This window comes from Cynocephalus volans, chromosome 4 (assembly GCF_027409185.1).
Source record: "Cynocephalus volans isolate mCynVol1 chromosome 4, mCynVol1.pri, whole genome shotgun sequence".
Classification (NCBI taxonomy): domain Eukaryota; kingdom Metazoa; phylum Chordata; class Mammalia; order Dermoptera; family Cynocephalidae; genus Cynocephalus; species Cynocephalus volans.
The window spans coordinates 82,504,708-82,648,886 of NC_084463.1; positions in this window are offsets into that span (position 1 = coordinate 82,504,708).

Genomic DNA, 144,179 nt, shown 5'->3' on the forward strand with positions numbered 1-144,179 from the left:
CTATACCAATTTATACTCTCACCAGCATTGCAGGAGAGTTTCTTTTCCTCTGCATCTTCACCAGCATTTGCTATTTTTTTTTTTTTGTCTTATTGATAATAGCCTTTCTATCTGAAGTGAGATCTAAACTCATTGTGGTTTTAATTTGCATTTCTCTGATGATTTGTGATATTGAGCATTTTTTCATGTTCTTTTTGGCCATTTGTATGTCTTTTACTGAGAAATATCTGTTCAGTACCTTTGCCCATTTTTTAATTGGGTTATTTATTTTTTTCTATTCATTTTTTCTATTTCTGTGAAGAATGTCATTGGTATGTTGATAGAAATTGTGTCTAATGTGTAGATTGTTTCAGGTAAAATGGACATTTTGATGATGTTGATTCTTCCAACCAAGAACATTGTATATCTTTCCATTTGTTTCTATCCTCTTCAATTTTTTCTTTGCAATCATTTTATAATTTTCATTGTAAAGGCCTTTCACCTCTTTGGTTAAATTTACTCTTAGCTATTCCATTTTTTGGTAGCTATTGTGAATGGGATTACTTTCTTGACTTCTTCTTCACCTATTTTATTATTGTTGTACAGAAAGGCTATTGATTTGTGTTTGTTAATTTTTCCTGCTACTTTACTGAATTCATTTATTAGTTCTAGTAGTTTTTCGGTGGAGCCTTTATGGTTTTCTATGTATATTATCATGGAGGTTTGTTGTATATGGCCTTTACTATGTTCAGATACATACATTCCTTTTAAACCTAATTTGTTGAGTGTTTTTATCACAAAACAGTGTTGGATTTTATCAAATCTTTTTCTGCACCTATTGAAATGATCATTTTTTTTTCTTTCATTCATTCTGTTGATGTGACGTGTCACATTTATTGATTTGTGTATGTTGAACTATCCTTGCATCCCTTGAATGAATCCCACTTGATCCTGGTGAATGATCTTTTTAATGTGTTGTTGGATTCTGTTTGCTAGTATTTTGTTGAGGATCTTCACGTCGGTGTTCATTAGGAATATTGGTCTGTAGTTTTCCTTTTTGTTGTTGTTCTTTTTCTTTCTGGTTAAGGTATGAGGTTAATGTTGGCCTCATAGAATGAGTTTGGAAGTTTTCTCCCTATTCACTTTTTTTGAAGAGCTTGACAAAGATTGATAATAGTTCTTCCTTAAATGTTTGTTGGAATTTGAGAGTCAAGGCATCTGGTTCCTGGGATTTTCTTTGTTTGGAGACTTTTCATTGCTGCTTCAATCTTGTTATTTATTATCCATGTGTTTAGGTTTTCTAGTTCTTCATGGTTCAATCTTGGTATGTTGCATGTGTCCAGAAATTTATCCATATATTCTATATTTTCCAGTTTGTTCACGTAGAGTTGTTTGTATTAGTCTCTTTTGATAGTTTGCATTTCTGTAGTATCAGTGTAATGTCTCTTTTTTCATTTTATTTATGCGGGTTTTCACTCTTTTATTCTTCATTAATCTAGCTAAAGGTTTATTGATTTTCTTTATCTTTTTGAAAAACAAAATCTGTTTCATCTATCTTTTGTATTGTTTTATTTATCTCTAATTCATTTATTTCTGCTCTGATCTTTGTTATTTTTCTCCTCCCACTGATTTGGGGTTTGTTTCGTTCTTGTTTTTTCCAGCTCCTTGAGGTGTAGTGTTAGGTTATTTATTTGAAATCTTTCTTCTTTTTTGATATAGGCATTTATTGCTAAACTTCCTCTTAGAACTGATTTTGATGTATCCCATAGGTCCTGATGTGTTGTGTTTTCATTTTCATTTGTCTCCAGGATTTTTAAAATTTCCTTTTTGATTTCTTCTTTGACCCATTCATTGTTTAGGAGCATGTTGTTTAATTTCCATGTATTTGTATTATTCCTAGTGTCCTTTTTGTTGTTGACATCTAATTTTATTCCATTGTGGTTGGACAAGGTAGCTGATATGATTTCAATTTTTCTAAATTTGTTGAGACTTTTTTTGTGACATAACAGATGGTCTATTCTAAAGAATGTTCCATGTGGTGCTGAGAATATGTATTCAGCAGCTATTGGATGAAATGTTCTATATATGTTTGTTAGGTACAATCAGCCTACAGTAGAGATTAATTCTGATGTTTCCTGATTAATAATCTGTCTTTTGCTGAAAGTGGGGTATGAAGTCCCCAACTATTATTGAGTTGGAGTTTATTTCTCCCATTGGGTCTAACAATAGTTGCTTCATATAACTGGATGTTCTGGAGTTGGCTAAATATATATTTAGAATTGTTATATTCTCTTGTTGAATTGATCACTATATCATTATATTATGACTTTACTTATCCTTTTTTTCCTCTTTTTCTTTTTATTTTTACTTTCCTTGGCTTGAAGTCTATTTTATCTGATATAAGTGTAATTACTACTGTTCTTTTTTGGTCAATTTGCATGAAATAACTTTTTCTATCCCTTCACTTTCAGACAATGTATGTCTTTGTAAGTAAAGTGAGTTTCTTGTAGGCAGCATATTGTTAGTTCTTGTTTTATAATCCATTGAGCCACAAGGAGTCTTTTAAATGAGGAATTTAATCCATTTACATTCAGAGTTATTATTGATGTATAGGAACTTTTTACTGCCATTTTATTCCTTTTTTCTGGATGTTTTATTTATTTATTTGTTTGTTTGTTTGTTTGTTTGTTTGTTTATTTGCTTATTTCCTTTTTTCCAATTGTACTGTCTTCCTTTGCGATTGGTTGGGTTTTTCTAGCAGCAAATTTTGATTCCTCACCATTTATTTTTAGTATGTCTCATACATTTTTGTGTTATGGTTACCATGAGCCTTACAAAAAACATGTTATAGTTATTACAGGTTATTTTAGACTAGTAACAACTTAATTTTGACACCTAAAATAAGACAGAATAACAAAGCCAACTCTACCTTTTGGAATCATTGTCCCCCACTTTTTGATAATTTATTGTCTCAAGTTACATCTTTTAATACTGCCTATCGCTTATATGGTTGTTGTTTATATTAGTGTCCTGTTAGATTTGTCCTTTAGTCTTGAACTAAGGATGTAAGTTTCTTATTCACTACCCTTACAACATTGGAGTATTCTGATGTCGTATGTGAACTTACTTTAATAATGAGTTATGTAGCTTCAAATGTTTTTTTACTGCTCCTTAGTGCTGTCTTTTTTCAGATTGAAGAACTCTCTTTAGCATTTCTTGTATTGCAGATCTAGTGTTGATAAATTCCCTTAGCTTTTGTTTGTCTAGGAAAGGCTTTATTTATCCTTCATGTTTGAAAGTTAATTTTTCTGGATAGAGAATTCTTGGCTGACAGTCTTTTTTCTTCAGCACCCTGAATATATCATCCCATTCTCCTCTGGCCTGTATGGTTTCTACTGAGAAAGCTGCTTAGAGATGTATTCAGGCTTAGTTGAATGTTATTTCTTTTCTCTTGCTGCTTTCAGTATTCCTCTTTTTTTTTTTTTTTTTGTCTTTAGTTTTTGATAATTTGATTGTGTTGTGCTTTGAGGTGTCAACTTTCAGGAAAATATTTCCTCTTTCCTGTTTCCTATCTCACCTTGAAAACAATGACAGAGTACTGTTTTTTAATGATGTAAGCTACCAAGGAGATAAAGATAGTGCTATAGTTACTATAAATTTGGATATACTGAGATAAGAGATTCAAAGCATTTTTCTTGACAAATCTTATAATGCTTCCTTTACCCCATTTTGAATTATTTTATTCCATGTATTATGCTTTCAAAGGATCCTGAAACAACATACCCAGTCAACAATAGGATATTATTATTGAACTATGGAAGAATGAAGGCTGTCTTCTAAGAGGTATTTTCTTAGAGGGAAAATCGTACTAAAATAAAACAAAACTGTATGTACTCAATCAAAGCAATGTTAGTTAAGCTGGAGAAAGCAGTATCAACCATTCAGTCTTGGGAGTTACTTAATCACAAGGCAGAGTAACAAGCAATATAGACAGTGTGAGGTAAATTTTAGATAGGAAATCTTCCTGACCATCTAATTTCTCATTTTTTCAGTTTTCTTTTCCACAAATGACAGCATATTCACTACCATGGGCTAAGTTCATAAGAAAGCCATGCTAAAATACATTGTTGGCCAAAAAGTGAGTTTGTCTGTAGAGGAGTCAACGTGGGAGACAGAAAAAGGAAAGATAAGATTTTAAAGAAGAAAAATTGCTTCTCAGAGATATGCACTTAGTAGAGCATAAAATGAATTTGATCTGAGTTGGGAATTCAAAATATAGGAGCTTTATGGGATTTCTAAAATCCCAGTGCCTGCATTTAAGAAATCTATTTTCCACTTTGGAGACTTAGAAAATAAAAACTACATGTCAGCAGAGGAGTGGGGATACAGCTTTTGGCTTCTGGAAAGTTTTGAATAAATCACTTAGTGTCATATGAGAAATAGGTGTTATTCCTACAAAATCCATTATACTATAAAAGCAAAGCAGTGCAAAGCACCTTTAACAGTCAGCTTAAGCACCCCCTTGTCTGAGTAAGTGCAAATTTAAAAATTATTTCAGACTATTTTTTTAAGGCCTCATGAAATATTTCTTCATTACATTAGTAGTCTGATACAGTACTTAACCATCCAATTCTTTCACATATATTAATTAAATCCCTTCTTTTTTAGTTTTACTCCATATTTTTCTTTCTCTCCCCAACCTTGTTTTTTCCACAAATGCAATCGTCCATACAGATGAATAGCAGCTGGTAATCATAATTTGCATGTCTTCATCTTTTATATAATTGGTAAATGATAATTTCTGTCTAGTTCAATAATCTCAGTTGCTTTAACCTTTTTGCAAGTCCTAATTTTTTAAATTTAGATATTAGTTTCTACCATCTACTCCCTTTTTACATTATGTCAAAGTTTCTGCTTATTCCTTATGTTTTGAGTTAATGAGGTAAAACAAGATACAGTTTCATTCAGAGTTTGATCAGTGATTGAAATAATATAAGCATCTCAACCATCTCTCACTTTTATTATGCAAATAATATAATCAAGGTTGAAAAATTAGAAAATGCAGATAGCAAAAAGAAAAAAAATCACTCAAATTACCCTACTCAATGGTTATAATTGTGACTTTTTTGATAAATTTCTATGCTTTATATAATATAGCATGATTGTTTTCCCATATCAATTAAATTATCTTAGAAGTAGCTATTATGTATTGCAGAATCATTTCTCAAGTCAATCTGAGTAGAGTAGAAGAGTAGACATATAAACACATAAACAACTACAGTACAATGTATGAAGTTGGATAATAAAGATATTGTAAAATTCCAGAGTAACAAAGCAGGACTTTTTTTCTTAATAAAAGTCTGAGAGAAACAGGGAAGACTTCATAGAAGAAGTTGACATTTTAGTGACCACTGGAGGATGAATAGAGGCTCCTCTAACGGAAAATGTAGAAGAGTAAATACAGAAAAAAAATCACATAGGCACTAAAGTATAAAATACTTTTATGTTTGAATATATGCAGCTGTTATAACGAATGCAAATATTGTTTCAAAAAGAGAATTTATTTATCCTTCATCACCTATTCTCTTATACATGGGCCAAAAATACAGTCCACGTCTTCCATGGTCAAGCTAGGCTTAGCCCTCAGAGGGTGGCTATAGTTTCCTCCCTTGCTGTGGGAAGTATTACAGGAGTGTTTGTGAACATGAAGGAGATAATGCAACTACCATAGAGGACACTGAGTGATAAAGTTAAGGTAACTTTTGTTTTTATATTTAACCTTTTGTTATGAACTAGGTTCAAATAACAATAAATCAAAGAGATGCTATTTCAATTCCAGGCTTCTCTAATTATTAGCTTTGTGACTTGATAAAAATACTGAAATTCCCTGAACCTCAAAGGTCTTATCCATTAATTGGGGGTAATAATAAGACCTTCTTATATACTGGGTATGAAAATTAAGATACACATAGTGATACCATGAGGAGGAAGTCAAACTGGTTCTCTTTAATTCTACATTAGTTAAGGATCAAAACTGTCTTTTCTCTCCCATCCTCATACATTGGGTCCAGTTACTTTACCCTCTCATTGAAGAATTTACAAGTTTATGTGGTATTTAGCAAAGCATTGCAGAAAGGTATACCATAAAAAGTTTTAGCCAGTTTTTCCTTGGACCAAATGTTTGAATATCTTCACGTATTTTTTTTCATGAGGACTAATCCAACCGGACATTTTTAATAACTGTGAAATAAACGTCCAGCGTCTTTAAGCAGGACAGTTTGATTTTCTCCCATGGTTTTTCTACTTGTGTCTTCAGATGCTGTAGCTCACGTTTTCTCCTCAAATGCTCTTGCAGACTATCCTCCTCTTAAAGCTTCTGTCTGACTCCAGAGAGTACGTTTGTCACTTACCTCCTGAAACCCCATTGAAACCAAACTTCAGAACTGGAGACAAAGTGCTACTTATAAGTATTCCATATGTTTTCTTGAAGCGTGTTTTATTTTCACCTCCTTGCACATTGTTACATGGATCTAATGGAAAAGAATATGCCCATTTATAGTTCTAGATGGATAAAAGAAGGAAATATATGCTTCCCACAATGAAGACCACAGTAGAAAGATTGTGCTATCTTCTGCAAATGTCAAAACTAAAAGGTGCAAATGGATGACTAAGACCAACATCCAATGAATGTGTATTCTGTGACCACATTGGGCCAAGTGGTATATCTGCCTCCTACCATCTAATTCTCACAACCAAACACAAGGCAGACTTCTTACTATAAAAATTCAGAGATGTGGGACATATTGTGTTACAAAAGTTGAGAAACAGGCCTAAAGTTAAACTGCCAGATAAAGCAGGACTGATACAGCAAGATTCATCTTTATGTTCCTTTCTGTAAGAGGTCGACTTTTTAATAAAAGGAGAACTACATTACCATGTAAAAAGACACTGGAAGTTAAGGGGGAGAGACAGAACACTTCTCCAGATAACTCTCTGTGGCATTATAAAGTTCTTTACCAATCCCATTAAGTGAGGGCAAGCAGGATAGAAGCTTCTGTATACCTGACCTGATTCTTTGGAGCTTTAACCCTATTAGAAGACATGGTAATCATTTTAAGGACTGTTTCCCATGCACTCTTAGATATGTGATGTACCTGACTATTAGACTCAGACAGAGTCTGGTGGAAAGTGAACACCAGGATAAATACAAAATGTGTCTAAAGATAAACTACTGTTTGGGGTATAGGGCTCTCTGCTGTCTGGCTGACTGCTATATTTGAAAAGTCACTTTGCTAGTTTCTCATCTAAGCTGCTACTTGCTGATTTCAACTGAAAAAAATTGGCATTAACTCCTCATTTTCATGTTCAGAACAAATAAATGTGGACTTTTTATGACTGTGATGTCTGGTAAATATCCATCTCACTGGTAGTGCAGCAGAACAGGTTTACATCTCTCTGTGATTCAGATGCATTTGTTTTAGTAAGTGAATAAATTACTCTTTCAACACAAAACTGCCTAAGACCTGAACTCATGTTGTGTAAAAGTCCTTCATCATGTTTAAAGATGTCTAGTGGAATGTAATAAAACAGTGGGCTCTTTTTCTTTTTAACACATCTGAATTATATCTTAAAATGACAAGGTTATGCATGCTTTAGTTAATTTTCAGAAGAATCTACTTGCAAGTGAGAACTGTATCACAGTATCTATTTATGTTTTGAAATTTTATGATTTATGTCTTGCAGCTTGGTATTGAACTTAAAACAGTGCCTAACCTAGTCATGTAGAAAAGACAACTATGAACAGACTATTAAAAGTGAGGCTTTAGGGCACATGATCTCTTGAAAAACTAAAAGTACTCTACATTTTGAAAACTAATACAGCTGTATTCTAAACTTTCTGCTCATTCTTGAGTTCTTGAAAATACTAATGCTACTACTAATGTAACAAATACTACCAAGTTTATAATAGAATAAATTGGAATAGAAATAGAAACAAACATGTTAAAAAACAATTGAACCTTCGCCCAATTCATAAAACAATTTGGGTTATAAAATGAGTTCAAATTAAAAAATAACTTGAATTTTAAAGAGTCAAATCACAGAGGAAACCTTCTCAGACAGGAGACTACCAAACATTTTGTCCTTCATCTTCACATGACTCATCCCAAATCCACTAATTTAGAGGTCTTCATGTATGTATATATCCACATGCATATTCACATCTATATTCATATTCATATCCATCTTCCCTTCTAAACACTTTCTATTAGTTGAGTTTTCATGATTGCAAAATTCTAGAGGTAAGGATGTTTTTGTTTGCTTGTTTTGTTGGTATTTGTTTTTGGGGGTTCTCTGTAGCACCCACCCTAATAATTTTGAGTGATATCTGTTTCTTTTGGACTTCTTATTATGATGTGAAAGACATTTATCTCTCTTATCTATACACACAAAAAACTGTATGCAATTGCTTATGTACGGCTGTATATCATGCTAGCAGCATAATTGGAACTCAAAATATTCTTTGACCACCCTGCCCCCAGGTGCGAAGTTTCATTTTTTTCATTTTGTGAAGCGGTACTAACTGTGTGATGCTGGTGTAGTTGAGGTGATATCTGAAGTGATCCACACAAATCAACTTTTGCATAGTATTTAGATGAACGCTTCTGACACATACACACTTCCCACACAACTCACAATTAGCATGAAGCTCTCCCAGTTAGTCTGTGATCCCTTCTGTAACAATCTGATCCCCATAACGATCAGTGGGGTCTATCACCATAATAGTTAAGGAGAGCACATTTTTGTTTATTCTAAAGGCAGTATCCTGTGATTTTGTTTTTATCCAGTGGAGACTAAGTGTTCCTTTTCCATTTTATTTCCTCATATTCAACCTAACCCAGCCCTTTCTGAAAGTTTATTGTCTCCCTGTGACTGTCCAGTGTTCAATCCTCAAAGTGACAAGAAAGTTTTTGTCAAGTGTATGACTCTTATAGAGTTTATTTTTATTGTTTTTGTTACTCTTCCTTTCGTTTATAGTTGTTAACGCACTAATGAATAAAATGTAAAAACTAAAGGAGGCACCCCTCAAAAAGCTTGAGAATACCTGCAAATGCATTGGAAAGAGCCTAAAAGGGCTTGCTGTTTTAGTGAGAAATGATATACATATATTCACGGCTTAAAGAGGAAAACTGAATGTCTTCCATGACTCAGAGATGTTAGGAAGCTCTCCCATCTCTTTCCTTAGAGTGTTTTGCCTGTCTCTCACATTAGACATCCCACATCATAGCATCAGGAATAGAAACTGTGCTTTACAATCCCTTTATTCTGCTGCAAGTCCGCAGGATTACCATTAAGGCTTTGCTGGTTACCAGTTTTGTATCTCTTACTTCCATGCGGCTGTATTTTAGAGGGGGCAAGTTAGCTATTAGAATTTCAATGTGAACCAACAAAAAATGTTCTTCTTCATGTTACAGGGATGGATGGCTTGAACTGAAAAAAGTGTTAAACAGTGTGTCACATAAGAGACCTGTTTTAGTTAGCCTTCTGCCTCCTTACCAGTTTTTTTCTTTTATGCTATATTAATTTAGATCTCTTTATTTCCCTTTATCTTTTGTTTCTGACTATAATTTAAGTAATTAACTCATTTCTTAGTTTATTTCTTAGACTTGGTTTTCTTTTCTTGGAAAACTGTTTGACCCGATTAAATTATTACATCATTACTTGATAAACACTCAAGCCTAGAAACCTAGTTTTGTCATCACATTAGAACAAATCCCTCTGTCCCTGTAGCAGCTTCCCATTAACAGAGCACGGAGGATTGATATATAAAATTAGAATGCCAATTTGTTAACTTACAATTATAAACATAACCATAGGAAAACTCAGAATATTTGTCTAAATAAGATAAAAACATTGAAAAATGAAAAGTCTACAAAATTATTTGATGAACATGGAATAAAAACACAGAATTGCACGAAATTTAGGTGGCAATGGGCAAAATTTAAGGAGATTAGTATAGTATAGTACAAAGTTTCTCAAATTCAGCTGTCAGATCTCAGCTCGATCCCTTACAATGTGTGAAAACATAGACAAATTATCTAAGTTTTCTATCCCTCAGTTTGCTCAGTAATAAAATGGGGATGATGATAGTAACTTGCCTCATATTAAGCTATGTGTATGTAATTCTTAGGACATTCCTAGCCTGGACCATATGCAATTTCACAATAAGGATGGATGTGCTGGTGAGACCTTCATAAAGACTTCAGCCTAAGGAGGTTTCTTTCCCGGACACTGCTTGTATGGACCCTAGCAACATTTGCCACCATGGCTTTCCTTTTACTGTATTTCTAGAGCTGACAAATAATCTTTTTAAGTTTTACATTTTTTCTTTAGATCTGTGTTAGACAGGTTTTGATCAATCTTTGTACACCCATGAACTATCCTGTGTTCTTAAGGTTATCTTGCACATCTGCTGTGAGCTATCTAGCACTGGTTTTTACACTTTAACCCTGAATACACAAATGTATTCTCTCCTTTCTTCTCTTGAGAGGCTTTGTTATATCTCTATGTATAAAATCCAGTGTTTTCACGAGTAACGAAAACATTTGGATAAAGTCATATAGTGTCAGTGCAGGCTTCAGAAAAGATGAAGAGCTGCAGAAACAATTAGCACCACTGGCTAGAGGAAGCAGCCGTTCAGATCAGGGAACTGACCAGACTCAGATCCTCAGTGGCCTGCAGGGCTAAAATCCAGAAACATTAAGACAAACCAAAAACCAAGCATCCCAATGTTCTCAATTTCATTTTTTTATTCTAGCCAAATTATTGAGCATAGGAGTCTTTTTTATAAGGCCTGACTTTTCGTTTTTAAGTATTATATATTATTCTCCCTTACCATTTGGGTAAGTGTAGTAAATGTACTACTTGTCATAACCAATAAAGCACTATGTCATAGATCTTTTTTGAAACAGTTTTTAAAGGTTGGAAATATGGTTCATAGACTTCGTATTAGATTTAACTTACACAGGAGAAACTAGACATGTATGGCTTAAGGAAATTCTGTAAGTCATACCCCAGGAGCCCCTGGCCCAGGGTTTCAGGGTCAGAACTCTTATTTTGTGGCATAGTAGACTTCTAAGACATCCACTTGAGTGATTCTTTTGACTTCTTTGACATCTAGTTTTGACTAAACAGCCTTGAAATTGTGGAACGAAGGCCCTGGCAAATGTAGACACATTGATCAATTGGGCTCTCTGGGACAACAATAATTATTCTCTTTTTAAAAATGTGGATAGGTAGATAGATACCAATAGATAGATAGATGGACAGATAGGTAGAGTGTGTGTCTCTGCATGTATATATCTTTCCTACTCTGCTCCTCCACCTCCACTACCACCATCTCATACTTCTCACTTGATACTGATTGAATCCTTGCCAAACAGGTTGGACAGTTATTGTCATTCCCAGGCTTCAGATGGATAGACTAAAATTCAAATAGGTTAGGTAATTAAGCCTAAATCTTCAGTGAATGATAAAAGCAGACTTGAAGCTTAGTTTATCCAGCTTTGTGTTCACTGTTCTTTTGAGTCATCCATCTTTGGAATGAATATGCTCGCATAAAAACATGCCTTTTTATTTTAGACAACATTTATAAAGTAATTGTTGTTAAAAAAAAAGTATAGGAATATATTGTGATAGGGGAGGGATTAGTCAACAGAGATATTTAACAGTTCTGAAAGTTAGAGTTCAAGATGAATGACAAAATTAAGCTTTTCCAGATAAAGTGTTCATGGGTTTCTTGGGGGCGGGGAGCAAGTGCTGACAGAAAAAATTAGGGAATAGAATTAAAACAACTTTCACTAAAGTTACTGAGAAATTAGAGCTGTGGGTGTGATGCTTTAAGAAATATGAACCTAAACAAAGCAGGAACCACTGCTAAGTGACACAAACCAGGGCTGTGAGTGGTCGCAGTGAGAGATAACAAAATGCTTCCTGCATAGGCATTCTGTTATCTCTCACTGCAGGAAATTAAAATCAAGGTACAACTAGCATTTGCATGTTTTTATTGCTACTTTGGTTTCATATATCCTTTGTTGTACTTACTTTTGACTATTTATAATGAGGAATTCAAGTTGCCTTATGTGCCATTTTGGGGTGCAGAAATGAGTCTGAACTTGTTTTAGAAAGGGTTAAAACAGATTTAAAGTCACTTTATCTCTTTGCAACAGCATTTAAGTTTAAAAAAAATTGTTTAAATGCACTGCTTAGACGGAAAGAAATCATTAAGATCAGAGCAGAACTGAATGAAATTGAAAACCAAAAAACAATTCAAAAGATCAACGAATCAAAAAGTTGGTTTTTTGAAAAGATAAATAAAATTGACAAACCATTAGCATGGCTAACAAAAAAAAGAAGAGAGAAGACTCAAATAACAAAAATTAGAAATGAAAAAGGCAATATTACAACTGATTCATCTGAAATACAAGGAATCATTCGAGACTACTATAAACAACTATACGCCAACAAATTTGAAAATCTGGAGGAAATGGATAAATTTCTGGACACACACAAGCTCCCAAAACTGAACCGTGAAGACGTAGAAAATTTGAACAGACCAATAACAATAAAGGAGATTGAAGCTGTTTTCAGAAGGCTCCCAACAAAGAAAAGCCCAGGACCAGATGGATTCACAGCAGAATTTTACCAAACATTCAAAGAGGAATTGACACCGATTCTTTACAAACTATTCCAAAAGATTGAAACGGACGCAAATCTCCCAAACTCATTCTATGAAGCAAACATCATCCTGATACCAAAACCAGGTAAAGATATAACCAAAAAAGAAAACTACAGGCCGATATCCTTGATGAATATAGATGCAAAAATCCTCACTAAAATACTAGCAAACAGAATACAGCAACACATACGAAAAATTATTCATCACGATCAAGTGGGATTCATCCCAGGGATGCAAGGTTGGTTCAACATACGCAAATCAATAAATGTGATACACCATATTAATAAACTCAAACACAAGGACCATATGATCATCTCTATAGATGCTGAAAAAGCATTTGATAAAGTTCAGCACTCATTCATGACAAAGACCCTCTATAAGTTAGGTATAGAGGGAAAGTATCTCAACATAATTAAAGCCATATATGCCAAGCCCACTGCCAATATCATCCTGAATGGGGAAAAGCTGAAAGCTTTTCCTTTAAGAACAGGCACTAGACAAGGATGCCCACTCTCACCACTCCTATTCAACATAGTGTTGGAAGTACTAGCCAGAGCAATCAGAGAAGAGAAGGAAATAAAGGGCATCCAGATCGGAAAAGATGGAGTCAAACTGTCCCTGTTTGCAGATGACATGATCCTATATATCGAACAGCCTAAAACCTCTACAAAAAAACTGTTGGAATTGATAAATGATTTCAGCACAGTAGCAGGATACAAAATCAACACACAAAAATCAGTAGCATTTCTTTTCTCCAATAGTGAACATGCAGAAGGAGAAATCAAGAAAGCCTGCCCATTTACAATAGCCACCAAAAAAATAAAATACTTAGGAATTGAGTTAACCAAGGAGGTGAAAAATCTCTATAATGAGAACTACAAACCACTGCTGAGAGAAATTAGAGAGGATACAAGAAGATGGAAAGATATTCCATGCTCTTGGATTGGAAGAATCAACATAGTGAAAATGTCCATACTACCCAAAGTGATATACAAATTCAATGCAATCCCCATCAAAATTCCAAAAATATTTTTCTCAGAAATGGAAAAAACTATTCAGACATTTATATGGAACAATAAAAGACCATGAATTGCCAAAGCAATGCTGAGCAAAAAAAATAAAGCTGGAGGCATAACACTACCTGACTTTAAGCTATACTACAAAGCTATAATAACCAAAACAGTATGGTACTGGCATAAAAACAGACACACTGACCAATGGAATAGAATAGAGAATCCAGAAATCAACCCACACACTTACTGCCATCTGATCTTTGACAAAGGCACCAAGCCTATTCACTGGGGAAGGGACTGCCTCTTCAGCAAATGGTGCTGGGATAACTGGATATCGATATGCAGGAGAATGAAACTAGATCCATACCTCTCACCGTATACTAAAATCAACTCAAAATGGATTAAGGATTTAAATATACACCCTGAGACAATAAAACTTCTTAAAGAAAACATAGGAGAAACACTTCAGGAAATAGGACTGGGCACAGACTTCATGAATACGACCCCAAAAGCATGGGCAACCAAAGGAAAAATAAACAAATGGGATTATATCAAACTAAAAAGCTTCTGCACAGCAAAAGAAACAATTAACAGAGTTAAAAGACAACCAACAGAGTGGGAGAAAATATTTGCAAAATATACATCTGACAAAGGATTAATATCCAGAATATGTAAGGAACTCAAACAACTTTACAAGAAGAAAACAAGCAACCCAATTAAAAAATGGGCAAAAGAGCTAAGTAGGCATTTCTCTAAGGAAGATATCCAAATGGCCAACAGACATATGAAAAAATGCTCAACATCACTCAGCATCCGGGAAATGCAAACCAAAACCACATTGAGATACCATCTAACCCCAGTTAGGATGGCTAAAATCCAAAAGACTCTGAACGATAAATGCTGGCGAGGCTGCGGAGAAAAAGGAACTCTCATACATTGTTGGTGGGACTGCAAAATGGTGCAGCCTCTATGGAAAATGGTATGGAGGTTCCTTAAACAATTGCAAATAGATCTACCATACGACCCAGCCATCCCACTGCTGGGAATATACCCAGAGGAATGGAAATCATCAAGTCGAAGGTATACCTGTTCCCCAATGTTCATCACAGCACTCTTTACAATAGCCAAGAGTTGGAACCAGCCCAAATGCCCATCATCAGATGAGTGGATACGGAAAATGTGGTACATCTACACAATGGAATACTACTCAGCTATAAAATCGAATGAAATACTGCCATTTGCAACAACATGGATGGACCTGGAGAGAATTATATTAAGTGAAACAAGTCAGGCACAGAAAGAGAAATACCACATGTTCTCACTTATTGGTGGGAGCTAAAAATTAATATATAAATTCACACACACACATACACACACACACACACAAACCGGGGGGGGGGGAAGAAGATATAACAACCACAATTATTTGAAGTTGATACAACAAGCAAACAGAAAGGACATTGTTGGGGGGGAGGGGGGGAGGGAGAAGGGAGGGAGGTTTTGGTGATGGGGAGCAATAATCAGCTACAATGTATATCGACAAAATAAAATTTAAAAAATAAATAAATAAATAAATGCACTGCTTAAAGAAGATCAAATCATTTTGAATCGCGGAGACTAACAGGGGATAGAAATTATTGGGTATCTTCTGGTTATGTCAATTAGATCAAAAGTAGTGCTGTGACAGAAATTCCAAATAATTTCACATTGAAAGTTGGAGCTGGGGAAAAAAAAAAGCAATTACAAAAATGAGGGGTAAAAAAAAAGAGAAAATAAGGTGATGTTTCCATTTGCTACATGGTCCTGTTGAGTCCCTTAAGTGTTAGAAACCTGATTCCCAGTCTTCCCCCAATGGTTTTTAAATGAAGCCATTGAAAGCTGTGACAGCAAGCACCCCCTCGCTCACTCTCTCTGCTATTTTGTTTCCTTTTCCTCTTTGCAGACACACTCGGTTGTATCTTTCTAGTCATCCCCCTCCTCCATGTCTGGCCTTCCCCAAAGAATATATTTTATGATGCTGAAAATGAATATGCTTTCTTCAAAGGACATGGGGATAAATGAACATATTCAGGGAATATCCTAACAATTTTTTGTGATTGGAAAGAAACATTGGTAAATCTGTAGGTTTAGCTTCATCTGTGAGAATGTGAGAAAGGATGATCAGGGAAAGTGAAATAATAAATTTTCAAATAATGATCTCAAGTGTTTTATTGCAAATGTGCAAGTCGATGGAACTAAATGGTAGCATTTTGGAAAACAACCTTGGACTGACACTTCTAAGGAACTTAATTTGACCTAGGTATCATATGCAAAGATTCTTATGCTGAGCACCCATCTCTCTTGCTTATTTCATCTTATTGCTTATTAATTTAAATGGACTTGAAAATAAGGTGACATACAGGCCGGCCCGTGGCTCACTCGGTAGAGTGCGGTGCTGATAACACCAAGGCCACGGGTTCGGATCCTATATAGGGATGGCCGGTTAGCTCACTTGGGAGAGCGTGGTGCTGAAAATAAGGTGACAGAGGTAACAGTATAATAATTTTGCTCAATTTTTACTTCAAAACCAATTGCCACTACATTTTAACTCTGTGGCCTGTGTATATAATGAATATTTATGATATTTTCATTTGATTCCAATTTATAACAGAGGCAGTGTAGTAGGGTGAGGAGAGCATGGATTATCTCGGCCTCTTAACTTGATTTACGGAATCCAACAAATTGTTTAAGGTCTCTAGTTTTCAATTTCCTCATTAAGTTGTTTTTTAATATTGCACTTTAAGTTACATGAGATATATATGATCATTGTCAATGCATTTGAATCTGTATATCCCTCTTAGTTCACCTCATCTTCTTAGATCTGGAATCTCTTACAGAATACAAAAAGGTCTAAAATTAATTACAAAATCTTTGGCGATGATGAGGAGATGTTGGAACACATCTATTTATCTGTACGTGGATCCTCAAATTGAATACACTATTTTTCCCCCCTGAACAAGTAATACAGTACTGGACATCCAACAGACTAGTGGGAGAGAAGAAGAACAGGAAGGTAATGCAAGCGATAAGTCAGAAATGATGAAAAAAAAATCTAAATAAAATACAGAGGACTCAGTGGCTGAAGGGAGAGCAAAGCATCAGTCCTCAAGAAAATGAGTAAGTTCAGCATCTGGAAGATAGGTATTCATGTGTTCATTAATGTATTTAACAAATAATTTTTGAAAATCTACTGTGTGCCAGGTACATTTCTACGGCATACAAGAGAAAATAAACTGAGCAAAAATCCCTACCTTTGCAGGGCTTTCATTCTAGTTAGGGAGAGGTTGAAGAAATTACAAAGATTATAGTTATAGAGCTAAAAAAAAAAAAAAGGGCAGGGTGAGGGGAGCAGATGGAAAGTAGGAGAAGTGTAAGAAAGTGACATTGATCAAAGTAAATAGCATATCCAAAACCAAGAAAAGAGTGTAGATAGAAAATAAGTCAGGGAAGAGCGAGATGAGGAAAACATTAACATCAAAACACTGTTTGGAATGCAGGGGTCACCAGCTTTCCCACCAGCACCTCTATATTTTTGTTGTTTCCTTTTAATTTGATGAAAAACAGTTCTAAATGTGCATGGTCGGTGGTGAGTTCTGAAGGTGCAGAAGGGAGGAAAGCAGAATATTTCCAATGAATAAATAAATATTTCCCCTGGTTTTCAGTTGTCTTCAAATCTTTTAAAGACAACAGGTAATATTTTCAAATGTCATCTTTTCATCTATATTTCCTGCTGATGTGTGGAATAGTGAAAGCTGGGGGGGTGAGTTGGGGTGGTGGTGTGTGGAAAGCAGTTCTTTTCTCTGAGCACATTAGAGTTGGTCCATGCTGCATTGTTATTGAAGATGTAATTGACTTTGCCTCATTTTACAAAATATAATGCTATGAAGTGTTGGTTGTATTTTGCTTATTTTTAAGACAAAATGTAAATAAACCTAGTTTTGAAATTCCAGGCAATGATATCTAGCTACTAATGAGCTAAGTAAAGGCATTGTTTTAAATAATAAATATGTATTATTCTGTTCCATTATCATGACATATTGTGAGATATATGTTCTTTTCATATGTACCTATAAGGTAAATCTTTGTTATTTTGTGACTACAGTATATTTTAAACACCTTTCCTATATTTTGTTAATTTTCCCTGTAATGAGTCATAATTTCCCAAGGTAAAATTCAAACATTTGCTTTTTCAGCCTCCTTTATAATATATTACCAACTTTTCTCCAATTAGATTCATTGGCAAGAAAGGGCAATCTAAAGCAGGAATGTGTTGAATACACTTTGCTGGTAAAGAGGAATGGTTAGGGGGTCAATGTAGCTGCAACAGAGAACAACAGAGAGATCACAGATGAGTAGATGGGACGCCGATAGTAGTGCCCTGCGCTCAGTGTCTGAGATGCAAATTGTAGTTTTTTATGGGCAGTGGTAGTAGGACCTTGCTAATAAAAGTGTGGGTCAGTGGTGATTTCCATTAAAACTGGCTTCATAGCTCTGATCCTGCATCTACATCTCTGAAATCTTCAAGATTCTGTGTTGTGCGTAATATCTTTTAATACAGAGGATGGCAGTTCCTGTTTTTGTAAATAAAGTTTTATTGAAATACAGTCATACCCATTCATTTATGCATTGTCTACAATTGCTTTTGTTACAATGTCAGTGTTGAGTATTTGCATCACAGACCATTTTGCCCATATAGTCTAAAATACTAAGTCTCTGGCCCGAGGAGAAAAAGTTTCCTGACACCTGCTTTAATAAGTAAATACCTTTTAAGGCTGCATGAGGCCTCTTCAAAAAGTGTGTGAAAAAATGGTATTAAAAGGTAATAAAAATCTTCCCATGAAACTTTTGAAGACCCCTCGTACTACGCACAGCTAAGACCCTGATATCAACTTCTTTTAAAGGTAAGGAAATTAGGATACAAAGAGTTTAAATAATGTTCTCAAGTTCATATATAGCAAATAATAAAACTAGAATGTAAACCCAAGGATTCAACTCCAGACCTCAAATTTTTAACTACATGCTATATTTCTTCTGCTACATTTTGTGCTGGCTTTAGGGTTAATAATGTAAAGCTTTTGACTCTTGACTATTTCAGTTTTCATTCAAATGTATGCATTAGTAGAAATTTGACAAATTTAGTAACTGTATCAGTTTAACTTCATCTGTTTAGGGCCAGGTTCAGATAAAGGCTAATCTTAGGTTAGAACTTGATCTATATTTTGCTATTTTTGTAATCCTGAAAATTTACATAGGCTATTTTCTTTTTGGTTATTCTTAGTGAATTCTTAGTACTGTATTCCTTCAAAAGCATGTTTGCTGTTAAATCTTAATGGATTAGTTCACTGTCTGGTGGATCTAGGAGCTCCTGCTTTCAGAAGCAGATGATGACTGTAACTAAATTAATGTATTTAAGAAGTGCAACAGCCTCAAATTACCAGGTGATGATGATAATATCAAGTGTGATCATTCTGTGGATAATAAAAATGACTATTATGAAATTGTAAAATGCAACATGCATGAGATCTGGCTCATATGAGAAGACTTTGCCCTGCAAAGAATAAGAATTTGAGGAGAGGACTTTAAAAAGTAAAAAAACATAAATTGGCAGGAACTCGAAGTTCTGGACCAGATTCCTCCCCATCTGCGGCCAATCTGCATTGCCTGTAAATTCAGTCAGACATCTTGCCCATCTGTAGATTTCAGTCCCTTCATACTGATTTACCCCTAATTAATAGATATGTTATTTCATAACCTTCTTTGTTTATTTGTTAGATCTGGTTTTCAAAATTCCAATAGGGTAATTGGAGAAAGACAGGAATTCCTCATAGATAAAATATATGCCTTTAATATTATGACTCTTTGGTAAGTGGAAATATGGAATGAAAATTGTTGTCACTATGAAATGGCAAAAGTAATAAAATATTTAATTTCAGTTCACTCCATCATAATTTTCTTTACACAGGAAAAGTGAATGTTTTTCATTATAAAGTTTAGCAGACTGAGAAAAACAGCATACAATTGACACATTGTCTCTGAGGAATAAAGAAACAAAGGCGTTTTGGTTATTGATGCACATCTGCTCTGAAAAAAGAACAAAATTAAAGTAGTGTTTAGTAGTTGAATTTATTATTTAGCTATGTAAATTCTGAAAATGTCTTTTATGCCAAGTATGAACTGATGGGAGAAATAAAGAATGTAAGGGTGATTTGTAGATACCTTTAATTATTTCCAAGCAAAACTTGCAAACACTTTTTATAGATACATATCTACAAATGAGAAATTGTTCCACAATTTTTTTGACTCACACACCCTCAATAATAATAAATTTTTGTATGGAAAAGTCAAAAAATATACTTAGTTTGATTCAGGTTACTGAAATGTTCATGGGACAAAGGAGGTTTAGTCACTATTAGACAGGTTGTCTTTTTCTGTCAATGGGACTTAATGTGTCTAAGTTTAAAGGCATCACAGAGTGGGTGAAATGACTCTTTTATCTAAGCATAGCAAGGAGTTTGTACTTCAGCCACGTGGTATGCCTTCTTTTCAAGAAATTGATTTGTGGAAGAAAATTATTTTGTGTGTGTTTCTTGATGGTGCTGCAGGGCCATAATTCATCTTACTAAAATGTGCACATAATAAGGCGAATGTGATTGTCACCCATTTTGATCCCATTGATCACACAGTGTCTGTTGGTCCCAGCTTAATTTATCAAGTAAGGCACTCTGGTTTAAAGATGGAAGCACATGAGCTCAGTCATCTTATAATTCCCAGTAACAAAATCTCCTTTTTAATTTTCTACACATGTTTCTGCTCCTTATAATGATTTAACTGAGTCCTCAATTAGCAATCTGCTGGGCTGTTTATTATATCTGAAGGGCCCATGTGACACAGCCAGGGGTGGTGGTGGGGGGAATCCTAATTTATACCACCATATAACAAAAAAACTGTTAGCTAGCTTTATTTGTTTCAGTATACATTTTTACACATTTTGCTGAACATTTTCAAAATATATAAATTTATCCTCATTGCTGGTTACTGACACCACACAATATGTGAAGTTTTTTTTTGTTTTTTGGGTTTTTTTTAGAAAAGTTGTATTTATGAACAGGGGATTGGTCTGAGAGGAAATAAGAGACACAAAACATGATGACCAAGACCTTAGAGGGATAAAGGCTTGAATTACAATTACAGGGCATTCTATCCAGCACAAAAATGTTGGTTTTCTTTTTAAGGTTTCTGGTAATTCTGAGTATGAGGAGGATTTTTTTCCAATTTGCTGGCAGAGCCAGAAGGGAAAGGATTCTGCCAGAAAGAGTGGCTATTTTAGAACACTAAATCTGTAAGTCTTAGGAATCTCTTTAGAAGGATGCTTCAGGAACACAATGCAGAACTCTAGTGGGTTTGGAGTGAGAATCCTTTAATTGATAGTAAGGTCTTTAGGTGTTGAGCTTGAAAGCAGGACCAGTGACACTTTGATCTTAAAAAGGCTCAAAAGGGACAGTCATGATGCTTTCAAATATAGTGACTGATCCCAATTAAATCTTTAGGCTACAAAGAGAGCTTTACACCCAGCTCTGAATAAATACTGGTGTTTAAATGCATTAAACTATGAGGTACTGGAAGACTAGACTACTGATGTGGAGCTCTCACACATTTTGAAGAAGTGTAAGCTAAGATATACTTGGTGAAGATTTTGATGAGTATTTTTACAATTGTGAAAAGAAGCTTAGGTTAGGAGGAAGAGGTAAAAAAAAAATTAAAAACCCATATTTTTATGTATTTTATTTTGACATCAAATCTATTTTAATCTATACTATTAAAACAATCATTCATTTTATTTTGCAGATAGCATATGCATATTAAATAAAATTGTATATACATTGTTGTGCACTTGTCTCATTATTTTCTTAGGAAAAATCTCTAGAAGTAAAACTGCTTTCTGAACAGCATTCACTTTAAGGCTTTTGAAAGGGCTTAATTGACCTCCAGAAAAATTATACTACTCCCATCAGACTTACTTTTAAGTTTAAAACTGTTCTTACATTGTACCATATTCCAATTTTTTATTTCTCTTTCTCTAAGCCTCTTAAAATAATACTCATTCATATATCCACACATTCTTTCCCTTAATTACTATCTTACTCACTGATAGCTCCTAATGTTTGCCCCAAATTATTATAGCACGGGGCAGGGGGAGGCATGGAATAAAGAAAGAAGGTTATCTATGTCTATGAGAATGGGGTAGTCTGTAATGAACATGAGATGTAAACTCAGAAGACACTGATGTCAACACTAACTTCTGTATTTCATACTGTCTCACTTGACATTTTGGAGGCTCTACTTAATCATCAGAAAAACCGTAAAGACAGCAACTACCCAAGGAAGCATATATGCTGCTTACAAAAGCTGTTTACAAAGTGTGGTTGGAGTTTGCCTCGACAAAGGTAAGATACAATTCTTTAAAGCCTCCATCATTTACACCTACTTATTTTCCTCTGAATTGATAGTTCAAAGTCATATTAGAATAAGTTGAGTAAATCTTCAGCCTCTTTATCTAACATAGAAATGAAACTATGACTTTTTTCTTCCTTCCCTCCTCTCTTATTCCTTCCTTCCTTTTCTCCCTCTCTCTCCCTCCTTTCTTTTTCCTTCCTTCCTTTTTTATTCTTCTTTCATCTTTTAAATTTTATTTATGAATTGAATAGACAAAACATTTACTTCTCTAATAGATAAATCATACACTTGTTTTAAAAATTCAGAAAACATGAGACAATATATTGTGAAAATTCTCCTCCCCACTGTAGTGTCCAGCCACCAGATTATTCTTGTGAAGGCATCAATTTTTCTAGCTCTCATGTATTTTTGCAGAGATAATCTTTCACATATTCTCTCTCTCTCTCTCTCTCTCTCTCTCTCTCTCATATAAATACATATATATATGCCACTTTTTAAAAATGAGTGGGTGTTATAATCACCATGCTGCACTTTATTTACTTTAAATTCACTTAAAATATATTTTGAAGGTTGTCTCATACGGGCTTATAGACATGTTTTTACAGCTGTGCAATAGTCCATTGTGAATATACCATAAATTATTTAAGCAGCTAGCTATTGATGGACATTCCTGTTGTTTCCAATTTTTTTTTTTTTAATTTTAGAGCAATGTCCTGTGTCATTTCACACATGATTACCACTGTAGTACACATTTCTAAAACTTAAATTGGCGGTTGAAAGACTGGATGCATTTGTAATTTATAAATCCAGTCAAATTTCCCTTTATAGATGTCACATCATTTCATATTCCATGAGAAACAGAATAACCCTCAAAACATTTTACAGCTGTTTGATCATTGCCACAAAATAACCCTCAAAATGTTTTACCAACTGTGTTTGATCATTGCCAATCAGATAAGTAAAAAAAATAGTTATCTCAAATATCTCAAAATGTTTTAAACTTTAATTTATTCTACTATGAGAAAGGTTGATCTTCTTTCCAGATGTTGAAGTTCCCTTATATTTCCTTTTCTGTTAATCATCATCTTCATATATTTTGCCTGTTTTTGATTGAGGTATTTCATTTTTGTATGTATAGTATTATGGCTACTTCCTCATACGTGGACATACAAATATTCTTTCCTATGTAATGAATTCTAAATATTCCCCAATTTTGTTTGTGTTTTGATGTTATAAGTACCCTTTTATCATACATTTTTTTTCATTATCATGAACTATATAAATCTTTTAATGCATTGTTTCAAGGTTTTATGTAAGAGGAAATAGACTTTCTTCAACTTGAGAATTTTAAATTACTCCATATCATTATTTTCCTAGTACCATATGGGCTCCCTACCAAGTTTAAGTATATATTTCAAAATAAATTTCTTTTTATGCATTTTTTGATTTATTATTTTATTTTTCAATTTTTCTTTCAGACAGCTTCCTAGTTATACAAACATTCTGTTAAATAAAATGGGTTTTACCAAATTATCTGATATATTTTCTTTGTGATATGATAATTATGTGATGTGTTTTAGCCTGTCTCTGGACCTTCCATTCTGTTGCATTGATCTGTCTATCCAACATTATCATATTAACTACTTTAATTTTATAATATTTAAATATGTCTTATACATAGTGTTCCCTCATTACTGCTCTCTGTCAGAATTATTTTGGCTTTTATCACATATTAGTTCTGTGTATGACTATGGAAGTAGCCAATCTAATTCTCCCCAAAAATTTACATTGATATTTGTGTTAGATAAAGTAGATTCATAAATTATTTTTGGTTGGTTTAAAATACTTATAAAATTGTGTCTTCCTATACAAAGATATGGTGAAACTTTCACTCTGTACAATGGTCCTTTTGTGACCCTCATTAACATTACTTACTTATTTTCCATGGATATCTGGAACATATGGAACAAACATCAAAAAGTTTGTGAAAACACTGGAATTAAAAGATAAAAAAAAAAATGTAAACTTAATTTCTCAACATAATCTCCATTAAGTTAAGGACATTTTTTGTAAGCCATGATGCCAGTCATTTAGTACATCTCTAGGGAACTGAGAGTCCTGGAAATTTAACCATGTCAATGCAGTCTTTTTCATGTCATTAACTAAGAAAAATGGGTGCCCATTAAACATTTTTTTATTAGGAAACAAAAAGAGGTCAGAAGGAGACATATGAGAAGTGAAAGTTGGAGGCCTAATGATTTCCCACTGAAATTATCACAAAATGGCACTTGTGTGATGAGAGGAATGAAGTTGAGCATTGTCATGGGGGAGAATTCTCCGGTGGAGATTTTCTGGGCTTTTTTTCTGCTATAGCTTTGGTAAACTTTCTCAAAACACTCTCATAATAAGCAGATAGTATTGTTTTTTGGCCCTCAAGAGAGTCAACAAGCACACAATTCCCTGAACATCCCCCCAAACTGTTGCCATGACCTTCACTCTTGACCGGTCTGCTTGTACTCTAATTGGATCAGTTCCACCTCTTTGTAGCCACGGCTTTGATTGTGATTTTTCTTCATGATCATACTGGTAAAGCCATGTTTCAGTTCCTGTTACAATTCTTTGAAGAAATGCTTCAGGATCTTCATCCCACCTGTTGAAAAGTTCCACGTAAAGCTCTGCTTTTGTCTGAAGTTGATCTGGATGCAACAGTTTTGGCACCCATTGAGCTGAAAGTTTCCTCAACTGTAAATGTTCTGTCAGAAATGTGTAAGCTGATCCAGTTGAGATGTCTGTGATGTTGGCTATTGTTTCTGCTGTTAATTGTCAGTTCTCTTCAATTAGGGCACAGACAAGATTTCTTTTTTTCCTCACAAATTGATGTAAATGGTCTGCCCCTAAGGGCTTCATCTTAAACAGCATCATGTTCCTTCTTAAAATGAGTTATCCATTTGTATACCATTGATTTCTATGGGGCATTGTCCCATAAACTTTTTGTAAAACATCAGCAATTTAACCATTCTTCCATCCAAGCTTCCCAATCAATTTGCTCTTTGTTCTTGCTTTAATTTTAGCAGAATTTATATTGCTCTAATAGGGGCTCTTTTCAGACTGATGTCTTATCCTTCTTAGTGCCTCAAACTAGATCCTGTTCAGACATGTTATAACAAGGAAGAGTTTATTTTGGTGCAAAAAATGTTTGGAATTCATGTATAGTTTTTTTAATGCCCATTTTCCATAAAGTTTTGAAGACGCTTCATATTTTTTTATTCATAGATACTCATTCTATTCATGAGTATTATTTTATTTTATTTTATAAGCTATTACCTATTTTTTATTAGTTTATAAATTCTAATTGGTTGTTGTTTTGATCATGAAGTCTATTAATTTCTGTCTTACTGAGTTCTCTTATTGCTAATAGGTTTTTCAGAGGATTCTCTTAGTTTATATAAAGTATACAATCATATACTCATATGTACAATTATATGCTTTGCCAATTGGTGAGTAAATGGTACTTATTTTCTTCTTTTTTATTTACATTACTCCTTTTTTTCTTTTGTGCTTGGTGGGAAAATAGAATGGTTTGGTCAGGGCCCTCGCCTTGGGTCCAGTTGCATGTGGTTTAGCACATCCATTATAAGCAAATTGTGGGTGCAGGTGTGAAGTTAGTGCACATCTGCACCAGTGTATCTTTTTAGTTTTGTTGCTATTCTTGTGTTCTTAGAGAGAGAGAGAGAGAGTTTGGTGAAGCAGGTGGGCAGCTGTTGGCCTTGGGCGTCTGCCCAGCACAGCCATGCTTTCCAACCTATAGCTCCAAGGACCTTTTGGCTGGTTACCTAGCTTGTAGACCTGTGTGACGGGGTCTGGAGACCCAGCCTGGCATATGAAGCATTTGTGACCCAGTGTGTGAATGGGCTTGAGTGGTCTGGGAGCTCCAGACCCAGCTCTAGCTCTACAATCGGCCCAGTCGGTGCAGGATTACCATCAGGTAAAAGAGCCCGACAGCTAGTGTGGTTGCCTAGCTTTACAGTTGGTGTCAGGAACAGGATTAAGTGCTAGACAATTGGCAATGTCGACAGGATTCCAGACAGCAGCCACCGCAGTAGCCAGACAGTGCTATTGCACTCCAGTAATTTTATAGACTGTTTCTAATTTATTCTGTTAATGTATATTCTTTTCCTTTTTTCAACAATAATATAAACATTTCTTATAAGCTTCTTTAAGCATGTAGTTAACTTTGGAATATCAATATATGTTTTCACGGAGGGAAATATCCATCTATTTCTTGATCTTCCCCAAGAATGACTGATATTTTATCACAAGGCTTTTGAGAAAGTTATTTATGGAGCTGATGATCTTACTTCTCCTCCAATTTATTGACATTGAAAATAATGTCAATAGGTTTTCTAAGAAGAAATAATTTCACTGCTTCCTAATATAAACATCACTTAGTCATGATGTATTTTTATAATTTGCCCTTGATTGTTTGCTAATATTCCTAACTGAGATTTGTTTGGAGATTTTTTTCAACATTCTTTATTGTGTTTTAAATTTAACATAAGGTAGATTTAATAAAAATAATTGAGAGTGATTATTTTGTATTATTTGGAATATTTTTTAAAACTGTTAAGCATTAATAACTTTTGTCTTTCAAATGTTTAGTAAAATTCTTATGTGAACTCATCTGGGCTTAGTGTTTTTTTGGGGGAAGTTAGTATTTTTAATTACTCAGAACAATTTGTATACGTTTTTAGCTTTTCTGGAGGCATTTTTGGTAAATTGCCTTTTTCAAGTAAATTTTTTTAACCTAGATTTTCAAATTTATTTGCAAAGTTTAACAGTGAAGTCTATTTTTATATTATTATTAATATCAGAACCTATCATTTTCCCTAAAATTTTGAAATGGTATGTTTTATACATAAGAAACTATGTAAAATAATTTTAAATAATAAAATATATCTCATATATAACATATAACTTATTTTAAATATTAAAATAAAATAATATTAAACAAAATCTATGTTAACCCAGACTAAGATTGAAAACATTGGCATCATTTATATATTTCCTTTTGGACATATGCAAAGGTTTCTCTGGGGTATATTATTGGGAATCGAAATGCTGAGTCATAAAGTATGAATATCTTCAAATTTACCAGGTATTGTTAAAAAAAAACTACACATAAAAGTACATAATAATTCAATTTTCCAGCAGTAATGTATGATAGCTCTCATGACTTAAAATCCACACCAGTAATTGGAACTAACCTGATTTTTAATTTTTGCCAAAACATTAGTTGTAGAATGGTATTTTATTGTTGTTTCAATTAGTCTTGCCCTGGTAACTAAAAAAGTTGAGTTCTCATTTTTTTTTTTTTTTTTTTTTTGCTATTTGGATTTATCTTTTGGTGACATGTCTGATTTAAGGTTTTTCACATTTTTAAAAATGAGTTTGTGAGAGTTCTTCATTAATGCTAGAGACTAGTTGCTTGTCAATATGTATTCTATATCATACCACTTACTATATGACTTTTTTCACTCTCTTTACGGTGATTTTTGATGAACTGTTCTTAATTTGAGTGAAGGTGAATGTACTATTTAGAATATGGTTAGTACTTTCTGTATTTTGTTTAACAACATGTTCTCTATTTAGAATATAAAGATATTTTTACTAACTTATCCTTAAAAGCTTCACAAATTTGCCCTTGACATTTCAGACTTTAATCCTCAGGAACTGATTTTGTATATAATGTAAGGTAGAGTTGAAATTTCATCTTTATCCCAAATAGATACCTAATTTCTTAGCATCACCAATTAAATATCCTGTTTTTCTTTCCTATTGATCTAGAAAGTTGTATCATTTGTCAAACATTCATACATGTGTGGGTTAATTCCTTGGTTCTGTTTTCTGATATATTAGCTTTTTTGTCAATATATGGAAAATCATTTATTTATTTTAATCACTCCAGATTTGTAATAACTCTTGATATCAGGCTAAGTGGGCTTCCAACATGTTCTTTTTCAACAAGTCCTGACAAACTGCATTTTCCTATAAATTTAAAACTCAGCTTGCCAATTCACACACACACAAACATATGCAAACCCTGACAAGATTTTAATTAGAATTGCATTGAATGTATAGAAAATTTTGGTGAGAATTAAAATATTTCCAATATAGTCAGATAAGCTATAACACTACATATTTATTTCTAATATTCTCTTCTCTGTACAAAATCACTCAATAAAAACCAAAGGGATATGAGGAAAATGGATTTAGTGGAAAAACATTCCAAAACATCATTAGCAATACATAAAAATATAGAAACCTAATAAAAACACAATTTTATACATTAGTGCTTAAAAATGCATACATACTACAATACATATGGCACTTTACCTTGAAAAACACCTGAAGTTTACTTGTGGAAATGGGCACTAGAATGTTTTCAACCTGTGAATTCTTGTGAAGTGGTAGAAGCAGAGTTTTCTGAAATCAGATAGAAAGCTGTAACACCAGATGTAGATGGGTGTAGTTCATAACATATGTGGTAAATTGAGGTTGTCTGTAGACCTTTGAGATGTGTGTATGAGGTTTCTGTATTCTTATGTGGCTCAAATCAGCTGGGTGCAGTTTTTGCACTCACTTACTGATTTTAACTTTTGAAATTGCACAAAAGCAAACACAAAATTTGCTTGATTCTCAAATTGTTCTCTAATATATCAATTGCACTGGAAAAATAACATTTCAAAACAAGTGCTATAACAGAACTGCTTGCATTGTTTTCTAATCTGTAATTATAGTGCAACTGTCTAGAAATTCTTTACTGTCTCTCAGTAAAGCTTGATTCTTTATTTTAATTTTCTAAGAGATTTTGCATACTGATTGTTAGATTTATTCTTGTATATTTGATATTTTATGTTTTCTTAAATATATGTTATAGTTACATTTTGTTTAAAATTTTATTTATTTTCTATTGCTAGTCTATAGAGAGACAATTAGTTTATGAATGTTGTTTTTTAAAATCTGGCATTCTGCTAAACTCTCCTATTTACAACATTTTTTAAAAAAAAAACACTTTCTTAAAATTATTTTATTAATTCTATTAACAATTAATTCTAATAACTTATTAGTGATTCTTTTGTTTTATCCCTACAAAATTGTATAACTTGCAAATAATGACAGCACTCCATTTCAGATCTTTATACCCCTTTTAATTGCCTTGCTGTACAAACAGGAATTTTAGAGCAATATTTTCAAATATTGGCAGTGGAAATTCTTGTCATGTCCTTGATCATGAATTAAGAGCTTTTAATATTTGTTCAACAAATGTTTAGAGGAAATTTTTGGTAGATATCCTTAACTGGATTAAACATATTTCTTCACTTCATAGCTAAGAACTTTTGTAAAAGAGTTTTATAGTTTTTAGTCATCTATTTAAATAAGCAGATTTCCTGTCCTTAAGTTGTAAGCCCAAGCCAATCCTTTCAATATTTAAAGAGAAAAGGCTGAGAATTTTTAAGTGATGAAAGATGTAAATATTCAGATTCAAGAATCACAAGCATGTTAAATAAAAATAACAAACAAAAGAAATCCTAGCCCAAGAAGAAAGAAAGATTGAAATAAAGGATCCTGTCAACAATTGATGTCAAGGTAAATTATTTGATGTTTCTGTTTCACCTTTACCTGAGGGTGTTTAGTCTTCTGTGGCTCCAGTTTATGAGTAGAGAGTTTCTCATTAAACTTTTCGTTTTGATATTTTACTTATCCATATGTTCCAAGGCTGTTAAATATAAAGCTCAGGCTTACCACATTTGCAATTACTCTCAGACAAAAGTAGCTTCGGTGCTATGCTTTTCTCTATCAATTTTGTTTTTAATTTTAATTTGCCTGATGTCCTCCTACATCCTATAATAATTTTAAGAAAAGTTTTTAAAAAATATTTTAAGTAGAATGTTATTTAATGATGGGTGGGGATTTTTATACTTATACTCTTCTAGTTATTTTACTTTTTATTTTTATTATTTTAGGTATTTATGCTTTCACCTTTCCTTTTTTAATGGACTAGAGAGGCTAGTGGTTATATATTGTTTATTCTATTTTATTATTTTAATTGACAAATAAAATTGTACCTATTTATGATGTACAACATGATATTTTGCTACATGTATACACTGTGAAAAGATTAAATCAATCTAATTAACATATCCATCATTTCACATACTTATTGTTTTTGTGGTGAGAATATTTACAATCTGCTCTATTAGCAACTTTAAAGTACACAATGCATTTTTATTAACTACAGTCAGCAAACTGTACAGTAAATCCCCAGAACTTAGTCCCCCTGCCTAACTGAAACCTTGTACCCTTTGATCACCATCACCTCATTCCCTAGTCTCTTGCTTATCCCCCACCCAAGTCCTTGGTAATCAGCATTTTACCCTCTGTTTCTATGAGTTGACTTTTTAAAATTCTGCATATAGGTAACATCACAGTATTTATCTTTTGTGACTGGCTTATTTCACTTAATGTAATGACCTCCAGGTTCATCCATGTTATTGCCAATGTCAGGATTGCCTTCTTTTGTTAATACTGAACAGTATTTTATTGTGTATATTTTCTTTATCTATTAATCTGTTGATGCCCACTTAGGTTATTCCATAGCTTGGCTGTTGTGAATAATGCTGCAGTGAACCTGAGAGTGCACATTACTCTTTGACTATTGATCTCATTTTTGGGGGGTGTATATATATATACACACACCCAGAAGTGGAATTGCTGGATCATATGGTAGTTCCGTTTTTTTTGTTGTTGGTGGTGGTGGTTTTGGGGTTTTTTTTTTTTTTTTTTGAGAAACCTCCATAGTGTTTTCCATAATACATTTCCACAAACAGTGTACAAGGGTTTCCTTTTCTTCACATCCTCATCAATACTTATCTTTCATATTTTTGATAACAATCTAACAGATGTGAAATGACCACTCACTGTGATTTTAATTTGCATTTCTGTAATGCTTAGTGATGTTGACAAATTTTTCATATGACTGTTGACCATTTCTATATCTTCTTTTGAGAAATGTCTATTTAGGTCATTTGTCCATTTTATACTTAGGTTATTTGTTTTCTCGCTATTGAGTTGTTTGAGTTCCTTATATAGTTTGGATATTAACCTCTTACCTGATGTGTGCTATGCATATATTTTCTCTGGTTTCATAAGTTGTTTATTCACTCTGTTGATTGTTTCCTTTGCTGTGTAGAAACTTTTTAGTTTGATAAAATCTCACTTGTCTATTTTTGCTTCTGTTGATTGACTTTTGTGGTCATATACAAAAAATCTTTACCAAGACCAATGTCAAGAAGGTTTTTCCCTATGTTTTTTTCTTGTAGTTTTACAATTTCATGTTATATGTTTAAGTCTTCAATTTTGGTTTGATTTTGATTTGATTTTTGAATATGGTACAAGATAAGAGTTCAATTTTGTTATGCTGTATGTGGATATCCAGTTTTCTCAGCACCATATATTGAAGAAAATGTCTTTTACCTGTTATGAGTTCTTGGAATCTTTGTAAAAAATCAATTGATTGTAAATAAATAGACTTATTTTGGGACTGTCTATTCTGTTCTACTGATCTATGTGTCTATTTTTATGCTGGTACCATGCTGTTTTGATTACTATAGCTTTTTAACATATTTTGGAATCAGGTAGTGTGATGTCTCCAGCTTTGTTATTTTTGCTCAGGATTGCTTTAGCTATTTTTGTGTGTGTGTGGTTTCATGTGATTTGAGATTTTTTTCTATTTCTGTAATAAATGTCATTAGAATATTTATAGGGACTGAATTAAATGTGTAATTGTTTTTGCTGTTATGAACATTTTTACAATATTAATTCTTTCAACCCGTGAACATGAGACATCTTTCATTTATTTGTGTCTAATTTAATTTCTTTCATAGTTTTAGTGTAAATGTCTTTCATCACCTTGGTTAAATTTATTCCTAAGTATTTTTTTGTAATTATTGAAAATGGGGTTGTTTTCTTTGTTTCTTTTTTGGATAGTCTGTCTTTAGTGTGTACAAACATTGTTGACTTGTGCATGTTGAAAATTCTTTAATATTAATTAGGTCATTCTGCATCATCTCCACCAATATCATCATTTGGCTTGATTTTTAAAAAATCTTTGCTATATTCAAAATCTTGTTATAATAGTGTTTAAAAGTGGCCCATCTATATTTGAGGATAAAATATGCTTTTATTGAAAATTTGAATTCGATAAAATATAGAAAACAGTTCTCTTTAAATTGTTATTTTAAATGTGAAGTTTTTCTGCTTGTTGAAGACAGCTAGTGTCTATATTTGAGATTTTATTCTTTTAACATAAGGAACATGTAAGGTTTTTGTACCTTTAATAAAAGAATAACCTTAAATGGAAAAAAGTAAGAAAAACATTGAGTTACACCTGAGGCTCTGACTCTAGCACTTGGAGTTTAAATCAGAGAGGCAGCCTGAAATGAAAATCTCAAACTGTTCTGTGCCTTGTCTTGCAACATCAGCCTGACCTCAATGTAAATTGTCTTCCGACTGTGGGGACAAATGAGAAAACTTTTAGAGAACTTAAGAAAACACAACTTTTAACCTGGAGTGACTCTGGGGATTTGAATCTTTTGAAAGCCAAACCTGTCTAGTGTTTTTGAAACACGGAAGGAAATTTGATTCAGTCATTCTTGTCTCTGCGCACAATAGATATTACTCTGCCAAAGAAAGGAAATATTTGTGCCTGCTGACTTTAAGCAGGGCAAATTCAAGTTTTTTGTAATGTTACTATTGCATTCACTGTCTAGCAGAGAGAGGAAAATGTTTTTATGAGGGCAAAATCCTGGGGTGTTACTCACCTACTTGTTGCAGAACTCAGTCACTCACAGGATTGGAAAATATGTTCTGTCTTACTGACAAACAGAATATAGTACAGGATATCACTGGCTGTAGTGATATCCAAGATGATACTGATCACAATGGAATTAAAATAAATATATGGTTATGGACGGTGAAAAAAATACTTTGCAAATATTTTTAAGGACATATGCAAAACTCCAAGAAGGCCAACTAACATTACTACGCAATGAAAAAATTTAAGACACTTTACATGTATTAAATTTTACTTACTACTTCTGCAACACAGGCACATGATCTGACTTTACTAATATTGTCATTGAGAGTTGCAAAAGTTTTTCAACTTGCAAATAATAGTAATATACAAAGGAATGTTAAAATTCAAAGTACTGGCTCTTTCTGGAGTTCAAAAAAAAATCTAAAAATTTTAAAAAGAGCACGAGATCCTAAAAAGGAGCAGATGAGTATGAGATTAGGCTCCTATACCTGGCTTTGGCTCAAGAAATGATTTGGGGCCATTAACCTCACCTCAGAGAACCTCAGTTCACAAGTAAAATTAAGGAGAGTCCAGTTCATATACTGAGTACTGTTTTTATGATTAGATATGAGCCCAGTATTGCTTTTTTTCTTAGGAAAAAAGAAGTTGTAAAGAAATGGAAAATGCTTCATATGATGTTTTTGAATACTGGTCTCTTGAATAAATCAGAGGGTTTCTGTATTGGGAAATGAAAATAAAAATACTCCATTTTATCTTGTTGAGGTTTTGTCTTCATCGTATCATACCTGGGTTCCTCACTGATTTCCTGAACTCCATTTCTTCTAGTTCTTATCCTATGGCACAGCCTCCTTCCAGCTGTGTTTTTACACATTTGACTACGTAATTCACTTCCTCAACAAAGTTCCATGGCTGTCTATTGCCCATGGAATAAAATACTTAATAACAAGTCAACCTTTTCTTCTATCAGTTTATATGACCCTTTGTATCGTTTTTTGAAGTAAACTTTTCATTTTTGATCTTTTTTTCATTGTGCACTATATTGTTTTAAGCAGCAATTTTGCCTTTTGTTGAACCATTTTTCTCCTGTTAAAGTCAGACATAATTCTTGAAATTTCAGTAACTCTGAATGTTCTCTTTTTTAGGGTAATTCAACACTTATAGAAAAATAATTTACATAATACTTAAGACTCTAATGTATTCAGTAAAGATATTCCCTAGATGAAATCTCAGCTTTAAATGGTACTGCTGTATAAAAAACAAATGTGAATGCCAGGGTAAATCAGGATTTGGGAAGAGCTAAAATATAAGAAAATGGTAAAATGAAAGCATTTTGAAAAGGAGACTTCAAAGTTGGTTTTTCTTCACAAATCCTTAAAACACTTTAAGACATTAGGATTATGAAAATATAGATAATGACTTGAGAAATTATATTTTCATAATTATTTAATATAAATATTCCCCTGAAAAGTACATACACAATTTTAGCGCTTACTTCTTTTAAAACTCATTTTATCTCCTCTGTGGGTTTGTTAGACTTTTTAGTTATGTGTATAGGGACTTCAGTTTTACCAAGAGAAAATAGATTTATTTCTCTGTATTCAAGCAATGTAATTGCTGTTTGGCACAATACTGGCTATGGACAATTAGTAAACATAAAAGAGGTATTTTAAATAAGCTACATTTCCATTGCATGTATCTTAAAATTCCCCAGGAATGTAAATCTGGGTCATTTGAGAGTGCAGAGAACATGCTTGTTCTTTCTGTCAAAGATAAAAAAAAAAAAAATCACTGAAGGAAAAATACAAATGATAGAATGTTAGAAAAAAGACCAACTGGAGCCAAAATGGTTTGGGATCATCAGGTTTTGACTACAGGAGAGCACATGCCTGGCCCAGTAGTGTCATGAAAGTAATGGGAGTGTTAGCTCATTGCTGCACAAAAGCATAGGCTGTGAGATCTAAAGAAAGGCCTGAATATTTGAGATATGGAAATTGGGTGCTTCATTCCCTTTCATTTACATGTTCTTCCCTTTCCCCTTCCTTTTAATTATCTCAGATCAAGATACAGCAAAATGGTATAATGGATGAGCATGGGATTTTTAGTCAGTAAGTGCTTACGTGAACTCACCACATAGTAATTTCATGAATTTTGTCAAATTGTCTGACTTTTCTGAGTCCAAGTTTTCTGATTTGCCAAATGGGAAAACAGTCATTCCCTCCTGCTTGTGAGACTAAGTTTTAACACTGTATGTAAACTGTCTGTATGTGTATGTATCTACCTACCCATCTATCAAAAATTTAAACTGCACACCGCATCTTATTCCCCTCTCCGGATACCTACTGCTTATTAGGTTTTTGAGATGCTAAAGAGACACAGTATATCTCTCCTGTCTTGGGAAATAAACACCTAAAATCAGTAAACCACTGGTCAAAAATGCTAAAGAAAAGAATGAATTATATTTTAATACACTCCTATACAATTAAGAAATCTTTGTCATATGGAAAATTGATTCAGTAATAAGCAGAAAAACATAAGAAAAATGTTAAAGAGGTGTGACAGGAAGTTATTACTGAAAATATTGTGTTACCATTTTGTACCTTCTGATGCTTGTGGTATTTTTCAGCCTTTAAATTATTTAATTTATTTTTATTTTTTCCCTATTGATAAGTATTCATATATTTAATACCTAACATTGTATTTATAATGCGCATTTTTTTCTTATAGAGGGTTGTCTCCTACGCTTATTCTAAATTGACAGGTTTCAGGCTACACATACCTAGCATCGACCTCCTTATGGGAGCACAAAATTTTCATTAAAGGGTGATGGAACTCTTCTTTGGCCTAGAGAAAGTTCATTACCTTCTCTGATCTTTTGTATCCTCACTGGTGAAATTGCATGGTAGTTCCTTACCACTGTACAGATATAATGTCTGAACACTTGAAAAAGTAAATGGAAACTATAAATAATTGAGTACATGTTAATTATAATTTTTGATGAGCCATAGCTTCAAATCTCTGGTTAAATTACTTTAGGACATTGGCACAAAGGTACGGGGGTAAGGGAAATGCGCTATCTCTTGTTAAAATAGTTAAAAGTTCTTTTATTTTCAGATGCCTATAACGATTCACTTGTTTTGAGACAGGAGTCATGAGTTGCTTTTGTAGTACTGGATTTCTGCTAATTCTTCTATACTTTCTTGTACTAATTGACATGAACAAGAGAGATAGATACGACAGGAAATACATAGTCTAAGGTTATGGAACAGAGCAGAACATGAGGAAGGGTATGGATTCAGTGTGTCTTAACCGAGGTCATCAATCTTGATTATTGGGCAAAGAGATTTTGTATATTCAGATGAGACACGCTGTCAGAAAAACAGTTTACCAATGTACTTGCTATGCAGAATTTGTGGCAATAAACAACTCCTTAAGACTCAAGAGTGTAAATTTCACCAATACCAGATACATGGTAGACCTAAGAGAGGAAAATAAATGAGAAATATACCCCATTTTTAACACATTATTGACAAAGACTACTTCCATTCATTCACATAATGTCAGGTATGTGAGAAAATATTTAGACAACTGTTAAACAAATGTTCAAAATCTCTTACCTGCCTGCCTCTCAAACATGCAGTGTGACTGCCTTAAGTGATGGGAAACTATCCCACTATTTCTTCGCAGAATCTTAGATTTGGAAATAAAATTTAAACCATGTGTTTACTGTACCTTAGAATTACAGTCTTTTCTCTATAACCATGCTCCACTGCACACTACTATATAAGATGTTGATAGGTATTCCTACCTTATAAGGCAGGCCATTCTGATTGAATAATCAGAATTCAGTTATAGAGTTCTGTTTACTTATATTAACACAGAACTCCTCTACCTTGCAATTGGTGATCATTGTTTTTCCTTTTGTAGTAACTTAAACAGTTTTCCTTTATCTAAAAATACTTTTATGTATGCTCTCGCGGACATTATGGTTGTCCTCGCAATATCCATTCTGCTCCATCCAGTTATCTAGCAGCTATACTTATTGGATGATGTTGACCACAAAGGGCCCTGATAGTTTTAAGCTATCACTACTGCCTACCTCGAATGCCCCACCTTGGTCCTGATCACTGTCATCTCACTTACATTCACTTGTCACCTATCTGGGCTCCCTTTTCCCACTTTGGCCTTTGTAGAATACATTCTCCAACATCCCAGATGAAATATTAATTATGCTATATTATTTCTCTAATTTGTGCACAAAATTCTAGAATTGCCTTCCACAAAAATATTTGAATAAACTCTTTGAATACTATATACATATATTTTATATATATATGTATTTTTACATATTGTGGTTTACAAACTCTCATTGTGATCTAACTTCTATTTTTCCAGACTCATATCATGGCATTCCACACCTGAATCATTACTCTCTGGCCACATCAGCTTTCTTTCCCTTCCTTCGACAATAACTAAGCCTTTTTCTGTATCCAGTACTCTGCACTTGTCATTCTTTTACCTGGAAATCTCTTCCCACAGCAGTTCATAAGGCTAATACATTATCATTTTTCAAATATTAACAAAATGTAATTCCTTAGAAGGGTGCCATCACACACTAGTATCACGAAAGTTCTTCTTACAAGAACTCTTTCTTGTTAACCAGGTTTTTCCTTCACAGAACATTGCATAAGAAGTAATGATCTCATATGCATTTCTATACTTTTTTATTAAATATCTCACTCAGTGGAATGTGAGCTAGGAATACATGAGAGTAGGGAATACTTTTGTTCTCATCACTGCTTTGACATAAGCATTTGAACAATGGCTTTTATATTGTATCTGCTCACACATCAACACATAATAGTTATATGAGAAAAAAATGAATGGAACTAGTATACAGCATTTTATTATTAATATCAGTAATATTATTAATAACAACTATCAATTTGTATATGTTATAGAGGACAGTGATAATAAGAGACAATGCTTTTAATAATATGCCACAAAATATAAAAGAAGTATTTTCAGTATCATCATCAGAGTAGGGTTTAGCATGAAATGTTGAGTTAATCACCTGCTCCATTTAACTTCCCTGACTAATCTAGCTTATAATAGTCTCTCCCTGTGAGCGTTCCTAGCCTTTGCTGAATGCAGAGGTCATTTGCCATTGGCACAAATTGTCTTGTGAAATCAAGTATATTAACTTAAATTGCTCTCTCATTTATAATTTTTTCATGTTTAGGAGAAAATGTCATATGTGAATACCTTGGCCCTTATAAACTATTATAACCTCCCAGAGGGTTCTGAGAAATAAACAATGCTAATCACTAGTTAATAAACACCAATTGAATTGGTTAATATTTAAGTATTTCTTTGATAAATTATGTGTTTGCAATTTTCTTGAGGACTTGCCCTCACCAATTCTTGTTGTAAGACCTATTCAAGGAAAAAGGTGTTCATTGTTGAATGCATTTTTGTGTCCTCATTTCCTTCCTTCCAGGTGTAGAAACAGAAAAATGAGGAAGAAAGAATAACCTAGAGATTTTATTTGACTCAAAATAGGCATTGTTCTAGACTTGAAAATTCAGCAAAGAACAAAACAAATGAGTTTCCTATTGGGATATGCATCCTAGTCAAATGATAAGAAAATAAAAAAGTAAACACATAAGTGAGATAAACAGATGTTTTGTTTGCTTTGGAGGCAAACCTAAAATGGTCACTGTGGTTGAACTGATGGGGGAATCCATGCTTTAATCTAACAATCTCAGAAGGAAGCTAAATTGGTCCATGTAATACAGATTGACCCAAAAGGAAAAAAAAAAAAAAAAAAAAAAAAAAAAAAAGGAGCCTACGTGGACTGAGTGTTTCAGCAAGTCTAAGGGATCTGGAAGGAAGATTTGCACTTTGTTCCTATTCCTCATATTTTTATTTATTTATTTATTTATTTTCATCTAGGATTTCGGGTGAGAGTTTTGATTATCGGCCATGTTTGCAAGCTACAATAAGAATAAGAACTAAAGAGTATGGATTTCTGAGAAATTTTGCAGTGTGTCTAATTTTTTTCATTGTAACATTGCCAAAAAGATTCAAATACCTTTTCAAGTGTGTTTTAGTCCGTTTTGTGTTGCTAAAACAGAAATACCTGAGATTGGGTAATTTATAAAGAACAGAGGTTTATTTGGCTTACGATTCTGGGACAGCTGCATCTGGCATGGGCCTCAGGCTGCTCCTACTCATGTCGGAACAGCGGCAGGCAGCGGGTGGTTACAAGCAGATCACATGGCAAGAGAGGAAGCAAGAGAGAGAGAGAGGAGGTGCCAGGGTCTTTTATACAATCAGGTCTCGTGGGAACTAACAGAGCGAGAACTCACTCATTAATCCCCCCTTCCCCAGGGAGAGAATTAATCCATTCATACGGGATCTGCCCCCAGGACTCAATCAGTTTCCAACACTGCCACATTGGAGATCAAATTTCCACATGAGTTTTAAAGGGGACAGCACAACCAAACTCCATCATTCTGCCCCTGGCCCCCTAAAACTAATGTCACTCTCACATACAAAATGTAATCATTCTATCCCAATAGTCCCAAAAGTCTTAGCTTGCTCCAGAACCAACTTAAAAAATCAAAAGTCCAAAGTCTCATCTGAGACCAAGAGCAAAAGTTCTTCCAGCTGTGAACCTGAAGAAAAACAAAACAAATTTATCTACTGCCAAGATACAATGGTGGAACAGACATTGGGTATACATTCCCATTCCAAAAGGGAGAAATAGGCCCAAAGCAAGGAAAAACAGGTCCCAGACAAGTCCTAAACCCAGCAGGGCAGTCATTATATCTTAAAGCTCCAACATAATGTTCATAATGTTCCTTGACTCCAAGTCCTGCATTCTGGGCACAGTTGGGTATCTGGGCCCTCAAAGCATCAGGCAGCCTTGTTCTCACAGCTCTGCCAGGCACAGCCCAGTGGGCCATGCTGGTGCCTGTGGCTTTTCCAGGCCTGCATTGCATGTTACCAGTGGCCCCAAAGTTCTGGGGTCCTGGCGGCAGCCTTGCTGCATCAGCTCTCCTGGACATTTCCCTGGTGGGGGCTCTCAATGGGGGCTCTCTGTTGGGGCTCTGACCCCACTTTCCTGCTCAGCATTGCTCTAGTACATGTCCTCTGCAGCGGCTCTGCCCCTGTGACAGGTTTCTGCCTGGGCCTCCAGGCTTTTCCATACATCCTCTGGAATCTGGGTGGAGGCTGCTATGCCTCCACTGCTCTCATGGCCTGTCAGCCAAGAGACTTAACACAACGTAGATGCCACTGAGGCTTCAGGCCTCTACTCTCCAGGGCTGCTGCACAAACCACACTTGGGGCTGCTCCAGCTGGAGCAGCTGGGATGCAGGGAACAGGATCCCGAAGGCAGCTGCGCCCCAGGTCTGTCCTCCAGGATAACTCAGTCCTTCTGGGCCTCAGGGCCTGTGATGGGTGGGGCACCCTTCCAGACTTCTCAAATGCCTTTAGGGCAGTTTTAGCATCTGGCTGACTCACCGCCAAGATAATGTCTTTAGCAACCAGTTTATCTGCTTCACTTTTGCATTTTTCTCCTTCTCTCAGCTTCTTTACTGCATGGTCAGGCTGCAAATTTTCCAAAACTTTACACTCTGCTTCCCTTTTAAATTCTGGCTTTAGGTTATGCCTTTGCTGCCATAACTCAGAGTAGGCTGTTAGAAGTAGCCATGCAGCACCCTTAATGCTTTGCTGCTTAGAAATTTCTTTGGCCAAATGCTGTGGTTCACAACTCTTAAGTTCCAACTTCCACAAAGTCCAAGGGCATGGAAACAATGCAGCCAGGTTCCTTGCTATGGTGTAGCAAGGGTTATCTTTTGTTCAATTCCCAATAAGTTCCTCATTTCTGTCTGAGACCTCAACATCCACATGGCCTTTACTGTCCACATTTCTATCAGCATTCTGCTCGCCACCACATAAGTCTCTAAGACATTCCAAACTTTCCTTTGTCTTTTTCTCTTCTAAGTCCTCCAAACTCCTCCAACTTTTGCCCGTTACCCAGTTCCAAAGCTGCATGCACATTTTCAGGTATCTGTATAGCAACACCCCACTCCTTGGTACCAATTTTCTGGTTTAGTTCGTTTTGTGTTGCTATAACAGAAATACCTGAGACTGGGTAGTTTATAAAGATCAGAGGTTTATTTGGCTTATGATTCTGGGATAGCTGCATTTGGCACGGGCCTCAGGCTGCTTCTACTCATGGCAGAAAAGCGGCAGGCAGCGGGCGGGTACAAGCAGATCACATGGTGAGAGAGGAAGCAAGAGAGAGAGAGAGGAGGTGCCAGGGTCCTTTAAACAATCAGGTATTGTGGGAACTAATAGAGCGAGAACTCACTCATTAATCCCCCCTCCCCCAGGGAGAGCATTAATCCATTCATGAGGGATCTGCCCCCATGACTCAATCAGTTTCTGACACTGCCACATTGGGGATCAAATTTCCACATGAGTTTTGGAGGGGAAAACATATCCAAACTCCATCAACGTGCATTTGGTTGCAGCAGTGATGTTCAATTGAGTGTAGCACAAAGCCTCAATATGCTACATGGAGTTAGTTTATGCTTGACATAGTGGCTCATAGGAAAATATTTAATAAATACCCATTCTTCCCTTGTTGTAATCATTACACTTTATGGTTAAAAGCTTGCTAAGCCATGAAGCAGAAATTTCCTCTATTCTTCCCTTCTGCCTTCTGGTCTTCTCTCTCCCTTATTTTACATCTTTGCACCTCTCATCCTCCTTTCCTCCCTCATTTCTTTGAATATTTCTCAAGCTTTTACAGTGGATCGAGCAACATAAATTCCCAAGACCATCAAAATAACAACTGTAATTTCTTCATAGATCTTTCTTTTGAATATTCCCAGGTCTTCAGTGTTTCATTTAAACTGACAATGTCCTAGCATTTTCTCAGTCCTGTTACATTTTCTATAAATTGTAAAGCTTATGTTTGTTTCTTATAGCAAAGCTAAGTTCATAAGTCTTTGAATTTTAAGTTATCATTTTCTTCTTTTTTAAAGATAAATGTCATGTTAACCTTGTTTCCTTCCTGATTTGACATTTTATGAATGTGTCGATACATTCTGTCTAGAAGATTTCAGAAGCCCTTCCCCTCTTCACAACTGAATATTTAGGACTGAATATTAATATACTATGATTTCTACACAAATATTTTTACGTGGGTGAGGTAGACAACAGACACAATTTAATAAACTCTGAGAATATAGTAGGCAATAGGTTACTTTATCTACTTTATCTACTTATTTTTAGTTTTTAAAAATTTATCAGTAAAACAACACTATGGCGTAAGGTTCATTAGACCATGTCAAAGATGAGGAAATAAGCTCAAAGAGGCAAAATACCCTTTTTAAGCTTGCATAGTATGCCACTAATTAAGTAGGGGCTGGACTGCAGGTCTAACTCCAGAAACAATGCACTTTTCACTATAATGAAAGCAACCAAATACTAGAATACCTAGTACGTTGCATATATTAACAATTAAATTTAATCCTCAGAATACTTTTATTAGTTGGGCACAATTATTACTTCATTTTACAGTTGATGAAATAGAGGCATGGGAAGATTAGGCAATATTAAAAATTATCAGTTAAGACTCAAAATAGTTTTCAAAAGGAAAGCTAATTAATTATCCAGTCTCTGTTTTCGTTTTGTAGAGATAGATCTTGCACAGTTAATTTTATTTCAACAAATATAACTTAACTTAGTAATTTGCTATAGTCATTCCCTCAAAATGAGGTTTTGATATTTAGTTTGTACCTTACATTTTGCTCAATCCAAAGGAAAATTGAAAAGGGAATATGATACATATTTTGTCTTTTTGACGTGTTCTGTCACATTCTTCTGCCTTTAAGATGAATCGAGTTAAAAATATTTCAGTGTTTGTGTGTATATTTTTCATTGTGGTGACTTCAAGAAATGTGAACTCCATAAGCTTGTCTAGTGCTTCTTTAAATGTTTAACAATATGTCGATAAATGCATAGAACAGTGTCAGGAGCACTGGATAGGGAGTTGGTATAATGGGTTTAAGCAATAGATTTATCCTTATGAATGTGGTGCTGAATAAGCCATTTAAACTCTCCAAGCCTTGTTTACCTTATCTCTGAAATGAAAGCATTTTGACTGGAAGATACTGAAGGTTTCTCTAAGATTCTATTAAACTTTCTGCTATACTGAACTTCAATCCTATGTGTTTCAATTTAGGTCAAAGCTTCTTATTAGTTTCTCAGTGGAAAGATAGGACAGATTATTTTTCTTTTAAAATTATAGCCTAAGGGGGGAATAAGCACATGTAATTTTGAGGCTAGGATTCTGCATTTGTGGAAGAAATATGTTAGCAAACATAAACTTTAATCAGTTTGGCCAAAAAAACATTTCTCTTCTTCAATAAAAGACAGTTTTGTTAGTAAGCAGTAATTTAAAGTATTTATGAAGGCAAGGGTAATTGTTTCAACTGAATATCTATAAAACCTTCCTCCTAAAACTTGAAATTATAGCAAAAGCAATGTATTACTCTGCTTTTTCTATGTATAAAAATAGCTTTGCTATATTTCTAATGATTCTTAGAAATGCATAACTTAGAGAAAATATAAATTAACAGCTGAAATTCCTTGTACAAACATTTGTCCTTGAAATGAAGAAAATCTTAGTCATTGTAAATACATAAGACACATCTCAGTCCAAATTCAGCTTGCTGTTAAACTGTTTGCTGTAGGTATTGCCTATTTTTTTTTTCTCTACTTAAGAAAAAAAAAAAAAGACTTGACAACATCAGCTCACTATTCTCATCTTAATATGTACTTTAACATCTGTAACTCTATAGGATAGCCACATAAAAGCTAAATAAAAATAGCATTTGAAACCAAAATTGCTTGATAACTATAAGCATCATTTAAAAAGGGATCTGGACACAAAATGAACATTAAAATCAACAAGGATAAGAAAGAAAAACATGTAATGCAAACAGAAACAAATGAACCTAACTGTTTTTCTCATGAATAATGTAGCTATACACTGAGGGAAAAAAATATGTAGCATTTAAACACAATATTTTACCTATGAAACTTCCTGCTATATGCAAAATAACTGTAAATAAATGTTGAACTCTGGTTAGTAAATTTCTTTTCTTCAATGTTATGAGTTAGAATTCATGTAACATTGTCTGCATATTCCAGGACTAAGTAAAGAAGTAAATGTACTGTAGATAAAGAGTCGGGTTTCTATTCAAGAAGGGGGTGATATATACTAAGAGGAAAATTAGAATAAACCCTGTGATACGGAAATGAAATGGGAAGAATCAATGTGAATTAATGTTCTTCAATATAAATAGGTAGATTTTAAAAATGTAAATATAATGTGCATAGCCTACAGCATACATGTATCTATATCCATTGTATACAGTATATTTGTGTACATCATACATGTTTTGTCATTAAAATTCCGACCTTTAATTTTAACTTCCACTGATGTTCCTTACCTGAATCAGGTATCAATACGGTGTTTGAAAAATGGTAGTTTCCTAATCCCCTCATTCTTCCACATTTATTAGTTGACTAGTTGACATTTGATTATAAGAATAAAAAAAAAAGATTATCAGTCCATTGGGCTGCTATATAGCAAAATACCATAAACTGGATGGCTTATAAACAACAGAAACTTATTTCTCAAACTTCTGGAGGCTGGGAAGTCCAAAATCAATGCATCAGCCAACTGGATGTCTGATGAAGGTCAATTTCTTTGTTGGCTCCTTCTTTCTGTGTCCTCACATGGTTGAAAGCACAAGGCATCTCTCTGGAGTGTCTCTTATAAGGGCACTGATCTTTATAAAAGCCTTATGATCTTATGACCTCCCAAGGCCCCACTTCCTAATATCATCATCATATTGGTGATGAGATTTCAGAATATGAATTTGGGAAGGACACAAACATTCAGACCATAGAAGATTCTGTGTAGATAGATCTATAATCTACTTCTGTCTCCTGGAAAAGAGCCGAGAAGCAATGACAGCCTACTTTCAATGAGTACGCCTGGTGCCCAGATCTTATTTTATGTATACTATACAAGGAACCAGAGATCATGAAGGAATGAATTATTCCAGGAATGTGGTAGAGAAATACTAGATAAGCTTAAATATCTTGCTGTGCCATAAAGAAAAAAAAAAGTGCTCATAAAACATGGAAGGAATTTCAAAAGAACACAGCAGCCAAATTGAAAGGGATTTCATTAGTTAAATCATCTTTAACATACATGTAAACAGTGATATTGATGATTATAATCTATTGAACAGAACAAAATACCATGAGTCTATACTGACATATGTAAATAAACTGATTAATTAATAAATGTGGATAACTTTTTTAAAATAGTCAAATGTCAATTAGTCAACTTATATATGTAGAAAGAATGATAAAAATATAAAATCAAAATTTTTCAACTTACATAGTAATAACAGATTTGTGTTTAATTTCATGATGTTTAATTTCATCAAAACATACTGAAATTAGGGGGTAAAATTCAGGTGAGAAACAGATTTGCGTGATCTCAAAGTGTCTTCCACAGTAATGATTATTAGTGGAGATATTGACACAAACTAACTTAACCATGTGATCAATGTTAACATGATCAGTCATAGGACAAACCACATCACTGGTTTTCTGGTATGATGGACTGAGAAAAATATAACACTTCTGTGGTTGGTACTCCTGCCAAAAATGCACAATCTGAACATAATTATGAGAAAACACCACACAAATCCAAATTAAGGAACATTCTACAAAACAAGTGTACTGTACTCTTCAAAAATGTCATCTGCTATTCTCCAATAAAAAGAACCAGAGTTCCTTGGAGAAATGTCTGATTCTAAGGTCTGGAGCTTCTTTAGGTGTCTGAAATTAAAATGTGCTGAAAAACAAAAACAACACACACACAACACACACACACACACACACACACACGCAATACTAGAGATATATCAAAAGAACACAGGAGTCAACCAAAAGGCTGGCCAAAGTAGAAAAATATGAACAAAAGATAAATAATGTAGTATTGAGTAATAACCTACAGTAAAAATAAATAACCATGAGTCCACACTGATATAAGTAAATGATTAAATAAGTAAATTCAGGAAAATAGACAAGTCTCCCTTCAGGAGAACTCCAAATAATTTATGTAAATATTCTGCCCTAAAGGAGGTGGAATATAACTTTCCACTCAAGTGTGGGCTGTGCATAGCGACATCTTTACAAAGAATACCATGTGGAAAATGTGTGTGTGGGTTGTGTGTGGGGTGGGGGGTGGAAGTAACTTTGTAGTTTTATAATAGAGAGACCTGGCAAATACAAACTCAGCGCCCTCACCAAGGTTAATATCAACAGTGATAATTCATGTTGGTAATATGTACTCTTGGTATTACATGGTGATAATGCCACTTTACCTCTGTGTTCTTCCTGAAAACAAAACAAAACCCATAACCCCAGTAAAACCATAGAAAAACATCAGACAAACACAATTAAAGGACTTTACAAAATACCTGACTAGTATTCTTCAAACCTATCGAGGTCAGTAAAAACATGGAAAGTCTGAGCAGTTGTCATAGTTTAGAAAAGTCTAAGGAAACATGATGACTAAATGTAATGTGGTATCCTGGAAGGTATACTGGGATGGAAATAGGACATTAGGTAAAACTCAGGAAATCTGAGTAAAGTATAGAATTTTAAATAATAATAATTTTTTCACTGCCTGCGACAAATGTATCACACTAATGTAAAATATTCATTAGGAAAACTGGGTACAGAGTATATGAGAAATCTCTTTCCTATTTGCAACTTCTGCAAATCTAAAACTATACTAAAATAAAAAGTTATTTTACAAATACATGCCAAGTTTATGAAAGAGAAGAAAAGGCTGAAGAACATTCTAGATTGAGGGAGAGTAAAGAGCCAAGCAATGCCTGATTCTTGATTCAATTCTGAACCAGGTTTTTTTTTCCTTTTGCAATAAATGGTATTGTTAGGATAATTGAAAATATAAATTATTTACATGAAGTGATTGATTTCCCTGAGACTGCCTTAAGATTTGAAGCTTTAAATATAGGGCATATATCCAGGAGCAGTTTCCATGTGTCAATTCCTCACCTACACCATAATCAATGTAAAAATAAACACTTACTAGTATCCCTAATTTGCTTTGTAATTGTCAATTTCTAAATCAATCCTTAAACATCTTGCTTTCTAAACACTTGCCAGTTCATCTGTGTAGATCAGATTACAGAGAACAAAAGTCTTTCAACTTCATTGAATTGCTAGAGAACTTCACAAACTGAGAGCACATTTCACTTTATGAAGCTCTTTTGTGACCACAGGATCTTTGCTGAGAGGCTGTGGTGAAGTCAGAAGAGCGTGCTTCATAGTGCAGAACTCTCCCCACCTGATTTCAGCCTTGGAGCTGTGGAAATGGTTGAGAAAGAGAAATGGCATAGGTAGTTTGATTGAAAAAAAAGTTTTTTATTTTTTTTTCCCTGAAGCCTGTTTCCACAGACCATGATGAGCAGACATTAAAAAGCAATAACTTTGATGATTTACTGGCAGGAAAAAAGGTGAGAGAAAGAATGACATGCTTCATACCCCATACACTTGGGCTAGCTGAGAAATAAGCCCACTTTGAAAGTATACAGGAGAAAATTAGGCTACATTTATGTATGATCAGTTTAATGTCTGCTTCCGTATTGTTACTCATTGGTATAACTCTAAGACTAAATATGAAAGAGAAATCATCTTAGAGAAAACTAAATTGAAAAGAATAAATTTTCTAAGAGGAACTAGATCAGACATGTTAGTTGCCTGCATCATGGGTAGTCAGAAATATTTGCAATGTTGGGCAATATTACCCACTAAATATATTTCTCAAAATCTAAGAGTTGTTTCATTCCATTTTTAATCTTTACAATTGCTACTTGCAGGGTTGCCCTAAGCAGTACAGAAGTATCACTTTGATGGAATGAATGCACATAATTATTCCAAATACTAACTGAGAGAGAGGTATAATTATTTGCCTGATTAGAGTCCTTGAAATTATCAATCAAATGTCAACAAAAGGAAAGCATCCTCCTGATAAGCCCTAGTCTGGACTCACCTCTGAATCTAATGTTTTTCATGCTTACATTGAGAAATGTACTTCTCAGCAGGTTCTCTTAGAATTCCACCATTAAAGATATTTTTGTCCATTTATCTAGTAAATACCCTGTTTCATCAGAATACTCCTGTCTCAAAGGATTCAGAGATGAAATATGGCTTATGTTTTAACAGAAAAAAAGATTTAAAAACATACATTCTATGTTTGTACGCAATTCAAACTGCGTAGCAATTTTGTGGTGAGTTGTATCAAAATTAAATAACTCAATCGCTCATTTTAGTGATCGTGTGAAGTTTTCAGGGGCATCCCTTTCTAAGAGTCCTAGTCTTTGTTTCTCCCATCCCCAGTCAACAAAACCAGAACATTTAACATTATTGTAGCATGTAAAAGGAAGCACGAATGTTCAGGATCACAGTGCTGTCTCTATACATAAACAATAAACACAGGCAGTAGCACACAGAATAGAGCAAAGGTAAATAAAGCCTACTGAAGAAGTCTATTAATAAATTCCAAAGTAAAAGTTGAGCAAAAGTCTAAAAACAAATGAAGAATATAAAGTGACTAGTAATGACAGTCCTGAGCAAAAAGCAGTCAGCTGACTATAGCCTATATTCAAATTGTGGTTAATACAAAGAATATAAGGATATAGAAGTAGATCCAAACTAAGCCCAAACTATTCATTTAACACTGATATGACATACAATATATTAGAAATCCTTTTGTTGTCTTGTCTGTTTTGTATACTGCACCACAACTTACCTGATTCAAGATACTAGATATGGTAGACAGCTGTATATTGGCTTTGGCCACCCACGTTCTAATTCCTTTCTAATTGGAAGATCATCACTAGTCATCAGGGAAATGCAAATTAAAACTACATTGAGATACCACCTCACCCCAGTTAGACTGGCTATAATCAAAAAGTGAGTAACAAATGCTGGCGAGGGTGTGGAGAGAAGGGAACACTCCTACACTGTTGGTGGGACTGTAAATTAGTGCAACCCCTATGGAAAACAATATAGAGGTTTCTCAAACAACTACAGATAGATCTTGCATACGATCCAGCAATCTCACTTCTGTGTACATACCCAGAGGAATGGAAATCACCATATTGACGGGATACCTGCAATCCCATGTTCATCGCAGCTCTGTTCACAATAGCCAGGACATGGAACCAACATAAATGTCCATCTATGGATGATTGGATAAGGGAAGTGTGGTATATATACACCATGGAACACTACTCTGCCATAAAAAAGAATGAAATACTCCCATTTGCAACAACATGGATGAGCCTGGAGAAGCTTATATTGAGTGAAATAAGCAAAGCACAGAGGGATAAATACCACATGTACTCACTTATATGTGGGAGCTAAGAGAGAAAGAGGGAAAAAAAGAAAGACCACAGTAGTGCGTTGGTCTTGCAGAGGGAAAGAACATTCCTTGGGCTACAAAGTGGAGTGGGGGGGGAAGGGAGAGGAAGAGGGAGTTTGAGGATAATTAGGTGGGGGACATGGGGTACAAATACAATTTGTGGTAATGTGTATGCTGCCATATGAATCTGGCCCTCACATCGTGGGCACGAGGGGTGACAATAGGCTTTGTATCTCATGAATATTCATAATAAACAAACAAAAAACCATATACGCATAGGTAAAAACAAACAAAAAACACATTGTCTCCTAGACTGTTTTAGTGTTGTGATTCTGGATGTGAATTTGATTGACCAACTCGGTGCACTTACATGAAATTTGCATGGAGTTAGTGAGTCTAGGTGGAGGCCAGCTGCCAATTGGTGTCTCTGCTAGCAAGCAAGATTATAGATACAGCTGTGCAGAGACTATTGCGACATCTAGGTTCAGCTTTCCATGTTTTCACCCCTATTTTTATGGGAATAAAAAGCAGCTGTGGAGACACAGAAGCAGCAACTGCAGCCTCTCGATCTTTGAATGGCAGTTCTGGTTGAGCTGCCTTGCACATAATAGGGTAGACATGGGCCCCTGACTTCTGTCTCACGAGGTCTTCCGATGATTTTTTAGGCCCTTGATTCCCCATGTTAATTTCCTTCCGTTTTGCAATATCTTCATTTTTCCTTCTAGAATGAGATCATGTCCTGACTGATTACCAGATTGCAATATATTTTTTTATATAAAATTTTATGTAGCATTCTCTTTGCATAGCAAGGTTAAGTAATTCTTATAAAAGTCCGTCTATTACTTTCACAAAGACTTAAGTTTAAGAATGTCTTCCAATTATTGAAATTTGTAAATACCCTTTTTGGGGATTTTTAACTGATTATTGTTCCAGGATGTAAAGTGGGGGAATAAATAAATAAATACTTCTCTTGGACCAATCTGTGTAAATCATAATGTTATCTGGAGGAGCTCTCTATTACAAAAATCCTCTTGGAAGATCCACACACTGCTAAGTTTCCAGGCTTTGTAAGCAGAATCAAAAGAGAAAATCATCCACTGAGCATCAACACGATATTTACACTGGATTCAAACATTAATTGACCCATATTAATGAGGTCATTACTAGCACATCTGATGTCTTTGTATGAATGAAGAAAAGGAGACACTCTCAGGACAAAACCAAATTTGAAATAGATGTACTCAGGGTATAGTTATAATAAAAGATGCCTTTTCTTCCGAGTTGAGAAAAGTTATCCCAAAGATTTCAGCTGCAATTTACCACCTTGCTGGCTGGCCTTGTTCAGGGCATGGCATGCACTGCTGTTCGTGATGGCTCTGTTCAAATGCCTGGCACACTGCTCGGAATTTGGCAGATGCCTAAAATTATTATTAATTTAATTAAGTTTGCCTTCTAACAGTCCAGAAGATGAAGTATGGCAAAAAGAGGGATAGTGTTTCCATTTTTTTAATCTTCTGCACATAGCCCAAGGTTGGATGCATATTTGTGAAATCCTTGATATTTTCTCCCAAAACAGACATTGCTTTTAAAGTGTCTCTAGAAAAGCCAACGTACTTGAAGAAAAATTCCATGGGAAGAACATATAATGCTGTGTTTTTTTCCAGTTCTCATTTCTTTTGTATCTACTTAGTATGCAAAATTAAGTAATAACTGGAAAAAGAGTCATAGCATCCTTTCTTAAGAAAGTCATATACCTGGACACACCTTGGCTTTATGCGCTGATGTTGGGCTTAAGTGAGTGAAATTTTCTTTTATTTTTGAAATTTTTGTTTCCAAATATACACTCTCCTCTTATGTTTATAAGTATGCATGTTTGTGCATGTCCATCAGTGTATGTAGAGTGCAGTGACACCTCTTCTTCACCACCATATGTATAAGTCTTCTAGAATAAATTTATTCTCTTGCCTGATCCATTTATCGGAACAACCAATCTACTTGTTATTGTCACATGCCATCCCACTATCTTATGGCTTCCATAGTTTTTGTCAAGAAATGTGAGGTAATTCTAATCTTTGTACTCCAATATGTAAAGGTGTATTTGTTTCTCTGACTTCTTTAATGATTTGTACTAATTTTTAGATTTCAGCAATTTGATCATAATATGCTTACTTGATTTTCTTTCTGTTTACCCTAGCTAAAATTTGAGAAGCTTCCTGAATCTGAGTTCATAATTTTTAACAAATTTGAGAAAAATAGTGATTATTTATTCAAATATTTTTCAGCTTCCTTCCTTCTTTCCAGAAATCTAACTACACATGTGTTATACAACATGATATTGTACCATTTGTAAATGAGACTCTGCTCATTTGTTCATTCTCTTTTTATTACTCTCCCTCTTCCTCCTTCTTCTCTTTCTCCTCATTCTTCTTGTTCATTTTAGGGCTTGTTTGCTGTTTCTTTATATTTGTTTTGTTGTTTCTATATCTTCAAAGTCACTGGTATTCTCTTCTGCTATATCTACTCTTCCCTAAAGTTCTTTCAGTGATTTTATTTTGCTTTTGATATTTTCTTTTTTATCTCTTCAAGTTCCATTTATCTACATTTTTCTTCAATTTCTTCATTATGTTCATATTTTCCTTTAAATCCATTTATAATAGATTTCTTAAAGATCCTTTCTCTAATTCCAGTAGCACTAGTATTCCTGGATATCCTTCTTTTGATTTGAATCTTTCCCATTCACATTTCCCATTTTCTTTCATTTTTTTCTTTGTCTAGTAAATTTTTATTGAATGCTAGACATTGCTAAAGTTATATTTTTGAGAGTCTGATCTTTGTTGTCTTCATTTAAAGCATGTTGAAATTTGGCAAGTTTGTTACTTGTTGATCAGCTTTAGATGTTTTTGTGGTTTATTTTTTCATTTGTTATGGCAGTTCTACAAAGTTTCTATTTTAGTTCAAATTTAACTCTACTACTAAGGTTTTACCATTATGAGATGTCTCCTAGATTTTTTGAACGTGTAACCAGGTCTCTTTACTTTGATTAATCAGAACTTAGGTAATTCACAACCCTTTGTAAGCTCCTTGAATAGTTCAGCTACATCTCCCTAATACTTCTCTTCCCAGTACCTTGGTGTTTTATCCAACAAAGCATAATTTAGTGTTATCCCTAATACAGATTGCTCAAGCTTTTTCTCTGTATAGTCCCTCACTTTTAGTATCTGGCTGTCTAAATTCTAGCAATGTCAACTTCACTAAACTGAAGTTTATGTCTTACCAACTCAGCAATGTCACTGTATCCTTCTCGTGTTTCTCCTTTCTGTGCCAGTCAGGAAAAGTAAACCATAGCATAAAACCAGAGCATTTATAATGTCCATTTTATTTATTCTATTCTCTCAGGAATCACAGACCTGTTATGACTGTTGTTCCAGTGCCTGTAAACAATTTTTCCATACATTTAGCCCAATTTTCTATGTTTCTTTCTTTCTTTCTTTCTTTCTTTCTTTCTTTCTTTCTTTCTTTCTTTCTTTCTTTCTTTCTTTCTTTCTTTCTTTCTTTCTTTCTTTCTTTCTTTCTTTCTTTCTTTCTTTCTCTCTCTCTTTCTTTCTCTCTCTCTTTCTCTCTCTCTCTTTCTCTCTTTCTCTCTTTCTCTCTCTCTCTCTTTCTCTCTTTCTCTCTTTCTCTCTTTCTCTCTCTCTTTCTTTCTTTCTTTCTTTCTTCAGCGTGGCAAATAAATTACTGGTAATTTATATCCAATATCACTTCAAATTGACCAGCAGCTCATCTTTAATTTCCCATCCTTGGATAAAGCACTCTAACTATCCCCCCTCCCCGCATCCCTGTATGTTATACTGAATACAGTGTGGCCATATTTAAAAATTAGTTTTAAAAAGAAGCATGGCATTCCATGGGCATTTAGAATTTATTACAGATTGAGCAGCTGGTCTGACTTCCACGCTCCATTGTAAGCCATTTGTCCCTTCAGAAAAATGGGCAGATTAGTCTCCAGTGGTTTAGATTTCAAGTATAAATAATGATTAGATTGAAATGTTAACTATAGTTTCTTTCTGAAATGTTTAAAAGCAGCTGACTACAGACATACTCTGAATATCCCAGACTCTGAGTAGAAATACACTTAACTTTAATTTATAAATCTTAATAGTTTCAAGCCTTTACCACTCAATTAAAAAACTTTGTTCCTTGAAGCTTTACCTTCCCTCAAGTACTTCTGGGAATCTCCAGGGGGTATTTTATACAGGCCTTCAACTTGGCTTTGGGCCTTGCTGGACAAACTGAAAATCAGTTTCTACATGAGTAGAGATTTCTACTGATTTGCTTAGAATAATAAAGGTATACCTACTGTTTTATTCCCAGGAGGAGGTTGGGATTGATTAGTTAATAACTCACAGTTTCAGTGGCATGGGACACAAAAGAGTGAGAATTCTTTCTTCTTAGTTGAACTACATCACTTGTGCTCTAGCTGTAGTCAGCAATGCTGCCTTAGAACAATTCAAGGTATAACTTTGTTCCTGTTTGAACTCCACTTTGGCCTCTGCCACTTTGACAAAGATTTTCAGATGATCTGACGCTTGCTCAAGTGTACTTAGATTTTTCCATGTCCTTTGCTTTGGCCAATCATGATTTGTGACAGGAGTATTCCTTTGCCTCTCTGAGTTACACTTGGGTGGTAGGAGTCCCACAGCAGAATTATTTAGTCAGAACCTGATACAGAATTTAGTAAGGTGTCTCTTTCAATTCATATCATACTACCTTTTTTCTCCCCCATAGTAAATACAGGCAAAGTGGTAAATTTGGCTGGATTCTGCTGTCATTCACTCCGCTGTTTCCAAAATAAATATGTTCTAACCCTCAGGCTCTTTTTTTATGACTCTGAGCATTGTTACCTATCCCTACAATCTTAGTTTTATACGGACTCTGCCACCCAATCTGTAGTATATGTGTGAAACTTAAGTGTTGAAAGAGTTGAAACCCTCCTCCCTAACCAATCTCGGTGGATTTGTTAGCCTCCCACTTCCATAGCTGTTTTATCAGAATTTTTCTACCTCTACACCTAGGTTTTATCTGAGTTTTTTTTTTTTTTTTCCAGCCTAACAAGGTACTTTATTACATAAGGAGAATAGGAGCCAATTTCTAAATGTTGGAAAGTGTTTTCAAAGCTGTTTCACACAAACAACTTTTCTCTGGATATTATTGGGTTGTATCCTTCAATAGGAAAAAAATCCAAAAAACAAAATATGTAAATGTAGCCTTAATTTATTGTTTTGGGATTCTTTGAACACTGATGGAAATCAAGAGTGGTTTCAGAAGGCCATATTCTACTTTATATAAAATTATAGAAAAGCTCTTGGAATTTTGATTCATGCATTCATAACAATGGACACCAATGATTATACCTGGCTTTCTATCACTAATAATCAGGAACAGATTGTCCAAGATATGCAGCTGGTAGGCTGCTGGGCTGGATTCTGCCCAAAAATGACAGCTCTTTTAATCATGATCTCCAACTCAGTGGCCCCTTTCCCAAGCAATTACATCAGTACTCGTCAGTTCTTGGCAAATCTTAAATTTGCCTTTTATTGCAGGCATGATTTTGTTTTCGCTTGAGACTGATGGAAGTAGATTAACAGTTTGTATTTAAGATATGAAACTTTTTCATAACCCATTCATTATCTTGATGTACTTCCTTTCCAATTCTATTTTGAAACTTGACAAACAGAACGTTTTAAGCCCAGGTGAGAGTGACCACCTGTCAACATATACTGCAAAACAGTTAAATGAACTTATAAGAAAATATCAAATCTTAGATTGTGGGATTCTCTAAAAGTAATAACTGCTTATTTCCTCAGTAAAAGTAAGGATATGTTGTCTAATGTGAACTGTTTAAAAATTGATTTCACACTGCCAACAATTCTGCACTTAGCATGATTACATCAAATGTGAAATAGTCCAAGAGTTTTAAACTAAATTATGGCATAAAATTTAGAATTCTTCCTAATAGTTCTAATTTTTTTTTTTTAACGTGGAAAGTTCTGAAATCTTTTTCTATTGGGTGTTTCTGAAATCCATGTCAGTGTACGTGCAACAATGTAATGATTTGGACTTTCAAGAACATACACACATTATTTAACCATAAAACAAATTTGTGTAATAACAAATGTAGTGTTAGTCTAAATAATATCATAAACACATTTATCCAGAAAACATGCAAATGACTTTACGATGGCAAAAAAGACTATTGGATGTCCTATGTAGCATACCCTTCCAGGTTATCTCCATCTTTTATTATTATTGTGCTATATTACAAGACTATAAATTATAGAAAACTGATAATTCTTCAAATAATTTTTGTTCATGGAAATAAATACTGTGTCCCGTGGAATACTGTTGATTATTTCCCTGTGGTCATTTGCTAGTTTTGCATTTATTATCAGTGTTATTGATTGTGTAAATGTGTATCTACCCTTTGAATTCTACTTTGATGCCATTGTAACATTTTACTAATTTCCTCATTAATTAATAAAATTAAGTAAAACTTTTGACAGTTGTACATTCATATTTGTATGACAGTGGTGATTTCACTTTTAAAAATTATTCCTTAACAATTACCTTTTTAATTAAAATTTTTGTTTTACAAAACATTTACTAAAATGTTTATTTTACTAAATTTGTTTTTTTTTTATCAGTTTTCTGGTTGAATGATTTTGTAATTTTTATATTAATTTCTTTATTGTTTGTGTTGTATTTCCTTTATCTGGTTTTATGCCGTGTCATATTTTTCCTTATAATGCAAAATTGAAAGCTAGAACTGCCAGTAGGATATATTCTTGCTATTTTTAGTCAATTAATAAATAATACATGTGAATCAATCATACATATGATAGTACACTAGCTGGGGTTTATTACTTTACCTGTCTTCTATTTAAAAATGAAGTCAACAATTACATGAATACTCTTAGGACAGAAGGAGTTTACATAACCCAACCATATAAAAAGGTGGTCTTGGAATTCACTCAATTCTGTGCAGACTTGGATTTATAAACTACTATTTTAAAATAATTATTTATATTTACACATAGTTTAAATTGATATAAAAATATTTAACTGAGTATTGACTATGAATAAGAACCATGCTAAGTACTGAGGATACAAAACGAAAATTACGTTGCCTGCTCTCAAGAAAAATAAAATCTAGAACTGAAGTTGATTAAAAAAGATATTCTTCTTGGGTTTAGAATTGTATAAAATTTGAATAGCTGATCTAACGTTAAATGTTATCTAATAAACAGTTACTATTAAATAAACAAGTGTCACATCTCCTGCATAGAAGGGTATCCAGTCAATAGTACTTACTAGTGATTAATGATTCTAAATGTAGTCACATTTGCCATATATTTGGTAATAGACTTACTCTACGGTACCACAGCATGTTTGTTTAGTCCAATTCATGTAATAAAAATTTATTCAACACCTGCCATTTTCCATGCACTGTGCTAGAAAGTAAGTTTTAAAAGATTAATATGGCATAGATTCTCCCTTATCTGGGCAAATATAAGTGTTATTAAGGAAGAATAAAGAAGAAACATAAATAATTAAATATACAAAAATGGTATAGGAGTTATAACAGAATTTTGAAGAGCTGAGGTAGTGAGATAAGTGGTACTCAGTTTCCCTGGATTTGGGTTTTAGGACACACCTGTGGGTTTCACTCCCCAAGGTCTCAGTCCCTCTTCTAGGCCCTCCCCTAGAGGAAAGTTAGTGTTGCTATTTAGACCTATTCTCAGGACCAACATGGGGAAATTGGGACTTCAGTGGGTTGGCTTATGCAAATCCAGTAGCTGAGCATGCTCAGTAAAAGGAATTTAATACAGGTTTATATGACCCCAGTGACCGAGCATGCTCAGTGGAAGGGATTTTATACTTTGAATGATCTTCCACTAGGGGTGCTAAAGAGCACAGAATATTCTTCAATATATTTGTTACATGTGGTAGAATTTGACCAATGAACATGCCCTAAAAGGAGGCCACCTGAGCATGTGCAACACTATGTTATATAACAGGGAAACATCTCCTTAGTTGAATATTCACTCAATAGCATGAATATGTATTAGATAGTGAAATTATAAAAGTTGAATCCTGGCAGAAGGTGGGGCTGTTGCTCATTTTCTCACACTTCTCAGATGAGGTGTGTATATTTCTTTTGCATCAGACTTACTTTCAGCAAGTAGCTGCTCACTCTCTTGAGTCAGCCTGCACTCTGTACTGAACTTTATGTATGTATTTCTTACTTTCGTATTAAACTTGGTGTGGACCTTGCTCAGACTCTGAAGCTAGGTCACACTTTCTCTGTGAAATCTGTATCTCCTATTCATTACATTAAACCTGATATTGTGACGCTGCACTTGAATTCTTTACTGTGGCAGGGTCAAGGACTTGCTAAGAGGACAGAGTGGGTTGAGACTGGCTATTGGACCTCCCAGACCCTCTCCTCCAAAATCAGTAGCAAAGATAGAGCAGCTTAAACCTAGATGGTGTATAAAGGTACCACTCAGAAGGCAACTTTTGAACTACAGCTTAAGGAGGAGTCAGTTTTACTTGGTCTGAAAGAAGAGGTATGAGCATTCCAGAAGGAAGATTCAATGTGTGCTGTCTCACAGATGCATGAACAAGTAAGTAATGTCAAGGCATGCAGTGGAACATGGCAAAGGAGGTAGTGATGAGTCTGGGTTGTACAGAGATGGAAAGCAAAGGAAGAAGGTCTAAGAATATGGAACTCTCATACATTGTTGGTGGGACTGCAAAATGGTGCAGCCTCTATGGAAAATGGTATGGAGGTTCCTCAAGCAATTGCAGATAGATCTACCATACGACCCAGCTATCCCACTGTTGGGAATATACCCAGAGGAATGGAAATCATCAAGTCGAAGGTATACCTGTTCCCCAATGTTCATCGCAGCACTCTTTACAATAGCCAAGGGTTGGAACCAGCCCAAATGTCCATCATCAGATGAGTGGATACGGAAAATGTGGTACATCTACACAATGGAATACTACTCAGCTATAAAAACGAATGAAATACTGCCATTTGCAACAACATGGATGGACCTCAAGAGAATTATATTAAGTGAAACAAGTCAGGCACAGAAAGAGAAATACCACATGTTCTCACTTATTGGTGGGAGCTAAAAATTAATATATAAATTCACACACACACACAAAAAAAAAAACTGGGGGGGGGGAAGAAGATATAACAACCACAATTATTTGAAGTTGATACGACAAGCAAACAGAAAGGACATTGTTGGGGGGGAGGGGGGGAGGGAGGGAGGGAGAAGGGAGGGAGGTTTTGGTGATGGGGAGCAATAATCAGCCACAATTTATATCGACAAAATAAAATTAAAAAAATAATAATAATATGAAACATATCTGAGAAATTAAGTTGAGATCCACTTGTGAGGAATTTTCTATTCTGTTACAGTTTGCTATAGATCTTCTGTAGGGAATTATGTATGAAGTAACAGTTTAATCTGGGTTTTATAACATTAAATATAGAAGGATCTAATGGAAGGGGAGAGTAAAAGCAAGGAATTCAGTTAAGAACTCTGATGATTTTTAATGTGCATATTTATCATTTATTGATGTATCAAGTAATAATATGTTATTTTATAAGAGGACCTCCCAAGCACAATATTAAGATAGGTATATGAAATTAGAAACTTTTGATGTCCTGGTAACTGAGCCTTATATACTTAATTATGACCAGCTTCACTAGCAGATCCCTATAGATTTGTGTTTTATAGTCATTCTATCTTAAAGCCTGTTTAAGGGGGAAAAAAGAAAAATAATTTAGATCTAAGTGTGACTTCAAACAAATTATGTATCCCAAGGCGTTTTGCATGTGAAATCTAATCTATGAGCCTAGAGCTAATATTTCATTATGTGGTATCCAGGACATTTATAAATAGTTGTTCCTTGTCCTGTGGCATTTGCTATTGCATGACTGTTGTTCTACCATTGCATTGGGAAGTGTCTCTATCAGAAGGAATGTTGGGAGGTAAGGGTTGGGGAGATGTTGGTTGTAGGATACAAAATTTCAGTTAGACTGGAGGAATAAATTCAAGAGAGCTATTGTACAACACGATGACTACAGGTAACAACAACGCATTGTATCGTTGAAAATTGCTAGGAGAGTGAATTTTGTGTGTTTTCATCACAAAAAATAAGTATATGAGGCAGTACATACGTTAATTGACTTGATTTAGCCATTTCACAGTATACACATATTTCAAAACATGACGTGGTGCACAATAAAATATATAATTTGTATTTTCCAATAAATAAATACATTTTTTAAAATGATTTCTCATATTTCGCTAGTATGTTGGTAACTACCATGATGAAAATCTAAAATATCAACTTTGAAGTTCTTTCATTCTCATTCTTCTCTATTCTTTTATTGCAATTGTATTTATAGTGAATCTACAGTTGAATTTTCATGACAGTAGAAGAAAGGCTCTTCCAAAATCCTTGAACTCAAAAAGCTAGGTCTTACTTAACAGAGGCATATATGTTCTAATCTAAAAGTATCACAAATGTAGGCCTCGTGTTTTTGTTGTTTTTTCCTGTGAAAATTACTAGTGAAAAGTCATTATTTTAACCTTGGAAATTGTAGTTTCAATTCTTACTAAACTAGCCAAATTACAATTCTAACAAAAACAACAAAAAACAAGGTTGAGTTCAAAAAGATGATTGGTTATTTTCTCTTACCATTTTGACATTGCAGATTTTCTGAATTAAAAATTTTATACTAATACATATCTTTCTATAACCATGCTTTTTACAAGGAACTGGTGAAAAGCAGTGAAGCACTTAATTGCTGACAGGCTGAAGACCTGAAGTGTCCTTTGCTATCGGAGATGGAAGACCCTGTGAATATAACCAAGGGCTGTACTAAAAGTGAAAGAATGATGTAACTATCAGTCTCCTAGAGATAGGAATTAAGGTAAATTCCATCACATTTTGACCTTGTTATTTTTAACTTGATTTGTAGTTTTACAGAATTAGAAGCCCCATTTAGAAAGAGGTAGTTTTAAAAATGACAGATTTCAACTTAGCATCATCAGAATTATCTACTATACAACAAATGGCTTGGCTGGTATTTTATTTATTTATTTATTTATTTTTTGTCTTTTTGTGACCAGTAAGGGGATCGCAACCCTTGGCTTGGTGTTGCCCGCACCGTGCTCAGCCAGTGAGCGCACAGGCCATTCCTATATAGGATCCGAACCTGCGGTGGGAGCGCCGCTGCGCTCCCAAGCGCTGCACTCTCCTGAGTGCGGCACGGGGTGGGCCCATTGGCTGGTATTTAAAAAGAGATTAGATGGTTTGCTCTCTATGTCTCAGTACAGCCAATAATTACCATACTATAATATTCACTCTATATTTACCTTTTTAAAATATCTAATTAATTGAGTTATAATATACATACAATAAATTTCACTCCTTTCTGATGTAAAGTTCTAGATGCTTTAACAAACACAGTCACGTAAACACTACCAAAATCAAGAGAAAGAATAAATCTTTTACCACCAAAGTTTCCCTGATGTACCTTTGTGGTCATTCCTTCCTTTCCACCTGCAGACCCTGACAACCACCGATCTCTTCTTTTCCCTGTAGTTTTGCCTTTTCCAGAATAGCATATAAATGGAACAATTGAGCACTTAGACCTTAGAATATGTTTTTTTTTTCTTTTAGTATAACATCTTTGTCATTCATCCATTTTGCTATATTGCTGAGAATTCCATTGTGCAAATGCACCACATTCTATACATTGACATTTTGGTTGCTTTGAATTTTTAAAGATTATGAATAAAACTGCTATAAATATTTGTGAACAGGATTTTATGTGGACATGTTTTTGTTCAACTTGAATAAATATCTAGGAGTGATATTTCTGGATCACATGGTAACTTTAAAGGAAAAGAAGCTTTACCATTTTGCATTCTCACTAGCAGCTTATGAGAATTACAATTGTTCTACATCCTCATCAGCTCTTGATGTTGTCAGACATCATATATAAACTTTTGTGTACAGCTGTATTTTAATTTTCTTAATAGTTTCTTTGCACAAAGAGAAATTTAATGCTGAAGTCTAATATATATTTTTAATATTTTGTGCTTTTTGTGTTCATATTGACAAAATATTTGCCTAATAAAAGGGTATACTTTCTCCTATGTATCTTCTAGATGTTTATATTTATGTCTTTTTAACCATTTTGAGGTGTTTTGGTGGGGGTTTTTTTTGTATATGATACAAAATATGAGTTTTTTGGGGGGATGTTTTTGCATATGAATGCTCGATTTTTCCAGTATCACTTGCTGAAAAGTCTATCATTTTTTTCATTAATTACCTTGGCACTTTTGTTGAAAGTGATCGGACTGTATTTGTTTTAGTCTATTTCTGAACTCTCTAACTCTGCCCTATTTACCTATGGGTCCATTATTTCATCAGTGCCACAGTTTCTTGATTGTCAGAGCTTTATAGTGAATCTTGAAATCGAGTAATACGAATCTTCCAACTACGATCTTATTCAAAATTACTTTAACTATTTTTATTTCTTCACATTTTCACATAAATTTTAAAATTCGCTATTTGATTTCTACAAAAAAACTTGCTGAAATTTTTGTTGAGATTGTGCTGGATATGTTGATCTAATAATCTGAGTCTACATTTGTATAGCTCTTTTTATCTCTCATCAATGTGTTATACTTTGCATACAAACATGCACATATTTTTGAGGATGTGTATATAAGTATTTCATGGTTTTGATGCTATTTTATCCAGTAAGTCTCGTTGCTGCTGCTGTTGTTGTTATGGTTGATTGCTATCTGGTACAGAGATCAAACCCTGGACCTTGGTGTTATCAGCACCACCCTCTAACCAACTGAGCTAACTGGCCAGCCCTTTTGGTGCTATTTTAAATGGTACTTTAAAAATTATTTTCTATGTTTCATTGTCTGCATATAGAAATAGAAATCTTTCTGACTTTTTGTATATGATTTTGTATTCCGTAGAAATTAAAATTACTTTTCAGTTCTATTAACTTCATTTTTTGACAATTTTGGGGAAAAATTGATGCAGACAAGTCATATTATGTCTTCCTTTTTGAATTTATAGGACTTTAATTTATTGTCTTTTTACACTAGATAGGACATTTTGTATGATATTTAATAGTAGTTGTTAGAGTGAACATCCTTTCTTTGTTCCCAACCTTAGGTGAAAACAAGTAGCATTTAACCATTTACTATGGTGTTACCAATAGTTTTGTTTTGTTTTGTTTTTGTAGATGTACTTTACCAGAATTAGAAAGTCCCCTTCTATTTCTATTTTGCCATGAGTTTTTAGTATGAGTGTGTTGTGAGGCGCTCGCACAGAGGAATCCAGGACCAACGTTGGTTTTATAGCTCTTTTAATAGTTGATAGCTCTTTTTGGTGTTACAGCGCTTTATTGCTTGCAAGCAAGGAGAGCACTAGAAGTAAAGACTCCTAGATCAGTGTCTCCCAGAACAAGGGAAAAGACCCCCTTATATAGCCTAAATTCCCTCCCTTTTTCCTCCCAGGTTTCCATTCAGGTCCTCTTATGTAAATGAGGGATGCTGTCCTGCTAATTTGGATTGGCTAATTGTGGGACACAGTCCGTTGGTCACTTTAGGAGCCTAATTTGCCTTGGCCCCTGGAGGGTGTGAGACTGCTGTTATCTCATAGAGGGCAGGCCCAGGAAGCAAGCAGGGTAAAAGGCAGGGGCCAGAGTCTACAGTGAAGCACAGAGTTTCTAAAACAGTTTCTCAAGTGGAAAAGGGAAAGCTTAACAATTAGAAAAAGCTTAGGGTTCCCTGCAATAGAGTGTATGTTGAATTTTGTCAAATTCTTTCTCTGCATATATTGACATAATCATTCATTTTTATTATCTCTGTAGTCTGTTGATGTAGGGAATAACACTGACTGATTTTGAGAAGTTTAACCAGTCTTGCATTCCTTGGATAACTACCTCTCTCCCTCACTTTAATGTGTTATTAGATTGTATTTGAAAATATTTTATTGAGGATTTCGTGTCCATACTAATGAATGATTTTAGTCTGTATCTCATATCTTTAGTATCAGGATATGATAGCGTCATAAAATAAGTTGAAAAGTGCTCCTTTCTGTTTTATTTTCTGAAAAATGTTGCATATAGTTGATGTAATTATGTAACCAAGTGTTTGGTAGAATTTGGCAGACGAAACCCATTTGGGCTTCTTGTTTTTGTTAGATAGCTTTAACTAAGATGTTAATTAATTTAGTAGATGTACGACCAACTTGTAAATTTCATCATAAATGAGCTTCAGAATCCTGTGTCTTTTAAGAAATATGCCCATTTCATCTTTGTTGTTAAATTTATGAACATAAAGTTGTTCATATATTTCTGTATTATATTTTAATGTTTTAATGTCAGGAAAATTTTTAATTCCCTCTCATTCCTGGTAGCACTTATTTGCATCTATTTTCTCTCTCTCCCTTTCTCTTCAATGTTTAGTATGTCTGGACATCAATTTGTTGTTCTTTTAAAAAATCTTTATTTCCATCAATTTTCTTTATTGTGTTTCTGGCTTTAATTTTATTAATTTCTGCTCATATCTTTGCTATTTTTTTCTTCCTGCTTACTTTGTGTTTAATTTTGTCTTCTTTTCCTGGTTTCTAGGTTGAAATCTTAAGTGATTTATTTAAGAACTTTGGTCTTTTCTATCATAAGCATGTAAAATAGGTTTTACACTAAGCAATGCTTTAGTTGAATCTCAAAATTTTATATGTTGTGAATTCACTTACAGTTAATTCAAAATATTTTCTAATTTATATTTCTCTTTGTCCAGAGGTTATTTATAATGTGCTTATATTAAATTTCCAAAAATTTGAAAATTTTCTTGATATCTTCCTATTAACTTTTACTTACTTATATTGTGGTTATATACATTTTTTATGATTTTGATTCCATTTGATATTTTGAAGTTTGCATATAGCCCATGTTATGCTCTTTCTTGATGGGTTTTGCATATGCCCTTGAAAAGAATGTTTAATATGTTTTCTTGGCTTCTATAAATGTCTATTAGTTCAAGTTCTTTCATAGTGGTGTTCAGTTCTTCTATATACTTACTGATTGTGCATTTATTTGATAAATTACTAAGAAAAGAGGGTTGAAATACCCAACTATAATTGTGGATTTGTTTATTTCTTAATTTACATGTTTTTCTTTTATACATTTTTAAGCAGATGTTTTCTTAGTTTCACAGACATTATATTCCTTTTAGTCTTTGAAATGTTATACTGTAATTTAGTGCATTTAAAATATTTTGTATGGATATTTTATAAATTTTACATCAGATTAATTATAATTGCACTTTAAACTCATTGTACTTTTAATAATCATATCTATATATGTATGTGTAATGTATATTTATGTATGTAACTTAACATAGATATACCATACTGCCTAATGTATTTGGTTTTTAAATCTTTATGGTAAGTATTTAAGTAGCCAGGGATACAGAATTATTTCAAAATATTTTATTTCTGGCTTTTGAAAAATGAGATATTGTATATCAGGAATTTGAATAGCAAGAGATACCTGTATGTGATAAATAATGTTTGACAAATAAATAAACTAATAAATAAATATAAGAAATAGAACCCCAAGGTAACAGGTACTTTTAAACAAAGTTAAGTAAAAATTAATTTTAAAGACATATCACACCACACGCCAAATGATGTATAAATAAATTGTAGGAGCTCATAGCTGACAATCCCATCAACTGAGTGAGCCATGTTGCACCTCCTACTCCTTTGAGCCCTTAGATGATTACAGACGCAGCCACTCTCTAACCATAACCACTTGTGAATTCTCAAGGTAAAACCACAAGTGCAACTTCAACCTTGTTGTCCCAGATAAGCCACATTAACACACAAATAACTCTGAAAGGTAAAAAAAATATTATTTTCAACTTCTCAATATTGAGGTGTTTATTAGGCTGTGATAGATAACTAGAGTAGGCTGAGGAGGTCCAATTAGTTGAAATGATAAGATGTAAATATAAGATGACTTAGAGGTAAAAAAAAAAAAAAAAAAAAAAAAAAAGCCCAGAAGGCAGCGCCAACAGCTGCGTGGAAAAATTCCCAAGTCACAGAAATGGGCTACAAATGCCTGGCTGGACTTGAGAACTGCTTTTACCTCATGCCCTTTTCCTTTCTGAATGAGGGTATTTATTGAGGTTTTCCTATCCTTGTTTCACCACTGGGTGTTGAATGTATAAGGTGCAGGTAACTGGTCTCTGTAGTTCAAAGCACATCAGATTGAGAGGAACCATTCCCAAGGACTGCACAGAAGGGATTCAGCCAGACGTAGACATGATATAGATGACAAGATCCCGGACTTTGAGTCTGAGCTAGATGCTGTCATGAGATGAGACTTTGTGGGAGTCTGAGGAGGATATGAGTACATTTTGAATGTAAGAATAATGGAAATAAACTTCTGATCATGGAGTATGTTAAAGAAAATCAAAAATTCTTTGAGACTTCTGAAAGCTCTCCTTTTGAAACTGCACTGCCCTTAGTGACTGGCTTGACCAATAATATACGGTCAAAGTAAAATTTTAGAACTTTAGAAACTGGATTATAAGAAGCCTTGAAACTTCAGCCTGGGTCTCGGAGATTGTTAACTCTTGAAGCATTCACACTCCAAATGCAGCTGCCAAGCCACATGGAGAGGTCATATAAACATGCTCCAGCTGACTGCCTCAGTTAAGCATCAAGCCAACAGTCACTATGAAATGCCAACCATGTGAGTAAGCCAGTCTGCTTTTACAACCTAGTTGAGTCTTCAGATAACTGCTGTCCCAGTGAACATGTAACTGTAATCACATGGGGACCCTAAGTGAGAACTTCCCATCTGAGCCCGGTCAACCAAGAGAAGCAAGAAAGATAATAATAAATTAATGTTTTATGGTACTAAGTATTAGAGTTGCTTGTTAGACAAAAATTGATAAGCCAGGTAAGTACTTATATACCATTTTGAAATAATATTAGTTTTATCCTGTAATGTACAGTTTATTCTGCATTTTGCTATCTAAAGCCTATAATGTTCTTTTTAAATTTTCTTATTTTAAATATTATTTTATTTATTATAGCATATTTTATTTTCTAAGTGAACATTAGATTAATTTAATAATATTCCATTAAAAAATTATCGTGATGTTTTTATTGAACCTATAGAAAACATTGTTGGGATTATATTCTTTCACATTCTAGGTCTAGATGCTTGAAACTGCTAAGTGATAGGAAATGGATTCATTTAAGAATGAATATCTTTTGGAGCAGAAATTATTTTTTGTATGTGCCTGCCATATTTGTCAATTTTATGTGAACTTGTTATTTAATTCAAAGGCTTCTGGAATATTTAGGCCATTTAGTAGCATAAACACGAACATTAGCAACTGAAAAGTCTTTTGATTTTTCTTTCTTTTGTAGGTGTTTTAGTCTCATTCAAATTACATTAATTTCCAGGCATTCTGAATGTTCTTTACGGGCTGACTATTTTTGCATAATCTTAAATATTTAAATGACAAAGATAATGTTGGAAAAAATGATGCATTTTGCAACAAAACACTTCCTGTTTCTTAGAGGTCCTAAAAGCCAGCTCACTATTGCAAAAATTCTTTGTCTGCATTGACCTTGAATGCATTATTTAGTCTTTTCTCTAAATGTGATGTTTAAGAAAAAGAAATAACCATACCTCTCTATTCAACCCCCAAACAATTATCTGTAAAATGGTTACATTAATATGATCACTTATAAAAAATCATATACTAGATTCTTTGCTATAACAATAATCACTTTTAGTAAGATAAAAATCAATATTAGAAATCCTTGCTTATACCACATAACACCAGAACACCATATTATGGTATAGTTTTCATGAAAGACAAACGATCATGAAATATTCAGTATTTTTAACGTCAAATTGCAAAACGACCGATAAAAGAAAGTGAGGAAAAAAAGGAGTCTCTTTCCAGGATTATATCTGTCATTCACTTCTCAGCCTCCTTATCCTGGTTCTTCTGGTTAATTTGACCTACTTTCAGTTCTTAGAAGGCACCTTGCTGAGTCCTACGTCCATGCATTTTACCCACGAATATTCTTTATAAACTACCACCAGCCCTATCCTCACCTACTGAGCTCTTCCCCTGCTTACAAATTGTTGCCACCTTATGACACCTTTCCTGATGCTCTCTTTGCTCTAAGCAAAATCGGAAATGCCCCCGTATGTGTCTCACACATCCCATAAAAGATTCTATTGCCTACAACAAACTGTTCTGTGTGCCTTTATGAGTCTCTGCAGCGTAAGATTCTTAAAGATAGAAACTGTAACTTATTTGTCCTGTGTACACTAGACTGGCAAATAGATTATATACAGGAAGCCATATATTTATTCACTCAGTGAATGAGTGAGTGAGTGAATGAATGAATGAATGAATGAATGAATGAATGAATGAATGAATGAATATCTAAAACTATCTTTAACCCACCTTAAATCTAGATACCAGTTTGATATCTGGGTAAATTTCTTCTATAATTGAATACTAATATTCATTTAAGTGTTGTGACAGAAAATTTTTCATCTTTCGTTACGGATCCCACATAAGGTTACATTCCATTCTCATAGTCCTCCACTATTATGCCTAAAATCTATTTTCTCTTGGCCTCAAAATTACTTTGGGGTATGCGGTTTTTGCCTTAAATGAAATTATGTGTGTTTCCTCATTTTATACAAATGTATTTAAATCTTTTTTCTACCTTTTCTCAGTTTGCTATTTTATGCTTTTGAAAGAGAGATCCTCATTTCACTTATCATTTAATAACATAGACTTATATTTCCTTGTTTAGAATTAAATAAATACTTAGCTATTTTTGCCCTCCCTCTCAAACTTTCCCCTAATACATAATACTAAAATCAGGGATATGCATATTTATTTGCAAGCAACAAAATAAATCTTTATGCAAATGAGTGTGACTGATTTAATTATGTACGAGTAGAATTCAGGGTGTAAGAAGATTAAGGGGCTCCTTACATTGATCTCTTATCTTTATAATTAAAAAATATATAGTAGTTTGTATCCTTAAATTTTAGGTTATAGGAAAAGGCTGACCACAGAGGAACTTTATCCTTTATTTTTCCCTCTTCCTTTTTTATTTTATTTTATTTTTCTTCAGGATTTCTCCAACAAAACTAGTGAGACATACCTGGCCATTGACTACGGAATATTTTTGTATTCTTTGTCTGTGTGTGCGGTTTCAACCATTATTTTCGATTACCTGTTCTGGCATGACCACAATTTCCTGTAATATTTTTTTTTTCTCTCTCAGGGGAAATTAATGTATGTTCTTAGCATTTGTCCCTTATTTTCTTTGTGAAAACTGAGACAAGGAAGCAAGGAATTAATTTAATATTTTAGCAATATCTTTTTCATTGGTCGATAATTTATTCTTATAATTTTTACTCTGCAGGCTTCTTCAGGGTGACCTCTGTTCCTTTCTATGCCTGAAACACATTCTGTATAATATTTTGACCTACTGTGATATTTTTTATTCATTCTTCAATGTGGTTTTCCCTTTCATTCTCCTCTTACGACTGTGCCCTTTGTCTCTTTCCTGCAATTCTGCATCACCAATATTTTATATTTCATATCTAAGCTGCTCCTCATATACTTGATTAGCTCTTACAAATCATTTTTCATCCATATTGGATTTTTAAAAACTTTCTGTGATATTTACTTTGGGGTTGCACATAAACACAAGCCTTTGAGAGCACTGAACATTAATTTACTTTGGAACATGTTCTCTTTTTTCTTCTCTTTTTTATTTTATTCTACACACAAAAAGAAATAACTCACCATTTTTCATTGTAAATATGATACTGCAGGTTACCATTCCTTATTTTCTCATTTATTGATTCTTTTACTCCCTCTTTAGTCTCAGAGGTACCATAGCATTTATTTCTTGTTATTTTATATTTCGTGTGTAGGCATCTTAGAACATGACTCTTTCATGTGTGTTAATAAAAGTTAACACGGGAAATGTGTTCCTACTTGGACTTCTCCTTTAGCTATTTCTAGTCATGCATATTCATGTAATACAAAGAACTTGTCTGGATATGAATCATCTGTTCCCAATTTAGTTTCCTTGTTTTAGATACTTTATATTTTCTCGTCATCTTCAACATTCCTGAAATGAATTTCTTAGACATAGTTATTTCGTATCTCTTTATGAAATATGTCCTGTACTTTTTAAACTTTTAACCTGTGCTCTCTATTTTTTTCAATTAAACTTTTTACTTTGAGATAGTTGTAGCTTCACATGCAATTATAAGAAATTTACATGCAGTTGTAAGAAACAATAGAGAGAGAGCCCATGTCCCCTTTACCCAGTTTCACTCCAGTGGTGACATCCTGTGAAACTACAATACAATATCACAATTAGGATATTGACGCTGACAAAGTAAAGATACAGAACATTGTTATCACTACCAGGTTCCCTCATGTTGCCATTTTATAGCCACACACAATTGCCATTTCAAGAACTTTACATAAATGGAATTATATATATGTAATGTTTGTTTGTTTGTTTGTTTGTTTGTTTTCCAGATCCCAGTTATGAGTGAGGACATGCATTATTTCTCTTTCTGCACCTGGCTTATTTCACTTAACATAATTTTCTTTTAAGTTCACCCATGTTGCTGCAAATGGCAGAATTTCATTCCTTTTTATGGGAGAGTAGTATTGCATTGTGTATATATACCACATTTTCCTTCTCCACTCATATGTGGACGGACATTTAGGTTGGTTCACCTCTTAGCTTTTGTAAATAGAGCTGTGATAAACATTAGAGTGCTGGTATGCCTTTGACATGGTGCTGTTCATTCCTTTGGGTATACATCCAGCAGTGGTATTGATGGATCGTATGCCAGTTCTGCCTGTAGATGTTTGAGGAAATTTCATACTGTTTTCCATAATGTCTTCACTAATTTACAATTCCACCAATAGTGTAGCAGCGTCCCCCTTTCTACACATCCTTGCCAGCATTTGTTACTCTCTGCCTTTTTTGATACTGGATAGTCTAATTGTCATGAGATGATATCTCAGTGTGGCTTTGATTTGCATTTCCCTGATGCTTAGCAATGTTGAGCATTTTTTTCATGTGTCTGTTGGCCATTTGTATATCTTTCTTTGAAAAATGCCTATTCAGCTCCTTTGTCCATTTTTTATTGGGTTACTTGTTTTTCTACTGTTGTTTGAATTCCTCATATTTTCTGGATATTAATCCATCATTGGTACATAGTTTGTGAATATTTTCTCACATTCTGTAGGTTGTCTTTCACTCTGTTAACTGTTTATTTTGCTGTGTAGCTTTTTAGTTTAATATAATCCCATTTGTTTAGCTTTCCTTTGTTGCCTGTACTTTTGGAGTCTTGCTCATAAAGTCTTTGTCCAGTCCTACTTCCTGAAGTGTTTCTTCAATGTTTTCTTTTAGTAGTTTTATAGTTTCACCTTTATATATGACATTTATCCATTTTGAGTTGATTTTAGTATATGATGAGAGGTACAGGTCTAGTTTCTTTTTTCTACATACAGATGTCCATTTTTCCCAGCACCAGTTGTTGAAGAGACTGTCCTTTCTCCAATGTGTGCTCCTATTGCCCTTGTCAAATACCTTTTGGCTACAAATATGTGGGTTGATTTCTGGGTTCTCTATTCTGTTCCAATGATCCAAATGTCTGTTTTTATGCAAGTACCATGATGTTTTGTTTACTATAGCTTTGTAGTATAATTTGAAGTCCCAAAGTGTAATGCCTCTGAGTTTATTTATTTATTTTCTTGCTCAGGATTGCTTTAGCTATTTTGGGTCTTTTCATGTCCTATATGAATATTAGGATTTTTTTTTCTATTTCCATGAAGAATGTCATTGCTATTTTGATAGTGGTTGCATCTAATCATACCTTTAGTCAGTATGGAATTTTCACAATGTTAATTTTTCCAATCCATGAGAATGGAATGTATTTCCATCTTTTTGTGTTCTCTTTAATTTCTTTCAGCAATTGTTTGTAGTTCTCATTGTAGAAATCTTTCATCTCCTTGGTTAGGATGATTCCTAGGTATTTTGGTTTTGTGGTGATTATTGTAAATGGGCTTGTCTTATTGATTTCTTTTTCTGCTAGTTTGTTATTGTAGTATATAAAAAAAGCTATTGATTTCTGCATGGTGATTTTGTATCTTGCAAATTTAACACATTTGTTCAGCTCTAAGAGTTTTTTGGTATAGTCTTTAGGTTTTCCTATATACTGGATCATGTCATCTGCAAACAGTGACATTCTGACTTTGTCTTTTCCAATCTGGATGCCCTTTATTTCTTTCTCTTTCCTGATTACTCTGGCTACTACTTCTGATACCATGTTAAATCGGAGTGGTAAGTGTGGGCATCCCTGTCTTTTTCCTGTTTTAAGAGAAAAGATTTTAGCTTTTCCCCATTCAGGATAATATTGGCAGTGAGTTTGTCATATATGGCTCTATTAGTCCATTTCTGTTGCTTATAACAAAATATCTGAAATTAAATGATTTGTTAGGAAAGAAAATTTATTGCTTAAACTTTCAGAGGCTGGTAAGTCCAAAGTCCAAGGAACACATCAGGTGAGGATCTTGGTGGTATGACAGTGACCCAAGTTTCTCACATGGCAGAAAATGGTGGAGCAGAGAGAGAGATACATCATTTCACTGTTATCCTTTTAAAACCCTCGGAACCATGCCCCTGGTGAACATTATTAATCCATTCACTATGGCATGGTCCTATAGTCTAATCACCTCTTCAAGGCTCCACATTTCAGTTACCATAATAGAAATTCCCACCCTCAACAGTTACAGTGGGGATTAAGTTTTGGGGGGTTATTTAACCCAAGGTGTTCCACCCCTCACCCCTCAAAACTCATGTCCTTTTCATATATAAATACATTCATTTCATCCCCAAAGTCTTAACTTGTTTCAACTCAAAAGTCCAAAGTTCAAAGTCCCATCTCTGAAATCAAAACAAGTTATCTCCTTCCAAGATACAATGGTAGGACAAGCATAGCATATATATTCTTGTTTAAAAAGGGATAAATAAGCAAAAAGAATAGGGTAATAGGTCCTAAACAAGTCTGAAACCCAGCAGGGCAGACATTAAATCTTAAAGCTGTCAAATCTTGTACCTTGACTCCACGTCCAACATCCTCTGCATGCTGGTGAAGGGGTTGTGTCCCCGATGCCTTGGGCAGCTCTACTTCTATGGCTTACTTGGTCTCAGTCCACACTTCAGCCCCCCAAGGGTGGTATTGCATGCTGGTAGTTCCACAATTCTGGGTCTCCCTGGTGGTCCTGCTGTCACAGGTCCACTAGGTATGACACTTATGGAATTTCTCTTCTGCAACACTGACCCTGCATTTCCTCTGAGCATTGTCTCTATGCAGTGACTCTACCCCTGCAGCAGATCTCTTCCTGGGCCCCCAAGCTATTGCATGCATTCTCTGAAATCATGGTAGAGGATCCAAAGCCTTCACAGCTCCAGCATTCTGTAAGCCTGCAGACCTAACATCTCTTGGATGCTGTCAAGCTTCAGCTTGTATTTTACAAAGCTGGAGGTCCAACCACACTTGGGGCCAATTTATCCACAGCTGGAGCAGTTGGGGTGTTCATATGGGGACCAGCATCTCAAGGTGGCTCTGGGGATCAAGCCCATGGAGGGTGTCTCAGACACGTTCCACAAGACCGTTTTGTTTCCCTAGGCACTAAGCCTGTAATGGAAGACACAGCCTCCAAGATCTCTGAAATGCCTCCAAGGTCTTTTTTCTCTTCTTTTGATAATCCATTTCTTCTTATTTGCAAAAACCATGATGTAAAGTTAACAATATTTAATGCTGATATAAAGTCAGTAAGTCTCGTGGTACATGAGAAAGAATAAGAGGAAATAAACAAAGGTAATTGATTAATATGTGTACAGTAAATATACATAGAGACATATTCTTAACACAATAAGAAGGACAACTACAATCCTCATTTCTGTAACTGGTCATGTGGTCGAAGCTGGTATTTACAACTACCTTCTTCTACTACACATTCTGTGTTCCCTTTGCCTTCAGCAAGAACCTCAGGTTCTTTACCTGTCAGAGTGACTCAAACCTTCATCCCTGAAGAGTCTGGGCCATGCATAATTTTGCCTGGATTTGGTTATTGTAATTGTCCTTTAACTTTAATCACAGGACTGATAGTACTAAGAGATGCCCTAAGGGATCTCTCCTAGTGCAGATATAATCTTCCTTACCTCCATTGTGAGGTAGTAGTCCAACTTTCCTTTGGTAATATGGGTAAATCACCCTAGCCAACACCATAGCTCCTTTCTTAGCCTGTTGACTCAGAGGCATGATGAGCCCATAGTGGCCAAGTTGCAGCCTTAATTTCTAGTTCAATAGGACCAATTTTTTTCTCTTGAAGGAAGCATTCCTCACTCTTGAACCAAGACCTCTAGATCAGCAGAGCATAAAGTCATAGGGACAGGAAGCAAAAATTTTGCTAGTGGGTCACTAGGGGTAATGGTGTGTGGTGCCATTTCCATTTCCACCCCTTGATTCCTGGACCTGTGCATAAATCCTTTCTTCTGTACTAATCTCCTTAGCAAATGGTTTCTGGTTTGCACCATTGCATTTTTCTCCTCACAGCTCTCTGTTTCTCTACCACAAGGCCAGGATGCAAATTTTCTAAATCTTTATGATCTGCTTCCCTTTAAAATTCTGGCTTTTTATCATGCCTTTGCTGCCATAACTCAGTATAGGTTGTTACAAGTAGCCATGCAGCTTCCTGAACATTTTGCTGCTTAGAAAATTCTTCCACCAAATACCCTTCTCAACACCTAGTTCCAAAGCCACATCCACATTTTCAAGTATTTGTTATAAGCAACACTTCACTCCTGGTACCAAAATCTGTATTAGTCAGGGTTCTCCAGAGAGACAGAATCAATAGGATAGGATATAAACATATGAGAGGTAATTTATTAGGGGAATTATCTCATGCAATTGTGAAGAGAAGTCGCACAATAAGCCATCTGCAACTGGATGCTGGCAGCATGGCTCAGTCCAAGTCCAAATGCCTCAGAACCAGGAAAGCCCATGATGTCCTTGGTGTGAGTACTTAGAGCCAAAAGCTGAAGAATCTCAAGCTCTGACATCCATGAACAGGAGAGAAGAGTGTATAGCAACTCCAGAAAATAGAGCAATTTGCCTTTTCTCTACATTTTTTCTTCTCTCCAAGGCCCCCAGCAGTCTGGATGGTACCTAGCCACACTGAAGGTGTATGTTTCCCACCCAGTCCACTCAGACTGTCTTGCTAATCTCTTCTGGAAACACGCTCGTGGACACACCTAAAAAAATAGCTTTACCAGGTTTCTCAGTATTCCTTAATCTAATCATGTTGACATGTAGAATCAAACTTCACAATGGCTTTTATTATGCTGAGATACTTTCCTTCTAAACCTAATTTACTGAGAGTCTTTATCATGAAGTGATATTGAATTTTGTCCAATGCTTTTTCTGTGTCTGTTGAGAAAATCATATGGTTTTTGTCCTTAATTTTGTTGATGTGGCATATCACATTTATCTCCTTGCATATGTTGAACCCTCCTTGCATCCTTGGAGTGAATCCCACTTGATCATGGTGTATAATTTTTTTTGATGCATTTCAATATTCTGATTGCTAATATTCTTTTTGGATTTTTTCATTTATACTTGTCAGAGATATTGGAATGTAGTTTTCTTTTTGTTGTATCTTTTTCTGATTTGGGCATCACAGTGATGCTGGTTTCAAAGAATGAGTCTGGGAGAACGGCATCTGTTTCAATTTTTTGGAATAGTTCAAAGAGAATTGATACTAATTTATCTTTAAAGGTTTGGTAGAATTCAGTAGTAAAGTCATCTAGTCCTGGGCTTTTCTTTGTTGAGAGACTGCTGATTACTGCCTCAATCTCATTGCTTCTTATTGGTCTGTTCAGGTTTTCTATTTCTTCTTGGTTCAGTCTTGGCAGTTTGTATGTCTCCAAAAATTTGTCCATTTCTTCCAGGCTTTCAAATTTGTTTGCATATAGTTGTTTATAATTTATAGTTGTTGATGATTATAAACAACTTTATGCCAACAAGATTCTGTAATGATCCTTTATATTTCTTTATATTTCTGTGGTATTGGTTGTAATGTCTCCTTTTTCATTTCTGATTTTTGTTATTCAGATCTTCTCTCTCTCTCTCTCTGTCTTTTGATTTCCTGCTTAATTTCTTCTTGGACCCATAGGTCAGTCAGGAGCATGTTATTTAACTTCCATGTGTTTTTATAGTTTCCTGAGTATTGTTTGTTATTGATTTCTAGTTTCAATACTGAAAAGGTACTCGAAATGATTTCAATTTTTAAAAATTTGTTGGGATTTTACTTGTGACCTAACATATGGTCTATCCTGGAGAATGTTCCATGTGCTGATGAGAAGAATGTGTATTCTGCAGCTGTTGAATGAAATTTTCTGTAGATATCTGCCAGGTCCAGGTGGCATAAAGTTCAGCTTAAATCTTCTGTTTCTCTGTTGATTTGTTGATCTAGATGATCTGTCCGGTGCTGATAGAGGTGTGTTCAGGTCCACCATTGTTATTGTATTGGAGTCTATCTCTTTCTTTAGGTCTAATAGTGTTTGCTTTATATATTTGGTTGCTCCAGTGTTGGGTGCATAGGTATTTGTGATTGTTAAGACTTCTTGTTGGATAGATCCCTTATCATTATATAGTGGCTTTCTTTGTCTCTTTTTGGTTAAAAGTCTGTTTTATCTGATATAAGAATTGCTACTCCTATTCATTATTGGCTGTCATTTGCTTGGCATATCTATTTACATCCTTTGACTATTAGTATGTGTGTATCTTTACAGGTGAGGTGAGTCTCTTACAAAATATAGTTGGGTATAAATTTTTAATCCTGTCATTCAGTCTGTGTCTTTTGAGTGGGGAGTTAACCCATTTACATTTAGGGTTGTTGTGAAAGGTATTGTCTTACTCCTGACATTTTATCAATTTTCATTTGGATGTTTTGAAAATCTTCTGTTCCCTTCTTCCCCTATTGTTGTCTTTAATTTTTGTTTTTTGAGGTGGTAAGATTTAATTTCTTTCTCATTTTTGTTTGCATGTTTGTTCTATCAGTGGGTTTTGCTATTTCTTATATATTCATAGTAGTGATTATTATTTTGGGGATTCCAGATGCAGGACTCCCTTGAGGATTTTTTTTTTTTTTTTTAGTATATAATCACACTTTCTTCCGGTCTGTAGAGGTTCTGTTGAGAAGGTTGCTGTCAGTGTGGTAGAAGCTCCCTTACAGGTGATTTGACACTTCTGTATTGCTACTTTTAGCATCCTCTCTTTGTCTTTGAGCTTTGATAGTTTAATGATAATGTGTCTGGGAATGGATCTTTATGGATTGAATTTGTTTGGGGATCATTTGGGGATCTTTAATCCTCCTGGATCTGAAGGTTGATGTCTCTCCTTATACCTTGGATATTTTCAATTATTTCCTTGATTAGGTTTTCAATGCCTTTTCCTTTCTCCTCCACTTTTGGAACACCCATGATTTGAGTGTTTGTGCACTTAAGGTCATCAGCTAGCTCTCCTAGATTTTCTTCATTTTTAAATTTTTTTTCCCTTTTTTTCTTTGTTCTGCCTGTGTTATTTTGAAAAGACAATCTTAAAAATCAAAAATTCTTTCTTCTGCTTGCTCTAATCTGCAGCTTAAGTTATTGCTTGTGTTTTTATTTTTTATTTTTTATTTTTATTTTGCCAAATGAATCTTTCAGTTCAGTGATTTCTGCTACTTTCCTTCTCAAGGAATTAATCTCTTCATATCCTGGATGTTTTTGGATTTTTTTCCCTGTTTTATTATGTAGTCTTGCTGAGTCTTCTCAGAAATTATTAGGTTTCTTTGAGATTGTTGCTCAAAATTCCTTTTCAGTCATTTTAAGGATTTCCTGGTCTATAGAGTCTGGTATTTAAAAATTATGGTATTCTTTAGGTGTTGTCGTATTTTCTTGGATTTTCATATTTCTAGTATCTCTATGTTGATTTTTGGCCATCTGGTAAAGTGGTTGCTGCTTCTATTACTCTGGAGTGGGCTTCAAGGGAAGAATCTTTCTCTTCTTTTTCCAGTCTCTACTGGTGACTCTTCTTGTGTCAATGCAGTTGAGTGTGTGGTGGGCCACCTATATGGTGGATGTGGTTACTACTGTGGCAGCAAGCTGTTTTTGTGCGAGCCATAACTGTGACAGTGGCTGTGGCAGGGCACTCAAGCAGAAGTGGTGTTTTGGCATACTCCTGCCTGCTTCCAGTCGGTGGGGGCTGCCCATGACTCCTGCTTAGGAGACCCTGTGTGTACTCCTGCCTACTGCCAAGTGGCAAGGGCTTCCAATTTCTCCTACCTAAGACCCCATACTTGCTCCTGTCTACTGCCAGGTTGTGAGTGCTGTCCATAGCCCTTCTATATGTAACCTTTTTGGATTGGCTTTCTTTTTATTCAGCATAATTCTCTGGAGTTTTATGCAAGTTGTTATGGATCAGAATGGTTTGTTCCTTTTTGTTTTTATTACTAAGTAGCATTCCATGGTATAGATGTATGGTATGTGTGTAACCATTCACCTGTTATAGGATATCTAGTTTGCTTACAGTTTGGAGCCATCATGAATAAATCTGGTATAAATATTTATGTGCAGGTTTTTGTACAAACCTAACTTTTCATTTATCTGGGATAAATGTCAAGAACTCCAGTTACTAGGTCATTTGGTAGTTGCATAATTAGTTTTTAAAATAAATTGCCAAAATATTTTCTAAAGAGGCTGTACCATTTTTGATTCCCACTAACAATGTTATGAGTGATCCAGTTTATCTTTATCCTTCGCAACATGTGCTACTTACATGATATTTTAACTTAGTTATTCTGATATGTGTTGAAGCAATATCTCACTATAATTTTAATTTGCATTTCTCTAATGGATTATAATTTTAAGCATATTTTATGTGCCTGTTTGCCATCTGTATAGCTTCTTTGACTTATGTCTTTTCTTATTGAATTGTTTGTTTTTTCTGCTGCGTGAGAGTTCTCTATGTGTTTGAGATACCATTCAGTTATCAGTTATGTAGTTTGCAAATATTTTCTTCTAGTCCATAGCTTGTCTTTTCAACTTCTTAGAAGGATCTTTCATGGAACACAAGTTTTTAAATGCTCTTCTTTTCAGTCTTGGCTGGCCTTAGTGACTCACTTGACTAAAAAAATGTGGTGGAAATAAAAGTTGAGGACTTAACTAGCTAGATCATAAGAAGCTTTAAAACTTCAGGTTTCTCTTGGATGTGACAGTTGCTCAGATTTGCCTTAGTTTTGGTAGCCTTGACAGTTTTGAGGAATACTGATTATATACTTGGTAGAATGTCACTCAGTTGGGATTTATATGATGATTTTTATCATAATTACACTGTGGTGGTGGGATTTGAAAAGAAAAATCACTGAGGTGAATACTATTTTTTATTGTATTACATTAAGTATACATTGTTGGCTTATATTTGCTAATATTTTGTTAAGGATTTTTGATTCTATTTTCATACATTGTAATGGTCTATATGTTTCCTTTCTTGAAATATCCTTATCTGGTTTTGGCATTAGGGTAATACTAGCCTCACAGAATGAGACAGGAAGAGTTTTCCTGTCCTTAGATTTTCTGAAAGAGAATGAAGAGAATTGGTATCATGTCTTACTTAAATATTTGGTGGAATTCACCATTAGGAATATCTGGAGCGAGTATTTTCTTCTTTGAAATGTTATTAATTATTTAATATCTTTAATAAATTTAGGCCTATTCACAAGAACTGTTTTTCCTTTTGTGAATTTTGGTAGATGTTGTCCTTCTAGGAATTGGTCCATATCATTTAAGTTATCAGATTTGGGGACATAAAGTTGTTTGTAGTATTTTTTCCTAACTTTTATAATGTCCATTGTTTCAGTAGTAATTGGCTGTCAGGAGCTGAGCTGAGCCTAAAAGAGCTGAACCATCGGGAATCCAAGTAGCTAGTAAAGACAACAAGCCAAAATGAAAGTAAAAGTCCAGGCTTTAATCACTAATTACAACGATATAAGCAAGAGATTAAACCTGAGAAAGTGCTGACTCCTTCCCTCCCCCTTTCCTTTTCTTCCTTGAAATGCTGGTTGAAGAAAAGGTGGATCAGCACCGATGTGGTAATTGTCTGAATGCCAAGCAAGCTTCAGAAAAAAGACTCTTGCATTTCTATGGTCCAGTAGGACTGGGAGAGAGAGGCAGGAAAGGGCTATCAGTAGAAAAGTACTAAGTACTGAGTCAGAGTGGAGGATAGTGTCTTGTAGTCCCACCTCCCATGAGGTCATCTCAGCAGAGGCCTCAGATGACAACCCCCCAGCAAAGTGACCTATGAATTGAGGCAACTGAGCTAGGAAGTAGATATACATAAGGGCATAGCCCATCAAGGCAGCCTGAATCCTTGACTGCGGACCTCCTTCTGGCACTGCAATCCATTGATTGTACGTCAAGTCTGGTATGGGGAAGGCAGCTTCCCCCTACCACTGGAGGCCTACCAGGTAAAGCCTTTGTAGCTGCCTATGATTGGGCATGAAAGATCCCGCATAGGTTTTTTGCCAGAAACCAGACTTTCTTATGATTCCTTCTTTCATTTTTGATATCGGTAATTTGTGACATCTCCTTTCTCTTGATTAGCACGGCTAGAGTTTTATCAATTTATTAATATTTTCAAGGAACCAGCCTTTGGTGTCATTAATGTTGTCCATTGTTTTCCTGTTTTCAATTTCACTGACTTCTCTAATTATTATTATTTCTTTTCTTCTATTTACTTTGAATTTAATTTGCACTTCTTTTTCTTGTCTTCTAAGATGGAAGCTTGGTTTATTGATTTTAGATCTTTCCTCTTTTAGATCCTGGTTGGTATTCCTGAGCTTGTCCCACCTGTGGTTTAACGTCTGTCATTTATATTGGAAATGTCTTAGCCACTATAGCTTTAAATACTTTTTCTCCTTTTTTTTTTTCTTTTCCTTCCGGTATTTCAGTTATGCTTATGTTCTACCTTTTGAAGTTGTCCCATGGTTCTTTGACATTCTGTTATTTTTTTTTTCACTTTTTTTTTCTCTCCACATTTCAATTTGTAAATTTTCTATTGACCTATCTTTAAATTCACTGATTCTTTAGTTATGCCCAACTTAGTGATAAATTCGTCAATTGCTTCATTTTTGTTATAGTGTTTTGCTTTTTAGCATTTGCTTTCGATTCTTAAAATTTTAATCTCTCTTTATTCATTACCCATCTGTTCTTACTTGCATGTTGTTTAATTTCACCATTAGAGTCCTTAATATATTAATTGTAGATATTTTACTTGCCTTGTCTGATAATTCCAAAAAATCTATGTCCTATCTGATTCTTGTTCATATATGTACTTTTTCTCGTTAGCTTATTTTTTCTTGTTATTTAGTATGCCTTGTAAATTTGTGTTAAAAGTTGAACATGCTGTAATAGGTAAAAAGAATTGAGATAAAGGGTCTTTATTGTAAAGATTTATGTTAATTTGGTTGGGACTTTGGTTGTGTTTAATGTTTGCTATAACTAGTTTTCCCAAGGCCTAAAATTCCTCTAGTGTCCTTGTTTTATCTCTCTTTTTTTTTGTCTTTAGGCTTCTTTAAGTTCTCAAATACAGTCCATCTTTTAGCTCTTCCATATGTAATACATTGATAGACTGGAGCCCTGTTGGTGTGTAAGGTGTGGGAGAGGGGAAGCATTCCCATTATGAATAAATCCCAGTCTTTTTGTGGATTTGTATTCTCAAACTGTGACCTTCTCAAGTCTTATTTAGCTTCTCGACCATTTCACTTAGGGGCCACAGGAAAGATAGAAGAGAATCAAGTTGGAAAAAAAAATAGCATCTCATCCAGGCAGGGTAAGGTTCTAATAAAGTCTTACCATGAAGAGCAGGCTTTTGTTGTGAAGAACATTCTGGGCAAATTTCAAAATGTTTACTTGTTTCCTCCCCTTGCCAGAGCCAGGAAGAAATCTTTCTTGCAAAGACTGAGATCCTCAGGTGTTTCTCACTCTCAAGCTATTCTATATTAAGCCTCAATCAACTCATCAAAATTACCTTTTAAGTATTACTGACAGTTTATGGCTCTCACAGCTTCTCTAATTTCAGTTGTGACTCTATATTCACCTGTGTTTATAGAGTTTGGAGTGATGGTTTACCCTCTGACCTAAGTTATCTGATGGGACAAAGAAAATTTGTCAACTTTCAGTTTGCCCAACTTTTTCTTGTCATAAGAATGGGAATGACAGATTCTAAGATTTTTATAGGTTAGAGTTGGAAATGAAAATCCCTGTGCTTTTCATAAACAAACTTATAATATTACCTTTACCTGCATTCTTATATAGTCTGGGGAAGGTGAGGAAAGTGGGCACCTAACTTTCTTCAGAGTTACTGGTTTCTGGTGTTCTCATAGCAACTAGGAAGGACTTGAGCTTTATTTTCCTCAGTTTTCAATTTAATAATTTCTAAATAATAAGTTCATATAATGTTGAATATGCTTTTAAAAACAATTATTAACTAATGCCTCCCTCTCCTAAATCTTAACACTTCTCTGTTCATAGCGAGGATTACTATGTATACCTTTGTGTTTGCAGACATCATCAAGAAAATGGAGGAAGGAAAGGAAACCACAATTTATTGGAAACCTACCATAGGCTTTTTTTGTACTTACAGTTTAATTTACTTAATCCTCAAAACAGCCCTATTAGGTAGTCATTATTTCTATATTGCATATGACAGATTAAAGGTATATAATGAAAATCATTTCCCAAATTCATGTAGCAAAAATTTTTAGAGTAAATGCTTATACCCAGTTTATTTATCCCAAGTCTAGTAAGAATATAAAACAAATAAGATTACTTTTTGTTTACAATGATACCAAGCAATTGCTATACACCTGCTCATTAATATAAATCAGTCAGTGTGAGTAAATGTTTTTTCTGCCTTTCCTTCCTATTTTATACCCCATATCTTCTTTACCATATTATAGAATCTATAGATGTTACATTCTAATCACATCTTAAAATGCTTTCTGCCTCAGTGTTAATTTATTTTCTTCTTTGAAATGCATTAAGACCAAGTATAGGCACTCTTGTACTAAAACTATAAATTCAGCTTTCTAAGAGTTCAACAAGTCAACACCAAATATACATGTAAGTCTCCACAGGTAGATTGATCCACCAAAATACTGTTTTGCACTTCATGGAAACAGATGCATTTTGTACTTCATGGAAAATCATCTGTTTCTTCTTGTGTTAGCTGCTAATCTCATAGCCTAGCAACCCATAATCCTACCTTCTCTTAAATCCTATCTTGGAAAAGAAAATTTGCCAAAAACAAGAGGAAACTTAATACAGCTTAAGGTGAACCAGTAAGCTTTAATTATGTCTACACAAAATCAGCCCCAGCTGTAACATAGTTATAGTCAGAGCTTTAATTCAAAACACTTGTATGTTTTGTCATGACAAAACCTACATCTTCACAAAAGAGTTTGGATATTTTTTTCTCTTTAGATGGTGAATTTTCTTCAAATTCTTGAACAAAAATAAATAAATACAGTTGAGTAGTAATTAAACAGGGATTAATAAAACAGTTTCTATATAAACATCATGTCAGTAAAGTTTTTTTCAATTCAGTCATATTAACATGTTCTTTCTATAGATTTCACTTAGTAGGAAATGACCTTATCATCCCAGTGAGAAGTAAACTCCTCTTATCTCAAACAGAGAACTTAATTAGTAATCTTATCTTTAGGAGTATGAGTCCTTTATCTTCATTCTTTTCTAGTGTGTCTTGCAGACTCAAGGGTTCCTGAGTTGTTTGATTTACATGAATGGTCAGCAGTTCTCCATGATTTTCCTCACAGGGACTCCTGACTATCTGCATAGTCAGACAAGCTGAGGATTACACTCTAAAAATTTCACAACTTTTAGTAAGTTTTTGGAATAAAAATAGTGTTTGATTGCAACTGATCAAAGAAAAATTTTAGATAAATTATTAAAGCTGAATTAAGCAAGAATAAAATGATCATGAATCTGGCAGCCACTAGAATCAGAACAGATTCAGAGGGACTCTGCTAATGCCATGTGGCCAGTTAAGTTTTATAGATAGAAAAAGGAAAGTGATCTACAGAAAATGAAAGTGAGGTACAGAAACAGCTGGATTGGTTATTGCTTGGCATTTGCCTTATTTGAACACAGCTTGAACAGCTGGCTGCCTGTGAGTGGTTAAAGTATGGCTGCTGTGATTAGTTGAGATTTCGGCTATTGTTACAGAAGCACACTTAAAAGTTAGGTTTTCGGTTTAAGTATGAAGTTAGGTTGCCACTAATATGTAATAGCTCCAGTATGTGAGTATGAATGCTTTCTCGGGTCAAATTTTAGTTTGATTTGACACAACTATATTAATCTTGTATTTCTCCAAGTATCAAAACCAAAACAATTTAAAAAAAAAAAAAAAAAGGACCAAACTAAATTTGGCTTCTAAACGGATATCTCACTTTTTTTTCTACAAAATTTTTTTTCTAAGATGTTTTGCAGTAGCTCAGAGAGAAAAATAATGTCAGATAAAGATCTGTTTTCAATGCTTGAGACAGGTAGCAAAAGTCAGCTGATACAGTTAATATTTCTGTTTCTTTTTTGGTTATTTATTTGTAGGCTTTACTTACTAATTATTGGGAAATAGTAATGTGATTCTGCATATCTTTTTATCTTATTACTACTTTATCTTCCATGGACATATTTTTTAACTAATTATCAAAGTGTTTTTGGATATTTGTGAAGCGATTTGGTCAATATAAAGGGACCAAAAGTGTGAAGAATAATTTCAGCCCACTTTTTCTAGTATCTCAGTGTTTCAGTAACTTGTTTAATAGTAAAAAATGCTATTACTTAATAGGAAGAAGTTTTGTTGAGAGTGTTTAATAATACTACAGAAGTGGGATAGACTGTCTTTTCATTATCTAACATATGTCTGTACTTTAGAGATATCTATATAAATATCCATTAATGGTAAATATATATGGTATTAAGAGAATATAATTCTTAATGAAATTGATACTTGAGAGTAAATTTGACAATTAAAGTTATCCATACATGGTGAGTATAAAATAAATAAAACTTTAATTAATCCTAATGGAGCTTCTTGGCACAATGTTCTAGAGTGGTGGGGAGCATAGAAAATGTACACAGAAAATATTTTATTTCTTGAGGGACAATTATTCCTCTGGGACTTTGGTCAAAGCTATTATAGAATTATACGTTGTTTACTTAACATTTATAAATATGTACATTTGCTATATTGGTGCATGTGTATATATACACATATATATGCATGTGTGTGCAAGTGTGTGTGTGTGTGTGTGTGTGTGTATTTATATATATAATTAACTAGTTACCTAGGGTAAGGAATTAATTTTTAGATGACCAAATCACTAGAATGCAATGATGTAATAATCATGAGAATCATATTAAGATGTATAAAGCAATCATTATTCCATTTTATGTTCATTATTTTGAGAGGATATTTTATTTTATTCTTTAATTTGCATATTCTCAATGTACGTTATCTTACAGTTTAGTTAATATGCAATTTAAAAGAAAACACAAAGGGGAGAGACATTCAGTTGTGGAAACCAAACTAAAATCTCTTGGGCACATTATTATTCGTAGCTACTATTATTAAACATACACGGCACTTTATATGCATGTATTTATAAATGAGAAAATGGAGGTAAAAAGAACTAAGTGATAGAGGTTTATTTTGAAACAGGTCTGCATGCTGTCAAGATTGGCATCACCACCCACATCTTGCTGTGCCTTATAGGACACTTTTAGAACATTTAAACTGAAAATGATCGATCTTCAAGTAAATGGCTTTTTGAAATGGAAGAACAGAAAAGTTGGCCTTCCGGTTTTATAACTTGGTCCCACTACTTTGCATTAATGAGCACTTATGAGAAATATGTGAGCTTTTCCCTCTTATAATTTCAGAAAGTAAAAAAACTAAAAATATAAAAAATGGCTTTGAAGCTCTTTTTTTCCATGAAGAAAGATTATATCTAGTATTATTATAAACATTCATTAGAACGAACACCATAATTCCTGACTTTCTGATTTACAAATGTTGAAATAAGATATTTTAATGATAATACAGATTTTTCTATAGAAGTTTGTAGCCAAGTATCCACTTACATTTCTGAGGTCAAATCAAGGATGTGTTTTATTTTACTTTCAGCAGGAGGAAAATTTGGCTGTTGTTTTAAAATTGAGATAGTATTACCAAGCGCTAGATCACTATTTAATCATAGAATTATAATCATATCAAGCATCTAAAGGAACTTAGACTTGATGTTAATGTACACCCATCTCATCCTTGATATTTTCCTCTTCATCATTCTCTTCCTTGTCACCTCCTTCTTCTACTTTGTATCTCTCTGTTCTTCCTCACATTCCCCATAAATTGTTTCTTATTCTGAAAAATGGTGATAAACAATTCTTGCAACCATTATTTTAATGTGGCTTTATCACTGAGTACAGGGTATCCTTACCATGTGACTTAACTATAGACAGACAGCTGTTCTGAATTAGATAGAACATTACATTTTTCAGTTCACTTGAGTTGGGTCAAAGTTGTAAAAATCAAACACAGATGGTTCAAATCCTGGCTATCACAGCTCTTTAGCACTTTTTGCTTATACCACTCATTTGGAATAAAGCATATGCTACCTCATATTTTAAATAATTTTATAAGTCTTTTTCTCTGTATTTCATTATAAACTTCAGTGACAGCATAACTCAAAACTTCCCTGCAGACCTTGTGTTTAGCTCTGCACACAACATATGCTCCACTCATATTTGTTGATTCAACATGACTCAAATAAACCAACATGTATTGAGTGGCCTACTGTGTGTTACTCAAATAAAAAAAAAATAGGTGTTTTTACACCAGAAAATCATAGAAACGATGTTTAAACGGGTTGTAGAGGTATTGAAAGGAAAAAACTGTACTATAACTCTAATGCAAAGTTGTCTTGAAAAAGTATTTACTTTATCCAGATTGATTGAAAACATTAATAAAGCATTACTATTTGTAATTTTATCAGAGAGAAGACATTCCAGTTGGTGGACATTGAAGGTAGTACATAGTAGATAATAGATGTTGACTAGCAGGGATGTTTGTGAACAGGCATGCAAAACGAAAGGGCCATAAGATTCAAGGTTAGGGAGGACCTAAGCAAATTATCTGATTCAATTAGAACGCAACGAGTGTGAAGGTGAAGGGTGAAAAATTTGCCTAGAATTTTAATTGATATGTGATCAAGGACTATATAGTAGACAGTAAAATGGCCCCTGGAGATGTCCCCATCTTAATTTTTCAAAGTCTGTGAACATGGAAGAAGGGACTTTGCACATATGATTAAAAGTATGCAAGTTGTGATGGGGATATTAACTTCGATTATCTGAATGGATACAATCAATCACAAGAGTTCTTAATAGCAGAAAACTCTTTCTACCTGAAGGAGTTTTCTTTCTATTTGATGAGAGATGCAACTATGGAAGAAGGATCAGAGAGATGTGATGTTCCTGTCTTTGAAGATAAATGAGCCCAGGAATGCAGATACACTCTAGAAATCGGAAAGGGCAAACAGTTCTTCTTTAGAGCTTCCAGGAGGGAATACAGCCCTACCGACACTTTGAATACTTACTGACACAGCGCAGTAAGACCCATGTTGTACCTATGACCCACAAAAGTACATAATAAATTGATGGTGTGTTAAAGGAACTAACTTCATCGTAATTTATTACAGCAGCAATGGAAAACTAATAAGTCTTTAGTGGCATCATGTGTCACTTAAAAAATATTAATTCATCCAATTATAGAGAACTAATAAAGGTTATTGAAAAAGGTAGTGATTTTAATTACTTTTATACATATTAAGAAAATGAAATTGCTTTTGTTTTTCAAGATGAAATACAAAGAAAATTAGATGTAGAAAAATAAAATTTCCCAAAGAAATGGAAAGCAATTATTATATACATGAAATAGTCATGTTGCCTTAAATGGAAATTGAAAACTCCAGTATAACCTTTGTAAGACAATACATTTGGTATAATTTATAATTCATAAAATTAAATTTTTATATTAAGAAGGTAGGTATTTTTTCTTCTAATTTTAAAAATAATATTTCCAGACATTGCAGAATTAAAATAAATTTATAGAGAAAACTTACATAATTACAACACAGATTCTACTATTGATGTTATTGTACATGCTTTATCACAAATCTATGTATCCATCTATCCTCTATCCATCAATTTGTCTTTCTATTTAATACATTTCAAACAAAATTGCAGACATCAGAATTCATTTTAAATATTTTAATTTTCTTATCATTAGCTACAGTTCTATACTTGTTTAAATTTCTTCTTTTGATAAAAATTTATAAAAAATGAAATTCACCAATTGGACCGCATATTTGCTGACATTTTTCAAAGGGCTGTTACTGTGAAACTCAAACCTCTATCGAGATACAGAATGTTACAATCTTCTAAAAAGGTTTTTCACACATCATTTTGTGCGGGAATCAGTTTAAACCAGCTCATAAGAACTGATTATGTACATCTCTTCCCAATTCTGTGTTTGCTGGCATCAAGTTGGTAGCTTGAAATTGACCATGGTGGTGTTAACTGGTAATCACATCATGGAAACAGGGAAATACTTTATATCTGAATCCCCTTCCGATCCCCACTCTATCACTCTAAGATCTGAAGATGATCACTCTCCTGACTTTTTACCACCAAAAACGAACTTTGCCTAGGCTAGAATTTTATAAAAATGGAATCATAGAGTATAAATGCTTTGGATAAAGTACCTTAACTCAGATCAATAATTTTGATATTCATTCTTGTTGCAGTATGTATCAGTAGTTTGTTCCTTTTTATTGCTGAGTAGATCTCTAGTATATAAATACATTAGTTCATTAAGTCATTCTCCTATTGATGGACAATTGGGCTATTTCTTGTTTTTGGCTTTTATAAACAAAAGTTCTGTGAATATTCTTGTACAAATTTTTTGTAAACATATTTCTAATACCCTTGGGTAAATACCTAAAATTGCTTGGTCATTTTGTGGATGTGCATTTAATTTTATAAGAAAATGTCAGACCTTTGCCAAAGTGGCTGCACCATGTTACATTCTTCTTGACAATGCAGGTAATTACAGTTGCTTCACATTATCTCCAACATTTAATGCTGTCATTCTTTTAATTTTAGACATCTCAGTGGGTGTGTAGTAGTATCATTTTGTAGTGTTAAATTTGATTTTTCTGATGATTAATGATGTTAAATAGTTTTTCATTTTTTTACTGGCTATTTGTCTATCTTCTTTTATGAAGTTTCTGCTCAAATTATTTGTACTTTTTATTGGATTACTTGTCTTCATTATTATTGTTGAGTTGTTGGAGTTCTCTTTATGAGTTTAATAATAGTCCTTTGCTTGTCTTTTATTTTTTTTTATTGCCTTCTTGCATTGGCAAAAATCTCTAGTGCAATGTTGAATACAAGTGGTGAGAGTGACATCCTTGCCATGTTCTCAGTTTTAGGGGGAATAGTTACTATGTTAACATTAATTATGATGTTAGGCAGAGGTTTTACATAGATGCCATTTAACAGGTTGAGAAAATTCCTTTCTATTCCCAGTTTGCTGAGATGTCTAATCATAAATATGTTTTGAATTTTTTCAAAACTTCTTTTGCAAATATCAATGGAATCATTTTTTTCCCTTTTTATTGTAAATAGACAAATTATAGTTGTATTGCGAGGGTACTTCAAAAAGTTCATGAAAAAATTGGTATTATCTTTTAATTCCATTTTTCCACAGTCTTTCTGAAGTACCCTCATATTTATGGGGAAAAAAGTGATGTTATGATATGTGAATACAATGTGGAATAATTAAATCAAGCTACTTAACATATCAATCACCTCAAATACTTAAATTAGAAATTTACTCTCTTAGTGATTTTGAAATATATAATACGCTATTTTTAACTATATTCACCATGCTGTGCAATAGATCTAAAACAAGCAAACAAACCTATTTCCCTGTCTAACTGAACCGTTGTACCATATGACCATCATCTCTCCCTTCTCCCCACCTTAAACCTCTTATAACCACCATTGTATGCTCTGCTTCCATGAGTTTGATTGTTTTAGATTCCGCATGTAGTGAAAACATGCAGTACTTGTCTTTCTGTGTCTGGTTTATTTCACTTAGCAAAATGTTCTTCAATTCCATCCATGTTGTCACAAATAACAAAATTTCTTTTTTAATGCTGAATAGCATTACATTGTGTATACATATCACCTTTTCTTTATCCATTTGTCTGTTGTTGTACACATAGGTTGATTTAATAACTTGGCTGTTGTGAATAATGACCCAATAAACATAAGAGTGCAGACATTTCCTCAACATACTGATTTCAGATCCTTCCAGTAAATACCCAGGAGTGGGATTTCTGGATCATATGTTAATCTATTTTTAGTTTTCTGAGAAACCTCCATACAGTTTTCCATAATGGCTGTAACAATTTACATTCCTTGTACAAAACAATGTACAAGGTTTCCCTTTTCTCCATATCCTCACCAACACTTGTTATCTTTCATTTTTTTGGTGATAGCTATTCTGACAGGTGTGAGGTAGTATCTCACTGTTTTTTAGATTTGCATTTCCCTGATGATTTGTGATGTTGAGGATTTTTTCCATATATCTGTTGGCAATTTGTATACCTTCTTTTAAAGGAATGTTTATTCAGGTCCCTAGACTATGTTTAATTGGACTATTTCTTTGATTTTTATAGAGTTGTTTGAGTTTCTTAGATATTTTGAAATATTAACTTTTTATCAATGAATGGCTTGCAAATATTTTCTCTCAACTCGTAGGTTGTGTCTTCACTCTGTCATTTCCTTTATGTGCAGAAACTTTTTAATTTTGTCATAATCCCATTTGTCCATTTTGCTCTTATCGTCTGTGTTTTTGGGGTCAAATCTAAAAAAATCATTGCCCAGAGTAACATTGTGTATTATTTCCCCTGTGTTTTCTTCCAGAAGTTTTATGGTTACAGGTCTTATATTTAAGGCTTTAATTCATTTTGAGTTGATTTTTATATATGGTGTGAGATAAAGGTCCAATTTCATTCTTCTGCATAGGAATATCCAGTTTTCCCAACACCGTTTATTGAAGAGACTGTCTCTTCACCACTCCATATTCTTTATCCCGGTAATATGATGAATTGTACTGTTTGATTTTCTAAAAATGTTAAACCAACCTTACATTCCTGAAATTAACCCTCCTTGAACTTGATATATTATTCTTTTTATATATAGCTATATTATATTGCTAACATATATTACTATGTTTTGTCTACATATGGAATATTTTTATTTTTGTTTATGTTGGAATTATAAGTTGGGAAGGGTCCCTTTCATGTGTATTATCTGAAATGGTTTGAGTATGATTGGTGTTATTTATTACTTAAATGTTTGATGAAACCTACCAATGAATCTATCTCCTAGATAGTTTCTTTCTGGAAGGTTGTTTTTTATATGTAACAAATTCAATTTCATAAATAGACATAAAAGTATTAAGATTTTCTATTTCTTCTCTAGGTTAGTCAGTTGTATGTTTTTTAGTTATTTGTGCATCTTGTATTAATTTTCAAATTTGTTGGCATAAAATTATCCACAGTATTATTGTATTATTCTCTTAAAATTTGGTAGATCTGAGGTGCGAACTCTGCTTTACTCCTAACATTTCATAGTCTCCTTAGAGTTAGCAGTGCATTACTTCATCAACCATGCATTAACCTTGCAACCATAACCCCTCATGTATCACTCTCATTCTTTATGCTTGACTTCTATTATATCTTTACATTATAAAGAAGAAATATTTTTCTTATCCTTTTTGCTTTAAACAATACCTATATATTTTAAATAAATAAAGGAAAAAAGCTTACCCAAATATTTACCAGTTTTGATGCTCCTCATTTTCAGCGTGAAAAATTTCCTTCAGAATTTCCTATTCTACTGGATTACTGGAAATGAACTCTTTCAATTAGCTTTTATATAGAAATTAATCTATTCCACCTTTAGTCTCATTGGATATTTTTGCTTGGTACAAAATTTTGGTTTGAGAGTTTATCCCTTTCATCTCTTTAATGATGTTTTTCCAGTGTCTTCTAGACTTATACTTTCTGTTGAAGTCAGCATTCATTCAGAGATTTGTTCCCCTATATGAAATATGTTAGCCTTCTAGGGCCTCTTTCACGACTTTCTTTCCCTTTATTTTTGCTTTTCAGCAGCTTGATTATGATATGTCCAAGCAAGACCTTATTTGCATTTACCTGCTTGGGCAATTTTATTTTAGCTGAAGTTTTCTCGCACATGACTGATCAGCTAGAGACTCAGAGAAAGTTTATATAGAGAATTTCATGATACCCTTTTGTGTATTTCCTTTCTGGGATTCCCCTCTCTCTTTTCAACAGCATTAATTGCCCTGATCTTTTACCACTGAAGTTTCATCTTCCCAGAGTAGCATCTGTTTCAGGTTAACCTCAAACTAAAAGACATAGGAATTGAAATCTCACCCTCCCTTTTTTCTTTTTCTAAGTGTTAATTCCTGGATATATCTGTTTGCTCTTGTTCATACTTCTGAGCAATTAGGTCATTGTCTCCACACCCCCTCCCAGATGGAATGGCTGTTGTCCGGAAGAGTGATGGGTCTAGTAGGAGTCACTCAGCCGTACTGGAAGTAGGACTCCAATGTTAGGAATTTTTAATAAATAAGGCATCAAAATCTGTAACTGGTAGTGAATAAAATTCAAGCTAACTAAATTCATTTTATACTACTGCCATGCTCACTGATCTGGAAATACAATCAATTTCATACTCAATATAAAATAAATGATAATATGAAGAAACTAGTGATTTCCTCTGAGAGGTTTTACTTTTCATAAAGGCAGTTTGTAGGCCATCCTAGATAATATTACCATTTTATTTTTATGAAAAAAAAAAACCTACCACTCTTTTTCTTCTAAACTTCCCTGACACTTGCCACTTCTATTATTTTAGAAAGAATAAAAAGAATTTGACTATTGTAATATGATGATTACAGAGTTGCAAAACACCCTAGTCCAACTAAGTCAAATAAATTCAATGAACATTTTCTGACTGCCTTTACTAATATCAGCACACAAAAAGGTAAAGTTTTGATGGTCCTTTCCCTTGATATATTTACATTTAGAAGATAAAGGGTGACAGGAATATACAGAGATATTTTTAATTCAGAAATGAGTGGTTTGAGAAAGATAAATGCATAATGGTACGGAAACACATGAATAGGACACAAAACCAAAATCTGTCCAGAGAAAAACAGAGGTACAGTCACATATGCTTTACACTGGCAGGTGATACAAGAACTGAGTCCTAAAAGATTATGCTATGTTTGTCACCTAAAGAATTGAGGCTCTCACACTTCAATTGGGTCGTTTCTCCAATGTCTCAGACAGGCCTTTCCTGACTACAAGAAAATTGCTCTCCTTTCATAATGCTCCCAATCTCTCCCTTGTTTTATTTTCTCGAAAGTGCTTACTATCTTCTAGAATACTATATGCATGTCTCACCTTTTCCCTCACTCAACTAGAATGGAAGTTGCATGATCATAAAGTTTTTTTTCCGTACATCTACACAATGGAATACTACTCAGCTATAAAAACGAATGAAATACTGCCATTTGCAACAACATGGATGGACCTTGAGAGAATTATATGAAGTGAAACAAGTCAGGCACAGAAAGAGAAATACCACATGTTCTCACTTATTGGTGGGAGCTAAAAATTAATATATAAATTCACACACACACACACACACACACACACACACAAACCGGGGGGGGGGAGAAGATATAACAACCACAACTACTTGAAGTTGATACGACAAGCAAACAGAAAGGACATTGTTGGGGGGGAGGGGGGAGGGAGAAGGGAGGGAGGTTTTGGTGATGGGGAGCAATAATCAGCCACAATGTATATCGACAAAATAAAACTTAAAAAAAATAAAATAAAATAATAAAAAATAAATAAAATAAAAAAATAAAAAAGTTTTTTTGTCTGTTTTATTCATTGCTCTGTCTGCAGTGTTAGAATAGCAGCTGGAACGTAGCAGCTTCTCAATAAATATTTGAGATATGAAAACATTTAATAAATGTAAATGATAAATAGTGGGCAATAAGATTCAAATGTTTTTCAAGGCCTACCTAATGCACCATCAGCACACTGTACTAAGGTGTTTGGAATTTGTGCTATATGTGATGGGAAATTACCAGAAAGAGAAAAGCAATGTGTTTACATGAATCACTGTGATAAATGATTAGATAATAGATCTAAGGGGACAAAAATGGGGTTATTTTTATTGATTGCAAAAGCCTCCACATTCGCAATACATGTAATTATGGAGTTTATCTTCAACAGAAAGTCTAGAGTTTTGTGAAAAAGTAATGAAAACTCAAAGAGCTAATCCTTAGCGATTCACTTTTTGTGTATGATGACAATTCTGCCTTAAGTGAATTCTGCCATATTAGCCAAGAAATTACAAGTGTTCTGGATGCCTAAATTGTATAAGACTCTGCTAGAATCAGAGGCAGAAAAAGAAAAAAATGAGAGGAATGTGTGGCTGCCAGGGGAGAAACCATTCCATTAAAAGGGTTAATATACACAGAAGCACAGAGGTGTGGTAGTACATGAACTGCTTGGTCAACTAAACTTCTTTATACATATAAATAAAATATATATGTGGAAAAACTGCAGATAAGTTTAGATAATTAAGCAAACATTCACTCACTCACCTCTTTATTCAACAAATATTTATTAAGCATCAATTAGGCACTGTGCTCCAGTCTTAAGATGCAATAGTGAGTAAATAGTTGGATACAGACTCTGAGCTTAGGAGATTTACCTTCTAGACATTACTCAAACATCTGTGCAAATATATACTTTCAAACTATAATAAGTATGATGATGGACTTACACACTATAACAAGGAGACAATACCTAAAATGAATGATCAGAAAATAAGTCACTGATATCTCAGCTGACCAAGAAAATATTAAGATAAATCAAGAGAATAAAGGGAATGCAGGTAGGGTACATGCAAACTATTTGCAAAGTTTCTATGTTTGGAATATTTAAGGAACTGGAAGGTGGTAGGCAATTAGTGCCTAGACAGTGGCAGGAAAGTAGGTGTATACCATGAAACATTAAGTAAGGAGCAGACTATGTAAGGACCTCAGAGTCCATACAATGATTTGGGCTTTATTCTAAGTAGAATGGGAAGTATTAACACTTTAGATACTAAGCTAAGTGGTTTAACATAATACTTATCACAATGATGACCCACTGAAGAATTAAAAGCTGAGAGTCATATATCTTTCAAATATAATCCTGGCCTTATTTAATTCATGTTGCTTATATTTATAAAACACCAATGATATGAGACACTAAGTCCAGAGTAATGGGTGAGCAGATGAGGTTCTTCCCCTCATGAAATTCACACGCCTTCTGGAGAGATGAATTTGAAGGGAACAATCTAAATGCTGCATTTTAATTACATTACATATTCCAACAAAAAAGAATACACTAAAGAGAAGCAAAAAGCAATGTAGATCTTATGCGAGTTTTGCTTGAGGAGTTATAATCTAAATAAGAGAGGGTTGGCATTGGGAAGTGGTGTCACAAAATACAAAAACTGCTTAAAAGTTATTTTTAGAAATCTTCATATCTAATATACATTTCAACTTTAAAAGTTTGAATTTAAGGCAAAATATATGTATAGAAATAAAATGAACATTTTACAATGTAGAGTAAAATAAAGGCATTTTTACCTCATTTAGCTAAAAGAAGATATGGCTAAGGATCAGTCTCCTGGCATGATTGTAAAGTTGTAGAAAAACAGAGATATTTTAATCTAACATGTAAATGTGTGCTGCTATGGACTTTTTTTTTTTTTTTTTTTGGTTACCTGTAAGGCTGTGTGTTTCATTGGAGCAGAAGACATTTCTTTATCAGATACAGGTTCTAATGCAAGGCCACATGTCTCTTGGACTTTGTACCCCATCAAATAGAATTGTGCTCTAAGTGTTTGTGGAAGGTGTGTATTTTTCTCTTGGGAAGTCTTGATAGAAAAATTGCAAGATTTGAAGCAAGGTCATGCTTTCTTTTGTCAACAATATTCTTCTTTCAAAGAGAAGCTCCTGGCTTGCTACTGCTAGTGGATAGAAACTGAATGCCTGTGAATAAGGCACTAAGTGTATATGCAACCTAAATTGTCCATAATGGCACGAATAAAGTGTTGTCTGATATACTGAATCATAAAGTTGGACACAGCAACAGACTTCCAAATGCATAGTGACATTCCAGTTTTAAATGAAAATGGTATAATAGATCTTCGTATAGCATAACTAATCCTGGGAAGTTCTGGAAGACATAACCAAATAGGTATTTCATGTCTACATATATTTGTGGCTTTGAGGAGAATTCCCTTTGATGAGTTGAAAGAGAAAGAAGAATGCATAAGCTTGGTTTATGGAAGAGAGTACTCAGGGTATGCTTACTCAAGCTGAGAATGAATTGCTGCTACAACAGAGTTCTACTGAAATGTTTCCCTAAAAGCAGTGGTATTGAAAAAGTGGGCAGAATTTTAAGCTTTGCATCAGTTGGTCCATTTTGTATGGAAGAATATATTGGCTGAGATACACACACTTGTTGATTCAGAAAGAGTTGCTAATGGTTTGACTGTCCAGTTAGATAGTTGGAAAAAAATTAAGACATTGATGACAGGGAGGTCTGTAAATGAGATATGAGGGTAAACTGCTTTGGGAAAAAAGTGTAGTTATTTATGAGTCATGTATTTTCCACTAAAGGGTTTCCACTGAAAAAGAGTCTTCCATCAATCATGTGGATTACAGTCAAGCTATCCCTAGTCATTATTGAGAAACTGAGGATCTACATGAATAGACAACATGGAATTTAACTCACAAAAGGTTATTTTAGCCACAGAGCCCAGCATACAGCCCTATCTGGTCAACGAGCCCAGTCTATGGTTTTGCCCAATTGCTGATCAGAGTCTGAGGCTGCACCCAGGCAAGATGCTTGGCCAGTGACCCCCTCCCAAACATGGAGCATATCCTGTGGATCTACCCAAATAGGAAGCCCAGCGCATCTATGAAGCACAGCCTGAGGGCCCATCTGATCGCAGAACCCAGCCTTCTGTCCCACCTGAATGTGGAGTTCAGCCAGCAAAATATGCCAGCAGGAAAGCACACCCTGGCATACCACCTGACCAGGAGTGATTACAGAGCCCAGCTTATGGCCCTGCACAATTGTCCAACCAATGACACTGCCAGGCAAGGAAAACATCCTGTAATCCTGCCTAACCAGAGGTGATTGCAGAGCTCAGCCAGTGGCTCCACTGAGCCAGAGAGCCAGCCAGTGGTCCCACCTGAATATGGAGCCCATCTGACCCACCAAACTGCAGAACCCTACTAACAGACCTATACAACCTTGGAGCATGGTCAGTAGCCCTAAGTGACTAGAAATCCTGACAGCAAGTCAGCTGGTCTATCTAGAACTCCAGCCTCGCATGACTGGTGAAGGTCCTCCCCTGCTGAAATAAACCTGTCTATGCTAAAAGAAGTGATCGCTTCTTCAGATGAACAGACTCAGTGCAAAGATACAACTATCAGAAAAGAATCAGGAAAGAATAATACTTCCAAAATGAACTAATAAAGCACCCATATCTGACAGTAAAGAAATGGAGAACTTTGAACTGACTGACAAAGAATTTAGAAGAATTCCCTGAAAGAAGTTCAGTTAGCTACAAAAGACCACAGACAACTAAGCAAATGAAGGAAAATAATTTATGAACAAAATAAGAAGTTCAGCAAAGTAATAGAAACCCTTATGTATTAGTCCGTTTTGTGTTGCTTATTACAGAATACCCGAGACTGGATAATTTATAAAGAAAAATGACATTTATTGCTTACAGTTTCTGAGGCTGAGAAGTCCAAAGTCCATCTGGTCGTGGTGACAGTGATTCAGGGTTCTCACACTGCAAGACGGTGGAAGCAGAGAGAGCAGAGAGACAGACAGACTCTCCATTTCTTTTAAAGCCCTCAGAACCAAGCCCCTGACCACCGCTTTTAATCCATTCACTACTGCATGGTCCTGCAATCCAGCCATGTCTTCAAGGCTTGACCTTTCAATTACCATAATAAGATTTTCCACCCTCTTAACAGTCACAGTGATGGCTAAATTTCTAATACATAAAACTTGGGGGACACAATTCAAGCTTCAATGAGTTTTGGGGAGACATAATTCAATCCACTATACTTTAACATTAAAAAAATGTATAAAGTCCTAAAACTGAAGAATACACCCCACACTCTTGGATTGGAAGAAGAAATTCAATTCAATCTCCATCAAAATACTAATGAGATTCTTCACAGAAATAGAAAAAGCAATCCATGCTACAAAGCTATAGTAACCATAACAGTATGGAACCGGCATCAAAACAGAATAGGGAACCCAGAAATCAACCCACATATTTCAGCCAACTGATCTTTGACAAGGGTACCAAAAACATACGATGGGGAAAGGAGAGCCTTCTCAATAAAAAGGGCTGGGAAAACTGGATATCCATATGCAAAAGAATGAAACTTGATCTGTACCTCTTGCCATATACCAAAATCAACTCAAAATTGCTAAAGACTTAAATATAAGACATGAAACTTTAAAACTCCTAGAAGTAAACATATGGGAAACACTTCAGGAAGTAGGATTGGACAAATATTTTATCAATAAGACCCCCAAAACACAGACAACAAAAGAAAAAATAAACAAATGGGATTATATCAGACTGAAAAGCTTCTGCACAGCAAAGAAAACAATCAACAGGATGAAAAGACAACCTACAGAATGGGAGAAAATATTTGCAAACTATGCACCTGACAAGGGATTAATATCCACAATATACAAAGAGCTAAAACAGTAACATGTAACAAATAATCCAATTAAAAAATGGGTAAAGGACCTGAATAGATGTTTCTCAAAGGAAGACATACAAATGGACAACAGATATATGAAAAAATGCTCAACATCACTCAGCATCAGGGAAATGCAAATCAAAACCACTTTGATATGTCATCCCACTTCATTTTGACTGGCTATTACAAAAAAGACAGAGAATAACAAATGTTCACTATAACGCAGAGAAAGAGGAACTCTTCCGCAGTGTTGGTGGGACTGTAAATTAGTACAGCCATCATGCGGATAATATGGAGATTCCCCAAATAACTACAGACAGAACTACCATATGATCTAGCAATCCCACTACTGGGTATATATCCAGAGGAATGGAAATCATTATGTGGAAGGGATACCTGCAGTCCCATGTTTATTGCAGCTCTGTTTACAATAGTCAGGCTATGGACCCAACCTAAATGTTCATCAATGCATGATTGGATAAGGAAAATGTGGTATGTATATACAATGGAATACTACTCAGCCATAAAAAAGAATGAAATTCTGCTATTTGCAGCAACATGGATGACCCTGGTGGAAATTATAAGTGAACAAACCCAGGTACAGAAAGAGAAATATCCCATGTCCTCACTCATAAATGGGAGTTTAATCCATAAATAAACAAACAATAAAGAGAAAGAAAGAAACAATCACAAAAATATGTTGAACATTTGAACAATATAAGAGAAAAGAACTGTTGTTGCTAGAAGTAGAAAAAGGGAGGGGAGGGGAAGAGGGATGGGGGTTAATGAGAAATTAACGGTTAACGGGCACGAAGAATGATTATGTACTATAATGATGAATGAACTAACTATCCTGATCTGACCATCATACATTGTACATGATGACTGAAAGTCAACTTTGTACCTCACATATATGTATAATAAATTATCTTTTAAAAAAATCATTAAGATTTCCACACACTTTCATTAATCTGTATCTAACTGATAACATAATTTACTCCAGAATGTTTATGTATCGGTGACTGTCACCATAATTTACAGCATTTGTATTATTTTTGGTTTGCTTGTTTTAATTTAGAAATTTAAGTCTTTACTTTTAAAGACTGGATTACAGCCTTTTTATTTTGTGTAAGAATAGCATGTATATTAATAACATAACAAATAATTTTCTCCAGTGTCTTTTAAATGATTATTCATTAAATTTTTATTAGAACCTTAAAAAAAAAAGATGTTAGCAAAGATGTGAGGGATGTGAGGAAAGCAACCCTTGTGCACCATTGGTGGGAATGTAAATTTGTACAATCATTACAGAAAATTGTATGGAAGTTTCTCAAATACTAAAAATAGAATTGTCATATTACCCAGCAATCTCACTCAATCAAAAGATTTGAAATCAGTATGTTGAAGGGATGTCTGCACTCCTATGTTCATTGCAGCTCTATTCACAATAGTCAAGTTATGCAATCAACCTAAGTGTGCATCAACAGATAAGTGAATAAAAAAAATGTGTTATGTATATACAGTGGAGTACTGTTCAGACTTAAGAAAGTAATTCTGTCATTTGTGACAACATGGATGGAGTTGGAGAAAATTATGCTTAATGAAATAAGCCAAGCACAGAAAGACAAACACCACATGTTCTCACTTATATGTAGAATCTAAAACAACAGAAATCACACAAGGAAAGAGTAGAATGGTGGTAATCAGAGACTAGGGTAAGAAGTATTGGGAGATAATGGTTAAAGGGTACAAAGCCTCAGTTAGACAGGAGGAATAGTGGTTTCCATTTTTTTATTTGAGATCTATTAAACAGCAGGGTAAGTGTAGTTAATAACAGTGTACAGTCAGCCCTCAGTGTCCTTGGGTTCCACACTCATAGACGCAATCAACTGTGGATCAAAAATATTTTTAAAAAAGCAATAAAAATAATAATACAACAAGAAGAAATAATATAAATTAAAAAACAATGCAACTATTTACATAGCATTTACATTGCAGTAGGTATTATAAGGAATCTAGAGAAGATTTAGAGTATACAGTGTGTAGATTATATGCTAATACACTATTTTATATAAGAGACTTGAGCATCTGTGGGTTTTGGTATCTACAGGGGGTCCCGGAAACAAACCCCCATGGATATCAAGACATGAATGTACTGCACATTTCAAAGTTATTAAGAGAGTGAATTTCAAATGTTCCCACCACAAAAAAATCAGTGTTTGAGGTGACAAATATGTAAATTAGCTTGAAATAATTATTCCATGTTATATTTATAAATTGTAACATCACTTTGTACCCCGTAAATATATACAACTATCATTTGTCAATCTACAATAAAAAAATTGAAACAAAAATCAGAACAGAAATCAAACAAATTGAAAACAACAAATCAATGGGAAAAAAAACCCAATGGCACCAAAAGAATATTTTACTAATACTCTTTTAAAATATTAGTAAAAGTAATAAACCTCTAGTTAGGCAAAATAAGAAAAAAAGAAAAGAAACAAACTACCAATGTCCAAAATGAAAGAGAAATTATCACATCTGATTCTGTGAGCATTAAAATGATAATATTATGAGCACTCCATGCACACAAACTGTCAAAGTCATTAAAGCTAAGAATGATCTGAGAAAGTCTCATAGCTAATAGGAGCCTAAGGAGACATGAGGAATAAATGAAATTCAGTATCCTTAATGGAATCCTGGAACAGAAAGAGAATATTAGGTTAAAATCAAGGAAATCTGAAGAAAGCATGAACTTTAGTTAATAACAATTTTTAAAAATAATATTGTTCAAAATGTCACAAACAAAACAGCCAAATAAAACACAAAATACTTCTTAAAATATAAAAGTAATGAGATATCAAGTAGCAGAATTCAGCATAGACTATAGGAACTGAAATGTTTATAAAGTAAGTTACCTCTAATATAATATCAATTGAGGGCTCTGTCTACAAACTAGAAAATGATTAATAGCACTGTTAAAAAACTGATGCAGAAGAGTGACTCCATCAGGATGGCAGGAAAGATGGTCCTCATCATCGCTCTCCCCTACAACCGATCCATTTACAAGTACTAACAAGCGAAGACTGCCAACCTGGGACCACTGGAGCGCAGGGGAAGAAGAGAGACCCGTGAAGGCAGGAGAAGCCCTGGCAAGAAGAAAGAATCTTTCCGCCAGTTTTGAGCCCAGACTGCTTCAGGGCCTGCCCACTGAGCACACTGAGCAGGAGCTGGCAAACGCTGCAGCTGAGCCCTTTGTGCGAGGTTGCTTGGAGTCTGCAGGGGAGAAGAGGGCCTGGGAGCTCACTGGACCAGCCTCTAGGCCAGCAGCCCCACTGATCCTGTGGACCTACATAGGAGGAGGAAATGAGAAATTAAGGAAAAGCTAATGCAGTATGTGAATCCGTTTACACAGAAATTTGGTGGCATAAGGGGATAAAATATCCTGTGCAGAAGAGCTACAAACTTACAGAAGAAAATGTGGTAATGCTTGGTCTTCGAGTGTATCACAAGACTTCTTTGTTCTCGCAATTGGTGCTTCATGGTTAGAAGTGTGTGTTCTAGATTGTCAGTCCAGTTGCGCAGTCAGTACAGATCAAGCTCATGCAATGGTGGAGACGTTTGCCATCAGAACCATGGGAAATGTGGGATGATTAATCTAAGGAAAAGGTGAGATCAGGAATTATATGTCAGTTAATAATTTTTCAAATTCAATTAAGAATAAAGGCAAGAGTCATATTGAGAGGTATCTCCCAGATCATGAATCATTATACATGGAAATATGAGAGGCTTTTCTAAAGTGGCTTTGAAAAATATTTGTTGAAGAGACTGTCCTTTCTCCTTTCTTGACACCATTTTAAAAAATCAGTTGACTGATATTTGTGGATTTATTTCTGGGCTCTCTATTCTGTTCCGTTGGCCTATACGTCTTTATGTCAGTACAATACTATTAATTACAATAGTTTTGTAATATATTTTGAAATCAAGAACTGTGATGCCTCCATCTTTGTTCTTTCTGAAGATTGTTTTGGCTATTCAAGGTCCTTTGCGATTTCATATGAATTTTAGAATTTTTTTTCTGTTTTTAAAAAATGTCATTGACATTTTAGCAGGGATTGCATTGAATCCATAAATAACTTTGAGTAGTATGGATATTTTGACAATATTAATTCCTCCAATTCATGAACATGATATCTTTCACTTATTTTTGTCTTTTTTACTACATTGTTTTCTAATTTTCAGTGTAGAAGTCTTTCATCTCCTTAGTTAATGTTATTGGTCACAATTTTATTCTTTTTGAGACTATTGTTAATGGAACTGTTTTCTTAAATTCTTTTTCAGATGGTTCATTATTAATACATAGAAATAAATGATCATTGCATGTTAATATACCATTGATTTTCATATGTTGATTTTGTATCCTGCTAATTTAGTGAGTTCATTTACTACTTCTAATAGTTTTTTCAATGCATTCTGTAGGGGTTTCTATCTAAAAGATCATGTCATAAGCAGAAACAATTTTACTTTTTTCCTTATGATTTGGATGCATTTTATTTCTTTTTCTTGCCTAATTTTTCTGGCTAGGGCTTCCAGTACTGTGCTGAATAGAAGAGTGAGAGTGGACATACTGCCTTGCTCTGAATCATAGAGAAAAAACTTTCAGCTTTTTACCATTGAGTATGATGTTAACTGTGAGGTTTGTATATATCACCTTTATTTTGTGGAGGTACATTCCTTTTTTAAAAAATTTGTTTCTAAATTTGAAACATAATTAAGTATACATATTTATGGGGTAAAGAGATGACTGTCAGTATCTGTGCATAGTATATGATGATCAATTGAACATTATTAGCATGTTCATCATTAAAAATTGTAATTATTCTTAGTGCCGCATACCCAGTTATTCCCAAACCCCATCCTCCCTCCCTCTCCTCTTTTCCATCTCCAGAAACTATAGATCTGTTCTCTCCTTCTGAAAGTTCAACATTTCATTATGGCCCTTCCTTCCTTCCTTCCTTCCTTCCTTCCTTCCTTCCTTCCTTCCTTCCTTCCTTCCTTCCTTCCTTCCTTCCTTCCTTCCTTCCTTCCTTCCCTCCCTCCCTCCCTCCCTCCCTCCCTCCCTCCCTCCCTCCCTCCCTCCCTCCCATTTATTATGAGGACATGCAGTATTTCTCTTTCTGTGCGTGACTTATTTAACTTAACATAATTTTCTCTAAGCTCACTCATGCTGCTGCAAGTGCCAGAATTTGATTCTTTTTTATGTCTGAGTAGTATTCCATTATGTGTGTGTATGTACATTCACACACACACACATGAGTGCACACACACACACACACACACACACACACACACACACACACACACACACCCCACATTTTCCTTATCCAGTCACCTTTCGATGGAAAATTAGGTTGGGTCCATAGCCTGACTATTGTAAAGAAAGCTGTGATAAACAAGGGGGCACAGTTATCCCTTCCACATGATGATTGCCACACCTCTGGTTATATACACAGTAGTGGGATTGCTAGATCATACGGTAGTTCTATCTGTAGTTGTTTGAGGAACCTCCACATTGTTCTGCTTAATGGCTATATTAATTTACAGCCCCACCAACAGTGCAGAAGGGTTCCCTTTCTCCAGATCCTCACCAGCATTTGTTATTCTCAGTTGTTTTGATAATAGTCAGTGAAGCTGGGGTGAGATGATATCTCATAGTGGTTTTGACTTGCATTTCCCTGATGCTGTGTGATTTTGAGCATTTTTTCATGTACCCATTGACCATTTGTAGGTCTTCATTTGAGAAATGTCTATTCAGCTCCTTTGCCCATTTTTAAATTGGATTACTTTTTTAATGGAAGTTGTTTGAGTTCCTTGTATATTCTGAATATACAAGGAACTCAAATCCCTTGTTGGATTCATAGCTTGCAAATATTTTCTCCCATTCTGCAGATTGTCTTTTCACTCTGTTGATTGTTTTCTTTGTTGTGCAGAAGCTTTGTAGTCTAATATAATCCCATTTGTTTATATTTTCTTTTGTTGTCTCTGCTTTTGGGGTCATATTCGTGAAATATTTGCCTGATCCTGCAACCTGAAGTATTTCCCTATGTCTTTGTCTAGAAGTTTTATAGTTTCAGGTCTTATGCTTAGGTTTTTAATCCATTTTGAGTTGATTTTGATAGGTGGCAAGAGGTACAGATCAGTTTCATTCTTATGTTTAAAGGTATCCAGTTTTTCCAGTCCCATTTATTGAAGAGGCTCTCCTTTTCCCATTGTATGTTCTTGGTACCCTTGTCAAAGATCAGTTGGCTATAAATTTGTGAGTCGATTTCTGGGTTCCCTATACTGTTGCATTGATCTGTGTGTCTGTCTTTATGCCAGTTCCATACTGTTTTGGTTACTATAGGTTTGTAGTATCGTTCAAAGTCAGGTACTGTAATATACCCAGATTTATATTTTTCACTTAGAATTACTTAGGATATTCAGGGTATTTTGTTGTTTCATATGAATGTTAGGATTGTTTTTTCTATTTCTGTGAAGAATATTATTAGTATTTTGATGCAGATTGAAATGAATCTGGAGATCAGTATGGGTATTTTCAAAATGTTAATTCTTCCAACCCAAGAGCATGGAATGTCTTTCAATCTTTTGGTGTCCTCAATTTCCTTCAGCAGTGTTTTACAGTTCTCATTGTAGAGACATTTCATCTCTGGTTAAATTGATTCCTAGGTTTTTTATTCTTTTGGTAGCTACTATAAAGAGGCTTGCTTTCTTGATTTCTTTTTCTTCTTCTTCATTGTTGGTATGTATGAATGCTACTGATTTTTGTGAATTGATTTTGTATTCTCCAACTTTAATGAATTTGTTTATGAGCTCTAACTTTTTGATAGAGCTAATGAGTTTTTCTACATATAGAATCACATCATCTGCAAACAGGGACAATTTGATTTCCTCTTTCCTTATTTGGATGCCCTTTATTTTTTTCTCTTGTCTAATGGCTGTGGTTAATACTTCTAATATTACATTAAACAGGAATGGTGAGAGTGAGCATCCTTGTCTTGTTCCTGTTCTTAAGGGAAAAGCCTTCAGTTTTTCTCATTCAGGATGATATTGGTGGTGGCTTTGTGATATATGGCTTTTATTGTGTTGAGATATCCTTCCTTCTATACCTAATTTGTTGAGAATCTTTATCATGAAAGAATGTTGAATTCTGTCAAATGCTTTTTCTGCATCTATTTAGATGATCACATAGTTTTTGTTATTGTTATCTTTTGACTTTTTGATGATAGTCATTTTGACAGGTATTAGATGATAGCTCACTGTAATTTTAGTTTACATTTCTCTAATGATTAATGATATTTAGCATTTTTTTCATATATCTGTTGGCCATCTGTATGTCTTCTTTTGATAAAAATGTCTATTCAGGTTCCTTGCTCATTTTTAAATAGATTATGTCTTTTCTTTCCACAGAGTTATTTGAGTTCCTTATTTATTTGGATATTAACCCTTTATCAGATGTATGCTCTGAAAATATTGTCTCCCAACCCATATATTGTCTCTTCACTGTGTTTCTTTATTTTGCAGAAGATTTTTATTTTAATGTAATTCCATTTGTCTATTTTTAAAAAATTTTGTTGCCTGTGATTTTGGAGTCAAATCTAAAAAATAATGCCCAGACTCATGTTGCTAACCAGCCAGCCCTATATATAATTTTTCCTTTGTGTTCTTCTAGTAATTTTACAGTTTCAGGTCATTTGTTTATGTATTTAATCCATTTTTACTTGATTTTTGGATATGATGTGAGATAAAGGTCCAATGTCATTCTTGTACGTATGGACATTCTGTATTCCCAACATTATTATTTGAGGAAGTTATAATTTTTCTATCATGTATTCTTGGCATCTTTGTCAAAAATCAATTGACCATATGTGTACAGTTTATTTTTGGTTTCTCTATTCTGTTCCATTGATTGATGCATCTATTTTTATGCCAGTAAAATGCTATTTCAATTACTATTACTTTGTGGTATAGTTTGAAATCAGGGAGTGTGATGCCTTCAGCTTTGTTGTTTTTGTTCATGATTGCCTTGTCTATTCAGGTTTTTCTTGTGGCTTTATATGAATCTTAGGATTTTTTTGTTTGTTTCTATGAAAATGACATCTTAATTTTGATAGGGATTGCATTGAATCTGTAGATTGCTTTGGGTAGTATGAACATTTTGACAGTACTAATTCTTCCAATTCACAAACATGGGATATCTTTTCTTTTATTTGCATTTTCTTCAACTTCTTTTATTAATGTTTTATTGTTTTCAGTGTATAGGTCTTTCTTTTCCTGGGTTAAATTTATTCCTAAGTATTTCCTGTAGCATTATAAACTAAATTGTTATCTTGATATCTTTTTCAGAAAGCTTGTTGTTAGTGTATAGAAATGGTAGTGATATTTGTGTGTTTATTTTGTATCCTACAACTTTATTGTACTCATTTATTAGTTCTAATAGTTTTTATTCTTGGTGAAATCATATGATTTCCTATATGTAAGATCAAATCATCAGCAAACACTGATAATTTCACTTCTTGCTGTCCTATGTGGTGCTTTTAATTTGTTTGTCAGATTTCCAATACTATGTTGCAGAGAAGTGACAGGAGTGGAAATCCTTGTTTTGTTGTGGATCATAGAGAAAAGGGTTTCAATTTTTCACCATTGAGTATAATGTTTGCTGTTGGCTTATCACATATGGCCTTTAATGTTTTGAGGTACATTCCTTCTAAACCCAAATTCTTGAGAGATGTTTTTATGAAATACTGTTGAATTTGTCGAATGTTTTTTTTTGTGCATCTGATGATATGATTATATGATTTTTGTCCTCCATTTTATTAATATGATGTATCACATTTATTGATTTGCATACATCGAACCATCCTTGCATCTCAGGGATAAATCATACTTGATCATGCTGAATGATCTTTTCAATATGTTGTTGAATATGTTTTGCCAGGATTTTGTTGAGAATTTTTACATCTATGTTCATCAAGGACATAGTCCTATAGTATTCTTTTCTTATGTTGTCTTTGTCCAGCTTGGGCATCATAATTGTGGCCTCATAGAAAGGGTTTCAAAGTATTTTCTCCTCTTCAATTTTCTGAAAGAGTTTGTGAAAGATTGGTATTCTTGTTTAAATGTTCAGGAAGCTATCAGTTTAGTAGGGCTTTTCTTTGATGGGAGACATTATTACTGATTCAATCTCCTTAGTTAATTATTGGTCTGTTTGGATTTTTTATTTCTTCATGATTTAGTTTTGGTAGGTTTTATGCATCTAGAAATGTATCCATTTCTTCTAGGTTATCAAATTTGTTGGCATAGTGTTCATAATAGTGTCTTATAATCCTTTGTATTTCTATGATATCAGTTTTAATGTCTCCTCTTCCATTTCTTATTTTATTTGAGTTTTATCTTTTTTCCTATCTAGCTAAAAGTTTGTCAGTTTTGTTTACCTTTTAAACAAACCAACTCTTAAGTTTCATTAATCTTCTGTATTATTTTTCTAATCGTTATTTCATTTATTTTGGTTTTGATCATTATTATGCTTTTCTTCTGCTAATATTAGGATTAGTTCGTTATTTTTAAATTTTATTTCCATGAAGCATAATGTCAAGTTGTTTATTTGAGATCTTTCTTCTTTTTTCATGTAGTTATTTATTGCTGTAAACTTTCCTCTTAGAATTACTTTTGCTGCATCCCATAAATTTTGGTATGTTATGTTTTCATTTTTGTCTCAAGATATTTTTAAAATTTCCCTATTAATTTCTTTATTGACCTATTGGTTGTTCAGTAGCGTGTGTAATTTCCATGTATTTATGAATTTTCTGAAATTCCTCATCTTGTTAATTTCTAGTGTTCTGATCTTTTATTAGTTATTTTCTTCTGCTTACTTTGTAATTAGCTCTTCTTTTTTAATTTCCTAATATAGAACCCTAGATTATTGATTTTATATCTTTCTTCTTCTCTAATATATACATTTGATACTATAAATTTCCCTCTATGTACTGGTCTTGCTGCATCTCACAAATTTTGATAAGTTGTATTGCTTTTTTATTTAGTTTGAAATATTTTTAAATTTCTCTGAGACTTCTTTGATTTGTGTTAGTTAAAAATACGTTGTTGAATACCCTAATATTTGGGAATTTTCTCTCTTTTTGTTACTGGTTTAGCTGATTTCTCGTTTAATTTCCACCATGGTCTGAGAGCAGACATTGTATGATTTCCATTATTTAAAATTTGTTAACATGTGTTTTATGGCCCCGAATGTGTTTTATCTTGGTGAACTTTCTGTGTGTCCTTGTAAAGAAGATATATTTTGCTGTTGTTAGATGAAGTATTCTGTAGATTTCAATTAGATCAAGTTTAATTTACTATGTTTTACTGATTTTCTTCATTGTAGTATGAGAACACACTACATAATTTCTATTTTTTATAGTATGCTACAGTGGATTTATGGTCCAGATACAGTCTGTCTTGGTTAATGTTCCAAGTGAGCTTGAGAATATTGCTATGGTTTGATCCTGTTGAGTAGGGTATTTAATAAATGTTTATTAAATCAAGTTAATTAACTGTGCTGTTTGTTGCTGTTCATCTCAACCATATCTTTACTGATTCTCTGACTGACTGATTTACCAGTTAACTAGTAAAAGAGGGATGCTCTAATCTTTTAGTATCTTAGCAGAATTGTTTATTTCTCCTTTAATTTCTATCAGTTTTTGCCTTATGTGTTTTGGTATTCTGTTTTTGGTTCACACCCATTTAGGATAGTATGTCTTCCTGGAGAATTGTCCACAATATCATTATAAAATAGCCCTCATTATCCTGAATATATTTGTTTTGTAGCTCATTTTTCCTGTGAAATTAATAAAATGATTCTAGATTTTTTTTGGATTGGTGTTAACACAGTATGTAGTTCTCCATCCCTACATTTTTAACCTACCTGAATCTTCAGAGTTAACATTGGTTTCTCACAGACAACGTATAGTTACATCTTATTTTCTATAGTCTCTGACAATGTTTGCATTTTAGTTGTGATATTTAAACTACTCCTATTTAAAGTGTTTATTAACATAATTAAATTAACATCAGCCATGTCTGTAACTATTTTCTATTGATTGCATTTGTTCTTTTCCTGCTCCCCTGCTTTTTGGTTTTATTTGAACATTTTGTATGATTTTGTTTTATCTCCTCTCTTAGTGTAAGAGTTGTCCATATAATTTTGTTTTAGTTTTTGTCCTAGATTTTATAATTCATATTCTAAATAATATAAGACCACCTAAAGGTGGTTAGCACTATTATTAGCACTATTTCATTTTAAGTGTAGTGTAGGTACCATGTAACAGATAATTCTCAATGCTTTCCTTCTGTTCCTTGAGATATTGTTCTTTATTTCACTTATTGATATGCTGTAATCACTTGACACATTGTTACTATTATTATTTCAAAAAAATTTAAATTAAGTACCAATAAAAATTAAAACATTTACCACTTTTTAATTCTTCTTAGATGTTCCTTCTTTCTTTATGAAGATCCAAATTTCTGACCTTTGTCATTTTCTAGTTTGCTGGTAATCAATTTCTTAATTTTTATTTGTTTGAAAAAAAATTATTTCTTTTTCATTTTTAAAATATATGTTCAATTAATTTTGAATGCTAAGTTATTTTGTTCAACACTATAAATATGTCTGACTATTCCCTTGTTTGCACATTTTTTGAGGAAATACCCTCTTTGATTCTCATCTTTATTCTTCTATGGAAAAGATTTTTTCCCTTGTCAGTTTTTTTCAAGATTTTCTCATTGTCTTTGGTTTTCTGCAGTTTGTGTATGTTCTATCTATGTGTCAGTTTTGTTTTTTATTTTCTTTTTAGAGGAGGCATATTTAAGGTCTGTTTTTTTTGTTCTGAGCTTCCAGGATTTGTGACTTGGTGTTTGGTAATATTGGAAAATTTCCTGACATTATTTTTTTCTAATAATCTTTCTGTCTTGTTCTCATTTTTTTGGATTTCTGTAATTTTAATTAAGTTTATGTTACAAACATTTGAAATTACCCCACTGTACTTAGATCTTCTGTTCGGTTTCTTTTCTTTCTCTCTCTCTCCTTTTGCATTTCAGTTTAAGTTTCTATTGACCTAGTTTCATGCTCACTGATTCTTTTCTTGGTCCTTTTGTGTCTACTGGGGAGCCCATCAAAGGAATTCTTTACTTCTGCCTCAGTGTTTTTACTTTCTAGCATTTCCTTTTGATTCTTTCTTTGAGTAGTCATCTCTCTGCTTACATGACTCATCTTTTCTTGCATGTTACCTATTCTTTCCATCAGAGCCCTTAACATGTTATTTATCATTATTTTAAATTCTCTATCTGATAATTCCAAAATCAGCATAATATATGAGCTTGGTTCTTATGAACACTTATTTTCTTCAGACTCTATCTATCTATCTTGCCTTCCGGATGGTTTTGTCATTTTTTGTTGAAAATGATATACTATATTGGAAAACAAGAACCGAGGTAAAGTAATTTGACTTTGAAGATTATGATTATCTAGCCAGGAGTAGTGCTGTGTTTAATATTCAGAATATCCATAGATTTCCTGAAGCATCAAATTCCTCTTTTGTCCTCTGTTTTGTGTCTCATCTCCACTTGGACGTCTCTCATCTCCACTTTGGACTTCTCTAAGTACTGCTCATAACAGAGAGCCTGTATCTTGCAACTCTTTCAGCTGTTATTCATAGTTATTATGACAGAATCCTGCTGATGTGGTAGTCACATGGGGGAGAGGGAGAGCTTTCTATCATCTTATGATTAAATCTCAGTCCTATGTCTTGGGGCTGTGACCTTCACATATGTTTCTCCGGTGGTATAGCAGCCCTTCCTCCCAATTCTCCTTACTCTCTTCCTAGCTGCAGCACTCCAATCTATTTCTTTGAAGGCCAGACCATCGATGACTGTGCTATGCTTCCTCCTTTGGTGAGATAAAAGGCTAGAAGGGGACTGGAGTGGGAAAAATATACTTTTCTCTCAGTTGTATAAGACCAGGTCAGAATCTTTTTTCTCCTGGAGAGTAGGTCTTTGCTATGGGCAAAACTCTGGGCATATTACATGATAATTATTTTCACCTCTACTTTCTGAAATCATGAGGTGATTTTTTTTCTGGATCTTCAACATTTGAACCAGTTGGGGATGCTGGCTGCAATGTGTGGGAGTTCCTGAAGACTGCATTCCCCAGGAATTTTTCACTCTCATGATAGTCCACACTCAGCCACAGCCAATTTGTCAAAATTACCATTCAAATGTACTGATTTATGGCTCCAGAGTCTTCTGCTCCAGGTAAAGGGATTTTGGTTATGACACTCTGGACATACTTGTCTTTCCTCATTTTGGAGTGGCAACATGCTCTGTAACATTAATACTCTCTTGAGTCCAGAAAATATTATTTGTGTTTGGGCACCATGCAGATGAGTCCACTGGCACCAGGCAGCCAGCAGAACTGCATGGCTCCACGTGCCCCCCCACTACCTTGCCACCTTGGATCCAGGCGGGGGGGAGCTCCAGGCCCCTCCCCACTGCTCCAAACCAGCACCATGCAGGTGAGCCCACTGGCGCCAACCAGCCAGCAGAACCAGGTGGCTCCACATGGCCCCTCATCCCACCTAAGACCCAGTGGGGAGCACCAGCCTACAGATCTGACCCACTGAGTTTGACCCAGTGGAACTCCATGCATTAGGGGCTCATTCTATGACCATAGAGTCTTGAACGGGAACCAAGGTAGCTTTACATCATCACCACCACACCTACTGTCAAGTAAGACAATTCACCCCCCACAGTAGCAACCAAGGCCACTGCACAGCTAGCCTCAGTGTAATAGAAGAAGCAAACCCCCTACCAAATGACCAAGTGCCAGCAAAAAAACACTAGAAGTACAAACAATAAAGAAGAAATGGCAGCACTCCATGGAACAGGGAATCCTTGAAATATCTGAAAAAGAATTTTGAGCAATGATCTTAAGAAAACTTTAAGAAATAAAGGAAGACTCAATTAGAGAACACAATGAAACAAGAAAAACTATCCAGAATATGAAGAGTGAAATCTATAAAGAGATTAATACCATGAAAAAGAGTGTAGCAGAACTTCTAGAAATGAAAGACTCACTCAGTGAAATAAAAAAGAACAACTGAGAGCTTCAGCAGCAGGGTAGACCAAGCAGAAGAAAGAATTTCAGAGCCTGAAGATGATCCTGAAATAACTCAGGCAGACAAAAAAAAAAAAGGAAAAAAGAATTAAAAATAATGAGGAAAACCTAAGAGAGATAGCAGATAATCTCAACACTCTAACACCTGAATTGTGGGTATTCCTGAAGGGCAGAAGAAGGGAAAAAGGTATCCAAAACCTACTCAAGGAAATATCAACAGAAAACTTCCAAGATGTAGGGCAAGATACAGACCTTCAGATGCAGAAACTCAAAGATTCCACCCACAAAGATCCTCCCCAAGACATGTTATAGTTAAATTCACAATGTTCAAAGACAAAGAGAACTCTACAAGCAGCAAGAAAAAAGCATCAGGTCACTTATAGGGGAACCCCCATCAAATTAACAGCAGACTTCTTAACCGAAACCCTATAGGCCAGAAGAAAGTGGAATGATATATTGAAAATACTAAAAGAAAAAAAAACTGACACCTAAGAATTCTTTACCCAGCAAGGCTCTTCTTCAGAAATAAGAGAGAAATAGTGTATTTCCCAGGCAAACAAAAGTTGTGGGAGTTCACCACCACACAACCAGCCCTGCAAGAAATTCTCAAGGGAGTCATTCATCTGGAATCTGAATAATGGTGACCATCATAATGAGTGCACAAGAAGGAGCAAAACCCACAGTTAAAACAAACATGCCACCAAGAAAGAAAAAGAAGCTAAACCATCCCACTTTAAATCCCCAACTCACATTGAAGAAGAGAAATAGGGGAAATAATGATCAAAAGATATTTAAACCACCTAAAGAGCAATTAAATGACAGGAATTAAACAATACTTCTCAATAACTATTCTAAATGTGAATGGACTAAACTCTCCATTCAAAAGACACAGACTAACTGACTATTCAAAGCTAGACACAAGTATATGCTGTCTTCAAGAGACCCACCTCATCTGTAATGACACTCATAGACTAAAAGTGAAGGGATGGAAAAAGATATACCATGCAAATGGAAACCCAAAACAAGCAGGATTAGCTATTCTTATATCAGACAAAACAGACCTTAAACCAAAAAACATTAAAAAAGACAAAGAAGGCCATTATATAATGATAAAGGGAACTATCCAGCTAGAAGGCATAACAATCATAAACATGTATGCACCCAATACCAGAGCACCCAGATATATCAAGCAAATATGTTTAGACCTAAAGAAGGAGATAGGTCCTAACATGTTAATAGTGGGTGATCTGAACACCCCTCTCTCCATATGGGACAGGACTTCTAGGCAACAAGTCAACAAAGAAACACAGGATTTAATCTACACCCTAGACCAACTGGACTTGGCAGATATATACAGAACATTTCACCCAACAGCTAAAGAATACACTTTCTTCTCATTGGCTCATGGTACATTCTCCAGGATAGACCACATTTTAGGCCACAAATCTAGGCTCAGCAAATTTTTAAAAAATTGAAATCATTCCAACAATCTTTTCAGCCACAGCAAATTAAAACTGGAGATAAACAATAAGCAAATCACTGGAAGATATACAAATACATGGAAAATAAATAATAGGCTCCTGAATGACCTATGGGTCCAAGAAGAAATTAAACAGGAAATCAAAAAATTTCCAGAAACTAATGAAAATAAAGATACATCATAACAAAACTTGTGGGATACTGCAAAAGTAGTACTAAGAGGCAAATTTATTGCAGTAAATGCTTATAGCAAAAAAATGGAAAGACTCCAAATAAATGGCCTAACACTATGTCTCAAAGAACTTGAAAAACAACAACAATCCAAACCTAAAGACAGTAGATGGAAAGAAATAATTAATATCAGACCAGAACTGAATGAAATAGAGACCCAAAAAACAATAGAAAAGATTAACAAAACTAAAAGTTGGTTTTTGAGAAGATAAACAAAATAGACACACCATTAACCAGATTATCAAAAAAAAGGAGAGAGAAGACCCAATAACAAAACTCAGAAATGAAAAGGGAGACAGTACAACTGACACCACAGAAATACAAAGAATCATTAGACTATTATAAACAACTGTATGACAACAAATTTGAAAATCTGGAAGATATGGATAGGTTTCTAGACACATATAAATTACAAAGACTGAACCAAGAAGAGATAGACAACCTGAACAGACTAATAACAGGCAAGGAGATTGAAGTAGTAATTAGCAATCTTCCAACAAAAAAAGTCTGGGTCTGGATGGCTTTACAGCTGAATTCTATCAAACTTTTAAAGAGGTGTTAATTCCAATTCTCATAAAACTGTTCCAAACAATTAAACAGACTCTACTCTCCCAAACTCATTCTATGAGGCCAACATAACTCGGATACCGAAACCAGATAAAGACAAAACAAAAAGAAAAAGAAAATTACAGGCCAATATCGTTGATGAATCTAGATGCTAAAATCCTCAACAAAATATTAGCAATTAGAAGGCAGCAACATATTAACAAAATTATTCTCTATGATCGAGTGGGATCCATCCCAGGGATACAAGGATGGTTCAACATACGAAAGTCAATAAATGTGATATATCCCATTAACAAGCTCAAGGAAAAAGACCATATGATTATCTCAATAGATGCTGAAAAAGCATTTGACAAAATTCAACATTCCTTTATGATAAAGACTCTCAACAAATTAGGTATAAAAGGAAAATATCTTAACACAATAAAAACCATTATGACAAGCACACAGCCAATATTACTCTGAATGGGGAAAAATTGAAGGCCTTTGCCTTAAGGGCAGAAACAAGACAAGGATGTCCACTTTCACCACTTCTATACAACATAGTACTGAAGGTATTAGCTAGAGCAATCAGGCAAGAGAAAGAAATGAAGGGAATCCAGATTGGAGAAGATGAAGTCAAACCTTCCCTATTTGCAGATGACATGATACTATACATAGAAAAACCTAAAGAGTCTATCAAAAAACTTCTAGAGCTGGTTAATAATTTCAGTAATGTTGCAGGATACAAAATAAATGCCCAGAAATCAGTAGCATTTATATATTCAAATAATGAATGAACAGAAAGAGAAATAAAGTAAGCCCATTTAAAATTGTCACCAAAAAAATATGATACCTAAGGATCAATTTAACCAATGAGGTTAAAAACCTCTGCAGTAAGAATTACAAACCACTTCTGAAAGAAATTAAAGAATACACAGGAAGATAGAAAGATATTCCATGCTCTTGGACTGGAAGAATTAACATTGTGAAAATGTCTATTCTACCCAAAGCAATCTACAGATTCAATGCAATCCCCATCAAAATACCAATGACATTCTTCACAGAAATGGAAAAAACAATATTACCTTTCATTTGGAAAAACAAAAGACCCCAAATAGCCAAAGCAATCCTGAGCAAAAAAAAAAAAAAAAAAAAAAAAAGCTGGAGGCATAACTCTGCCTTCAAATTATACTACAAAGCTGTTGTAACTAAAACAGCATGGTAGTGGTTTAAAAATAGAAATTCAGACAAGTGGAGTAGAATACAGAACCCAGAAATCACTCCTCAGGCTTATAGACATCTGATATTAGACAAAGGCAACAAAAATCTACATTGAGAAAAAGGGGAAAAGATTGCCTCTTCAACAAGTGGTGCTGGGAAAACTGGATATCCATATGCAGAAGAATGAAACTATATATGCATCTCTCACCATACACTAAAATCAACTCAAAATGGATTAAAGACCTGGATATAAGACCCAAGACTGTAAAAATATGAACACGAGCCCAAAAGCACAAGCAGCAAAAGAAAAAATAAACAAACGAGACTATATCAAACTAAAAAGTTTCTGCACAGCAAAAGAAACAATCAACAGAGTGAAAAGACAACCTATAGAGTGGGAGAAAATTTTTGCCAACTATGCATCTGACAAGGGACTAATATCCAGATTATATGTAGAACTCAAGCAATTATATGGTAAAAAAATAAATGACCCAATTAAAAAATGGGCAAAGGAGCTGAATAGGCATTTTTCAAAGGAAGACATACAAATGGCCAACAGATATATGAAAAAATGCTCAACATCACTAGTCACCAGGGAAATGCAAATTAAAACCACGTTGAGATACCACCTCACTCCAGTTAGACTGGCTATGATCAAAAAGATGGTGAATAACAAATGCTGGTGAGGGTGCAGAGAGAAGAGAACACTACTGTACTGTTGGTGGGAATGTAAATTAGTACAACCGCTTTGGAAAACAATTTGGAGGTTTCTCAAACAACTACAGATAGATCTTCCATATGATCCAGCAATCCCTCTTCTGGGTATATATCCATGTCAAAGAGATACCTGCACTCCCATATTTATTGAAGCTCTGTTTAGAATACCAAGATATGGAACCAGCCTAAATGTCCATTAATAGATTATTAGATAAGGAAACTGTGGTATATATACACTATGGAGTACTACTCTGTCATAAAAAGAATGAAATACTTCCATTTGCAGCAACATGGATGAACCTGGAGAAACTTATGTTGAGTGAAACAAGCAAAGCACAGAGGGATAAATACTGCATGTGCTCACTCATATGTGGGAGCTAAGAGAGAAAGGAAGGCCTGAAAGAAAGACCACAGTAGTCCTATGATCCAACAGAGGGAGGGAACATTCCTAGGTCTACAAATTGGAGTTGGCGGGAAGGGGCGGGAGGTTGGGGGATAATTGGAAGGGGACAAAGGGTACAAAAGTAATTTCTGGTAATGGGCATGCCCCCAATATGAATCTGGCCCCCACATCATGGGCAGGAGGGGGGACAATCAGCTTTGTATCTTATGAATATTCAAAATAAATAATTTTTGTTTAAAAAGTACCTAGTTTATTACAACATAAGTGATTATTTCTGGTTGATGGGATTTTGAGTGACTTTTTATATTTTCCATATTCCTATAAAAGTCCTACATTTACTATTAGAAAAAAATCTATGAGCATAATTAAAACTTTTGTTAAATAAAAAAATATATATTATTAGTGTTCAGTATTTCTAGATTTTTCTTGTTGTATGAATAGGAGTGAAGACTGTAAGAGTTTTACATGTTGAAGCTGAAACCTGAAGCCCCCTATCATTAGTTTTTATATCAAATACATTACCTCTTTTAAATAGTGCTTAAAATATTCCCACTTTGAATTCCAAGTTCATCCAGAAGCTGTTGCTTTTTTCTGTTTTTAAAATATTACATTAATATATAAATGTGCAGACATGGGTTTACATATTTATTAATTTATTGCCATACACCCATTGAATTACGAGGATATTAAGAATAATATTTTTACACACTCATAGTCTTTTGTCTAGTGGAAAACAACACCAAATGAAGATTTTGAATACCATGGGGAAAAAATTAGCTTTTTTTTTTTTCTTCCTCCTCTATTAGTTTACCACTTACTCACTGAGTCATCTTGTGAAAACAAGGCCTTCTATGTGGGATTACTATGAAGATTAGCTGATGCAATGTAAGAAAAGTGCCTTTGGGGAACTCAAGTAAATTTATCTATTTCTATAAAATAAGATAACTCACAATCAAGAATACAACTCCTTTAATGGGGGCATTGACAGAACAGCATGAGTAAGAAGAAAGCATGTGTTGGTCTGCCTGATAATGCCAAGGAAGTTATCATGAAGAATTCAGGATTTTCACATGCATGCTGCACCTGAAAGATGAGTGTAAATTTGTTAAGTAGACACATTTGGGAATGTAGACACACGCACAGGGGAACCTCATATACAAAGGTATGCTTTATAATTTCAACATCATTGCAGCATCTCTCAAATGTAAAGTAAAAAGTAAAAAAAAAAAGATCAAAGATAAAGCTAAACAGGAAGTACAAAGTAATCATGGTAAACATCTTCTTAAAATGCAAATGTTTATATTTTTGTTTAAAGACATGAATCATTTTTATAGTAGAAGAATGACATGATCTAATTTGAATACAAAGTATTATTATATGTCAGAATTGGATTTTCTTCATTGCTTAATCAAGAACTTCAAAGGTATTTAAAGAGCAACAAATACAGAGAAATAAATAATCTAGAATGAGAATTAAGTAGTATGTAGAAGAATTTTACGTTAATAATCCCTTGAATTTTAAGCAATATGTTCATGACATCTATAAAGTTTAGTTTCTTGCTTATAAGAACTAAGAATGAAAAGAAGTGTACCTTAAAGAATGTAAAGTGCACTTATAAAAATGGGGACTGTAAAGTATGCTTTAAAGAAGTAACTGTGTAATGTATACACAAAGACCTTAATTAAGTGCCTGGCATTGTTCGGATTCTTCCCTGCTGGTGTCATCCATAAAAGCTTAAAATTTATCAAAAGAAGAACAGAAGTTGCTTGATCTTTTTTGGTATATTTTCCAAAGTTAACTCCCAACTTTCCCATATGTCCAGTTCTTTTTAATTTCTTTTATTTTCATCCTCAAGTCATTTTTGTATTTTCTCTTCTAAAGCCTGTTACAAGAATTCTCAGTGACTCATTTTTCAGCTTTTACATAGGAAAGCATGGTCTATGAATGCACCAGAGCAAAGAAGATTTTGGAGCCAGTTGGCAAACATAAATGGAAGAAAAAAACAGATCAAATCTAAGAGCAAAAGCATTAACATGGCCTTTTAAGTAGAAAAAGGATAGAGCAAGAAGACAAATCATTATATTGTCAGCAACCTGATAAGAGCAAAAACAATAAGGCAGTTGTATTTTTTTTTTACTCCCTCCTGCTCCAATGTCTTCACACATTGTTCTATTGATGATTGTTGCAGTTTCTCTGAGAAATACTTTACCTAACTGAAGTACTTTGGTGACTTCTTCTAAAATGGCCATATTTTATATCTCTTTCCCTCTTTTCCTGCCTTCCTGACTTTCAGTTTTTCTTCCTTACTGTTTTAATAATATTTGTCGAGTTTCAGCTCTAGGCTAAACATTAAGCTAGGTCCTAGGAGAAAACATATGAGTAAACCGCAATTTCTGCCTGTACGAAAATCATAATTTAGTGGAGGAGAAAACCCACCAAAACAAAATAAAAATGAATAAAAATCTTCAGAAGTAGGTCTACTACAATATAGCCAGGCTTATAGTAGGGGGAGTATAAAGCTTCCAATATGGTATCCAAGAAATGTTTATTGAGCTCCTCTTATAGGGTAGAATAAGTGTTGTGAGGAAAATGGAGACAGTATGGTCAGGCTCCTTCACCTCATATCTGGTGGACATGACTCGTCATGTCCACTGTAAACATGTTATGTAACTGTAGTATAACTGCATGTGCGCTCATGTACGACTTGGCTCGTTGCCACTATTGTGTACTTTGAGAAGACTATGGCTCTGATCTACTGGCTGACAGAGCTCACATCCAGATAAAGCATGTCAACCTTGCAGCAGCTCCCAGAATCTTTTTTCAACTATCTAGCTCACAACCTGCACAGGATGAGGCAGAAGGGTCTGTGATTTAGCCTGACAAGTGTCATTTATATCATTTTCTTTAATCCTTACAATAATTATATAGGATATTATTTTTTCCATTTACAATTGACAAAAATAATGTTCCAGAGCAAGAAAGTTGTTGAAGTAATAGAATGAGCTTCTTTAGGATAGAGGTTTATGACTTTCTTATATTTGCATTTCCTCTGCATAACAAAATGAATGAGATATGGTAACAGGCAGAATGCAAATTTTATGAAGGAATACATTGAAAGTCATGTTTTCAATGCCAAAAGTCTAGAATTCCTAGAGATGTGGGCTCTGACTTAGGGTGAAGAGGAATGTGGGCAAAAGAGAAATGAGGAAAAAGCTTCCTTGCAGTAGTAACTCTTGAACTGGGTCTTTAATAAGTGTACGCTTGCTTGTAAATAGGCTCCTTATTGCACACGTATAAAAAAGGATACTCATTTTATTTATTTACCTAATTGTTTTTACCATCCATTAAACAAAAGTGTATAGTTATACAATGTCCTCAGGTATCTCAACAGCTTTTTTGGCCCTCTGCACTTCATTATCTTGGAGGGAAAAAAACAATGTTTTGGTTATGATTTTTCTTTGGTAACAAACTATAATTCCTACATTCTTCTTTAGTGAAAGTCATGATTTACTAAAGATTTTTCAAGTGATTATTTTCATATTATTTACTTTCCACCTTTTTTTCTCATTAGACTTTGAAGCACAATTCTCATAAAACATTTTTGTAATACATTCTTATGAACTTAAGCAGATTCAAATTCAATAGTTTGACTTTCTTTTAAAAATGTAATTAGCCTACTCCTTTTCTTATTGCATTTATTTAATCATTCTTTTAAATAGCAAAGATTTGTCTAAAATTTTTCTAAAACTCAAACATAAGGTTATCATGGACAGCTGAATTCTTGACTTCTGATGTCTGTCAAAAAAAATCCATTTGTTTCATTATCTTTAGATTGGAGCACTATATTCACTGACTCTTAAAATAGTTCTGTAAAATATGAACTCTGTCATCTTTATTTTCTCAGTCAAGGGCATCATAATCTGCCCAGTTTGGTACCTTTAAATATACCCACAGAAAAGAATCTTCTGAGAATGCTTTCAATCTAGTTTGACCTTTTCTTACATTTCTCATCATTTCGATTCTACCAATTATGGCATCTCACATTTGCTCTTTTATTTTCAGAACTTCTGCTCAAATGTTATCACCATCAACAACAAAAATCTATCTTTTAGTGACTTTTAGAGAAACTGTTGGCTTCTTTATTCTTTGAGAACTTATATTATTTTTATCCTTACCTGCAATCCTCCTGAGAACAGAAAGATTATTCTTATCTTTGGTAATTCCTTTCATGTTGCAAATGTCTTTCTAATCTATTGCAATTTTAATATGTTTATAGTCAGTTTTTATAGCTTTTCAAATATCAGTAGTGGCTACTATCAATGCGTAAGCAAAGAAAGTGATAATTTGCCCGTCACATTTCATTCTTTCTCACACTTAATGCAATAAATTCTACCTACCTCCAATCACTCACTTTTTTCAGTCTACCTCCCCTATGATTTTCCTTTTGGTATAATTTAAATGTATCTTTCTCAATTGACTCTCATTTACTCTTTTTTGAATCCCTGCAGACATAAGCAATAACCATTGATAATTGACCTCATCATTCTTTATAAATGTTTTTGAAATATGTTTGCTCTTCTCCAGAACAACACTTTTCAATTTATTTTCCATTGGACAATGGTATTTCAAATTCTGGGTAAAGAAAAAGCAAAAAGTTTCTATGGTGAAATGAACTCAGTAACTGCCACGAAATATGCCCTTTTGTTGAATCATTAACTAACTTATTAGGGATTCTGTGTCAATTTAGACCAAAGAAGTATGTTTAATTTTATTTTACTCAGCACTTCTCAATTTTATTTCATCACAAGCTTCATTTTTCATGTAACAACTATGACCACTCTATGAAAAATGCTTTGGGAATACTGGTCAGTGCTCTTTTTTTTATTCGTTCATCATATTGCCTATTTTTCATTACTGTTCATTTTATTACTGGCTTTAATATGTCAATTCTTCTTATCTTTTTGAAGGGTTACATTATAAATAGTATATACTACATTCAAGTAAAGTCAGATGAATATGAAACAGAATAGAAAAAAATGCTTTCAGACTGTTTCAGAGCTTTGCAATTTTAATACATTCTGGTATTACACCACTTCTCCTTTTATACTGGAGAAGACTACCACCACCTGGATGCCACAGTCAAACGGTAATCTGCTTTTGCCACTAGATTTTTCCTTTGTCTTCTTTAGCTATCCAAATAAAAGTGCCTCCTTTTCTTCCTTAAAAATCTCATGGTTACATAATGGGAAAATGGCATTAAATGCAATTATGTTGGAATTTTCCTCTTTCTATCACTACATAATTTTCAAAGTGTTGAGTATTCCTGTAAGGTTACAAAGAAAAGACTTCTGTTCCTATTTTTAAGATCAAGAGAATAAGATGAAGAGTTTAAGTGATTTGGGCCAAGGCAAATCTTTGAATTTTTGAAACATCAGGTAGTGCTTAATCTGATCAATTGTGCCACCTCCCAGCAAGTAACTAGCAGTTATTCCAGTGCAGGTCAAGAGTGAGAAATGTAAATCAAAGGAAAGAAGAAAGAGTCAGTGAAGCATTTGACAGTTCGATACGACCCATTCTCTAATAAATACAAAATGTCGATAAAGATCATAGCAAAACAGTTGTCGGTTTCATTTTGATAATTTTGTCTTCTCATATGAAACAAAACAGAGACCTGAAACAAAATAAATCATATATAAAGAAATGCTGTAAAGGATGAAAACAGTCCCATCTATCGCCTTAATACTCTAATTAACTGGGAATTAAAGAAGAGATTTATATTACCAAATAGCTAAGCTCAAAAAGCATAGCTTAAGGGCTTGAAAAATCTTCCTTCCCTTCCCCTTATAATTACTTAATCATTCTGGATATAATTACGGCTTGGGTCTTTACTCTCAGAACTTAGTACATCCCTCATACTGTACTGAATCTCTCATACTGTACTTACTAGATCCCACCTTCCATCTGTGTTATCTTTCTGAATTGAGATGTATTAATGACACTTCTTTCTTAAAAAATCACTTGTAGGACCCTAATGACTATGGGATAATTACACATTATTTCTAATGACATTCAATACCTTTCTAATCCTGGCACCAACTTTCCTCATCTGCCTGTCCACCAGAGCTTCGTCAGTGTCCAACTAGTGGCACCCGAGCATTGTACTGTCTGTAGGTTGCAGTGTACAGACATTCACATATGCTACAAGGCGAATAAGTCCTTGCAGCTAAGAAATGCCATGTTCCTTCTCTTTGCTCACCCTTCCTTCCCTTTTCTTATACTGAATTTTCTCTCATCTGATGAAGCTGTTGTAATCTCTTACACCATCGTTAATTTTCAGATGTCCTTTCTTTTGCTTGAGATGTCTTTTCTGCTGATTACAATCAGCAGAAAAAGTCATAGGAATTTTTCAAGACCCAGTTAAAACATTATTCTCTGAAGACTACTGTGACTCAAAATTTGTAACTGCTTTTTACGTATTCTCAGTATTTTAATTTATTACATTATGTACCATTTTTACATCTCTTTATTCACATAAATTTATTCACTTGCCTGTAATCCTTACTAGTGTGTATGTGCTATGAAGGCAGGAAACGGGTCTCTCTTACTGAGTTAGTTTCCTATTATTTTATAACAAATTACCACAAATGCAGCAGCTTAATGACAACACAGATTTATTATATTGCATTTCCAGAGGTCAGAAATCTGAAATGGGTGTTACATAACTAAAATGAACGTGTCCGCAGGGGTATGTTCCTTCTGGAGACTCTATGAGAGAACCCATCTCCTTGACTCTTCCATCTTTTAGAGGTTGCTCACATTCCTTGGCTCATAAACACCTCTTCCATTTCCAAAGTCAGCAGCATGGCATTATCAAATCTCTGTCTCTGATTCTGACCTCTTTTTACTTTTAGGGCTCTTACGTGATTATATTCGGCTCATGTGGCCAATCCAGGATAATCTGTCTAACTCAATATCCATAATTTAAACACATCTTCAGAGTCCCTTTTGCCACGTAATGTAACATATTCCCAGGTTTTATAGATTAGGACACAGATATCTTTGAATGGGCATTATTCTGCCCACCACACACACTCATTATTAAATCTATATATATTTCATGGTTCCTGGCACATATTTACTACACAATATTTATTAGTTGAAGAAATTAATGAGGTATATAGTAAATTCAAAATAAAATTCTATTGAATTAATAAATGCCTTAAGAGAGATACAGTTGGATTCTTCCTCTAATGAAATATTTATGTCTGTAAGAAAATCTCCACTTTCCAGAAAGTATGTATTTTAGGTCTATTAAACTATATTCCAGATTTGGCATCAGATGGATTAGATGGGAAGGTGGGTGGAAATTACCACAAAAAGTTGGTAGCATCTTTCATTTAGAATTGCTAAATACTCTTTGATCCTCTTCCTGCCATTATTGTGTCATTTCTCAGCTAGGTTCTTACTTATTACTGTTATTGGTGATGCTGATTCCAGTTCATCACTTTATATAATTCAGGCCAGCATGGACTTGGTGAAGCAATATATTTTAAAATAATCATGTGAAACTGATCAAGAAAAATCTGAAAATATGAATAATACTCATATGGGGGGAAATATATTCTCTGAAAATAATATCTGAACTTTCTGAGTGATATTTTTATTTTACAGTTTAGTTTTCCTGTGCAGGTGTAATCAATGGGTCATAATCAATGCATTCTCATTCCAGAGATGCATCTATGAAGGTGCCAAAAAAAAAAAAATGACTAAATTACAGGAATTCCCTTCCAACCTCACATTTTATAATCATAGTATTACCACCTAAAACATTGTTTATTATTCTGATACCTTCAAATTGGATAGCACATAAATGCAATGATAGAACAAAGTTTTCATTTGCTGACATATTGTGCAGTGCTGGGCTCAGAGTAATCACTTAATGAATGGCTATTGAATTAAATCCAAGCCTTTAATAATAGTCCCTTATCCCTTTCTATTTTTATCCTCTTTCCTTATTCATCTCATCTTGTATAATCAACTGTGTAAGTTTCTCTATTCCAGCTAAGCAAAGACTGTACATATTTCCCTTCATATGTACAAGTGTTAGTCACTTGAAATATCTCATTTGTCTTCAAAAATATATTCCTAGTTTCCTCTTAAAACCACATATATTTCACTTTATGTTACTTATTCTCCTGCATTATCAAGGTTGTGTCAATCTAGTAACTTCAGCTTTTCTTCAGAGTTCTGAAAAGTGTTCTATAAAGATATCATTAGTATTTTACATGCTTACTTTCATTAGTGATGCTAACCTTTTAAAATTTAAACTTCTAGATAGAAGAAAGCATGCCTATTTGTTATCCTCACACTTTAAATATTTTTAGAAGGTGACTAATTTTTACTCATCCCTGAATATGCCACAATCATTTCTGATTTCAAGATTCCCAAAATGCTTTTCCTCTTCTCTCCACCTTTTCAGCTTTTGCTCATTTTTTCCAATGCAGCCCTTGGTCTTTCTATTACACAAAGCCTTTGCTAAATAGTGCTGTTGCTTCATTAATATAACTGAGCATATATCATTCTTGTATCATTTACCTCAGAGTATCCCAATTTCCCCTTGAAGATTATCATTTGAGTGTGGATTAAATATACAAATTACCAGACATTTCTCTTAGAAATTCGAGTTCAATAGTGCAGGGCTGGGGCTTAGGAGTGTGTGTTGCAACTTTCACAGATAATTTCTTTCTCTAGGGAAGACAAACAAACGTTAATGTCTTTCACTAACAATTTGTCACATTAACAGCATTAATGGCAGGTGGGGTTCTTACAGTCACATAACCCAACCACTCTTCCAGGGCTCAAATTTCCTAACTATATTTCTACTGAATAACCATCATTTTATGTTCCTGAAGAATCTTCTACTTTTTATGGTCTGAGCATAAATTATTTTTTAATATGGAGCTGAAATTCATCTTATACTTTCCACTTACATCTTCACTTTAACCTTTGGGGACACAGAGACCAAGTTAGTTCTTTCTTCTACAGAAAGATCTTTCTCAATTTTGAGAAAGTGGCTGTTGTATCCACTCAACTCCTTTGTTTTCCAAAATTCAAATTTTCACTTCTGTTGACATTATCTGAAGCCAAGATTTTGCCACTGTAATTAAAAAACCCCTCGACCTGCACTATCCGATATAATAGCTACCACACATGTGGCCATTGGGGAAATGAAATGTGACTATTTTGGCTAAGGAACTAATTTTCTTTAATTTTAATTATTTTAAATTTACATGTGTACAGCCACATATAGCTAAGCATAAATTAAAGGATAAGTTTAGAACAAAGAGAGACTACTTTGGGGTATAGCTGCCTCGCTTCATATAGGAATGAGTTCAGCTGAAGCTTCAAAAACATACGAGATTTAGTTATATGTGAAGAATAAAAAAGTATGACTGTAATGGGGAGAAAGGTAATTAAATTTACTAAAAGCCAAAAATGTGAGTGTACTGGGCATTTTTCTGGAATAATATTTACTTGATTCACTGGAAAGTAGTTTAGGGACAGCTATGTAGTTGGTAACAATGTTTGGATGATTTGGGTTGGGTGTTTATACCATTGTGAAGAAGTTCAACTTTATTTGGAGGCAATAGAGAATTTTTAAATAAGGAAGATAAATGCACAGAGGTATTTATCTAAATAACTTCTATTTAGAATGGCTATTAATATTTTTTTCTCTAAAATGGATACTACTAAGGCACTCGAATTTTTGAAGAAAGGGTGAATAGATCTTTTTACCATAGAAACACAAGTAGAAAAAGGCAAAAGTTCTAAAATATGAAAACTATTTTGAGACTAAATGAAATGGCTTCAAGCAGTTCAATAAGTTCAAAGACTTGATACAATAGGCTACATACACCATGAATGACATCTTTAGGAGAATCTTAGCTGGGAATTGGAAGTAAATTATAGTCTATGAAAGGTATAAGCTAAATTGTCATATCGATGTTTCATACATGGGCTTTCATTCTATTCATGTATAGCCTGTCTGTTTACTTCATGCTTTTGATTTCTTGCTTCCATGACCAAAAGTCTTGGAAGGTAAAGATATGATTTGGGGGACATAATTTGGAGTCCTAATCCAGAACAAGTAGGTATTGAATGGCTAAATAAATGCATAAGATGAGAAAATGATCATAAGAAAAATTTTATAATTGAATATTCAAGATTTTTGATTAAATTTGAATATTGAAACATAATTATATTTTCTCATTTTTGTGCCTCCAGATGTAAGGCATTATGTTTAGCTCATATGTCATGACAATGTAGTGATGTAACAAGAAGATTTTGTAGTTCCCTTTACTTACTTTTTTTACAAATTACTTGGTTTGGTATTTGAGACATAGACCAACTGTCATCTTTATTATTTTTTGTTTTTCAGTTGCTACCAGAGGTTTTCTGCAGCTGCGAGGCAGGAATATGAACAATTTAAAGTAATGAAAACTCAGAGTTTCTGCGTGAAATAAAAAACTGGATAATATTGTGATTAATTAATTTATTCAGAATGAGCTAATTAGTGAAATGAAGTCTTCTTGGGGATTTATCAATATCTGAGGAAATAGATCTCAAGAAAAAAACATCAGAATATCTAAATAATTTCAGATGACTCTTAGATAATGGCTGGTCAGATGTGTGACCATGTACAAAGCAAAGGGACAGCCTCTCCTGAGAAAATTATGAAGTCGGTTAACCTTCTTTTAGGAATCCTTTTAGGACCTTTCTTACCAATACATACTAATTTTATTTATAACATCTCTGGTCAACAAGATTTTCTATTATGTAACTCCTAAGAGCAGGCCTATATTTTCATCATTGATTCCCTATTGTTAATCACCTCTTCTGTGACCTATGCTTGCAATAAAAAATCTTCACTGGAGGACCCAGAAAATTAGTCAAACCCCCACTCTAAATGAAAGTAACTCTTCAATATTGGAAGTACTGTTGTGTCAGGATGTTGTAATCAACATTCCCTACATTGTATAGTACATGCAAAGACTAGAGTTAGTTCCTTCAAAAATTCTAAGTTATCCCTGTTATAGATGGTTTCACTGTTTTGTTAAGATATAATCTTGATTTGTGACGTTCCCTATTTTTCACTGAAATTGAGAAGCACTGTTAAATAAAGATAAATCCAAGTTGGGTTCTAGTACAATGCAAATGAACGAAGTAATGAAGAAATACAATCTAGTAGTTGATAAAAGGCTTTTACCAAGATAGCCAAATACAAAGTAAAAGCCAAAGGGGAATTGCAAAAAAAGTCATTTTGAGATATTAGAACAAGAAGGAGGATTTAATTTGTTTTGTAGAGGCACTTTCACATAGCCAAGGTACTACCTATCAGTTTAGTTTCGGAAAGCCTGGTTTTAGTCCAGATTTTGGTACCTAATGGCTAGACAGTCCTGAGTGCATAAACACAATTTTCTAGACCTCAGTATAGCCATGGATCAAAAGGAATCAAGAACTTTTTCTTCACCATGTCTTCTGGTAACTTTCAAGGAACTGGAGGGGGTGGGGTTCAGCAGGAAAGTAAAATAAACATACAAAAATAACTGAAACACAAGATATAATAAAAACAGCTCTAATAAGGTGCTGAAAGGGTTGAGGAAAAGAGCTCTTTTCTGCAGTGTGTGAGCCTATTCATAGTGCATGATTCTGAATGTTTATAAATGGATGTGGGTAATTTTAAATTTGTTTTTTTAAATTTTGTGTCGTAACTAATTTTTCAAAATATAGTGTTTACATTATTTCGTAAAATTAGTACATGATCATTATGAAAATAATAATGCCCAATCTTTATTCATCATTAATTGTGCACTAGCAACAAACATTGCTTGGTACTTCCTCAACATTATCTCATCTGATCTACATCATCTTCTCCTTAGATAGGAATTATTACTAACCCCATTTTAGAGGTGAGAAAAGTGATTGGCAGGGTTAATAACGAGGCAGAAGTCATGAACTCTAAGAAGAAAATAGAATTAAAATCCATAAGTATGTAATTCCACATTTCCTACCCTAACCAGCAGGCTTTACAGAAAATGCAGACAAGAAATACATGTAAACAATCATAATACCACCCACCCACAAATTACCATTGCTAACATTTGTTAGTCTGTACACAATATGCATACACATACATACAGGTGCAGTGCTCAAGGTGAAAATTTCAAGTAATGTTAAAGTTATAACAGGAAAAGAAAAAGTTCCTAACTTGATGCCATCCTTTAGTTTTCTCTCATGTAATAACCACTGTGATCAGATTTTTATGTAGACCTTCATAAATGTGAATACATATATATATGTGTGTGTGTGTGTGTGTGTGTGTGTGTGAACACATTTTAAATCAACTGCAGAATTTATTTAACCTATCTGTTATTATTATACATTTAGCTTCACTACATAAAAATAGAAAGATTTAATATGGCATAAAACAATGTAATATATTCACATCATAACTTTTCAATTCAGATTTTGAAGGGTGAACCTGATTAATTGACAAAAATCTAAATATGTATGTCTGACATTATAATAAAAACATCATAATACAGTAATTTATAACAATATTAAGACAAGCTGCATTCATTGAATACCAGCTATTTTAAGCATGTACATGTATTTTTTAATATTCATGCTATCCGTACATTTTAATTAGTTTTATTTCCATTGTATGTATGCAAAGGCTGAAATTTACCAAAGTTAAGTTAGTCACTCTGTGTTACATAACCAGAATCTAGAATCTGTGTTAATACAAAGTCAGTTTTCTATCCATTGTAATGACCTCACTCTGTTGCTTTTTGAGATTTGGGACTTTTTCTTCATAACACAGAGTTTAACTTTGCATAAATTTATCCACACTGGTCAAATTTGCTAAATACTTATCAAATCCCACTTTTCCTTATACCATGTAGCTACAAAAACCTGGTTTTCTAATATGATTGCCAAAATTCAGTCAATGGAACAATCCAAAGAACCATATCGATTTTCTGTTTCACATAATCTCAGCAATGCAAAATTATCTACCAAAGAAGCAACTTGCAAGTATTACTTTTATTCTATATCTTTCCAATCCACTGATTAAGGCATTAGTCTCAGTTGAATATATCTTTGTATATTTCATGTTATTTCAATCATATCCATGAAGTGGAACATTTGTTTAGAAGCTTTCCATAAAAGCTTAGGTAAATGAGGCAAAGGAGAGAACTAAATACTTGTATGTGCTTTCAGCTTGTTTTTTTTTTTTTTTTTTTCCTTAATTGGACTATAGGGACAGTTAGTTGAGATGATATGTATTAGAATTGCTGCTTCTTTGGTTTAAACATAACAGTGAAGAGTGAATTATAAATAATAAATAAAATGGTATTTCTAGCAATTGTGCCAAAACCATTAACCAGGATATATGTCATGATATTAATTGATTTAGAATATATCTTGTTCTTTTTTTCTTCTTTTTCCTTCCTTCCTTTTATTATTATTATTTTTTTATTTCACAGAAAAAATGTCTCTAGGGGCTCAGGGTACAACTCAGAAAAGACACCAAATAAAGGAAGAAACAATCTGAAATAATGGTGGGAAGGTGCCCAATCTTTCCTTGAGTTTACAGGGTGAGACTGGTAACATTAGGCATAAGATCCAATTGAATCAAGCAAGACAGAAACCAGCACACTATGAACGTTAAATGGCTCCAAAGGCAAATGCAAAGGAAAGCATCACTAAATGATAGCTCAAGAAGGGAGCTAAAGATTAGAGCTGAGGTATTTATGCTAAGGAAAAACATGAAGCTAAAAATCAGACACAGATCATGAGAAAGGTCAAGAACTGGGGGGATGCAGTAATGGCCTAGTAAGTCAGATGTAAGGACCTGGAAAAAAGCTTCAGGATATTGGTAATGAGTCAAGCGGGTCCTGGAAATATTCTTCCTGGATGTGCTAGATTCATAATACCTTGGTAGGTGACTAGATTTGTAGGTGCAAAACTGGAGAAAAAAGAAGGCATGCAATACAAATTCTACCCAGGGCTACAGCAATCTGATCATCTTTCAGTTGTTGTCTTAGTCTATTCAGCTTGCTGCAACAAATATGCCATTAACTGGATGGCTTATAAACAACATACATTTATTTCTCAAAGTCCTGGAGGCTGGAAGACCAAGACCAAGGCATTGGAAGATTCTGTCTTGTGAGGGCCCATTTCTCATACATGGCGCCTTCTCACAGCATCTTCGTGTGGTAGAACGGGCAAACGAGCTCCTTGGACCAATTTTATAGGGACACTAATCACAATCTTAAGGGCTCCACCTCTGTTATCTAATCACCTCCCAAAAGTACCACCTCTTAATACCATAACCTTGGGGTTATGAATCCAACGTACAAATTTAGGAGGGACACAAACATTCAGAACATAGTAAGTCATTTAAATTCTCTGTACACATTTATTCTTGAGGAGCTTGTATTACTTATTAGAATACAGTCTTCAATTGATTGAATCTTTATCAGTTGTTGCTGAGGATACCATTTGTTCTGAAAAGTACTAACTACCTAGTCTATTTTTCAGTAAACTATGGTTCTGTCTGTCTAGTTGATCTCTAGTGCTATGGTGGTTAGTGAAAAAAATTATCTCTAGTGTGTAGTATGAATCGGAAACTTGGAAACTCTAATTTCTTCTTGCAATTACAGTAAGCATTGAGCTTATCTTGTATATCACACTCCTACCCACCAACAAATTAACCAATATTATAGTACTCACATGGTAACATTTTTATTTGTGAATCCATCTCTCCCTCTCTCTGCCATTCTTTCTTTGGAGCGCTGACCCCTTCTTATATACCTTCTGTCACTCTCTGAGATCCAGGTTACTGATGGCTATAGGGGTAGGGAACCCATGCAAGAGACACACAGATACTCAGTGATTTTCCTGTGACTCAGCACAAGGGAAACAGACAGTATAGTTCTCTGGACTTCCTAAAGGCAGCGTTTAGGAGGAGCCTTTATAGACTAGAGATTGAGCATAGCCTCTGGGACCAGAAATTTTCTTGTGGCTACTAATTAGCTATATCAACTTGCTATTTAAACTCATGGACCCCCAAATGAGGATCATATAGTACCTCACAGAGCTGATATCATAAGTAGTGCAAATGGCATGATATACACAGAGTGGTTAGATAGCTACATTAGGGTAAGTGATGTTCTTCCAGTGGGGCCTTGTCTGCTAATAGAGAAGGCAAGCTTCAATGGTCAATGAAAATCTGAGTATAATCTTTTAAGCACTGGGAAAGCTCTAGTCTAGATCCCTGTCTATGTTTTTACTGAGTAGAAAACCTAGATTCCCTGAAAGTCCCTGGTCACAAGATCTTATAGTTCAAAGACACTCAAGGATCTTCAGGGGCCTGCAGATAATGATGCTTTCTTATATCCATTCACTATCTGCACAACTCTCATAAAAGCGCAAAATGAATGGCTTCACTTACTTTTCTCAAGTGTTTGGTAAGTGACAGAGAGAAAACAGTTTTGCACAGATCTATTTGTTTTTACCTTCTGTTAACACTTTTATTTTTCTACCTTATGAAAAGCACAATGAAAACTACTTTCCTTTGGCTTCCAATTGGCTCTGGTAGATGAAGGTTTTATTAAGGGTTTCTCCTATAGTGTTCACCAATGTTTGCACCTGCAACAACAGTTCCTGCTCTCACCTGCCTGCAATATCAGTGAAGTTTACAGTATTCATACTTAACAGCCCCAAATTCTGAAGATTTCTGTGAGTTCTTTTCACCTTTTTTTTTTTTTCTACCTGAGTTGCTGGTTTTGAAGTGCACAGTGAATCCTATGAGTTCACTATTTCCCTGCCCAGGGCTTCTTAGACTATTTCTAGAGTTTAATTATCTTTTTGCTCAAGACCAACTCCTTGAATTAAGCTCTATTTTTTAACTTGTCTTTTTCCTTCTCCTTTGACCAGCGTTATACCATCATCCTACCGAGGATGTAAGCTCATGTGTGAGGTTCTCACCTCTTCTTCCTGAGGGTCATCTGACTTCAGATTTACAAGGAGATGCCTGTTTTTCCAAGGGTTTCAGAATTCCATTTTAACTATATATGATTTCATCTCATTAGAAACATAAATTATAGAGAAATTTTGTTTCTTCTAGGTACGTTCCCACTTACATAGAGGATATTATAATTTTTGTGTATTCATTGGTTCCCCCCAAAGTTTTCAAATCTCTATAAAAAATATATATATATATACAGTATCTATATTTTTATGCCCTATAATGTTGAACACATTTTTTTTTTGCACAGAATAAGAAATAAATATTTTCTTTGCTTTGTTTGAAAGAAATACCTGAAGTCTGTGAGAAGACACCAAAATCTAAGAGGAATCAATTCCTTGACCATTGGTTTCCAAGAAAAATGAGATGAGTGCTCTTGATTTAGATCTTTAAAGTTTTATTCTATTTTCATATTGGTGAAATGAGCACTATCTTGCTTATTCAAATGCTTTTAGAGGAGATGTATTTAGCTTCTCCTACGCTCAGATGGGACTTTGTTATTTTGTCTTATTATAATTCCATGCCTATTTGAAGAATGCAAGAAATTTGAAAACTGGAGTTACACAACAATAAATAGCTATCTCTCCTTTCTTCACTGGATATGTAACAATTCTAAAACTCCATTCTATCAGAATATTGGTACTTGGAAATATTTTCTCTTTATACAATAGGGAGTAAACTTGGATGAATTTTATGTCCCAAAATGGGCACCAGTGTGGCCATACGCTGAGTGGCATTGAACAATTGGCAACCCCTCTGAGTTTGTTTCAGCATATGTAAAGTGGTGGGCGATAATAATATCTCTTCACAGGATTGTCAAGAAGATAAAGTGAGATAATGCATATGAAAGTACTTTCTGAACTATAAAAACCCTTTTAAGTGTAAGACACCATTGCAGTATTTGGTTTGCAAAATAATCCAATGCCCAAACTTTTGAAACTCAATTTAAGTGCAATGGATAAGCTGTAATTATCAGTATAGTTGTTGCTTAGTCTGTTGAAAGTGATATAAAACCAGAAGTTTTATACCCTTTGTGAAAAATTGCTAAATGTAATCTCTATGTTCTAAAAGAACTTTTGCTCTTGGAATATTAGTTTACTATATGAATTTCTCCTAGCTTTTAACTTATTTTAGAATCTGTAACTACTGGATTTTGAAAGAGCTAAATTAGCATTACAAATTAAGCATTGGACCAAATTGGACCTCAAGAATAATGGTGGTCTGAAAAAAAATTAATGCTTTTGAACATGCAGAAAATTGAAGCTATAAGTTTAGAGCCTTTTTCCAAAATTTGAGATCTCTGGTTCTTTAATTAGCCAATCTGATAAATTTATGGAGCAGAATTATATGCCTAGCAAAGATTTTATCCATTTATCATAATAGGAAGGAAAAATCATTTGATATATGGTGATACATATATCAAATGAAAGAGATGTGTGGGAAAGAGGTGTGGATTTTCTTCAGAAAACTTGAATTTGAGTACTCGGTCAACCACACTTTAGTTATGGGATTCACAGGTAGGAAAATTACTTTAATCCTATGAGTTTCAATTCCATCAATTATCGGTTTGCTGATGGAGATAAGTGAAACAATACTTATTCACTGAGTACATGTATGTATATATAGGTATATGTAATTTTAGTTTGTAAGGATGTAGTCAGGGTAATATTTCCCACTGAAAGACACAGAAAAGCTATGGATCATAGGTATATATAATAAAAACATGTAGCCAAAGAATCACAAGCAGATCAATGTTTGAGGAAGGATACAGGAGAGGCAGGGAGTGGCTAGAGAAGAAACAGTTTAGGAAGACAAATGTCTGATCTCAGAGGGATTTGTAAGCATTGATAACAGGATTGGGCATTTTCTTTACATAATAAAGAGAATTTAAAAAGTTTTGCATAGAAAATTGGAATGGTGATATTTATGTTTTAGCTAGATCTAAGTCACAACAGATTCTTTTTAAAAAGTAAAACACACTCACGTTAATTCTCTTTAAAACAAGCAATGTCACCTACCCTAACAAAAAGTGAAAGTTCAAGCTTAAAATATCAAGCTGATTCACAAGTAACTTGACTGCCTGATGAAAAACACATAGTACTCTTTAAAGAAAGAAAATAAAATCCAGCATTTAACAATGTAAATTAATAATACCCAATATCCAATTTAAAATCACTAACATGAAAAAAAAAGAGATAAATGTGACTCATACCCAGCAGATAAATCAATTAATTGAAACAGACAGAAAAAAACAAGATGATAAAAGTATCAAAGCATAAAGCTGCTATTTTAAGGATTTAAAATAAATACAAACAAAAAGTGGGTTTTTAAACACATTATGGTTTCTCAGTATTGTAATCTCACTAAGTAAAAAAGAAATAAGCAAATGGAACATAGAGAAACAAGCTACAAAGAATATACCTATATGATTCTATCTATATGAAATATACTAGAACAAAACAAACTTGTTTGTAGCAGTGGTTCTCAACTGAATGTAGTTTTTCTCCCTTGGGTACCTTAGGCAAAGTCTGTAGACAGTTCTGGTTGTCACAACTGGGAGGGTAAGGGGAGAGTTCTACTGGAATCTAGTGGGTACAGGCCAGGGTTGATGCTAAAAATCCTACAATGCACAAGGCAGCACTTCCATTACCCAGCACAAAATATTAATACTGATAAGAATGAGAACTCCTTATCTACAGTAACTAAAACAATCAGTGGTTGTCTACAGCTAGTGGTGGAGAGAAGATGGCTGTAGGGAACAAAAAGGAACTTTTGTGGGAACATGGAAATATTCTATATTTTAATAATGGCAGTGATTGCACTGGGATAGATGTTTGTCAAAATTCAAACCGTATTCTTAAAATGGGTGCATTCTGTTACATATAAAAATTGATTATATTCATATATCTGTATAACCAACCTGTGCAAAGTCTCTTTAACTGAGAATAAAACAGAATCATGTATCATCATCTAGGAGGAGATACTTCTAATCTGGCCTTTACCTACCATTTCCATCTAAGCTGTCACACTCTTCTACTTTGCTCAATATAGTCACTTTCATGGTCCCTGAACATGACAAATCCTTTTTTAACTGCTAGCATATGTCCCTGCTATTCTTTCTCATTGTATCATGCCAACCTCAGGAAAATGTCTGTTCCTCAAAAAAACCTTCCCTGACATCCTTTCTAATGTGTTTCCTTTGTATTACTTTATCTTAGAGCACTATCAGGTTAAGATTAGGTTTGAAGAGGTAAAAGTAAAGGCAGGGAGGAAATTTAGGAAGATGACTTTAAAATCCATGAGTCAAGAGTAAGCTATAAACTCTAGTTAACTGCTTGGTTGGTTAGGCCTTCTAATGTCTGCAAGATTTTCTACCAGTGTCCTACCTCCTAAGAAAATGAGTCCAATTCAACTCAATACACTCTATATTTCTGGCACAATGGTAAGTGCTGCTCTTGACACTGTCTCACTATAACAAAGTCATGATAAAAACCCTTCAATTTGGTCCTGAGCATGGCATCATACTATTATTGCTACCTGCTGGCTGTCAAACCCTCAGATAAACTTTTGTCCTTAATTGAGCTAGATGCATCATAGAGAGTGAACAATGTGTAGCTGTGTATTTTAAATGATTTTGGCTAACCATAAAACAAATTAATGTTAAGTGATAGCCTACTCAATCTGTTACTAGGAATAGACCCATGCTTAATATTTGTAGGGCCTAGTGCAATAATATAAATGGAGACAATTTAACCTGTGTTTAAATATTTAAAAGTAATTAAGCAAACCAACAACTTATTAAATAAAACATGTTGTATGCTCTACTGGAACATGTCTTAACAATGACTTAAAAAAAAAAAAGCAATGCTACAATTTTTTTTTTTACATTAAATATAGTCAAATGACAAATGTGATTGAAAGTAATGGTTTTAGGTTGTTCTGCTGATGGACTGTGATATCTAAATGTGTAATAAACTAAATACATAGAGGAGTATACTACAACAAATATACAAGATAGGGCAAAACCAACTGGTAAAAGAAAAATGCAAATGAGAAAGAGAAAGAAACTGAATCTTACCATCTCAAAAAAACAGCAAACATTGAAGACATTGCACTAGCTTACTTCAAACTATACTACAAAGTTATGGTAACCAAAACAGCATGGAACTGGATAAAATAATAAAAGAGGAAGAAAGGAACAAAAGATATTTAAAACATTGAAATAAAATGCCAGGAGTAAGACAATACCTTTCAATAACAATCCTAAATGTAAATGGATCAAACTCCCCACTCAAAAGAAACAGACTGACAGATTGTATTAAATAGCTAGACCCAACTATACTCTGTCTTCAAGAGACTCAACTCACCTGTAATGACACACACAGACTAATAGTGAAGGTATGGAAAAAGATATACCACACAAATGGAAACCAAAAATGAGCAGGAATATCTATACTTACATAGAATAAAATATACTTTAAAGCAAAAAACCATAAAAAGAGACAAACGAGGTCACTATATAATGATAAAATGATCTATCCAGCAAGAAGACACAGCAATCATGCCCAACACTGGAGCACACAGATATATAAAACAAACACTATTAGACCTAAAGAAAGAGATAGACCCCAATATGATAATAGTGGGGAACCTGAACGCTCCTCTCTCAGCATTGGACAGATCATCTAGGCAACAAATCAGAAGAGAAACACAGGATTTAAACTACACTTAAGACCACCTGGGCCAGGCAGTTATCTACAGAATATTTCATCCAACAACTACAGAATATGCATTCTTTCATCAGTGCATGGAACGTTCTCCACATATTAGGTCACAAATCAAGTCTCAGCAAATTAAAAAAAAAAATTCATGTATCCTTTCATACCACAAAGGATTAAAACCAAAAAGTGATAACAAGAAAAACTCAGGAAACTATACAAATACATGGAAATTAAACAAAGAGCTTCTGAATGACCTATTGGTCCAAGAAGAAATTAAGCAGGAAATGAAAAAAATGTCTTGAAACTAACAAAAATGAAGACACGTCATTCCAAAACTTGTGAGGTATTGCAAAAGCAGTGCTAAGAGGGAATTTTATTGCAATAAATGCTTACATCAAAAGAACGGAAAGATTTCAAATAAACAACTAAATGCTACACCTCAATGAACTAGAAAAAACAGAACAATCCATCTCCAAATTAGTAGATGGAAAGAAATAATTAAGAGCAGAACTAAATGAAATAGAGACCAAAAAAGACACAAAAGATGATGAAACAAAGAATTTGTTTGTTTGTTTGTTTGTTTCTAAGACAAATAAAATTACAAACCACTAGCTAGGTTAACAAAGAAAAGCAAGAGAGAAGACTTGAACAACGAAAATCAGAAATGAAAAAGCAGATGTTACAATTAGTGCCACAGAAATACAAAGAATCACTAGAGACTAGTATAAACAAATATACAACAACAAATTTGAAAGCCTGGAGGAAAAGGATAAATTTCTGGATATGTACAAACTAGCAAGCCTGAATGAAGAAGAGATAGAAAACCTGAATAGACCAACAAGAAGCAATGAGATTGAAGCAGTAATGAGCAGTCTCCCAACAAAGAAAGGCCCAGGACTGGATAACTTTACTGCTGAATTCTACCAAACCTTTAATGAGGAATTAATACAATTTTTCTTCAAACTATTCCAAGAAATTTAAATAGAGGCCACATTCCAAAACTCATTCTATGAGGCCAACTTTACCCTGTTACTGAATCAAGACAAAGATACAACAAAAAGGGAAAACTACAGACCAATATCTCTGTGAATATAGACACAAAAACCTCAACAAAGTATTAGCAATCAGAATACAAAAAAACATCAAAAACATTATACACCATGATCAAATGGGATTCATACCAGAGATGCAAGAATGGTTCAACATACCAAAGTCAATAAATGTAATATACCACATCAATAAAATTAAGGACAAAAATTGTATGATTATCTCAACAGATGCACAAAAAAGCATTTGACAAAATTCAATACTCCTTCATGATAAAGGCTCTCAGCAAATTATGCATAGAAGGAAAATATCTCAATACAAGAAAAGCCATTTACAACAGACACACCACCACCATCACCCTGACTGAGGAAAAGCTGAAAGCTTTTCCCTTAAGAACAGGAGCAAGACAAAGATGCCCACTCTCACCAGTCATATTTGACATAATAGTAGGAGTATTAGCCAGAGCAATCAGGCAAGAGAAAGAAATAAGGAGCATCCAGACCACAAAAGATGAAGTCAGACGGTCCCTGTTTGCAGATGACAAAAAACTCTTACAACTGATAAACAATTTCGGTAAAGTTTCAGGATACAAAAGCCACATTCAATAATCAATAGCATTTTTATTCTCTGGTAACAAACTAGCAGAAAAAAGAAATCAAGAAGCAAGCCCATTTACAATAGTCATCAAAATAAATAAATAAATAATTAAAATGTCTAGGAATCAGTTTAACCAAGGAGGTGAAAGATAACTACAACAAGAACTACAAATCACTACTGAAAAAAATTAAGAGGACAGAAAAAGATATTAAAAAGATATTCCATGCTCCTGGATTGGAAGAATTAACATTGTAAAAATGTCCATACTACTCAAAAAGATCTCCAGATTCAATACAATCCCCATCAATGTACCAGTGACATTCTTCACAGAGATAGAAAGAAACTACCTTAACATTCTTATGGAACAACAAACATCCTGGAATAGTAAAAGCAATCCTGAGCAAACAAATAAATAAATAAAGCCAAAAGCATTTAATTATACTTCAAATTATACTACAAAGCTATCTTACCCAAATCAGAATGGAACTGGCATAAAAACAGATACTTGGGCCTATGGAATAGAATAGAGAACCCAGAAGTAAACCCATATTCTTACAGCCAACTGATCATTAACAAAGGCAACAAAATAGACATTGGGGAGAAGATTATATAATCTTTTTTGATAAATGGTACTGGGAAAATTGGACATCCTTATGCAAAAGAAAGAAACTAGACCTTTACCTCTCACCATATACCCAAATCAATTCAAAATGGCTTAAATATTTAAGTATAAGACGTGAAACTATAAAATGACTTAAATAAAACATAGGGGAAACACTTCAGGAAGTAGGACTGTGGAAAGATTTTATGAATAAGATACTAAAAGCACAAGCAAAAAAAGAAAAAAAATAAACAAATGGGATTATATTAAAGTAAAAAGCTTCAGCATAGACAAAAAAACAGTTGAGTGAAAAGACAACCTACAAAATGGGAGTATACATCTGACAAGGGATTAATATCCTGAAGATTCAAGGAACTCAAACAACTTCCAGTAAAAAAAAAAACAAAACAAAAAAATCCCACAAATAATCAAATTGAAAAATTGGAAAAGGAGCTGAATAGACATTTCTCAAAAGAAGACATACAAATGGCCAACAGGTACATGCAAAAATGCTCAAAACTACTCAGCATTAGGGAAATGTAAATCAAAACCAGACTGAGATAGAATCTCAACCCAGTTAGACTGATTATTATTAAGAAGACAGAAAATAACAAATGCTGTTGAGGATGTTAAGAAAGGGGACTCTTTTACACTGTTGGTGGGATTGTAAATTAATGCAGGCTTTATGGAAAACAGTATGGAGACTTCTCACACTATTACTGAGAGACCTACCATACAATCCAGCAATCCCACTTCTAGGTATATGCCAAAGGAATAGAAATCATCATGTTGAAGGGATACCTGCACTCCCAGGTTCATTGCAGCTCTATTTACAATAGTCAAGATATTGAACCAGCCTATATGTCCACTGATGAATGAGTGGATAAGCCACATATCATATATATACACAATGGAATATACTACTCAGCCATAAAAAAAAATGAAATTCTGCTATTCACAGCAACATGGACGACCTTGGACAATATTATGTTATGTGAAGTAAGTTATGCCCAGAGAGAGAAATACTACATGTTCTCACTCATAAGTGGGAGCAAAGAAAGAGAGAGAGAGGAAGGAAGGAAGGAAGGAAGGAAGAGAGGGAGGGAGGGAGGGAGGGATGGAGGGAGGGAGGAAGGAAAGAAGGAAAGAAGGAGGGAGGGAGGGAACGAGGAAAGAAAAAAAAAAAAAAAAAGGAAAGAAAAAGACCACAGTAATACATTGAGCTTTCATGAGGAAAGAATAGACCTTGGTTACTAGAGGAAGGAAAAGGGGAGGTGTGGGGGGTTAAGGAGAAATTGGGTATGAGACATAAAGAATAATTACTATTTGTAATATTGAACATGCTAATATTATGGATTTTATCATTGCATATCCCATAAATATGTACAATCTATTATGTTTCAATAAAAAAAAAACATAATTTCAGAAAAAATGATGTAGACAACATGTGATTTGTTGGTCTAAGGGATCTAAAATTTGGAAAAAAAATAAATACATAACTCACAAAAAAGTACGTTTATTTCAAAAATTATTTTCTTGTGCTCAATATAATTTCACATAAATATTATGCAACTATCACATAAGTATGTAAGAATATATTGCATTATTGTTCTCTGACAAAAATTGTTAAATTAGTTAATTCGTCTTTCTCCTATCTATGTACTTTTATTGTTCAAATCTTTTCTTTGCTCAGAGCAGACTTTCTTCACATCACCGGTAACATTATCCACAAACTTTCAAATAATTTTGACATAGCTGCCTTTCCTTTCAGTAACATAGAACAAGGATTGGAAAATGTTTCCACGAGGTTTTGATGTTGTTAAATGTAAGAGTAGCTGGTTTGGCTGATGAGATATGTGGTACCAGAACTGAGCACCAAATCTGGAGTTCCTATTACAACCATGTTTCTTAATAATGTTATATTCGTCTGAATGTTTATGAAGCATAGGGCTATCTAAATGTGGCTTAAAACCAAGGATGGTCTTATCTGAGTCTAACATACTATACTACTGGGCAAAAAAAATATATTTAATGGAACTGCATATGGAATGTGACACTGGAAATATTATAGAGCTGTATAATGGAGAATTAGAAGCTGGGCACCCAATGCGAAAGTGGCTTTTTCCACTGAAAGAAAATAACCACGTCACAACAGTATAGATAAAAGAGAATTAATCCTGGGTAAAACTACAGCTGGTGGAGAGGTTTCTAATCTAACCGTATATCACAGTCATGTGTGGCTATTGTAAGAAATACAGATCTTATGGATATGTTCCCTGAAATTAGAAAGGGAACTGAAGAGCTAAGCAAACAGATCAACTCCATTCTAGGGCATTAAATGATAAAGTAAAGAGCAAGAAGTTTACAGACTATAATTAAAAATAATATCTGGAAAATAAACACCAATCAGTTGCAATTTAAATGCACAGATGTGTAAATATATCAAATACATAATATAAAAAAACCAAATACATAAATATATAAAACAAACAATGAAAAGATCTATGGTAAAATAAAAAAAGGGGGAAAAATCTGCCAAACTTAGAGAAGAAAGGGGAAAAAAAAAAAAAGGAAAAAAGAAGTGATCAGATCTACTGGATGGCATAGACTTAAAACAATACAAATAAAAAGCAGAGGAAGCAGATTCCAGACCAGACCAAAGCAGTGACAGAAGAGCATAAAAGAAGGTACAATTAATTATGTTAAAAGTTTAGGAGAATGAGTCAAGGAAATCTTCCGAGAGGAGGTAATATGTGTACTCAACTAGGAAATTCTGTACTGGGAAATTCTGATCACAAATCAAGTTTTGCTTTCTGTTTTTTTTTTTTTTTTTTCCTTATATTTCATGCAGGTGTTTGAGGTGATCCTAAGTGCAGAGAGTTGGGTCAGTCACCCTTCTGTTTCTTGCAAGAACACAAGCCTGTCTTACATTATTTTCTTGTTCCTTCAGAAGTGATCTCCACTTCTTTTCAACTCCCAATCACAGGCAAACCTTTTAATGTATTAAATTGATATGTCCTCAGTTTATTACTTTTTTTTCTCAGCATTAAGATCTACAGTGTTGCTGCAGTTTATTGTTCCTAAGTGTTGCATAACATTTCACATTATGTATACATCACATCTCGCTCATCCATTTCTGTACTGTTATACAATGATATTGCCTCCTGTCTTCTCTTACCACAAACCATCCATGAATATGGTCTTTCTCAGATATATGCAGTAAAACACACTTACGTATTTCTCTCTTGGAGGTATAT